Source organism: Syzygium oleosum, unplaced genomic scaffold (genome assembly GCF_021117445.2).
Source record: "Syzygium oleosum isolate NSW1041296 unplaced genomic scaffold, Sole_v2.1 Sole_v2.10, whole genome shotgun sequence".
Lineage (NCBI taxonomy): Eukaryota > Viridiplantae > Streptophyta > Magnoliopsida > Myrtales > Myrtaceae > Syzygium > Syzygium oleosum.
Genome location: NW_026607494.1, coordinates 3,366,539 through 3,506,730, shown reverse-complemented (window position 1 = coordinate 3,506,730; position 140,192 = coordinate 3,366,539). Strand labels below are relative to the sequence as shown.

At 39.9% G+C, this 140,192-nt stretch overlaps 11 protein-coding genes across 13 annotated transcripts; 6 read left to right on the top strand and 5 right to left on the bottom strand.

Moving 5' to 3' along the window:
• Positions 1-2,404: 2,404 nt before the first annotated feature.
• Positions 2,405-4,440, bottom strand: LOC130134452 (GTP-binding protein SAR1B-like; the record flags this gene model as incomplete). Its single annotated transcript, XM_056315322.1, has 3 exons — positions 2,405-2,728; positions 4,059-4,190; positions 4,339-4,440. Coding segments are annotated over 3 exons (558 nt in total), but the record flags the coding sequence as incomplete, so codon positions are not given.
• Positions 4,441-9,770: 5,330 nt separating this feature from the next.
• On the top strand, positions 9,771-11,700 carry LOC115667664 (zinc finger A20 and AN1 domain-containing stress-associated protein 8-like). Its single transcript, XM_030589219.2, has 2 exons — positions 9,771-9,931; positions 10,832-11,700. The coding sequence occupies exon 2, from the start codon at positions 10,859-10,861 to the stop codon at positions 11,375-11,377; it is 519 nt and encodes a 172-aa protein (XP_030445079.1). The 5' UTR covers positions 9,771-9,931; positions 10,832-10,858; the 3' UTR covers positions 11,378-11,700.
• A 15,817-nt stretch (positions 11,701-27,517) lies between these two features.
• On the bottom strand, positions 27,518-30,449 carry LOC115678574 (probable polygalacturonase). Its single transcript, XM_056315505.1, has 3 exons — positions 29,747-30,449; positions 28,776-29,107; positions 27,518-28,143 (listed from the first exon to the last, which is right to left on the bottom strand). The coding sequence occupies exons 1-3, from the start codon at positions 30,394-30,396 to the stop codon at positions 27,656-27,658; spliced, it is 1,470 nt and encodes a 489-aa protein (XP_056171480.1). The 5' UTR covers positions 30,397-30,449; the 3' UTR covers positions 27,518-27,655.
• A 20,916-nt stretch (positions 30,450-51,365) lies between these two features.
• On the top strand, positions 51,366-53,435 carry LOC115678568 (3,9-dihydroxypterocarpan 6A-monooxygenase). The gene is made up of 2 exons (XM_030601967.2): positions 51,366-52,380; positions 52,665-53,435. Exons 1-2 carry the CDS (start codon positions 51,418-51,420, stop codon positions 53,313-53,315), a joined length of 1,614 nt encoding a protein of 537 aa, XP_030457827.2. The 5' UTR covers positions 51,366-51,417; the 3' UTR covers positions 53,316-53,435.
• Positions 53,436-68,273: 14,838 nt separating this feature from the next.
• LOC115678686 (uncharacterized) lies at positions 68,274-71,592 on the top strand. 2 transcript variants are annotated; one of them, XM_056315545.1, is made up of 5 exons: positions 68,274-68,901; positions 69,718-69,802; positions 69,889-70,058; positions 70,287-70,486; positions 71,150-71,592. In XM_056315545.1, the coding sequence occupies exons 1-5, from the start codon at positions 68,526-68,528 to the stop codon at positions 71,324-71,326; spliced, it is 1,008 nt and encodes a 335-aa protein (XP_056171520.1). In that variant the 5' UTR covers positions 68,274-68,525; the 3' UTR covers positions 71,327-71,592. The 2 variants fall into 2 exon arrangements, with proteins under 2 accessions (XP_056171520.1, XP_030457954.1); XM_030602094.2 differs by having other exon boundaries at positions 70,287-70,561.
• Positions 71,593-72,204: 612 nt separating this feature from the next.
• On the bottom strand, positions 72,205-81,718 carry LOC115678685 (bZIP transcription factor TGA10-like). The gene is made up of 12 exons (XM_030602093.2): positions 81,567-81,718; positions 81,127-81,532; positions 80,812-80,930; positions 80,197-80,273; positions 79,958-80,080; positions 79,720-79,791; positions 79,513-79,572; positions 79,290-79,367; positions 79,069-79,141; positions 77,828-78,102; positions 74,691-74,930; positions 72,205-72,399 (listed from the first exon to the last, which is right to left on the bottom strand). Exons 2-12 carry the CDS (start codon positions 81,255-81,257, stop codon positions 72,247-72,249), a joined length of 1,401 nt encoding a protein of 466 aa, XP_030457953.2. The 5' UTR covers positions 81,258-81,532; positions 81,567-81,718; the 3' UTR covers positions 72,205-72,246.
• A 17,751-nt stretch (positions 81,719-99,469) lies between these two features.
• On the top strand, positions 99,470-108,645 carry LOC115678575 (uncharacterized). Its single transcript, XM_030601972.2, has 9 exons — positions 99,470-100,038; positions 100,765-100,905; positions 101,618-101,998; positions 104,048-104,152; positions 106,429-106,569; positions 106,903-107,106; positions 107,330-107,422; positions 107,585-107,696; positions 108,298-108,645. Exons 1-9 carry the CDS (start codon positions 99,520-99,522, stop codon positions 108,339-108,341), a joined length of 1,740 nt encoding a protein of 579 aa, XP_030457832.2. The 5' UTR covers positions 99,470-99,519; the 3' UTR covers positions 108,342-108,645.
• A 565-nt stretch (positions 108,646-109,210) lies between these two features.
• Positions 109,211-112,043, bottom strand: LOC115678700 (rhodanese-like domain-containing protein 9, chloroplastic). Of its 2 annotated transcripts, none has more exons than XM_030602114.2 (6): positions 111,883-112,043; positions 110,543-110,793; positions 110,250-110,400; positions 109,735-109,820; positions 109,545-109,649; positions 109,211-109,456 (listed from the first exon to the last, which is right to left on the bottom strand). In XM_030602114.2, the coding sequence occupies exons 1-6, from the start codon at positions 111,915-111,917 to the stop codon at positions 109,386-109,388; spliced, it is 699 nt and encodes a 232-aa protein (XP_030457974.2). In that variant the 5' UTR covers positions 111,918-112,043; the 3' UTR covers positions 109,211-109,385. The 2 variants fall into 2 exon arrangements, with proteins under 2 accessions (XP_030457974.2, XP_030457975.2); XM_030602115.2 differs by having other exon boundaries at positions 110,543-110,829; positions 111,883-112,030.
• A 987-nt stretch (positions 112,044-113,030) lies between these two features.
• LOC115678626 (CDK5RAP3-like protein) lies at positions 113,031-117,925 on the top strand. Its single transcript, XM_030602014.2, has 10 exons — positions 113,031-113,187; positions 113,390-113,524; positions 115,362-115,456; positions 115,596-115,690; positions 115,805-115,940; positions 116,050-116,199; positions 116,288-116,803; positions 116,958-117,166; positions 117,336-117,468; positions 117,590-117,925. The coding sequence occupies exons 1-10, from the start codon at positions 113,127-113,129 to the stop codon at positions 117,719-117,721; spliced, it is 1,662 nt and encodes a 553-aa protein (XP_030457874.2). The 5' UTR covers positions 113,031-113,126; the 3' UTR covers positions 117,722-117,925.
• A 933-nt stretch (positions 117,926-118,858) lies between these two features.
• On the top strand, positions 118,859-121,439 carry LOC115678628 (uncharacterized). The gene is made up of 4 exons (XM_030602016.2): positions 118,859-119,037; positions 119,549-120,085; positions 120,702-120,767; positions 120,927-121,439. The coding sequence occupies exons 1-4, from the start codon at positions 118,900-118,902 to the stop codon at positions 120,984-120,986; spliced, it is 801 nt and encodes a 266-aa protein (XP_030457876.2). The 5' UTR covers positions 118,859-118,899; the 3' UTR covers positions 120,987-121,439.
• A 357-nt stretch (positions 121,440-121,796) lies between these two features.
• LOC115678627 (squamosa promoter-binding-like protein 9) lies at positions 121,797-124,362 on the bottom strand. Its single transcript, XM_030602015.2, has 3 exons — positions 123,773-124,362; positions 122,649-122,788; positions 121,797-122,580 (listed from the first exon to the last, which is right to left on the bottom strand). Exons 1-3 carry the CDS (start codon positions 124,210-124,212, stop codon positions 121,958-121,960), a joined length of 1,203 nt encoding a protein of 400 aa, XP_030457875.1. The 5' UTR covers positions 124,213-124,362; the 3' UTR covers positions 121,797-121,957.
• Positions 124,363-140,192: the final 15,830 nt, after the last annotated feature.

Here is a 140,192-nt window from a genome sequence, read left to right as displayed (position 1 = left end):
TTTCAGACCGAACTGGGAGAAAAGAAAAAGGGTTTTGATTGTCATGTAATGTTTGGATGGAGGGAAAGAGATTGAGGGAGAAGAGAGGAAGAGATTTGTCTATGTTAGGGGTGATCGGTTCGGTTGGTTCGGTTCGGGGTGATCTGGAATCTAGTCCGTCTGTTCCTAGTTTTTTGATTCGGAGCCGAAATAGTCATCAATTTGGGAATTAGGCATGATTTTTAATAATATATAACTATGATTTTGTAGAAATATTACTATGTGAATAATTTGTGGTATAATTGTCTAAGGCATTCTTAGATAACTTAGGTAGCGAATGATAACCATTTTGTTCCGGAATGAGTTCTTGAAACAGAAATAGATTTTTTTATTTCTGGTTCCATGATGAGTTTCTGAGAAAAAAAACCTGTTTGATAACGACAAAAAATTTCTAGTTCTAGAACAGAAACCCGTTTGATAATAGCACAATTTTTATTTCCTGAAACAAAAACCCGTTTGATAAATAACAGAAAATTCTATTTCCAGGAATAGAAATCCATTTTTTTAGAAATGGAATAAAAATAATTAAAAAATCCGAAAAATTCATAAAAATCTCAAAAAAAATTCAGAAAATCCAAAAAAATTGAAAATTTTCAGAAAAAATCATCAAAATGTCGAGAAAATAAAAAAAAAATTCAGATTTCGGGAAAATAGGAGATTTGTTGAATTTTTTCAAAAAAAATCAAGAAATCAAAAATTTCAAAACTTCACAGAATTGCTTAGAATACCTGTAGCCACCCACTTTGAGTAAAATTTAAATTTTCTGAGGTGCCCAAAAAAATAAAAATAAAAAATTTCGCAAAATGGCTTAGAATACATGCGGCCACTCACTTTTTGGGTAAATTTTAATTTTTTTGAAATGCCCAAAAAAAATTTAAAAAAATTAAAAATTTCAAAATTTCATAGAATGGCTTAGAATACCCGTGCCAACCATTTCGAGAGAAATTAAATTTTTTTGAGATTTCCAAAAAAAACTAAAAAAATCAAAAATTTCAAAACTTCATAGAATGGCTTATAGAATACTTGTGGCCACCCATTTTGAGCGAAATTTAAATTTTTTTAGGTGCCGAAAAAAAAATCAAATAGTGAAAACTTTCAAAACTTCACAGAATGTCTTATAGAATACCTGTGGCCACCCGCTTTAAGCGAAATTTAAATTTTTTTAGGTGCCAAAAAAAATCAAAAAATAAAAAAATGAAAAATTTCAAAACTTCACAGAATGGCTTAGAATACCTGTGGCCACCCACTTTGAGCGAAATTTAAATTTTTTTAGGTGCAAAAAAAAATATAAAAAATCAAAAATTTCAAAACTTCACATAATGGCTTAGAATACTTATAGCCACTCACTTTGAGTGAAATTTAAAATTTTTGAGGTGCCCAAATGGTATTTTTGGTTTTTTGCTTTTTTAATTTTTATTTCGTCTCCTAAGAAAACATTAAATTTCACTCAAAGTGGGTGGCCACAGGAATTCTAAGCCATTCTGCGAAGTTTTGAAATTTTTTATTTTTTTATTTTTTTTTCGGCAGCTAAAAAAATTTAAATTTCGCTCAAAGTGGGTGACCACAGGTATTCTAAGCCATTCTGTGAAGTTTTGAAATTTTTCATTTTTTTTTATTTTTTTGGGGAATCTCAAAAAAATTAAATTTCTCTCGAAATGGGTGACCACAAGTATTCTAAGCCATTCTGTGAAGTTTTGAAATTTTTCATTTTTTTATTTTTTTCGACACCTAAAAAAAATTAAATTTCGCTCAAAACGGATGACCACTGATTCTAGCCATTCTGAAGTTTTGAAATTAAATTTTACGTTGGATTCGTAATACATACGCCGCACACAAATTCCAGTCAAATTAATGCAAATGGCCAAGCACCGGAACGGGTCTTCAGCATTCAACCACCATCGCTCTCGATATTTGCTCTCAATATTTGTGAGTATGCATCGTTCCTCATAATATCCCAAATGCTTATGGAGAAAAGTAAACCAAGCACATCACATTACAATAGCCAGTATAGGAGATCCCAAAATACCACGTCACATTACAAGAGCCAACATAAAAAATCCTCAAATACAAAATAATAGAAATACATTAGAAAAGTCGGAAACACATTTTCATGAAATCTCCGCCATATTATTATCAATTGCCAATTGATTGGCAATTCTTTTCTTAAGCATGTTGATCTCGATATCCTCTTCAGTCGATGTATCGTCGATAACCTCATCTTGTGCACTTCCAAACGGATACTCTGAATCACCATATTGGGAAAAGTTCTTATCCATCTTGTCTTGATCACGGATGTAATTATGAATAGCATAATATGCAATTACAATACATGACTGCTTTTGAATTGAAAATGAAGGCATGTGTCTCAAAATGAAAAAGCAATTACAATCCACTTGAACCCTTCTCCGTAACCCATCTTGCGGACGATGCTGCACATGAACACTTCGAGGGGTCTAACAGTCTGATATGCAAGATTCACTTTCCCTTTGCCGGTCGTGAAGTTGGTGAGCCCTAGATGATACCGTAGCTCGTCCTCCGAAGCCGCATATGGGATATCTATCTTGTTCCCGAGCACGAGGAAAGGCACAGTCGCAAGAGCTTCATCTGAAAGGAGGGCATCAAGCTCCCTCTTTGATTCCGCAAACCTCTCCTTGTCGTAGGCGTCCACCAGGTATACCACTGCATCAACCTAGAGAAGAAAATTCGGAAGATCAATCATTTGATATCAAACTCATTTGAAAATGTGCGCAAAAGAGTTGTCAGAGTTAAATTTGTAAACTAGAAGACAAAAGGAGTTGAAAGTCATTGACTGGCACATCGTCTCTGGCCTAAATGAAATGATGGCACAGGAGGAAGCTCGGCAACATAGATGCAAATGAACAAAAGCTCTTTGCCTATATATGTACCTTTTCGAGTTAAAACTGCTATCGATGATCCATGTTTACTAAATTGAGAGCCATAGGGTTAAACACTTCCACTTTGTAGTGCAATAACCTTCTCCTCTCATCCTCGGCAGATAATGTAAACTATCATCTTCACCCATATGATCTATATAAACTAATATAGTTGACAAATAAATCCGTTTCACTAAAAGTTCAAGCACTCTATCTGCTGCATCCATCGGTCATGGTCGCAGATGACCACCTTTTAACCCAGCAAAGAACTCTCTTCACCGATATTAGTTTTTTGGTTGAAGAAATAGTTTCCCGTTTTCCAAACTCATGGGGCAAAGAAGAAGCATGTCCATGGATATAACCTACTTGATTCAAATGCAACAAGTCCGGTTTCAAGAAACCAGCTGTCACAAGCATTTCACTAATGGCACAACCGACACTCAGCAATTGTCGGTTCACTAAAATAGGGATAAAGGGCCAATCCAATACCTTAGTCGCATTCAAAGTAACAGACAGAAAAATAAAGATTGTTTTTCTAGATATTGGACAGAATGACAGAATGTAGTCTACTAGACAGCTGACAGTGGAAGAACGCTAGCAAGTCCAAGGGTAGCCATTGGTGGAGCCTCAGTTGTTCTCATTGCCTACCGTGAAAGAGAAGTCCAAAGATGGAATGGCAATAGTTTTAAGTTCAATCAAGACAATGAGATTCAGACATGACACGAGCTAACAGATCTATACCCGGGATCACTTTCGTCTTTTTGGTTTTAAAAGGCTGAAAATCGAGGCGGGATATTATGAGCACAAAACCATCAGGGTCCACAGAGAAACACTCTTGTAACCCCATGAATAGGAAAACATGCCAAAACTTGTGCATCTAGCCGAATCCAAAGCAACCCATGGTGATTTCCCAGTGCAAGACTATCCACAAACACCAGCTGAAAATTCATACATAGATGCATAGATATGTTTCATAATTCGCAAAAAGCAAAAAGGCAAATTCGTGAAAGCATCGTGTCATCAGCAGACACTTTGGTCCGGATCAGCAACATAACCGATGCACTAAGAAATCTGGTTCTACCGTGGGAAAAAGATTTGATCAAAAAAGAAAGATAAAGATCACACCTTTGCGTAGTAATCTTTCCAAACTCTGCGAGCGATCTGATGACCCCCCAGATCAAAAGCCTTGAACTTGATCTTCCCAATACTGAGTTCCTCAGATGTCGGGTGCTGCGTCGGCTGGTGCCGCACCAATCTCTGCAAATTCGTCCAAAGAAAACATCTTTCTTAAAAAAAAAAAAAAAAAACCCACATTCCGAAATCGTCATTGACAATCCCAACAACAACAACAAAAATCACATCAAATCGTAAGCAACGACAACGAGACAACGAGACGGCGAACGACCTCGTCCTTCAACATGTGGAGCAACGTGGTCTTGCCGGCATTGTCGAGCCCCAAGAAGAGGATCTTGGCCTCCTTCTGCCAGAGGCCGCTCGGCCTCCTCTGGAGGAGGCCGAGCGGCCTCGCCATGGCCGCCGCTCGACCTCGCCGTCGCCCAGATCTGGGCAACGGCGAGGTCGACCGCCACACCAGGGCGAGGCCGCTCGGCCTCCCCCAGATCGGTCGACCTCGCCGTCGCCCAGATCGTCGACCGGCGGCCATGGCGAGGTCGAAGCTGACCCCCCGATCACGGCGACTTCCAAATCCAGAAAAGAGAGAGATGAGAGGAGATCCAGCGCAGGATCGGAGCTTACGTGGAGCAGGAGCGAGCGAGCGAGCGGCCCTGGCTTCCTCTCGGCCGGAGCGAGCGAGCGGCTGTGGCTTCCTCTCGACGGCGACAGAGAGAGAGTACAGAGAGAGACGGGCTTCCAGATCAGAGAGATGAGAGGAGACGAGAGGAGAGATGACAGATTTTGAAGAGAACGAGTTCCTCAGAAATGATTCTGACTTTTGTTCAAGAAATGAAAAATTGACTTTTTTTTTGTTCTGATTTCTGGTTCAAAATCGATTCTGAAACAAAAATTTGTCCCAGAAATAGAAAAATGAAATTGCGTTATCAAACGGATTTTTAATCCAAAACTGATTTTGGGAACAAAAAACCAATTCTAGACTGAATCAGAATGGTTACCATGCGGCACCTTAGGCTTTTCAGATTCGAAAGCTGTTTTCATATTTTTATCTTTTTTTGTTGAACAAAGTAAAAAAAGTTGAAAATCGATTCAAAAACCAATCTAGTAGAATCGAGGATTCATGTCGAGATTAGTTCCTCAATTTTTTTTATTTCGTTGTTCGGTGCCCACGTGAATTGGCCTAGAATCTATCGGGTAAGGCAAACTCGGATTGGTTCAATGTTGAGTCGTCCCGAATGCTCATCCTTGTATCTAGCTTATTTTATATGGTATAACCCTTTCGAATACGAAGAGATTTGGAACGGATTCGTGTCGTTAATTAGTATTTTTTTTCTTTATTAGCCGTATTCTTATTTTTTTTAATTTGTATTTCAATATATAGAAAAGGACTTTAAGTTGTGTTGACACTTAAAAATATAATCGATAAGTAAGAGTCTTAGTTGATAATGATAGCCTTTGGTAAATAATAGAAGTTATTGATGAAAAAAATAATTTAAAAAATAATTCATAACTTGAAGAGTATAGACAACTTATCGATGAAGAATTTTCACTGGGGATGAAATCATCGGCTATCTAGTAGCGATATTCTTTGTGACTCATTTTAAATAAGTATTGTTGTGACTTATTTAACTGTGGAGGATTAGGAAGTTATTTGTTTTAAAGATAGAATTAGAAAAGTATCTTTTTAAATCTTATAACCGTTTATAACCGTCCATTGTATACTTTAAATGGCGGAAAAGTACCTTGTAGCCTTTGGCCTTTATACCTTTAAATTTCTTATTGTTTACTTTATTATCCAAAATCAAGATGGACCATTCTATACTTTGTCAATTCACTTATCTATTCATATATATTCAAAAGGTATTTCGTCGTCAATTCAATTCTGATGGAACATCTTTTTGGATGTATCGAAATGTATTTCATTATCAATTCAATTCCGGTTAAACAAGTTGTTTTGTGCTACTTCCCATTCATTTCCTTCACCAACATTTAAAAATGTCATAACTCAATCATTTCATTTTCTTTTTCTTCTTTTCTCTTGTAACTATTAAATCTCTTTTCTTCCTTTCAAACTACATTTATCAAATATATTGAAATGGTCATTCAACCAAGTTAAAATTAAGTATGGTTTGAACATAGAAAATTAGGGATTTCTTAATTGAAATAATCGAGGAAAAATTATCCAAAAAGTCTTATATCTATCATACAGATGCCAACTCAGTTATAAACATTTTAATTTGGATTAATCCTCAACCTTTTAACGATTTGTCAACGTAGTCTTTCCGGCCAATTTTGACTGGAAATCGCTAATGTTAATGTCGGTCGTCCTACATGGTATGGCCTATGCTAACATGGACGAATTTTTACATTTCTTTTCCATTTTTCCCTTTCGTTCTTTCTTTCTTTTTTTTTTCTTTATTTCCCTTCATTGGTCCGGGGCCTTGGCGATGGTCGGTGGAGGTCGCCGACCCTAGGTGGGTGAGAGCCGAGGGCCGTTGCGGGCCGTCGCTGTAACCGGTGACCCTCGCCAGTCCACAGTAAAAAAAATGGTGAAAAAAAGAAAAGGAAAAAAAAGGAAAAATTCAGAACAATCATTAAAAATTTTGCAAATTTTGTCTACGTCAGTATCGATCGTGCCACGCAGGACGGCCGGTGTCCATATCAGCGATTTCCGGCTAAAAATTGATCGGAATGACTACATTGGCAATTATCAATAGAGTAAGATTAAATTGGCTAAATTTAAAAAATTTAAAGCTGAATTGACATCTGTGTAATACGTTGAAGGCTTTTATGTAATTTGTCATCGAAAAAGGTGCTCGTGATGATATTCTAACCGAGGCATATATGGTGGGACTCCTCTTGCAAATTTATTTAGAATGGTACGATATCTACTCTGTCATTTGGGTGCTTTCAAAAGAGATGTCCTTCCATTTTTCAGTTTGGGACCGTCCAAGTGGAACGTTCCCCGCTCTGTGCAAAGCATCGATATATGGGCATATTCTTTTCGATTCGTCGTCACGTCGGGCTTTCTAAATTCTCTTGTTTGGTTATAACAAGGATAGGGTGGAGACCGGCGCAAATGACTCCTTTTCTTAGGGAAATGACACAAATAGTCCCTAAATTTTGACCTAATGTGTAATTTGGTCCCTGAACTTTTAATTTGTTCAATGTAGTCCCTGAACTTTAACCTAATGTTCGATTTGGTCCCTGAACTTTTGATTTGTTCAATGTAGTCCCTGAACTTTTAATATGTGTTCAATTTAGTCCCTGAACTATTTGAAAATGTTCAATATAGTCCTTCAGTTAATTCAAGTGCATGGACTATATTGAACATTTTCATATAGTTCAGGGACTAAATTGAACACATATTAAAAGTTCAGGGACCACATTGAACAAATTAAAAGTTCAGGGATCAAATTGAACATTATGTTAAAGTTCAGGGACTATATTGAATAAATTAAAAGTTCAGGGACTAAATTGCACATTAAGTCAAAGTTCAGGGACTATTTGTGTCATTATCCCAATAACTTATTACGAAGGTGTTGTGCTCATTACGGGATGTTCGAAATTTATGAGTGAATTCATACTTCGAACGGGCCCGATATTTTTCTTTGTCCGTGTGTTAATCTGTAGATTGGATGCACCGCATATGATGTAGCCATCAGTGATGTTTATGTAATTCCATGGAACGAAGTTACTACGAAGAATGTTTCGAGAGTTATAAAGAAAACTTTGAACTCGTATTAATTATGAGTTGAGAATGGGAATTGAATTCTACGATATCTAATCTCCTCGTGTTGTTCCTCGGTTGCTCAATGGTAGAGCGGCCCGTATTGAACCGAACTGGCAGGTTCTAAGTGATTTTCGGGGCACTAGTCTGATTCCCGGTTTCATGTGTGGAACCTCTACCTGGACCACTTGCATCGGACTGATTTTTTTTTTTTAAGTTCTTACAAATATGTAAAAAGCCCTAAACACGCACGACTCTTACCCTTTGCTCGTCTCCTATTGTGAGCCTCACGTTCCCCGCTCTTTCACAAACCCTAATGGCATTCTTCATCTTCACACCTCTTACGATCGCTCGACTCCCAAATGCCACCCTCTTGCCGGAGTCGCTCGCGTCCCTTTCGCTCGATGCCTACGCTAGCTCGACTCTTAGTCACTCTCTCGCTCGATTCTCAGACGCCACTCTCTCACTCGAGTCACTAGCGTCCCTCTCGCTCGACGCCTCTCTCTTGTGGTCTCATATTGAGTCTCGACTCTCGCCTCCCTCTCTCTTGCTCTGGTTTTGGCCGATCGTGATCGCAATTGCATCTCATCGAAGTAAATATTCAATGCTTTGTTTTTTTTTATGTTGTTCTTCGTACACCATCTTCGATGCTGCATCTAGATCTCGTCTTCAAACAAACACAATGTGTGTTCGTTAAAATGCCTAAATGAATGCTTGTACAAATTTGAGAAATATTCTTATGCTTATTAGTGTCTAGATTGATTGTTGTTCAGTACAAACCGTTCAACTGCGTCACAAGAGAAGCAAGATCAATATTTATGATCAAGAAGCTCTATAGATGAAAATGTCACTGGTTTCATTAGCACACCCGAAAAGTTAGTTTGATTTCGAGTCGAATCGCATCTTTCAGTTTCGTCTCGATTATCTTGGGTCCACTCTCTTGCTCAAATTAATGAAGTTCGATTTCCCGTGCACATTCAAAATCACGTATGATCGCACGAATCGGCGTGCGATCAATTTCGCTCGTCGATTCGATATTTTCTATCATATTAAATTACGTCGGATTGCGTTAAAAAAAATTAAAGCCTATATAATAAATCTCATGTCGATACCTAAGTATAGATTATAAGGGCAGGATAGAATTAATCGACCCATGTACTGTTTCCCTCGTGAGGAAAAAAATTTAAAAAATATATTTTTTTAATAGGGAAAAAAAGGGTTTTCCTTATGAGGAAAGAAAACAAATGCAAAGAAAAAAGGAAAAAGCCGAAGGAAAAACAAAAGAAAAAAGGAAAAAAATCGGACACGTCTTTGTGCTCCCTGTGAAAAACTAGCTCCGCGCACATCCGCCGCGCACCAGACAACGCACAGCCCGAGCCCAAGCTATCAACTCACGCGAGCCGTCCGTTCGTCGAGATCCGCAGGTGGTAGTCGGATCAGGACCGGAAGGGCGGGGGCCAATCTCGCGATGCGACGACCGACGGCCCAGATGCGAGTAGCGGGGACGATGATGACGATCATTTTTCCTCTCCGCCCGCGACCGAGACTACGTGCGCCCCCGCATGGGGCGCCACCCCCACCCCCACCGTCCCCGTCGGGATCCCGACGCGTGGCGGCCACGTCACAGGGATGGCAGTGGCAGAACCGCAATTAGCGAGGCTGGCGGGGGGCATCGTGGTAAGTGGGGGGGGGGGGGTGTGTACCCGGCTCGGTGGAAAGCGTTTGTTGGCAGAGAAAAAGTAAGAGAAGTCCTCCTCTCTCTCTCTCTCTCTCTCTCTCTTCTGTATAATATATACGCCTCATCGAGACGATAGAGAGAGAGAGAGAGAGAGAGAGAGACAATACGAAGAAGAAGAAGAAGAAGAAGAAGAAGAAGAACCCCTCTTCGCAAACGTCCCCCTCTCTCTCTCTCTAGCGATCCTCGCTGGTCTCGCTCCCTCGGATTGTGTCGATCAGCGTCCTCGGGGTAATCTTCTCCTCGAAGCTTCTCTGTTCTTCATTTCCCAGATTTTTCTTTGCGGGGTTCGATTTGGTTTTGGGGGGCTAAAAATTGAATTTTTTTTGGGGGGCGTTCTTTGGCGTGGCAGGGATTGGACCGTGGTTTCGATTTTGGTCGAGCGAGATCGGCAAGGATCAGGTAGGCCGGGGCTATCCCTATCCCTCTCTCTCTCTCTCTCGGTCTGCAGTTTGCTTGGTTTTTTGTGAGAAAAAAAATCGTAGCTTTTCTGTCGCGAGGGCTTGCGATGCTTGTTTCGTGGAATTGCCGTTCCATGGTATTCGTTTGCTCGCGCGTGTGCTGTTGGGTTTGTGGTGGTCTGAATCCGCTCGGCTGTTTTCTGGGTGGGTTTGGTCGTGACGTCTTAGGGTAATTGGGACGCAATCGTTGAAGCGGCTTGTGGTTTTGGGGGGTTTTCTTAGTTGAGTCGTTGCTGAGTTTGTCGGAAAAACATAGTTGTAGGATAGTTCGTGTTCGTGCTATTCTGGGTTCTGGTTCGGATTGTTCTGCTGTTATGCGGTCTTTTAGGTGGCACTGGCACTGCTCTTGTGTGTGTGTGTGTGTCTGTCTTTCTTTTGCAATCTGGGATACTAGCAGCCTTATTTTTACTCAGCATCGCCAGTCACTTCGTCTGGGTGCGTGAATTATGTCCAGTGGTGACAATATGTCCCTCAGTCTGATGGTTACTACGGACGGTGACTTAGCCATCTTAATTGTTAAAAGTTTTCTCTCGACTTGCTGGTGGGTTTGGGGGGGACTGAGAATATCAAACTGCTCTTTTGGAGGCGAGCTGTGGAGCCTAGAGGTTTTTCCTTTCTGGTTCACCATTGGTGGACATTTGAGGAATGAAGTGTTGATTGTGATTTGAAACATCTCAAACCAACTGGGTTGGTGCTTTTACTAAATTTTCTGTGTAGCGGTCGTGATCATTTCCTGTTCATGCTAATGCTGTTTGATGTATGTATATGTGCTTGTTTATGTTGATTGGTGAAAATTGTTGGATTTCTGTAACTCTGCTTTTGTGTGTCTGAGGGATTATAGGCAGTCTATTTGCCGGAGATCAGGACAATGGAGTCTCACGATGAGACGGGATGCCAGGCTCCAAAAGGCCCAATCCTCTGTGTTAACAACTGTGGCTTCTTTGGAAGTGCTGCCACCGCCAATATGTGCTCGAAGTGCCATAAGGACATGATGTTGAAGCAGGAACAGGCACAAGCAGCCGCATCGTCACTTGAGAGCATTGTGAAGGGTAGTTCCAGTGAAAATGGGAAAGAACCTGTGGCAAGTGAGATTTTGGACTTGCAAGCTGGCTCGGTTGACGCGAAAGTCATTTCAACTGAACTCTCAGCTGGTTCATCTTCGAGCAATGGCATGGAGACGAAAGTGAATGAGGGTCCTAAAAGGTGTGCGTCCTGCCAAAAGCGGGTGGGGTTGACTGGGTTCAACTGCAAGTGCGGCAGCCTCTTCTGTGCAGCCCACCGCTACTCCGACAAACATGATTGTCCGTTTGATTATAGAACTGCTGCGCGAAACGCCATTGCCAAGGCCAACCCAGTTGTCAAGGCTGATAAACTCGACAAGATCTAGTTTTCAGGGGGTTCAGGAGACGGCTCATTTACTTGAAGCTGCGCCGTGTTCCACCTACGCGCGATTTCGAATGTATAAGTTTGGCTGCATATCGTCTTAGGTGTCCTATGCCCGGTAGAAATTGCAGGTCACATTATTGGGGGCATATGCTTGCGGCGTAGCGAATTCTCTTATTCGTTGTGATTGGCGGTAATTTTGTTGTTGGCTTGGGTGTGTAAGTCATTATTTGTGTCGGTTTGATGGACTCCATTGTGGCTACTTCTGTTGATCTGAATTCTAGCTGTTTGGCTTTCAATCCAATCGATCTGCGATAATTAATATGAGATTGAATGTTTCGACTTTACAAGGGTGGTGCACCTCCTCCTCACTGAATCCGCATTCAATTCTTTGGTGCATATGTGAATTTGCACCTTTGCACGTCTTTTCTAGTGGTTATGTTGGATAAGGGATTGTTCTGTTTGTTAAGAAGTAAGTAATCTGCGGTCCGCATCTTCGAAATTCATTGCTGAAGATTTCTTCAGCTGCTGATGCGCGAACCTCATGATTCTATGAGCCGAGCGGTAGAATCTTTTTCTAAGTTTTGAGTCCAGACTTCTGCTTTTCGGCCGGAATTGATATCCTAATTGTCGAAACTTCCTTAAAGGTCATAACTTAAAACCGAAATAGGGAGTAACTACGGCACAAAATACACATTACTAGTGGTGGCCACGGGCTGGTTTCGGCCCGGAACTGGACCGGAACCGGCCTGGTCAAACCTGGGCCCGGCCCGTTGACCGGGCCCACGGTTCGGAACCGGAACCGGCCCGTGCCCTACGGGCTCGGTTCCGGTTCCAGAAATTTTTGAACCAGCTTGGAACCGCCGGTTCCGGGCCCGGTTCAAAAAAAAAAAAAAAAAAGAAGTTGTAGTGCTGCTGCGGCCCGTTGCCAAGGCAGCCCCTGGCAACGGGCAAAATTTTTTTTTAAACCCCCCCCCCCCCCGCAGCAGGGCCTGCACGTCTGCAGGCCCTGCTGCGGGCAAATTTAAAAAAAAAAAAAAAAAAACCCCGCAGCAGGGCCTGCACGTCTGCAGGCCCTGCAGCGGGCTTGCGCCTTGCGGCCCGTTGCCCTTTAGGCTGCGCTGGCAACGGCCAAGGCCAACGCCCAAACGGGCAAAAATTTATAAAAAAAAAAAAAGATAACCGTTGCAAAATTGCAACGGTTATCTTTTCTTCTCATTTTTTTCTTATAAATTCTCTCAAATTCTCTCAATACTCACAATTCTCTCAAATTCTCTTCTCTTAAGTCTCAAATTTTCTCAATACTCGAAATTCTCTCAAATTCTCTTAAATTCTTTCAATTTTCTCAATCCACGCAATTCTTTCTTAATTCTCCCAATTAATCCGCTCAATTCTCTCAATCCACTCAAAAAATGGCAAGTGGAAGTCGAGTGCCAACTGGCAAAGGTAAGAATATCATGACGGAATCCCATCATTCTTTTGATCCTCGTGAATATGCAGATTTTCAAGATGATGAAATCAACATTTTTCCCGATGTGGAGCGCGTCCCGACGCAAGAAAGTTTTCATCCTCCTGCCGAAATATCTACAACAAAGGAAGCGGAACGAGAATTTACATCTGACATTTGGAATCACTTCACGAAAATGGAAAGGTTTGATATTGGTCAAAAAAGGTATGATATAATTTGTAAATATTGTGGGAAAATATATAAATATACAGGTGGACAAGGATATTGAACATTTAAACGACATCTTAGGAGCAAACATCCAACCGAAACGGGAATCGATATCGGGCAACAACAAATTTCCGGGTACGTCAGTCCTAACACTTCCCCTTTATTTCGTTTTAATGAAAAAACTTATAAGGAAGAATTAGGCAAATTTATTTCCGTTGAGCATTTAGCATTTAATTTTGGAGAAAGATTTGATTTTAATGAATTTGTACAAAAAGCATGTGCTCCACAAGCAAAACGTGTTCCTAGAAATTCAACTAAACGAGTAATTAAAGATCTTTACAAAAATGGAAAAAAAGATTTACAAAACTTTTTTATGCAATTTAATGGATGCGTGCATATAGGTAGTGATATTTGGAGTGATCATTGGCAAAATCATTCTTACATGGGCATAACATGTCATTGGATAGATGACGAGTGGAGTATTCAAAAAAGAGTTATTGCATTTAGAGTTTTCGATGATAAACATACGGCAAATAATATTTATAGAATAATTAGGCAAGTTTTAGAAGAATATTATTTGTTTAACAAAAAATTTTCAATTGGTTTTGATAATGCCGCAGCAAATACCGCTTCAATTGCCGATTTAGAAAATATTTGTAAACTCGCTTTTGGCGGAAAAATTGTTCACGTTAGATGTGCTTGTCATGTTTTAAATTTATGTGTACAAGATGGTTTGAAAACTTTTGATATTTTTCTTCAACCAATAAAAACGGCGATTCAATTTTTATGGAAACATCCCAAAAAATGAAAGAATGGGGTAGATTTTGTAGAGAAAATGGCAAAAAACCAAAAAGATTTCCAAGAGATGTTCCAACTCGTTGGAATTCTACTTTTCACTTGCTTAGTGAATCTTTAGCATATAAAAGATTTATTATGTGCATTCATTTATAATAATATACCTCATATTAATTTATACCCACAAGAGTGGGATATTTACCAAAAAAATTTAGATGTTTTAAAGGTTTTTAATGATGCAACTTATACTTTGTCCGGTGTTTATTATCCTACTACACATTTATTTTTAGTAGAGTGTACTAATATTGTCGGAATTTTTGATGAATATAAAAATGATGTTGAATTACAACATACTATCGTTGCAATGAAAATGAAGTGGCTACATTATTATAGCGAAATTCCCATTATTTATTTAGTTGCTTGTGTTTTTTATCCGCGTTGCAAATTGGATGGCTTAAATGATTTTTTGCGTACGTATTATCAATGTTTACATTATGATGCGATAAATGTTACAATCATCGTACGTGAGGTTAAAAACGTAGTAATAGAAATATATAATGAATTTTATACTAAATATAATTTAGGTGATATTAGATCTTCTCAATCTACGGAGATACAAAATGACAATACAGGTAAAATTAGTAGAGGGTACCAACTTTTATTACATAGACAAAAAAAATAAAAAGGAGTAATAGGAAATATTTCTGAATTAGAGATTTATCCAACCGTTTCATTTGAGTTTACTGAATCCGAAGGTGGTACAGATTTTTTAATTTTGGATTGGTGGAAGAGGCACGCAAGCCAATACCCAATCCTTTCTCTTATTGCAAAACAGATTTTTTCAACCCCTTGTTCCACGTTGCGGTCGAACAAGCATTCAAGGCTGGAGGTAATATTTTGGACGAACATCGTTCAAGATTAGCTCCAGAATCGATGGAGATTCAAGCTTGTGTTGCTGATTGGACGAAGGCTCAATACCGGCAACAAGAGATAGATCGGAATAATGAATCCGAATTCTTTAACGACGACGGAGATACTACCGCTACAGGTACCGGTACCGGTACTAGAACGGGTAGTGACGATTGAGGGTAAAAGAACTATTGGAGTTGGTAAATATTTCGGGAACCCTTGTTTCTCATACCGGGTACGCCCACGTGAGCTTAGGGAAACCGAAGTATAATCCGACGACATGTGACCTCTGGTCCCCTGCGCACGGAATGCTTAGGTTTTGGGATCATTTTAGGGCATATATATTGTGCTCCTTTTTTTTATAGATCGTTGTAACGAATTGTAATGTGCTTAATGATAATTTATTAAGTTCAAGCCCTCTCTTTCTCTCTTGTCTTTTTGTCCCCAAATTTGATTACAATTTATATTTTAATTACAATTTATATTGAATAATGTTCCGTCACCGGAACAGTAATTTTTTAATTTTTTTTTATTTTCTTTTCTGTTTTTCCTTTTCTGTTTTTTTCTTTTCCTTTTCCTTTTCTTTTTTTTTTCTTTTCTTCCTCCGCCGGCCATAGCCGGGGCCGGCGGAGGTCGCCGGCCTCAGGTGAGGCTGCCCTCGCCGGCATCGGGTGAGGGCCGCCCTCGCCTGGGCTGGGCGAGGCCGGCCTCGCCAGATCGGGCGAGGGCTCGACCTCGCCTGTCACGCCCCGAACCCCTACGAGCTCGCTACATCCCCCGCTCCGGTCGAAATGATGCGACATCCTAGGAACGTCGCCGACCCAACCCAAACATCAGAGCCACATGCGGAAGCGGATATTAAAAACCCCGGACAAAAAGATGACGACAACAGGGTAGAACACCATAACGATCAAACAACAACATAGTCATACAGCACCAAATATACAAGCATTATGTTACAAACATATACAGCAAACCAGCATCCGAAATCACCGTCATAACGAAATATCAGGGTCTGGTTAACTTAACTTCACTACTGGTCAAACTAGTCTGAACAACCCCTATAATACCCTAGGAAAAACCTAGGGCTCATCCTCCTTTCTTCATGCTCCTACTTCGCTTGGTTCGATCCTCCGGAAGACTTCTTAGGCATCGCCTGCAACTCCACTGGGCAACCGGGACGGCTCCTCGAAACTCCAAAAAGAGGAGGCGGGCCTCCTGGGTCTAAGGCTGGGGGTCTGAAAGTGGCGGTTATACAACCGTGAGACGAATCTCAATAAGTGTACAACCCTAAACCGCACGTAGGCACTCACGTACCGCCAGACGAAACATGCATAACACACAACAATCAACCAAACTAGCAACCACACGCGACCCTACCTGGAATTCCTCATGCATGTCCCTACACGTTAGTCAACCACACAGCCAGTATGCCACAGAAAATACATCACAGCCGCGCTGCGTGCCCCGATTATATAGAGCAAAACCCACTTGGGCACGTCCCATACCATGCCTAGCAGTTTTTACCCCATAATCGAGCATCACACCACGCGATACAAACACACTCGCACACCAACTCACACCACGCGTCACTTTCTCAAACCTCGCACCTCAAGCCAATTCCCGCTCATTCTCAACTCTTCCACCACCACCGCGCCCGCGTAAAACGCATCAGGCCAACGGTCTTCTGACCTCGTCAGGCATCGTCACCCCGTCGGGCCGGGCATCGTCACCTCGTCAGGGACGGCATCGTCCCGCGTAAACGTACACGCCTCAGGACGGAATCCTACACACACTTTCCTTCTCGCGCCCGCGTAAAACGCATCAGGCCAACGGTCTTCTGACCACGTCAGGCATCGACACCTCGTCAGGCCGGGCATCGTCACCTCGTCAGGGACGGCATCGTCCCGCGTAAACGTACACGCCTCAGGACGGACCTTTTCCCAACCAATCCTACACATTCGTACCTTCGTTCCACACTCTCTACACGTACCACGCCACCACACAAACACACTGCCAAACATACACACTTCACACACATTTCACATTTACACAATCTCGTCACGAGAACAACACACAAACACCCAAGCTTGGCACGCGAACTCAATGCGCAATCACGCCACCACACCTCACAGCCACACAATCACACATACGAGCTCATTCAAGCATCAAACTACCCGTCAAAATGCCATGATAACACCGAATAATTCTCGAGAGAGAGAAAAATCGAGAATATATAAAATCGGGTCAAAACTAGGCAGTTTACACAGTGACCGAAATTCCAATAAAATAAATAGTAAACGAACTCCAAAAATTCTAAATTTTGGATATGTCATAAAAAACATCTTGATCAACATTTCTTATGAAGAACACGAAATCCGGTTCAATCTGAAACCATGCCTTTTTGTCCCTCGAAATCAGACCAAAATCAGTTCGCTCAAACAGACCGTTTTGTCCTCAAAATACATTTATTTCAACATTCAGATCACCTTGAAAAGCTTTGAAATTTTTATATGTTATACCCACAAATGGTCCCAACAACTTTTGTGAAGGAAGTATTTTGAAAATATGCCTGGAAAAATTTATAAAAATTCGAACAGACCGAAGGTCGGGTGAACAGTAAATCGGGCAGTTTTATTTCGGTCCAAAGATGAACTTCCGAATGGCCTCAAATGATTTCCAAAAATTCCCAAATTAAAATATGTTATACTTCAAGATATTGGGAATAACTTTCATGAAGAAAATTTCCTCAAATTCGGCCCACAAAATTTTCTACGAAAATAGCAAACCGGGCGGGTACAGTAACCGTGAATCCGCGATTCACCCCGAACCTCACGGATTCAAACCCGAACCGATTTCTACCGAATTCCAACCGCCAAAACTCATTTCCGACATCTAATTCAACCCGCAACAACCACTAACAGCCATACTCAGCCACGAATAACCATGATCAACCACCAATAACCATTATCAACGCCTTAATCAACCTCTAAATCCCCTAAACCGAGTCCTAACCGCGTCTAGCAATACCCGAGGTCCTAGGTAGTTTTTGGGGGAGACACTTACCTAAGAAAGGCGAGAAGAACGGGCTGGATGGGTGGCTGAAATGGGCGGAACAGCAGCAGCAGCAGCAACGGTGATGAGAGGAAACAAAAATGAAGAGAATGAGAGAGAGAGAGAGAGAGAGAGAAATCTGCTGGTGGGGGGTGTGGTCTGGCCGAGAATGAGGGGGAGGAGAGAGAGAGGTCAGAAATAGTGGGCCTAGAGTGGACACGTGTCGGCGATCCGCAATTTTTCCCAAAATACCCTTGATCCAACGGTCCTCGTTTGTCTTTATCCAATAATTCAAGGGCAAGGTGGTAATTCAATAATTCCAATTTCTTTTTCACTTATTTTAGTCCTCAATTATTGCCCAAAATTGTCCAAAATTCGGAATTCCCAATACAGGGTCCAGGGGCAAAATGGTAATTTTCCGGTCCCTGGGCGAAATTCCAATTTTCGCACATACGGGTTCCATATGGGTGTGGCCAACATAATATGGCGTCGGATTCGTGAAAATAGCCTCTTAAGCCCTCGAAAATCGACTGCAAAGTTCCGGAAATAAAATAATATTATTTTCCAATTTTTGTCGAAATTCCAATTTTTGGCCATAACAACTCCTGGTATGCGTGGCCACCCAAAAATGGCGTTGGCCTCGAAAAATAACCTCAAACGGCCTCAGAATCGACATCGGGGTCCACAGGGTCAAAATCGTAATTTTCCCGATCCCAAACCGAAATCCATTTTTTTGCAGAAATGGTTGGCCCCAAGGTTGGCCAAGCCAAAAACGTCATCGGCCGCTCAAAATTGTCACTTTCAAAATTCTCGATTCCCGGGCCCGAATTCCAAGAAATGACTAAAATCGAACAATCGCGACTTTAGCTTATCTTTTGCTAACGGGTGGCTCATTGGGATTACGCGCTCTCGACCCGTGACCGACACTAAGTCAAATCACGTTTAAGTTTGCTCGAACCAAGGTGACCTCGATCGTCATATAATTGCGAGGGTCTGTCACTAGTGCCCTTCGGACACGATTAATCAAATAGACCGGTCTCGGTTGGCTCAAAACATTCCCTCGTCAATCCATATGGTCGAAGATCGAACCCGGATCGAGTTCTTTGGTCGTGCGAACTCAATCCCGTAATAGCCTTACCCCTAAGGTTAGCATCCCGAGAATGCGCGGGTCCCGGGTGAGATCTCACTATAGTGCATTGACCAAAATATTCATTTCTTAAATCCCGGGAAAAGGATCGAAAATTCAAACTGTTACATCGCCGGCAACTGGCGAGGCCGGCCTCGCCCGACGCCGGAGAGGTCGAGCCTCGCCAGATCTGGCGAGGGTTCAACCTCGCCGACCTCAGGGGAGGCCGGCCTCGCCAGTGAAGGGTTTATCAACGAAAAACAACGCAGCGGAATATAGAACCCTAGACAGGATCCATGTGTATATTGAAATCGGAAAGGAATTTCGATACGTACCTTTTGTAGATCGAAGATAAATCAGCAACTGATTGTGTCTGGATGAGCGCCCCAAGTGTTGCGCCTCTACCGGTATCCACACACACGAACGGAATTCTCCAACGATCCACGTGCTAGCGAAAGATCTTGAAGTTCCTTTTTCTTGAACGCCTTTTGCTTTTCGATACTCTATCGAAAAACCCTAGACAGAGAACGATTCTCTATCTATTTATACAGCCTCATTATCTAGCAGAATTAAAAGAAGTGGGCCGGGCTATTTGGGCCCGCCAAACCGTCCACCATTCAATCGTACGTTTAATCGTTATCTCATAACGCGCACGACCGCATAGATAATTTAAATAGGAGAATAAATTAAAATCTACTTCTTAAGTAGATCAAGGCGCATAGACAATATTAAGTCCGTTCGCTATTGTGTGCGATCCTGTAGGTTCACTAAACATTAGCAGTGTGCCCAAAACTCTTTTGGCCCACAAGTCATAAGCGGTCTTTAGCAACACATTATGACTACTTAAGTATAGTGAAGATCGGTTTTCCGACACAACCTAATCCACAACTAATATTAGAGTATCAACCTTGATTGATTCTTAGGGCAGACCACTAACAATCTCCCACTTGCACTAGAACCAATCATATAAACTAAGTCTCTTTGTCACTTGATTTCCGAGTTAAGCATAAGGCAGGACAAGTGTCATCCTTATATAGCTTAAACTCATTTTCCCGATACCGCGGTTAGACTGTCAAAACAAGTAGTTGATTCTTCAACTCACTTGAGCATGGCCATGCATTTCACAGTCTCAACTCTACGGGAGGCCAGGAAATCATACCCTCGTTATATGAGAGGGACAAATCCCATCTTGTCTACTCACATCACTCAGCACGCTTCATGACATACCCAGCCATTACCTTTATAATCACCTGTTACGGCTGACGTTTGGCAATGTTAAAGCATGCCAATCCACGTCTAGGAAACCATGGCAGACTCAGGTCAAAGGACTATACTCTATAGCTGTGATGAGAAATACTGATGACATTATATAACAATCCTACAGTATTCTCATAGCGGGTCGGTCCAATACAATGTTCTCCAACATGTATTCCATGTGATCAACTTTATATCTCTATATTCATGACCCGTGAAACTTGGTCATCAGTTGACTCACATGCTAGTCTCAAATGCCATTTGCGTCCCAATGCACAATGGCAATTGACTAGGGACATTTAGAACATTAATATCCACTCTATTAATAGAGTTTCACGATCAAATCACGTATTTGATTATCTATTAAGGATATTCAATATTCAGGGGATAAAGATTTCGCATTCAATTATATACTCAAATTAAATCGAAATCAAATATACTATATATATTTTATTAATGAACAATGAAAATATATATCACATATACTCCCACTCACATCAAGACCAATCACTAATGTGTCTAAGGCCTAAAGCGTTACAATGACGCTCATGCTTAGGTTGTGGAAGAGCCTTCATCAACGGATCAGTTGTATTAAACTCCGTTGCAACTTTGCACAACTTGACATCACCTCTTTCAATGAATTCTCGAATGAGATGATACTTCCTGAGTATGTGTTTGGTCTTCTGGTGAGACCTAAGCTCTTTACCCAAAGCTATGGCCCCATTGCTGTTACAATAGAGGTCCACTGGAATCGAACTAGTGGGACTGATTCCCAGTTCTTCTATGAACTTTCGAATCCAAACAGTTTCCTTTGATGCTTCTGAAGCAGCAATATACTCAGCTTCTGTCATAGAATCTGCAAGAGTTTCCTGCTTGGAACTTTTCCAACACACCGCTCCACCATTCACGCAAAAGACAAAACCTGACTGTGATCGTAGGTCGTCTTTGTCGGTTTGGAAACTAGCATCAGTGTAACCATTTACAGTGATCTGTTCCTCACCCCCATAGACTAAGAATAAATCCTTAGTTCTTCTCAAGTACTTAAGGATATTCTTGACAAAGAATCCAGTGAGGTTCCCCGGATCCGATCGGTATCCACTTGTCATGCTCAATGCATAAGCAACGTCAAGACGAGTGCATAACATAGCATACATGATGGATCCCACAGCTGATGCATAAGGAATCCTACTCATGCGGTCTCGCTCATCTTGTGTTGAAGGACACTGAGTCTTACTAAGACTTATGCCATGTGTCATTGGGAGAAAACCTTTCTTGGAATCTTGCATATTAAACCTATTGATGACTTTGTCAACATATGTACTTTGACTCAGTCCAATAAGTCTCTTAGATCTATCTCTATAGATCCTGATCCCCAAGATATAGTTTGCTTCTCCCATGTCCTTCATGGAGAATAATTTTCCTAGCGATGTCTTAACTGACTCAAGCATAGGAATGTCGTTTCCAATGAGTAGTATGTCATCCACATACAACATTAGAAACACAATTGTACTCCCACTAGACTTCTTGTATGCACAAGCTTCTCCTTTTTTTCTAATGAAGCCAAACTCTTTGACAGTTTCATCGAAATGAATATTCCAGCTCCGTGATGCCTGCTTCAATCCATAAATAGAACGTTGAAGCTTGCATATCTTCCCAGTGTTATCTGGTGATGTAAAGCCTTCAGGTTGTGTCATATACACATCTTCCGCTAGTTTTCCGTTAAGGAAAGCTGTCTTTACATCCATTTGCCATATCTCATAATCATAATATGCAGCAAACGCTAGGATAATCTGAATGGACTTAAGCATGGCCACTGGCGAAAAGGTCTCATCATAGTCAATACCATGAGTTTGTTTGAAACCTTTAGCTACTAGCCGTGCTTTATAGATGTGAACATTTCCATCCATATCAGTTTTTTTCTTGAAAACCCACTTGCACCCTATAGGTTTGACACCTTCAGGTGGATCAATCAAAGTCCAAACTTTGTTTTGATACATTGAGTCCATTTCGGATTTCATGGCCTGAAGCCATTTATCGGAGTCTGGGCCCATCATAGCTTCTGTATAGGTCGTAGGTTCGTCATTTTTTATTAACAATAGATGGCGATGTTCTGTCACGTGAAAACCATATCTCATAGGCTCACGATGTGTTCTTTCAGACCTACGAACTATAGGTGCCAATGGAGTAGACTCTACAACTCTTTGTAGATCTAATTGAGATTCCTCATGAACTGGAACACCCTCTTGTGGCATAATAACTTCTTCGAGGTTTACCTTACTCCCACTGGTTCCTTTAGTAAGAAACTCTTTCTCTAAAAAGACACCATTTCGAGCAACAAACACTTTGTTCTCTAGGATATCCTTTCGTTTCTTTAGGATATCCGACAAAGAAGCATTTATTAGATTTGGGTCCAAGCTTATCAGAAAGTAAACGTTTTACATAGGTTTCACAACCCCAAATCTTTAGAAAAGACATACTAGAAACTTTTCCTGTCCACATCTCATATGGTGTCTTCTCTACAGCTTTTGATGGACTTCTATTTAGTGTAAACGCAGCTGTCTCGAGTGCATATCCCTAGAAAGATAATGGAAAATCTGAATGACTCATCATTGATCGAACCATGTCTAACAAAGTTCGATTTCTCCTCTCAGAGACACCATTCCACTGTGGTGTTCCAAGGGGAGTGAGCTGTGAAACAATTCCACACTCTTTGAGATGGTCATTGAACTCTTGGCTTAAATATTCTCCTCCTCGATCAGATCGAAAAGCCTTGATATTCTTGCCAAGTTGATTTTGTACTTCATTATGAAATTCCTTGAACTTTTCAAAGGAGTCAAATTTATGTTTCATCAAGTAAACATATCCATATCTACTGAAATCATCAGTAAATGTAATGAATTACTGATAACCTCCTCTGGCTGTAGAACTTAGTGGTCCACACACATCAGTATGTATAAGGGCCAATAATTCTTTTGTCCTCTCACTTTGATTAGTAAAAGGAGCTTTTGTCATTTTTCCAACTAAACAAGATTCACATGTATCAAATGATTCAAAATCAAATGAATTTAATAGTCCATCGCTATGAAGCTTGTGAATTCGTTTCTCGTTTATGTGGCCTAATCGACAATGCCATACGTAGGTTGGATTCAAATCATTAGATTTAAACCTTTTTGTATTTATATTATAGATTGGCACATCAAGACTTAGAACATATATCCCATCCACAATATGGGCACTACAATAAAATAATCCATTAAGATAAAACGAACAACTATTGTTCTTTATATCAAAACAGAAACCTTCCTTGTCCAAACAAGAAACAGAAATAATATTCCTGCGTATAGCAGGTACATAGTAGCAAATTATTCGGTTCTAAAAACATGCCAGAAGGTAAAGCTACATCATATGTTCCTACGGCTAATGCAGCAACTCTTGCTCCATTCCCAACACGTAGCTCCACTTCACCTTTTGTAAGTGTTCTACTTCGTTTTAGTCCCTGCACATTCATACAAATGTGAGTACCACAACCGGTATCCAATACCCATAAAGTAGAACTAGTAGTAACATTTACTTCTATAACATAAATACCTGAATCGGAAGTCTCACTTCCCTTTTTCTTCAGATCCTCCAAATATTTCTTGCAATTCCTCTTCCAATGTCCATTCTCCCCACAATGGAAGCATACAGCATCAGCAGTCGGACCCGGTTTGGTCTTGGATTTGGGTTTAGGCTTAGTGCCCTTGCCCTTACCCTTGACCTTACCTGGCTTCTTAAAGCCTTTCCCCTTTTGAACCATGAGAACATTAGGGGTAGGGTCCTTCTTGATATTCTGCTCAGCAGTTTTGAGCATCACATGCAGTTTAGTCAAAGACTTATTCAGATTATGCATATTATAGTTCATAACAAACGTGTCATAATCTTGAGGCAATGACTGAAGAATAATGTCAGTAGCCAACTCTTGGCTAATGGGAGAGCCCAGTCGCTCCAGGTTTTCAATATAACCTATCATCTTTATGACATGTGGGCTAACTGAGCTCCCACTTGCTAGCTTGCACTCAATTAAGGTCTTTACCGTTTGGTATCTTTCAGTGCGTGCCTGCTCCTGAAACAAATTTTTCAGGTTCATGATCATATCATAGGCATCCACGTTCTCAAACTGCTTCTGAAGGTCTGAGTTCATGGTAGCTAACATTAGACATGATGCATCCAATGCATCATCTTTATGCTTCTGATAAGCATTCCTTTCAGCATGGGGAGCGTTGGAAGGAGGTGCCTTCTGAGGGAGTGGTTTCTCCAGGACATAATCCTTTTTCTCTTGCTTAAGAACAATTCTCAAGCTTCTATACCAGTCCAAAAAATTCGAACCATTCAATTTGTCCTTCTCAAGGACAGATCGCAGTGAAAAGTGTGATGCAGAACTATTTGCCATTATCTACAATAAATATGCAAAGTGAATTGTTCATTAATATTATAAATAATAAACTCCAACTATACTTTTATAACATGTGTCCCAATAAGTATAGTGGACCAAGACCCATATTTTACCAAGACTCAAGTAAACTTTGGCTTACCGCTCAAGACTAAGTTATTTAGGTAGACAACCATTTGTCAATTGTATCGAATACAACTCTTGGTTATTGGGGTTGACATCTCATATCTTATCCCCAAACACTATGCCTCAAGGCTCAAAACCGTTTTGATAGCCTCGTTAAGTAAACCAATCTTGACATATGGATAACCATTATCCATCCTATTTTACTCAAATAGTTAAAGACACCCTGCTTTGGCAGGCCCATCTTTTGACGATTCAAGTCTTAATAGGTGTATGATTGGAAAGGCATCATATTATTACTTAATTTTATGAGGGACTCTTAATAATTATGTAGTGGTGAATGTATGCATGTTCTGAACATCAACAAAGCATCACTTATAATAACAAAGATATATCAATCATACGGGAACGACCAATTCCATGCAGGGGTAAAGGGGGCTGCGCCCCCTTGCGGGGTCGAGGGGCAGCGCCCCTCGCGGGGTCAAGGGGCGCAGCCCCTGCGGTGGTCTCGCCGACCCTGGCCGCCGGTGCGGGGTTCGAAGGCGCGCCTCGCGGGGCTCTCTGGGCGCGCTCAAAGCTAGATAGAATTCGCAATTCTCTTTTCTGAGGAGAGCCCCGAAAACATAGACAGAATTCTCAATTCTGTGTTCTCGGGAGACTTTCCGTCGCTGCCGCCTCCCGCGCCCTCACCGTACGCAACTGGCCGAACGCCGCGAGTCCTCGACGCGCCGGAAGACCAGGCGCGCTGCCGTCTCTGCCTCGGGCAGCAGACCCAAACGCGCCGTCGTCTTCGCCCGCCGTCTCCGCCTCGGGCAACAGGCCCAGACGCGTCGCCGTCTCCGCCCGCCGTCTCCGCCTCGGGCAACAGCCCGCCCAGCGCGCGTCGCCGTCTCCGCCTCGCCGTCTTCGCCTCGCTGGCAACAACCCGGGCGCGACGCCGTCTCTGCTTCGACGCGAGCGGAGCAGGGATCGACCCTTCCTCGCTTCGTTCCTTCTCAATTGATCATATCAATTCATATTTCAAATTCATCTAACCCTAATTTAGACTCACTTCAGGCATACATCATATGTATCGACAATTAGGGTTTTCGATTCAATTTCAATATATCACAAGTAGCTCTGATACCACTTGAAGGGTTCATCAACGAAAAACAACGCAGCGGAATATAGAACCCTAAACAGGATCCATGTGTATATTGAAATCGGAAAGGAATTTCGATACGTACCTTTTGCAGATCGAAGATAAATCAGCAACTGATTGTGTCTGGATGAGCGCCCCAAGTGTTGCGCCTCTACCGGTATCCACACACACGAACGGAATTCTCCAACGATCCACGTGCTAGCGAAAGATCTTGAAGTTCCTTTTTCTTGAACGCCTTTTGCTTTTCGATACTCTATCGAAAAACCCTAGACAAAGAACGATTCTCTATCTATTTATACAGCCTCATTATCTAGCAGAATTAAAAGAAGTGGGCCGGGCTATTTGGGCCCGCCAAACCGTCCACCATTCAATCGTACGTTTAATCGTTATCTCATAACGCGCACGACCGCATAGATAATTTAAATAGGAGAATAAATTAAAATCTACTTCTTAAGTAGATCAAGGCGCATAGACAATATTAAGTCCGTTCCTATTGTGTGCGACCGTAGGTTCACTAAACATTAGCAGTGCCCAAACTCTTTTGGCCCACAAGTCATAAGCGGTCTCTAGCAACACATTATGACTACCTAAGTATAGTGAAGATCGGTTTTCGACACAACCTAATCCACAACTAATATTAGAGTATCAACCTTGATTGATTCTTAGGGCAGACCACTAACAGCCAGTTGCCGGCGAGGTCGAGCCTCGCCGGTGTCGGGCGAGGCCGGCCTCGCCGGTGCCGAGGCGAGGTCGGCCTCGCCCGACGCCGGCGAAGTCGAGCCCTCGCCCGATCCGGGCGAGGCCGGCCTCGCCCGGCCCGAGCGAGGGCGGCCCTCGCCCGACGCCGGTGAGGGCGCCGTCGCTCGAGGCCGGCGACCTCCGCCGGCCCCGGCTATGGCCGGCGGAGGAAGAAAAGAAAAAAAAAAGAAAAGGAAAAGAAAAAGAAAAAAAACAGAAAAGAAAAATTATGAACCGGCCCGGAACCGGTTCCGAACCGACCGGTTCTGAACCTGAATCGGAACCGGCCCGAAACCGTCCGGTTCATACTTGGCCACGAACCGGAACCGCTGGTTCCGAACCGTGGCCATGACTACACATTACCATCTACCTGGTCAGTGGCTTATAATAGATGACAGGAACTTCGAGCATTTAGGTACAAAATCTAGCTCTTCGATGGTCTGAATGATGGTGGTATCATGTCAATATGTGAGGCACTTTTTCCATGTTTCTGTTATTTGGATGCTCCGAAAGAGGGTCATTTCATTTTTCGGTTGCCAGTCGATGTCTAGTCCCCGTGTATAATCGGCGCGAACCTCGTTATATGCTTGTAACTCTGCATGTGTTGGCCTTCGTATACTCTTGATTGTGATCGCGTGCTTCGGGACTAAACAGCTTATTCACATACATGATGGAAACACTGTCCTTTACATATTAAGCAGCTCTTTTCCGAGAAATTCGTAGGCGAAGGGTGAACGCCATTTCGTGCTGCTGAGTGCCATGAGTCTACTTACCTATTCACTTCCGCATAGAGCTGTTAAAATTGGAGGACGTCTTTCTATTAATGTAGCTAGAATACTTCTGTCGATTTGAAAGAGGCAAGTTGCGTAAGGCCGTGAGAGAACTCTAGATTTGCCTGAATAGACCAAACCAAAAGCCTCCGAAGAATGGCATTTTCGCAAACCAGTTTATCTCAGACAACTAGTTATTTCATTGCTATACAACCCTTTAAGCACAGTGTAAAGCACAGTACACGAATGGCGCGCCCCTCCAATCACCTCATTGGCTGTACAAATCCGAGCGGAAATCGCGGAAAGATACGCCATTCACGGTTGAGGGCCTGAAATCCAGAGGATTGTCCCACTGCCCAGATTTCCTATTAGCCCATCTCATGTTCACGTTCTCAATTTCCAACCCTTTGATGTGTTCCATGATGATCCCGGCCATGCTGTGCTTCACCAGCCCTTGGCATCCAGGTCTGTAGTCTACCAATCCTCCCTTGTAATTTGTCCACCTTTTGTAAGTCACGTTCACATTACTAAATCTCAGATTCCTCAGTAGCCCACCCTTGGAACCTGAGAGAAACACGCCGTTTTCGGAATCGGCAGTGATGTTGATGAAGCGTATGTTTGAAACCGCACCTTCCTTCGACCTGGAGTGGCGAGGACAGGTTGTTATGTAGATCGGTTCCGCTCTTCCCCACCATGATGGGTCGTAGTACCTAGTGGTGATCTTGATGTTTGAGAAGGTGATGTCATCCACATTTCCTGCATAGACGGGATAGATAAGCTCAAAGATTCAGCAGCCATTTCAGGAAAAGAAAGATATGAACTTTGTCAGAGGACCTATGATCTTGTGTGTGTGTGTGTGTGTGTGTGTGTGTGAAGAGAGAGAGAGAGAGAGAGAGAGAGAGAGAGAGAGAGAGAGAGAGAGAGAGAGAGTTTCTTGAAGATGCTTAGTGGGCATTTAACTGTCTTGACAAAAGAAAATTTAACCTATTTGCTCTCCCTGCACAAAATAGCTTCAGTTAACTTAGTAATCACGTAAAAAGAAGAGTTCAATGTCAAGGCATATCTACTTTCTAGCTCTCCATTTGTTTGTGATGCGATTAAGTGAATCCTAAAACAACCTGTTTGCCACACCTAAAAGAGAGATTTGAGAGAAGTTTAAGGATGACAACAACCTTACTAAATCAAAGAACAGGTTTCTCAGTAAAACCAATCCATTTTTGGGGAAAAATTGCCGCAGACAACGCCCTGGCTAATACACAGATCTTTAATATCCTATTAACGAGAACTTAGAGAACCAGATGGCCAGAGTTCTCTTCTAAGTAAAGATCAGAGTTCACTATACAGAATTGTAACTACAGCAGCAGAAGAAAGAAGAACAAACATTGTACCTCCATCCCGTATCTGCACTCCAAGTCCTCTATGAGAATCTACTATAGTGATGTTGTCAAAGAACAGACCCCTGAAATCAAACCAGCTTGCACTACCAAGTTTGATTGCCGAGGACTTTGTTCGGATCCAACAGTCCGTTGCTGTTAAATTGTACAGAGGACCTGTATACGTCTTCGGGCAGATGGCGTCGTCTCCTGTATCGATCTTGCATCGCGTGATAACCGTGTGATTCGAGTCCTCTATGTCGATCCCGTCATTATTAGGAGTGTTGAAGTCTCCATAAATGGAAACATCATGAATGGACGTATTCACGCAACGTACTATGTGCAAGCTGCAATCAGCAGTGATGTTTCATCAGCAAACCACTGGATTCCAGATCAAATGTAAAACGGGATACAGGGGTAGACCATAAAAGGTCTTGGAGAGGTATAATGCAAAGCAAAACAGAAGTGAGAAACAGGGTATTCATCTTGAACATGATGATCTAGGTTTCCATGGTCCACACTCACTTCATTGATGATTTTAACCTAGAACATCTCAGAGAGCTGCAACACCCGGCAATTGCCGAAAATATTGAATTTTCGCCAACCTGACTACTGGTTCTAACTATTTGCAAAAAACTGCAACTTAAAGGCGAAAGAATCATAAGCACTACGGCACGCAGACAGTGTCACTTTCTTGAATTTTACAATGTGCCATGGCAGTTCTTCAGTGATCTACCAGTGCCATGGCAGTTGTATTTCGCATCTACATTAGGAGTTTCCTTCTTCTGCAAAGGCCAACACAATTGCCAAAATGGGTTTCTGCTCCACTCAATTTAGGGAGTTTTCATGCCACCACCAACTCAATATCAGTAATCAAATTGTTTGAAAAAACCTACAAAGCGCAAAATACCAGAGGACAAACTGAAATGGCAGAGAGAGAGAGAGAGAGAGAGAGAGAGGGGGGGGGGGGTGGGGTTGGAACGAACCACCAATAAGCGGGCTGATTCAAGGTGACGTTCCAGACCCGGACGTTCCTGCACCCTATGAACCCCACCAGCCTCGGCCTACACTCGTCGCCCAGGCACGCCCTGGTCTCGTTCCAGCTGACCATCACGTTCTTCCGCTTGTCGAACCTCCTCACGAACTTCAGCCCCTGCCCGTCCACCACCCCGCCACCAGTGATCCCGACGTCGCTCGCTCCCTCGGCCAGTATCACGTACCACCGGTCGGACTCGGCCGGGTAGTCCCCGATCTCCGTGCCCCCGAGCACCGTCGCCCCCCTCTCGATGTCCAGCACCACGCCGGACTTGAGCCGGATCGTCTTGGTCAGGTACTTCCCCGGGGGGAAGGCGACGCGGCAGGTGCAGCCGGGGGCCGCCGCGGCGAGGACGGAGGCGTGGCAGGCGTCGATGGCGGCCTGGATCGCGGCGGTGTCGTAGCAGCGGCCGTCGCCGGCGGCCCCGAAGTCTCTGACGGACAGGGAGGCGGCAGCAGCGGCGGGGAGGGGGAGGGGGAGGGGGAGGAGGTGCCGCGGCGGCGGCGTGGTGGGCGACCGCCACTGGGTGAAGGAGAGGACGTGGAAGAGGAGACGGAGAGCTGATCGGAGGAGTGGAGGAGGAGGAGGAGGTCCAGCCATTGGCTTGCGGACAAAGGTCAGTCTGATACGATCGGATTCTACGTTTGTTAAATTATTTGGTTTTTGTAGTAGAGTCTGATGATTGGAATTTTCTGTCTGACAAAAAGAAAAAGAGTTAATACCGAAAAATCTTAAACCGGTACTACCTGTGACAAATTTATTATAAACTACACTCTAAAATGGTACACTTGCGACAAATTAAAATCCGTTAGCTTTCGTCAAATTTACTGACATGGATGACACATGGTGACGTTGCATGGTGACGTGATAAGTCCACGTGGAAATTAAACTCTAAACTGGTACACTTGTGACAAATTTATCCCAAACTAATTTTTAGACCACAAAAAATCCCAAACTGGTACATTTATGACAAATTTACCCTCCATTAGTTTCCGTTAAATTGGATTAATACAAAAAAATCACAAACTGGTACACCAGGGACAAACGGAGGGTAAAACATAAAATTGGTACATTCGTCAGCTGCCACATGTCATTTAACAAAGTAATTTGACAGTAAAATTTAACAGAAATAAAATGAGGGTAAAATTGTCACAAGTGTATCAGTTTGGGGTTTTTCGTGATAGTAACCCTAGATTTTATCATCAAATTGCCAAGTTAGAAGATATGTGGCAGTTGATAAATATACCGGTTTATGGTTTTATCCCTCAGTTTGTCCCAAATTTATTAGTTTGTGATTTATCGTGGTATTAACCTAATTTAATAGGAGTAAATTTGTCACAAATGTACCAGTTTGATGGGTTTTTGGTGGTCAAAAAATTAATTTGAGATAAATTTATCACAGATATACCAATTTGGGATTTTTGGTGGTCAAAAAATTAGTTTGGAATAAATTTGTCAAGGATGTATCAATTTTAGGTTTTTTGTAGTATTAACCCATCTAATTTATCGGACGGACCGTGCCTGGGAAGATATATGCTATACAAACTTAACATGATATAATTAGCACATGCAATTGATAAGATTACAAGTTGGTTTCAAGCCATCATAATTTCCTCGGCCAAGAAACTGTACGTGGGCATCCTTTAATTGACATGAATCTTTCAAGGGGCAATATCGAAATGAATCTTCTATGCATGTCATCCAAATCCAATCACGGTCCAATCTCTCTCTTTGTGCAATTAAAATGTCGAAATTTCCAACTACACGTCAAGAACATGCCCGACTCATTAAACTAATTTATATTTGACCCACATTTTTTTTTAATCAATTAAATCACGTCGGCAGGAGGCACGTGAATTAGAGAGATTGGCCATGATATCTAATTTATTTCTTGCACGGTATGAAGTCCCGGGAGTAATGTCTTCATCTTGGACACGTGGCATTAGCTCGTCCCATGCATATAATTAGTGCTAAATCCCACGTATGGAAGGCGAAAAAGTCAGTTGAAAGTGGATTTTAGATTTTTTTTGCGAAATTATTAAAATCCATTGTTTATTAGACTTCACTCTATCATATTCGTTTCAACTTATCTTAGATGAATCATATATCACCTAACCAATTTAGTACGGGTGCCAATTGATTATGACATTTTCTTGAATAGTTTGTTTATTTCGCGCCCGCATCTGTAATTCATCATGGCACAATCCTAACATTAAAAGTGACTATCGCAAGGACGAATTACATCAATTAGGCGATTGATCTGGCGGTTCAAGATTTGATTTGCAAGTTAAAGGTCACATGTTCGATTACTCAATCTAGACTTAGTGTTTAGAAACCACAATTAGTTTGCGAAGGACGATCATGTGCTAGTATGAATTGCTAGTCTTGGGCATGGGCTACTCGTAGATTCAAACTTTTGTTTGTCTTGCAATTGAATATGTAGATATTTTTTTCTATTCAATGTAGTGCCTCCATTTTTCAAATGTGGATCAACGGAGGCTTTTTGTGAAAATTGCATATGGAAATGTCAACTTTGACATTATCATTATCCATATCGCCAGCCAACGTGGCCTCTCGAGATAATGTCATGTAAAGAAAGACAGAATATCTAAATGGAAACGATACACTTTCTTCCAAGTAAGCAAGCCACGTCACTAATTGCGCTTGAATTTTACCAAGGAAGCAAGAAATCACACAATAAATTATTTAACAAAGACCTCACTTCAAGCCAAATTTAAAAAGTTAAAAAATATTGGATTAACAAAAATTAAGTACTCTACTCACATAATAAAAATGAATGAAAAATAAGGGGATATGTTCACTATGAGTCATAAAACTTGTCACGAAAGTGCAATTGAATATTAAAACTTACAAAAAATGTAATCAAGTCCTAAAATTTGTCAAATTGGTTCAATCGAGTTTAAAGTTAACACTGTCCAATTTGGCTAACTGAAAAATGCTAACGTGACTTTTTATTATTATTTTTCTATCCTACATGGTGATAACATGGCCTTTTTCTATTTTAATATTATAGTTATTTAAATTAAATTTAAAAAATAAGGTAAATATTTATAATAAAAAAAAAGGAGGAGGACAAGTGGGGAGGGCTACAAGCCCTTGCCGTCGCTGCCGCCGCCCCACAATCGCCGACAGGGGCCGACGAGGGTGGGGGGCGGCAAGTAGGGGTCACCGGGCTTCGACTAGGGGCTGGAGACCCTCGCCTAGACCTAGCCGAGGGTCACCACTAGTGGCTGACCCCCGCTAGTCTTATGTTTCATAATTTAGCCACATTATCGTCACATAGTAGAGAGAAAATATAAAAATAAATCACATTAGCGTTTTTCGTTAGTAAATTAAATGGTCTTAACTTTAGGACTCAATTGAATCAATTTGACAAGTTTTATGACTTGATTGCACATTTTGCAAGTTTTATGACTCAAATGTACTTTTATGATAAATTTTAGGACTTCTAATCAACATATCCCAAAAATAAAAGGGTTAATACCACGAGAAATCCCAAATTAATACACCTGTGACAAATTTACCCAAAACTAAAAAATCTCAAACTAGTACACCCGTGACAAATTTATTCCAAACTAATTTTTTTACCACAAAAAATCGTAAACTGGTATACTCGTGTTAAATTTACCACAAACTAATTTTCTGACCACCAAAAACCTTAAATTGGTACATCCGTGACAAATTTACCTAAACTAATTTTCTGACAACCAAAAACCCCAAACTGGTACACCTGTGACAAATTTACTCTCCGTTAAATTGGATTAATACTACAAAAAATCACAAACTGGTAAATCTGTGACAAATAGAGGGGTAAAACCCTAAACTGGCACGCCCGTTAACTATTACGTGTCATCCAACTTAGCAATTTGACGGTAAATTTAATGGAAACTAACGGAGGGTAAATTTGTCACAGGTGTACCAGTTTGAGATTTTTTGTAATATTAACCCTAAAATTTGACGAAAACTAATGGGGGGCAAATTTGTCAAAAGTGCACCAATTTAGGATTTTGATGGTCAAAAAATCAGTTTGGGGTAAATTTATCACATGTGTATCAGTTTGGAGTTTTTTGTGGTATTAACCCAAATTAGATCAAATTCCAAGTGCCAGAAGGAATAACTGGAGATGCGCACTAGTAGCATGATTTCTCAAATTTTTAGAAATTTCTTCTATATTTAATTTATTTTAAGGGTTAATACCACGAAAAACCCTAAACTTGTACACTTGTGACACATTTACCCCAAACTATTTTTTTGACCATAAAAAACCCCAAACTGGTACACCTGTGACAATTTTACCCCGAACTATTTTTTTGACCATAAAAAACCCCAAACTGGTACATCTGTGACAATTTTACCCTGAACTTACCACAAAAAACCCCAAACTGGTACATATGTGACAATTTTACCGTGAATTAAAATTTTAATATTATTATTTTTATTTTTTTCGAATTTTTATTTATTTATTTATTTTTTTCCTTTTATTTTTTTTAAAACAAAAGAAAAAATTCAAAAAATAAAAAAAATGAAAAAATAATATTAAAAATTAGTTGGGGTAAAATTGTCACATGTGTACCAGTTTGGGGGTTTTTTATGGTCAAAAAAATAGTTTGGGGTAAATTTAGGTTTTATTAACCTTTATTTTAAATTAGTTAGTTTTTTTTTTTCAGTATTCTATTTTCCATATTTAAAGGGGAGAAATTGCTAAAAATTGGAGCCTGAGTTGGGTATGTATTGAGATAGGGTCGGGTCAGGGTATCCATGATATTATTACATAAAAATAGGTCAAAAATAGTTAAATGGATCAATTTTTAACGGACTCATTTTTTATCCATCCAAACCGAACCCAATCGCAATTACCTATTTGACTAGTCCGCTTGGGATTACATCTATGACTATTTTCCATTGCATTACAAACCTTTACGTTTCATTTATGCATTTGTCCTAATTGTTCAACAAGAATGGCGTGTCTTGCTTCCCTTGATGTACATCAACCCCTCCCTTGACAAGGACATGTCACCTCACGGAGCCTCCTTTCCCAACAAAACATGGACTTTTGCAATGTTTACATTTATCGAAATAATTAATTAATAGAGTTAGTATCACAGAAAACCTCTTACTGATACATTTGTATCACATTTATCTCAAATTAAATTTTGTGTTGCAAAAACTTCCGAATTGATGCACATATGCCACATTTATCCATAAATTAATTTTTATGTTGCAAAAAATCTTGAATTGGTACGACCGTGCCATAATTACCTGTAAATTAGCTTCCACTTTAATTTAAGTATGGACGTACATCTCTGCCGGTCCGAACCTTTCTTCGTCTCTATCACTTCTGGTGGGGAGGGATTTGACTTGGATCTCTCCCTCCCCTCCCAGTTGCTTTTCCTTTCATTTCCTTTTATTTATTTCCTTACCCTCCTGATCTAGTTTTAGATTTAGGAGCTTTGCTCTCTTGATCTTATATCTAGGAGCTTTTCTCTCTGATCTAATTCTGGATTTTGGAGTTTTAATGAATAAGTACTTCATCTCCAGTTTCAATAGTATTTACAGTAGTTTCGGTGTCAAATTAGTGCTAGAGCTTTGGCGCCTCGCACTAGCTAAAGGGCTTGTTCTCACAAGTATTGGATATGAACTTATTCAACATGTTTATGTTATTTCCGTACGGTGATAGTGTTGGGGATGGCGAATCTAGGCGCATAGGCGTACACCAAACTCGTAACTACAGATGGAGATCTCGACGTGTGCTTATTACTGATGATGTTGCATGATTCGGTGATCGGCTGCCGATCCTTTCGCTTGGATGCAGTCACGGATGTGTTTTTTGAAAGACGAGCGTGTGATTATCATTTTGGTAATGAATGGAAATTTCTTTTGACAAAAAAAAAAACCATAATTTGGAATGAATATGGCACAAGTATACCAGTTTGGGGTAAATGTGGAATGAGCATATCACTTCGAGAATTTTGTGACACAAAGATTAGTTTGATGGTGGTATTAACCCTTATTAATATGATGGCACATGGATGGATGGTGATGATCACGGGCGAGCACCGGTCCGGTTCCGGGTGCCGGCTCCAAAAAATTGTCACAAATGTGTTGGGCCTCTGTAGTGCTTTTGAATGACAACGGACATTGAAGACGCTCGGGAGGTCGGTAGTGTGAGAATTGCAGTCTTGAAGTTCAATTCGTGGCCCATCGAGCCATACTGCGCCCGCTTCGTGCGTCATCGTTTTGGACGTGCAATGAACATTGTAATACTAACTATTTTCTATTGCCCCATTCTGGTTGAACAAAGGGCAAAAGCAAAAACAGGAGATAAGAATAATATAATTTCTTCAATTTTTTGGTAGGTAGTTTTGGTAAATGTCGTTTCGCCTCAAAATTTGATGTTTTCGTTTCAGCAATTTTTTGGCTAAGAGAAAGTAGTATTTACAACATGCTTGGTTACAAAAGATGGATCATGCATAACATGCTATTTGAGTTACTTTGAAACCATCATTGACACATTAAACTTTGATCATCCGTGCTTTCCGGTTAATTATCGCGCAAAATATAAGTATTTATAAAAATTCCCGGTTCGAAATGGCGTGGTGGTGGAAATGGTGATAGCAATGGTGACGACGTGGTGGTGTCCGAAAGTCCCGAAGTTGACACTTCCCAACTTCTATCGATGAACGGGTCTCGTCATCATCATCCATTCGTTCACTTTGTTCGTTAAACGAACCGACGAAATTTTGGAATGTCACAAATCCTGCATGGTAGGGCGGGCGACGGGGCGATTGTCGCCTCACAAACCTTACTCTAGCTGGATAGCTTTCACGAAGTTATATTCCAAGCAACACACAACATATGATGCTTATCAGTGCCAATCTTATGTTTAAGACCAAGACAACTATCAAAACTATGCTTAACAGAAAACAGGTTAATTTCGATTTCATTTGTAACACAACAAACTATTCATGGACATCAAGATATAATTGATGCGGTAGGTCCATAAAAACTCCAATAGACACTTATGAAATCTTTCCCTGAGCTTTAGGAGGCTCTCAATTTGTCAGTTATTCGGCATTCTTTTGGCCTTACGACCTCATGATTACCACAAGTTACGGAATTCCGAACTTGCAGGATTCAAACAAACAAGGTAACATAAACACATAAACCAATTCTATGCACGTATGGCCAAGACAACAAACAAATCGAAATCACAGCACGCCAAAATTGAAACATTCGATGAAGAAATCGAAAACGACACTGACCAGAGAGAGAGAGAGAGAGTGCCTGGCTAAGGCTAGGCCCTAAGCCGCGAGACTGAGAGAGAGACGAGACGACGCGACAGCGTCAATGAGACTCGAGAGATGAGAGTCTGAGAGAGAGACAGAGGGGCAGCCACAGATGTGAGAGTGAGAAGTAAGAAGACCGAGAAGTGACAACAAGAAAATCGAAATCGCAGCACACCAAAATTAAAACATCCGACGAAGAATTTGAAAACGAAATGGACACAGAGAGACAGTACCTGGCTAATGCAAGGCCGCAAGCCGTGGAACCGAGAGAGGGATGAGACGAGATGGCATTAACGAGACTCGAGGACACGGCCAGAGAGTGAGAGAGCATCCGCAGACTATGAGAAGTGAGAAGTGAGAAAATTGAGAAAGAAGTGAGAAGAGAACTGACTACTAAGAGATAATCTACGGGGTGATGGACCCGTTCAAACTTCAAAAACCAGTTCCTGGGTAAAACCTATTGTTCAGACTAAAGAACTGGCAACCGAAGCGGTTCCGTTGTGAACCGGCCGGATATGGCTGGTTCCGGCAAGGTTCCCGGATTGAATAGGCATGGTGGCTCACCTCTAGGCAAGACTACCGTCTTTTCTCGTTTGGCTCAATTAGTTTGGCATTCGATGGGTGACAGACATCGACTAATCTTTAGCCAGTCGCAATAGGTTGTCGAAATCACAAAAGCATGATGAGTGATGCACCTAGGGTGACCGGTGGACCCGTTATGTGATTAGACGAACCGACGGGCTCGAAGTCAACGATCTCGGATTAAGCTCAAATTTGGTCGGCTGAAGCGAAACGGCGTGCTGATCAATACTCACGCCATTAGCCGTGACTAACGATGGATTTTCGCGATTGGGGGTCGTTTAGATGGGTTTTTCTATTATTTTAGTATTTTTTATGGGTTAATTTAGTAAAGGGCAGTTTCGTAATTTTATGTTTTGATGTTTACTAATCCTAGTAGGGTTAGGTTTGGGGATATATAAGCTTGTTTTAGGGTTTCTTTTGAGTAGACTTTGGATATTTTGATTGTTAATCGATTGAGAGAACAGTTTGTTCCTCGTTATCGTTTCGATTCTTCTGTTTAGCCTAATTTTTTTTGCGCTTTGGCATCAATTGGTATCAGAGCATAGGTTATTTGAATCAATGGCTGAGCAGAATCGAGGTGGTCGAAGACAGCGTGCTCGTCGAGGCCGGGGGCGTGGAGTCGTTCCTGATGCAGATGAACAGCCGCGTATGAGAGACCTGCGAGATATAGAAATTCAGGAACAGAGAAGGCGAATCCAGGATTTGGAGCGACGTCTTACGGAGGCAGGGCTTGACGCTCAATCCGAAGAAGAAGCAGAATCTGAGGATCCATCCGATGATGAAGAGGAGGACGTAAACCCTTTCGGGGTTCTGAACCAGGGGCGGAATCGAGGAGTACGACCTGGAAATCAGCGCTCTTCTCAAAATTTCGGGAGGAAGATCGAAATTCCCGAGTTTAATGGTAAGGCTCATCCTGATGAGTTTATTGATTGGTTACATACGGTAGAACGGATTTTTGATCTTAAGGACCTAACTGAGGGGCAAAAAGTGAAGTTAGTGGCTATTAGGTTGCGAAAACATGCTTCGATTTGGTGGGAACACGTGAAAAAGCAATGCGCTAGAGAGGGGAAGCCGAAGGTGGATAGCTGGGAGAAGATGAAAAAGTTGTTGCAAAATTTTTTTTGCCTACCTATTATAGGCAAGAGGCGTTTATCGAGTATCATAACGTCAAGCAATGTGATAAAACAGTTGAGGAATTTACTGAGGAATTTGATCGCTTGCGGATGCGTTGTGATGTGGCGGAGGAAGACGAGCAGACGATTGCTCAATATCTAGCATGGCTACGATATGAGATCTCTGATGTTGTCCAATTACAACAGTATTGGACATATGAGGATGTGTGCAGACTAGCCCTAAATGTGGAGGGGCAGTTTAAAAGAAAGAGCAGTAAGTCCAAGTGGTCTAGCAGCGGTTCTAAGTGGTCAGGCAGCAGTTCCAAGTGGTCAGATAAAGAGTCCCGAGGGAAAGCAGGGAGTTCTTCAGCCCCGGCGGCAGTTAAGGGCGCTGGTTCAAAATCTGCAACAAAAGGAGAGCAGGGTAGTGCTGGATCTAGCAGGGGAGGAGCTGCAGGCAAGCGATGTTTCAAGTGTCAAGGACTCGGGCATTTTGCTGCTGATTGTCCGAACCGACAGTTTGTGACACTTGTAGATAATCCAACTTTTGATGAAGACCCAACTTATGATGAATCTGATGGAGAGCAAGAAGATGCGGATCCAGATCAGGAGGACATTGTCTATGCCGATTCTGGTGAGTCTTTAGTTGTGCGTTGGGTTTTAAATATTGCTGAGGTGCATGATGAATCGTGGCTCCGGCATAATATCTTTCATACTAAGTGCACTAGTGAGGGAAAGGTGTGTAGTATGATAATTGACGAGAGAATTTGCGAGAACGTGATATCTACCACTATGGTAGAAAAGTTGGGTTTGAAAACTATCGAACATCCTCAACCATATAAGCTGTCATGGCTTAGGAAGGGGAATGAGGTTAAAGTGAGCAAGAAGTGTTTAGTGCAGTTCTCGATTGGGAAGAAATATACTGATGAAGTGTGGGGTGACGTAGTTCCAATGGATGCTTGTCATATTCTGTTAGGAAGACCTTGGCAGTTTGACAGGAAAACACAGCATGACGGATTCAAAAATACGTACACCTTCAAGAAGGATGGTCGGACCATTACTCTAGGTCCTTCAGATTTGAGAAAAGAAGGGAAAAGTAATCTGCTTTCCAAATCAGAGTTCCAGGAGGAGGCAGTGAATGCCCTAGAGCTTTTTGCTGTTGTAGTCATGGAGCAGAATCTTGATAGTCCAGAAATTTCAACAAAAGTTCTTCCTATACTTGAGGAGTTTGCTGATGTCGTACCAGAGGAATTGCCACCTGGATTGCCACCCATGAGGGACATTTAGCATTGTATAGATCTCGTTCCAGGAGCTGCTATCCCTAATAAGGCAGCTTACAGAATGAATCCTAAGGAGCATGAGGAGATGCAGAAGCAAGTGCAGGAACTATTAGAAAATGGTGCAATTCGAGAGAGCATGAGCCCTTGTGCAATACTAGCTTTGTTGGTTCCTAAAAAAGACGGGTCGTGGAGAATGTGCGTGGATAGCAGATCTGTCAACAAGATCACGATCAGGTATCGCTTTCCTATCCCGAGATTTGATGATTTAATTGATCAGCTGTATGGAGCGACTATCTTTTCGAAGATAGACTTGCGGAGTGGATATCATCAGATTAGGGTGCGTCCTGGAGATGAGTGGAAGACCGCTTTTAAAAGTCGAGATGGTCTGTATGAGTGGATGGTGATGCCTTTCGGGTTATCTAACGCGCCGAGCACCTTTATGAGACTAATGAATCAGGTGTTTCGTCCTTTCATTGGCCAGTTTATCGTCGTATATTTTGATGATATTTTGGTTTATAGTGCATCGACTGATCAACACTTGCAGCATTTGAGAAGGGTGTTCGAGACATTGAGGGAGCAGAAATTATATGCTAATACCAAGAAGTGTCACTTCCTGACTGATCGTGTGACCTTTTTGGGATATATAGTAACTAAGGAGGGCATTCAGATGGATCCAGCTAAGGTTGAGGCTATTACAAATTGGGAGATTCCGAAAAATATTCATGAGGTACGTAGCTTTCATGGGCTTGCGTCTTTTTATCGGAGATTTGTTCGGGATTTCAATACTATTGTTGCATCTCTGACGGATTGTCTGAAAGGAAGTAAATTTATGTGGACTAAGGAGGCAGAAGCTGCCTTTCAATTATTAAAGAAGAAGGTGACTGAAGAACCTGTTCTCGTACTTCCTGACTTTAATGAGATTTTTTAGGTGCATTGTGATGCTTTAGGTGTTGGTATTTGCGGTGTCCTGAGTAAAAAATGTAAACCTGCAGCATTCTTTAGTGAGAAGTTGAATGAGGCGAAAAGGAAGTATTCAACTTATGATAAAGAATTTTATGCTATTGTGAGGAGTTTGGAGCATTGGAGACACTATCTTATTTCGAAAGAGTTTATCTTATTTTCTGATCATGAAGCCTTGAAATACATCAATGGGCAGCACAAATTGAACGCAAGGCATGCAAAGTGGGTGGAGTTCCTTCAAGTTTTCAGTTTTTCCATCAAGCATAAAGCGGGAGTGCTAAATAGTGTGGCAGATGCATTGAGCAGAAAACACTCTTTGCTATCTACGATGCAGGTAAAAGTTCTAGGCTTTGATACTTTTAAAGATTTATATGTTGATGATCCTCATTTTGGAGATATCTGGAGGAAGAGCAAAACGGAGCCTTTTCAGCAATTTCAGATCGTGGAGGGTTACTTATTTAAAGGTAACAGATTGTGCATTCCTCAATATTCTTTGAGGGAATATATTATTATTGAGGGACATGCAGGTGGTTTAGCTGGGCACTTTGGCGTGGATAAGATGAAGGCCTTATTGAGTGAACATTTTTATTGGCCTCGGATGGAGCGTGACGTGACGTGTTTTATAGAGAGGTGCAGGGTATGTCATGTGGCAAAGACCGAGAGTACTAATGCTGGACTGTATATGCCTCTACCTATTCCAGTTGCACCGTGGGAGGATGTCAGTCTTGATTTTGTCTTGGTTTTGCCAAGAACGCAGAGGAGTAAGGATTCAATAATGGTGGTTGTCGATAGGTTCTCGAAGATGGCCCACTTTGTCTCGTGTAGCAAGTCCTATGATGCTTCACAGGTTGCTCGATTGTTTCTGCAGGAGATTGTTAAGCTGCATGGAATTCCTAAGTCCATAACCTCAGATCGTGATGTGAAGTTTGTGAGTCACTTCTGGCGCACTCTTTGGAGGTACATGGGCACAAGTTTGAAGTTTAGATCTTCTCATCATCCTCAGACTGATGGTTAGACAGAAGTTGTCAATCGAAGCTTAGGGAATTTGCTGCGGAGTTTGATTGGAAATTATCCGCGACAGTGGGACTTGGCATTGCCTCAGGCAGAATTTGCATATAACAGATCTGAGAACCGAACTACAGGCAAGACTCCTTTTGAGGTGGTTTATGGGCGTAATCTAATTACTCCATTGGATCTCACACCGATACCAGTTCTCAAGCAATTTAGTTCGGAAGCTGAAGAACATGCAAAGCATATCAAAGAGCTACATTCCCAGGTCCACAACCAGATTAATAGGCAGAACATGTGGTATAAGCAGCGCGTGGATATACGCAGGAAAAGAGTCGTCTTCAAGGAAGGTGATCTAGTTTGGATTCACCTTAGGCAAGAACGATTTCCAGCGGATAGGTTTTGCAAGCTTTAACCTAGAGCTGATGGACCCTTCAGAGTTTTGGAGCGAATTAGTGACAATGCTTACAAGATCGATTTGCCGGGTAAGTATAATGTATCCAGAACTTTTAATGTAGCAGATTTGTCACCTTACTACGCTGAAGAGGAAGAAGATCCTGAAGAGATTGACGACAATGAAGGCGAAGCAGATTCGAGGATGAATCTTTCTCTAGCAGGGGAGGATGATGCACCTAGGGTGACCGGTGGACCCGTTATGCGATTAGACGAACCGACGGGCTCGAAGTCAATGATCTCGGATTGAGCTCAAATTTGGTCGGCTGAAGTGAAACGGCGTGCTGATCAATACTCGCGCCGTTGGTCGTGACTAACGATGGATTTTCGCGATTCGGGATCGTTTAGATGGGTTTTTATATTATTTTAGTATTTTTTATGGGTTAATTTAGTAAAGGGCAGTTTCGTAATTTTACGTTTTGATGTTTACTAATCCTAGTAGGGTTAGGTTTGGGGATATATAAGCTTGTTTTAGGGTTTCGTTTGAGCAGATTTTGGATATTTTGATTGTTAATCGATTGAGAGAACAATTTGTTCCTCGTTATCGTTTCGATTCTTTTGTTTAGCCTAATTTCTTTCGCGCTTCGGCATCAATGAGAGCTGTAAAACAGATGGAGATTTCTCGAAAGAGGAAACCGACCAAGTACCAGATGCTACACGACAACCTTGTCGTCCTTGAACAGGAAGGTGCTAATCACCATCCAACTGTTGAGGTCTTCGTATAAAGTGGACGATAAAGACTGAAGCGTGCTTCATTTCGTATTGATCAAAGGATATATTTACTAGAAGTCCTAAAACTTGTCACCAAAGTGTAATTGAATCTTAAAACCTGCAAAAGGTGCAATCGAGTCCTAAAACTTGTCAAATTGATTCAATCGAGTTCTAAAGTTAACACCGTCCAATTTGACTGATAGAAAATGCTGACATGATTTTTTTATTATTTGTTATATCCTACGTGACAATGACGTAGCTTTTTTATTATTATTTTAATATTAATTTTATTTAAATTAAATTTTAAAATAAGCTAAAATTTTAAAAAAAGGGAAGAGGAGATAGTCGAGGAGGGAGGGCTTGCCCTCTCGGCCACCGCCCCACCATCGCCGGGAGGGGCCGGCGAGGGTAGGGGGATGGTAGGCAGGGGTTGCCGGGCCCTGTCCAAGCCGGCGACCCTCGCCAACGGCAGGCGAGGGCCTGCAAGCCCTCCCCCAGATCGGGCGAGGGTCGCTGACCCTCGCCTAGACTTGGACGAGGGTAACCAGTGGCAGCTGACCCTCGCCAGATCTGGGGGAGGGCCGCCACTGGCGGGGGTCGGCCGCCACTGGTGACCCTCGCCTGCCGTCGGCAAGGATCGCTCACCCCTGGCCGGGGCTCGGCGACCCCCACCTGCCGTCCCCCCATCCTCGCCGGCCCCTCCCGGCGATGGTGGGGTGGCGGCGGCGGCAATGGCGGGGAGGGCAAGCCCTCCTTCCCCGCCAATCCTCTTCCTTTTTTTTAAATTTTTTCTTTTTTTAAAATTTAATTTAAATAAAAATAGTATTAAAAATCAAATTTTGGCCAAAACGACATCGTTTTAGTCACGTCATTGCCACGTAAAAGAGAGAAAATATTAAAATAAGCCACGTCAGCATTTTTCGTTAGTGAGTTTAACGGTGTTAACTTTATGACTCATTTGAATCAATTTAACAAGTTTTAGGACTTGATTGCACTTTTTGCAAGTTTTAGGTCTCAATTGCACTTTGGTGACAAGTTTTATGACTTATAGTGAACATATCCCTTGATCAAATAATCCAAGCAGCTTCCTAATTTTCTCTCTCACATATTGAGTTTTCTAACGAAAGTTACTCCATCAATTCTAAATCAATTGTATGGATAACAATTCAGTTATAAACTTTTTTGCGAAATTTCAATATAATCCCTCTAGTTAAAATATAAGGAAGTGGAAGAGAGAAATGTGGGAATTTTCAATATATTTTGATATATGAAATAGACTACATGGAGAGCCTATTTATAGGCTTTATGAAATAACTATTTAAAGTAATAAGATAAACATAATATCAAATATAATCAATCAAGGATATGCACTATCAAATGAGATATATACATAATCCTGATAGATATGAAAAATCAAGTAAATATCCTAATATAACTAACACTTCTAACCAATTTTCACCGTAATTTGTTGACATAACAGTGCAATAATTGCTGGCCGTCGTATGTGACGCATCATTACGTTAGCGATTTCCAGCGAAAATTGGTTAGAATGACTACATTATAAAACTTTGTACAAAGGTTTATGACTCCATTAACGAAATTGAAGAGTTTAGGTGTAATATTTAGAAAAAAAAAAGGGTCAAAAGTCAAAAATTCAAAAGCTGAACAGTGGGGCTTCAGCTTATTTAACCGAGAGCATGCTCGGCCGAGGAAGGGAAAAAGGAAAAGAAAGAAAGAGAGGAAGAGAGAAGGAAGAAGAAGAAGAAGGGAGGAGAGTTTTGCGCCACGCGAACCTCGCCTAGCTGATCCGACTTAGTATCGCAACACTCGGTAAGCACTCGCGCCCCTCGTTTGTCCGATCGGAGAAGTTTTCCGATTTAGGGTTTAAATTTGGAATTTTGGGAAATTCGAGCCGCGAAGTCCGATTTTTGAGTCGTTGTGCTGCGTATATATATAGAATTGATAGTTTAGAGTGTTGTGGAGCCGTGGGATTTTACAGATCTTGATTTGGACCTACGGTTTGCCCAAAATGAATTTTTGAAGTTGGCTGCACAAGGTGAACAGTGCGTGACCAGCGGGCTTTAGGCCGATTTTCGTCGATTTTCGGCTCGATTTTGGGCTGGCCAAGTTGGGGCTTTTGTAATACTCGGAATGGGTTTTCTTTTGACTATAAGTTTGCTAGGATCGGAGCCTAATGGAGAAAATTATGGCGCGATCAAGTTTCGCGTTGTAGACGATTTGGATAATCGCTTTGGAGGAGCGATTTGTGAGAGCGCCTGAGTTGTTTTGGTTAGCGTCTAAGCTTGGTTTAGTCGAGTCATAAGTGAAAATGGTATTTTACTTGGTATTGATGTCGATTCTCGTTTAATTGTTAAGATTATGAGATCGTCGGCGAGTTTAGCCACGTTGTTTGGTTATGGGGCATTTCCAGGTGAGTGGTGTTATCTCTTCTATGAATTTCTAAACTCATATCTTGAAAGCAAAAGAGATTCGATATATTATGAGTTGTGAAAGTGCATATTTGTTGCATAAAAGGATGGATCGGGCATCTACTACATTTTGGTATTTGTAAATGGTTTAAGATATGTTTTGGGAATGGTGTTGCGAAACGAGGTATATATATTGATTTGAAATGGGTGTGTGAAATGTATTATGGTTTAAGAAACGAGTTTTCAAATAATTTGAGACATACTTTACAAAAGAGATTCTTGGTGGTTGAGTTGAGTTGTGAAATGCCGTATACTTGGTTTGTGAAATGTGTTCAGTTTGACGAAGAAAGATTGTGTTTTGTTTTCTGAAATCAATTAGTGATATTGATTGTGGATTATGAGACTTATTATGGATTTGGTATTGTGGATTATTGGAGGATGTGTGTTGGTGCTCAATATCGCTGTGAGCCCATTGAGGGACTTGTGGGTATGCGCATACTAGTCTAGGATATCCTTGTGGGCCGAGCCACCGGCTTATAGTAGGTGGAGACCTTGCCAAGGGGGGAATCTTGGTCGCCTTATCACGGGGCGAGATGCGTGATCATAGTTTGATATTGAGCAATAGATTGGTCGAAGGAATGGACCATCGACGTGTGATGTGATATGAGATTCATCAATGGAATAGACCATTGGCGTGTGCTTTTGACGAGATTGGCCAATGGAATGGACCATTGGTTTCTATTTTGATATTATTGATTTAAAACGAGCATTTTTATTGTGAAAATGTTATGTTAAAGTAGTACATAATGTATTTTGAATTGACATTTGAAATATGCTGGAGTTGGATTACATAAGCTTTGGTTTGGTCGATGAATATACCATCGATGTGTTTTCTACTATGCCAGGGCAAATCCTTGAGAGCGATGGCAGTGCAGCTGCGGCTCAAAAAGGATAATATCGGGTCGGGTTGAGGGATGGCAGTGCAGCTGCGTCTCTACCTCGAACGAGCCCTTTTATGATAAGATTACTCAATGGAACAGACCATTGATACGTGAGTTATTGGGATTGGTCAATGGATTGGACCATTGACGTGTGATTTGACGAGATTAATTAATGGACTTGACCATTGATGATTGAATTGTGATGTTGTACCAAATGAATGTTTTCTGGTTTGTATCGAGTTTTGTGAAAAAGAAAATAACTCATATTTGATATGATATGTATATGATATTGTGGGTTTAAATTACGAGTTTTCGATATTACTTTATATATGCATAGTGGTTGCTCGATCTGCTTAGAAGAGATACGCACTACTTACTAAGCTGTGGTTGCTCACCCCTCTCTTTTCCCAATCTTTTCAGGTTCTTTGGTTGGTAGCCATTAGAGCGAGAGCGATATCGTGAGGACTTTTGGGAGTTGGATTCCTTGTGGTTTGAGGTTGCGTCCTTCAGGTGGAAGGACGGCCGTGTCATCCCTTATCCTGGTAGGTTTTGGGGTGTGACATTAGGACAGTGTGGCATCTGTACAATAAGTTCGTTACCGATTAGACAATTTCCTCGATCGAGTTCTCTATTGCACGGGCAAGTTTACATTGGCCAATAATACCAATTTCTATTTTATTTCGCTGTATCGCATGTGGAAACTAACTTGGAAATTAATTACCTACCCGCCCAAAATCGAATCTTCGTTACGTTGTTTTCATTGATGTCCGAAAACTTGCTTTGCTAGCGATTTTTTTAAAATTAATCTTGCTCATCATTATTCTTATTATTTTCTTTAAGGTGGGATACAGATCATTATGAATCACTATCAGAGATTTGGACATCAATCTTCTGATTATGACATTGTCGGGGACTCTACCAAAATGAATCATATCTGATCTTTTGGTCCCATGAACGCCTAGTCAGCTCAATCATTACTTTAAGATAATTTGCAAGAGGTAATTAATTAGGTGCATACAAACAAATTGGTTTTAGAAAACGTGTCTACCATATTGTTTAGTGCTTTACATTCATGTCCTTTTACGTCACTCATGACATGTTAAGATGAATCATTTTAATTTAAATGCTTAATTTTTCCAATAATATGGTAGAAATTCATTCATAAGTAAACGCATGATTGAGTAAGTAATGACATATGTGTCAACATACAACATGTTATATGAATATTACATGAATATAACCTAAAACCTTGGCCAATGTGGTTTATCCCCACTTAGGCAATTGGTGAGCCCGGTGGCTAACATAAAATTTAAGTAACCCTAAAGTTGATCAAAGTTTAATTACCATTCAATGTGATATGATCTCTAACAATGATGGAAAAATTACTCATTTGATTCTACTTAAGCTTCATGACACTAGGCTTGGCATTCTCTTAAGCATAAGATATTATAAAGACATTATATGTGTCATAACTTTCGTGCATTGTTCACTTGAGTGATATAAACTTTTTTTTTTCAATCACTTGAATGTTACACTTGCTAAAAATTGTTTACTTACATACCATGGGCAATTTATGCTGTCGGAAAATCCGACGTGGCATTAATTTATCATAAATTGGCTGATGCGACTCGCTAGAAAAATCATTATTTAAGAGGAAGGGACTCGGCGTCGGCGCTCCTTTACCTCTCAGAACATCCCATTTTTATACCTAAGCCCCATTCCCAAAACCTAGAAAACCCTTATTCCTTTAATGTTTGGCAAAATTACCTTTTGAATCGTTTGGGGCAATAGACAGACGAAGAAGTGGAAAACAATCGTTTCGCTCTCTTGTTGAAAGTCCCTCTTTCACTCTTTATGAATCTGATTTCCAGAATGGAACACTTGATCGAATGGAAGGTGCTTCTCGTTTCTCGACTGCTTCGTCTTCTCGCTCAAAAGCAAATCGAAGAATGAGTTTCCGCCAAATGTTTTGGATCGTGCACGACCGAGCCAAGCGAATTGGGACTCTGATTGCCTTGGGCCAATCGCGAGAGTTGCGGAGCTTGGCGAGCTCGACTCGCTCCGACAGTAAAAAATATGAAGATGAATACGATTATGAGCAGAAGAAGAAGAGAATGCGTGGTCTGTCAGATTCAAAATTTAGACTTAGAAGTTTGTTCCATTTTCCACTTTTGGACTTAAATTTCTTTAGAAATAAATCATGTTGAACTTAACATTTATTTTGAGAAGTTATGCAGGACAATTCGTCAAAGTAGGCATTTAAGTGAACGATTTTTCTCCAACGTGGTACTTAAGTGATAAAAAAATTATAACACTTAAGTAAGTGTCATACAAAAATTATATAAAACCGGTGGTGTAGTTTTCCCATAAGATGCAATGTTGTTGAGATACATTGGTCTAATTACATGGTCCCGTCTTAGGAAACATTGTGCACCAACTTCATTATCTTTGCGATTTTTTTCTTTCGCCATCATTGTCAAGGAAGAAGATGTTTAATCTAGTTATTTGCTGAGAAAATCACTGCCTAAACCATTGATTAACACCACTTGCTACATAATTTAACTGGCCATGGGACCTCCAAGATCATCTAGGAATGAAGAATCAAAATCATCACATCCAATTTGTTACGTGCTATACCTATCTACGTTCTCATAGTCGACGGCAAGTTTTAGGTCATATCAAACTGCTGTGTGTACTGTGTAAGATATGTCAGAATGTCATGTGAGATCTACCCAACAGACCAGACAACTTCTGTGCTATTTGAAGCAACAACGAAAGTATAAAACAAAGACCATTTCGATTTCTGCAATTTAGAAGTTTGAACATTCAAACTTTCGTTGATCTCACTTTCTGGGCTCACACGGGTTTGATAATTAATACTATCGTTAGAGATTAATCAATTACAAAAATGCTTCAATAATGCATGAGGAGGACCACGCTGTTAATTCATGTACGAGGACCACTGAGGACCACTGAGGTATGCAGATTTGTCCTAATTTTCCGGGACTATCTTCCAGGTACATAGTCTCGTCGATCATAATGTCTTCTTCATAAGGACTTGGAGTAGCGATTCATATCCCCAAAAGAAAATTAAAAAGTAAATCAAGTTGGATGATCATCCTTAAAATTTATAAGTTATAAACGTGGTTAAGCTCATAAACAAATTCAAGTTACATTTAAGCCTTTCCTTGAACTTTTCTTTTTCTCTTTTCCCTGCTTCAGAAGAATCTTTAAAAAGACTAAACAGCAAGATCATCTTTAAAAGAAAATCACTAGCGGCCTTAACTTTCAGCATGATGATTGATAAGAGAGTGGGCTGTTATTACTAGATGCGTCAAATGGGTGAGTCGGGTCGAAAATGGCCCGACCCAAATAGACCCATTAAACCCATTTTTATCCATTTTTCATGCAATGCAAATCTAGTGATCCATATCCGACCCGACTCGTATTACTAAAACACTTCCATATTTAACCAAATTTGGAAAAACTCGTACCTAAACTGAAGTGCAAGTGTAGAGTGAGTGAGTACGAGATTGAATAAGGGTGAGAGAGAATGAAGAGAGAGTCATAAAGATGGGTTGGGTCTCAATAAGTTGTAAACTTATTATGACCCATTTAATACCTATATTATGTTTAAACCTATTTATTAGAACACATTGAAGGGGCAAGTATGCATACTGTTGTGAGGACATCTTTCTAGGCCAAACCATCAGCTAATATAGGTGATAGACCTAGTTAGGGGGGATATCAACGGTCGCCTTTGTCACGGGCGGTAAGCATGACTATAGTTATATGTAAAGAATTAGATTAGTCAATAGAACGGACCATTAATGTTGTTTTGGTTGATATTAATCAATGTAATATACCATTGATGGTTGATACTGTTGATTGATCTTCTACAAAAAGTTTTGTTGGAAAAATATCATTCACCTTTGATATTTTACGTATATTGTACATTGGATTTGGAATTGATGATATATTATACTATTTTATAATGTGCATAGTGAATGTTAGATCCACTTAGAAAAGATATAATACTCATTGGGCTGTGGTTGCTCATTCCATTCATCTTACTTGCTTTTCAGGTTTTTTAGCGAGCCGCAAATAGAATGAGAGTATTATTGTTATCAAGATGACATTTTGATAGTGGGAATTTTGGGTATGAGTTGTATATGGATATTTTTTTGGGTCGAAAGTTGTATATGGATATGATAAGTTTCTGAGTCAGTTGTATGTGTATATATCTTTTTAACGGATTATAGAAATTCTGATATTGTAAGCATATGACTTTTTATCAAATATATATAATATATGTATATATTTCGATATTAAGTTGAATTATGATTACGTTTGAGGTTGCGTCCTTTGGTGAAAGTACGGCCGTGTCATTTACTGAATATAACTAACCTATTTAATAAATCGATCAATCATATATGGGTTAAAAAAATGAGTTTATACCATATTTTTACCGGTTCAACTGTTACCAACAAATCGATGAGGAAGGTCACTCGTGGATTATGGCATCATTTTCGTTGACGGTGCATGCGATGCTTATCTAAACGAAATTGCTTTCTTGTTAGCGGAAAAGTATCTTTTTGAGTACCATTCACACATGACGGTGGTGTCACAAGCCGACGAAGAACTTAATTTTTAGAGATGATTTTCGTCTGTAACATGACAACATTGTCTCAGCTTTGTAACCTGGTGTTAATATGTATTGTATAGCTCCTGTCGAAAGAAAAGCAAGCTACTTGAGATTTCACATTTTTCATGGCAGCTGGCATACTCTCATGCATTATATATAGCATCACCTTAAGCTTTCTTCTTTCAAACCCCATATGCTCTCTCTCTCTCATCTATTCACTTTCATATCCCTCATGGCCATGGTCAGTCCAAATGATGTCTTCTACTACTTCCTCTTCGTCGTCTGGTTCCTCACCGCACTCCTAGTCCACTCCCTCATCAAAGCATGCTTCAAGCTCAAGCCTCGCTCCAAGACCCCGCCTCCACCAAGCCCTCTCTCTCTCCCCTTCCTCGGCCACCTCCACTTGATCGGCCCCATCCTCCCCAAATCCTTGCAAGGACTCGCCCGCAACCATGGCCCGCTCATGCGCCTCCGCCTCGGGGCGTCCTCGTGCATCGTCGCCTCGAGCGCCTCCATCGCGAAGGAGCTGTTCAAAACCCAAGAGCTCAACTTCTCGTCGAGGCCCGAGTTCGGGTCCTCGGAGCACTTCATCTACAGAGGGTCGCGCTTCATCATGGCGCCATACGGCGATTACTGGCGGTTCATGAAGAAGCTGTGCATGACGAGGCTCCTTGCCGTCCCTCAGCTCGAAATGTTCCTTGATGTCCGCGAGGAGGAGGTCGAGAGGCTCGTCAAGTCAGTGATCGAGAGTGCAAGAGGAGGGAAGACATCGGACCTGAGCAAGGAGCTTACGACTTTCACAAACAACGTGATCTGCCGGATGGTGATGAGCACGCGGTGCTCGGGGACTGCGTACGACGCGAACAAGATCAACGAGCTTGTGAAGGCGTGTTTGGAGCTCGCAGGGAAGCTGAGCGTCGGCGATGTGCTGGGGCCTCTCAGGTGGCTCGATTTTTCCGGGAACGGGAAGAAGCTTCAGGCGGCACTGCGGGAATTCGACCAGATCGTCGAGCGGATAATGAAGGAGCATGAAGAGAAGCTGACCAATGGATCAGTTACTGACAGGAAGGATCTCATGGACATCTTGTTGGAGACACTTAACGATCCAACTGCTGAACTGAAGATAACTAGAAAGGACGTGAAGTCCTTTATCCTGGTGAGTACATGTTAATTCTGTGCACGCTCTCTTTATTTTATTAATTAGGCAAAAAGTCATCGGTGTTGATACGATGACAATGACCTGAAACCAATTACACTTGAGCCAAGTATCTTTTAATTACTTCTAATCATAAAGTTTGACAGCAAATAAATATTTTTATGCTCCGAAAGTACATGTTATTAGATAATAGTCGCGCAGTTCAGATGTTAAACATTTAGAACATTGTATATGACGTTCATGTAAACGTTAACGCTATCGTTTCTCATGCCCCTAATTGACAGGATCTCTTCATGGCGGGCACGGATACCTCATCGGCGGCCATCCAGTGGGCCATGGGAGAGCTCATCAACCGTCCGGAAGCCTTCAAGAAGCTGCGGGACGAGATCAACTCCGTCGTTGGGCCGACTAGGCTAGTCAAAGAGTCGGACATCCCAAACTTGCCCTACCTTCGAGCCGTCATCAGAGAGACCCTGAGGCTCCACCCATCCGCGCCCATAATCATCAGGGAGTGCGGAGAGGACTGCTCGGTCGACAGTTACCTCGTGGAGGCCAAATCGAGGGTCCTAATCAACGTCTTCGCGATCATGAGGGACCCGGAGATATGGACCGACCCTGACGAGTTTGTGCCCGAGAGGTTCCTGGAGACCTCGGACGAGAAAATCGGGGAGCATCAGATGGAGTTCAAGGGTCAGAACTTCAAGTACTTGCCGTTTGGGAGCGGGCGGCGAGGGTGCGCCGGAGCGTCGCTCGCGATGCTGGTGTTGCACGCGGCGGTTGGGTCGCTGGTCCAGTGCTTTGATTGGAAGATGATGGAGGGAGAGGAGGGTGTCGATCTGAGCCACGGGCCGGGATTCGCGGCGGAGATGGCTAAACCGCTGGTGTGTTACCCCGTCGTGCATGTCAATCCATTGGATCATGTGACTAGGAAGTAAATATATTTCTTGTTGTCGTCGTACTAGTAAGATGTGTGGTTACTTTTCCCGCTTTCGAGCAGGATGTTTGATGTGGCTTGTAGTTTGGATAAAAGACGAAAGTATTGTCTTTATGATATTCATGTTGTTATTATGAAAGAAGCTTATATGATGTGTGTATACAATTTGACTTCACAAATGGGGACCGTGATTGATGAGTGAGATGGGTTAGGTGAAGCAATCGGTGGGCCTCTTTTTTTTTTATCATTGTTAGTAGGGCGGTTGAACACGCGAGTCGGATTGTAAATGGTCCAATCTGAATTCACTCATTTTAATCCATTTTGACCCATTAATTAATATACAATACAAATTTAGTGACTCATGCATAACCCGGCTCATACCCGACCCAAAATCTCCAACTTTAGCTTTTGTCCCAATTTTACCTCTTGTCTCATAGAAAACCTTCAACTGTAGGTTATATCCCAATTCTACGCTCAAATTTTTTTCGTCTAATAAAAAACCTCCAACTTTAGGTTCAATCCCAATTCTACCCTAAACTTGTTCTTGTCTTATAAAAACCCTCAACTTTAGAGTACCAATTCTACACTAAATTCTTTTTGTCTAAAAAAAAAATCTTAGCTTTAGGACCAGTTTTAATTTCACTCTAATTTTTTTTGTTTCATAAAAGATCGTCAACTTTAACATGAGTCACAAATCCGCTTTCCATTAACCCTTCGTCAAAATCACCCTTAGTGATTTTGCGCTCAGTCTTCGATCTCTTGCGGTTGGAGAGGTCACGCTCGGGACACTCGAACAGCTTGTGCTTGAGAGTTTTTCATCTCTCGGTTGTCAAAGAGAAATTTTGGATGGAGGGTTAATGGGGACAAATTTGTGACTCACATAAAATTTTGTGGTATTTTATGAGACTGTAAAAATTTTAGGGTAAAATTGGGACAAGACATAAAGTTGGGGGTTTTTTATAGGACCAAAAAAAGTTTAGGATATAATTGGGATATGACCGAAAGTTAAGGGTTTTTTATGAGACAAAAAAAGTTGATGGTAGAATTGGGATTAGACCTAAAATTGGAGGTTTTTTATAAGACAAAAGGTAAAGACAAAAGCTAAAGTTTGAGGTTTTTTAGGATATTAGGCCTGTTACTAATACACATATATATCTAATCCAACCTATGAAAACTCGTACCCACCTATTTAACCCACTTTAAATTCTCCATGTGCATATGTTACTTGGATAAAAATTTCATATCAAATTTAAAAAGAAAATTAGTGTGATAAAAAAATGTAGTAAACAAAGTAAACATCGTAAAAAAAACTATAGATGAAATACTTATAAAGAACTAGAAAAGTATGTATGTTGTGACGACACTTACTGTGAATTCTTACTTTAGTGGTCCAAGTCATTTTAATCATTTTCTTTTGTCGCCAAATCCAATTTATTACTTAAAACATTTAACAAGTGGAAGATGCATAACAACTTGTTAATTCAATAGGTGAGAGAAAAAGATTGACTTATATCTAAACGCAATTTGGTATTCATGTTCGTTGCTTGTATTGTTTTTTACCTTGTCAAGATTATATAAACATGGTCTAATAGGATGAAGAATTTCTTTATGTGAAAAATGAGTCAAAACGTATCTAAATTCTGTCACTTTTTAAGTTATTAATGTTCAAGAGTGTTATAATCAAGTTTGGTATTTTGTTCTAAATTTTGGACGCGAAATGAATGTCGAAAACATAACATAGGGAAAATGACATAAACAGTCCATAAACTTTGGTCCAATGTGCAATGTGGTCCATGAACTTTTAATTTGTTCAATGTGGTCTCTAACTTTAACCCAATGTACAATGTAGTCCTTGAACTTTTAATTTGTTCAATACTGCCCCTGAACTTTTGATACATGCTCAATTTAGTCCATAAACTATATTAAAATGTTCAACATAGTCCTTCCATTAATTCGAGTTTAGGGACTACATTGAACATTTTCATATAGTTCAAGGACTACAATGAATATGTACCAAAAGTTTAGGGACTACATCGAACAAATTAACAGTTCAGTGACCACATTAAACATTAGACTAAAGTTCAGATACTACATTAAACAAATTAAAAGTTCAGGGACTACTTTGCACATTTGGCCAAAATTTAGGAAACATTTGTGTCATTATCTCTATAGCATATTGAAATAATGCTTAGTTGAAAGAGTAAGGACTGAGGATACTTGTCATTCTGGTCGGTGAGTCCTTTCGATATACTTGTTTTTGTCATTGGCCATTATGTCTGGTCAATCTTTTTGTCTCTCAGGATTCGATCAAGTCATTCATGAAACATCACAATACTGAATTTGACATACATTTATCCATTTCAGTATTGAACAACATCGATTTCCAACACTCCTACAAAAAGCTAACAACAAAATAGACAACACTATTGTCATCTAAGACAATGCATTATAGACCATCCTATTGACCTTCACCATCGTCAACACAACGGTTACTCCCATCTGTGCAACCATAACAACATCCGGCTCAAGAATTTCATTGAACTGCTTGATAGCATTTGCTTGGCTTCTACACCACGAATAAAATTACTCAGATGACCACTGGAGCTTGCCCCAATGGCCACCATTCCCACATGAAAATAGAGAGGTGGGGAGTGTGAAACTCCCCTCATCCGGATAGGAGGGGTTTATAGGTTTATGAGATTTTCTTATAAGAGCCCAATAGGGGTCCGCCAAACTATTCGTAAAGGAGCTTCAAAAGTCCAGGAAGACACCTAGTAAACTAAAAAAAATAGGGATAAGTGCATTGGAAGTCCTAAAATTTGTCACAAAAGTGCAATTGAGTTCTAAAACTTTCAAAAAATGCAGTTAAGTAGTAAAATTTGTCAAATTGGTGCAATTAAGTCCTTATGTTAACTCCGTCCAACTTGGCTAATGGAAAATATTTACATGGATTTTTTTCTCTCTCCTACGTGGCGATGACGTGGATAATCACTACAAAAAAATAAGGATTTAGCCATGAAATTTGCGACGAAAAATTTGGCAAAATTCGTGGCTAAACGAATTTGCAACGAATTTTGCGACGCTAATCGGCGTCGCAAAATTTAGCGACAATTTTCGTCGCTAAATTGCGACGGAATTGCACGAAAATTTTATTTTTTGGTCAAAAATTTGCAACGAACTTATTCGTGGCAAAATTCGTCGCTAATTTGCCACGAAATATTTTGACTTTTGCCATGAACATTGTTCCGGAACGAATTTATTTATATTTAACATTGATCATGCATTTAATAACTTCAAAATATTATAATGATATGAAAATGAAATACATTCATCAACATTTTCCACAAGAATAACGTAAATATTTTTCTTTACGGTACACATAATGAGAAAATAAATAATCTTGAACACTTTAAAGTACCTGCTAAAACATCCTAGGGTTAAGCAAAATTAGCGACGAATTTTGTAGTAGCGTGGCCGCCCCCAGCCCAGCCTCTGCTCGCGGCGTGGCCACCCACCACTGCCCCTGCCACTGCTCGTGGCGTGGTCGGCCGGTCCACCCAGCCACTGCTTGCGGGTCGGTCGACGCTGCCTGCCGTCTCCTTCAGCTCGCCGCTCGTCCATTTGCCGTCCATTCCCGCAGACCCACCGCCACTAACCGCCGACGCTGCTCCCCGTCCACTCCCCCCCAGCAGCTGCTCGCGGCGTGGCCGCCCGACGCCAACGCTGCTTGCCCAATGCAGCTCGTCGCTCGTCCAATCGCTCGTCTCCTCACCCCGCTCATCACAAATCGACGCCCTCTGCCACCCGCTGCTCGGACATCTTGAAGACCCAACTCGAAGAAGAGCAGCGACCAAAGCGCAGATCTGTCCGAGGGGGAGAGGGGAGAGAGAGAGAGCACTCACCTGGATTGACCTCTTCTTCCTCGCTCTCCTTCTCTTCCGGGGCGTCGTCCCCGTCGTCATCTTCGGCGGACGGCGGCGAACGAGCGCGGCAAAGGAGCGGGCTGTTGTGGCTGGCCGAAGGCAGCTCGGGAGCTATTCCCGGCGTGAAATGGCTGCTGCTGGTGGCGGCTAGGCGGCTGGACAGCCCCGGCAAGTGGCGGAGGCGGATCCGGCGAGAGGTGCAACACGCGCTCGGCTTGGGCGAACCGGCGACGGCTGCTGGGGTGCGGCTGGTGAGGGCTGCTCGGACAGAAAGTGAGGCCGAGAAGGGTGGTGGTTGGCGTGTTGGACCGCGGCGGTGAGCGGTGAGGACGGACGCGGGCGGGCGAGCGAGTGACGCAACTCGCCTTGGCTGGAAAACAGCCGGCGACGGGAGGCTGGGCGCGGCTGGGGGCGGTGCGACTCAGCCAGGGACGAAGCTGGGACCGCGGTGGTGCGGTGGCGGGGTAGAGCGGCGCGCGGCGTGGCTGTTTCGGGGGGAGAAATGGACTGGTCCGGCGGTTGGAAATGAGAAGGCGAAAAGAAGAAGAACAAACAAACAGAAGAGAACAAGAAAAAGAAGCAGCGAAGAAAAGGAGGAAGCAATGATGGGGAGTTGGTGGTGGTTCGGTGGGGAAGTCAGAGGCGTGAGGGGGGAAGAGACAGAGAGAGGAGAGAGAAGAAAGGGGGTAAAATGATTATCCCACAAAAAAAAATCTTCCCGCTTTCTTTTGAAATTTTTCTCAATTTTGTTTTTTCAAATTAGCTATGAACTCAAAAAGTCCGTCGCTAATTAGCAACGGATTCTAATCGGTGGCTAAATCCGTGACTAATTAACCAAGGAAATAAAGTCTCATGGCACTAACCCGACTATTTTTTTTTTCCGTGGCTTGCCACGGAAATAAAGTCTCGCGGCACTAACCCGATTATTTTTTTTCCGTGGCTAAATCCGTGGCTAATTAGCCACGGAAATAAAAAATAGTCGGGTAAGTGAAGCGAGAGTTTATTTTCGTGGCTAAATTCAAATTCCGTCGCAATTAGTGACGAATTTAGTTTTCGTCGCAAATTAACGACGAATAATTTTTCGTCGCTAATTTTTCGTGGCTAAATCCTTGTTTTTTTTTTTTGTAGTGAACGGAAAATGCCAACGGTTGGTTGAAGTGGACTACTTACGTGGTGACATTGACGTTGTGAATGTGACATCAGAATACATAGGTGCGTCTGGTGCGTGCAAGAGCGAGGAGAATGGGCGGCGTGTGTGGGCACATGGAGTGGTGGTTAGCCGAAAAATTTTACAAGATGACTTGGTTGACAATGGTGATTTGGTGCTGGTGTTCGTTTTTCAAAAAATTCGGCAAAAGATGTCCAAATTAGCACTGAACAATAGAGAGCTGGCGGTACGAGACGGGGCGGTGTGTGAAGAGGATTTCAGCGTCCTTTGGCAATGAATTTTCAGGATCCAACTCTTTTGAGAGCGGTGAGTCTGATGGTGATGTCTATTCTTCGAAACTAGTGACGAAAGAGTCTCGAAGAGCAATTGAAGCTGCGAACTTGAGGGTGAAACGGGAGTGACGCGACCAATATGATTGGTATCGTGATGAGCACTATAGAGAAACACGGCTAATGCGGGTGGCATTACTAAATAGACTCAATGAGTGCTTCCTCAAACAATGGCTTTGAACTAGACTGAGAGTTTAGATGACAAAAAAATGTAATATTCTGATCATTAACAAGTGAAGAGTACATTAGCCTATTTATAGGCTTTACATGATGATAGTCTTCAGTAACAAAAAGCAAATCATAAAATTTACAGAATCACTGAATATCCTAAATATATCTCTAACAGGGCATTGAAGGCAACGATGTCTGGGCATTGCAAAGGAAGAGGGATGAGGGAGAGAAGGGCCGTTTGGTTTAGCATTTGAAATGAGTTTTGGGGCTCTAAAGTCCCTTGAGCAAATACAAAGGTTGTTTGGTAAATTTTTTGGCAAGCTTTAGGGAGATGCAATTGCACCTCCAAAGCTCTCCAAGGGCTTTTAGCTAAATAAAGGGATGGATGAGCCTTGGGAAGTTGCATTTTTGGGATGCAATTGGCTGGTTTAATGAAAATTTCAAAACTTTCAATTTTACCCTCATTTATCACCGTAATTTCATTTTTGCCCCTTTTTAAATAAAACCCTAAATCGCTACTTCTCTTCACTTCTCTCGTGATAGATTGCTCTGCCCTATCTTCGCTCAAGACTCGCTCAGGCGACTATTGCCCTCGAGCTCACTTCCCTCACACCCAACCTCGAGCTCTCTTCCCTCACCGCTCTTCCCTCACACCCGCCCTCGAGCTCTCTTTCCTCTGAGCTCTCTTCCCTCACGCCGTGCTCGCCTCTCTTCCCAGGTAAAATTTTCTAATGTTGTTGAGCATGAAGGTTATTTTGTACAAATCCGTGTTGGTATTGCAGATCTGGCTTATTTCTTAGATATATTGGCAATCTTCGTTTTTTTGATTTGGCAATGTTACTTTGACTTGAAGTTTTTACGATTTCCAGTCTACTTGCTGCTCAGTCTTTGCTTCGGTTTGAGTCCAATGATCTTTTGTTTTAATGTTCTGCCCTTCATGGTTGTGAGAAACATTTTATAGCAACTTCTCAAAGAATCGTATATGTCATAAAGGTATACTATAAAAGCAAAGGAATTTTAGTGCATACCTCATGTTTTTCCTCTGAATATCTTTTGCTAACTGCGTTTTATCTTTATCTTTGTAAACAATAATTTATACAATATAAAAAAAGAAAGAGAAAATGATGTCGGATGAGGTTATCAGGAGTATGCTGCTTTGATGAGCAAGCACCATATGCTGACCAGTGGCGTGCCATGATTCCTTCAGCAAAAGTCAATAAAAAAGCCCAAATATTCATCATTCATGGCTATGCTTTGCTACTGTAATCTCTATCCCGTGTTGGTCCAAGTCAGCTACTTTCTCCGGTCGTTGATTCAAGCTGTTACAAATTCGCATTGTTTCATTTGTATAGACAATTCACTAGTCGTTTCCAGAGCTAGTTTTTCCTTTTCTTCCACCAACACTACCAACCGTGTTATCTCCTACTTTAGCTTTTCATTCTCCAAAATTTTTCTGTTCTTGTTGAGCATGAAGATTTTTTTGTACAAATTTGCGTTAATAATTGCAGGTTTGGCTTTTTTTTTTTTTTTGCTACATTAGCAATCTTTGTTTGCGATTTCGCGTTGTCACTTTTATCTGCTGCTTTAGCCTTGTTAACTATTAGCACTTTGCATAACCTTGAGTATGGAATTCGAAATAAAAGTTTTTTATTGATTGTAGAAACATACTGTACAAACCTTGAGTGTACGTGAGAAACATTTTGTATTTTTCTAGTAGATCATATGTATATTTTCCTGATTGTGTGTGCTATGCGCGGATGTGCTATTGCTGGGGGTTGTCTGTCATTTTTTTGTGCTTATCAAACTTGTTCATTTTCATAATACTAGAAGATGGCAAGTTCAACCAAGGAAAAGGCATATTGGACTGCCGAAGATGTGTAAACATTTTGTCAGTTGTGCTTGAATAAATCGATAAAGGCAATCGTCCTACAACCAACAAGAGGGATGAATGGATAGTCATAATTACTAAGTTCGACGAATTGAGGGGCAAAAAGTATGATAAAACTCAAATGAAGAGTAAGTGAGATAATCTTAAGGAAGAATGGAAGAATGGAGGACCTTGGTTTATAATAAAACAAGACTAGGATGAGATTCGAGGAAGAAAACCATTTATGCGAGTGATAAATGGTGGGAGAGTAAAATTTAGGTAGTTATCATTTCTTCTCTTACTATTCCATTAAGTTCTCTTCTTCAATGATACAACTTACTCAAATACTCTATTATAATAGGCCAATCCTAAGGTGAACGTTTTTAGGACGAGAGGCATACCTCCAAATTTTGAAGTGTTGTTGAAAGAATATCCAGGGATACAATTGCTACCGGAGGAATCACATGAAATCCTACTCAAGATTTATGTATTGATGAGAATGTTGAGATCACACAACCTAATATCGGTGATGGTGCAAGATCTACTGATGATAATTTGGAGTGTTATGAGGGTGAACAGATTGCTGAACCAATTGTAACTCGGAGCCATAAAAGAGTGGTACAAACTTCAACGAGGCAAGCTCGAGGGAAGAAAGAAAATAGATTGAGCCCAGCACAACAGCATGGAAATCAAATTAACAGGCTATGTTCCACTTTTGAAAGTAGGAACGCTGTCGTTGCTGCAGCTCAAGCAAATGAGGGATTCGGTCCTTACAAAGACCTCATACAAGGACCTTATAGCAATGTTGGATAACATGCTTGAGATTGGACAATATGAAAAGTTATACTTTTTTGTAATAAAAATTTTAAGGACACGAAAGACAATAGGCAAATCTTCATGAGCTTGATGAGTGATGCACTAAAAGTCAAGTATCTCAAACTTGAATTGAAAGAGCTTAGTCATAGCTAGGATGTCATAGCATCTTTTTTGAACTTTTTGGTATGCTACTTTGTTTTTGTGTGAGATCTCTAGTTGCATTACGTGTGTACCCAATTTCTATTAATGTTTTAATGTGAGTGTGGTGTTCTCTTTATGTGGTTGAGTTTGCATATATTTGATTGGTGATGTTGTTTCTCTTGATGGATGATCAAGTTTATTAATTGTTTTTCTTGCTCTAACTCGATATTTTGCTACGTTAAGCATATATGGATGATTCTCCTGAAAAGAAAAATCGTGAAAAGGAGGAAAATGAATTATGGGATGTTCTCTCAATCGCTCAAGCTTTAGTTGTTTATCAGGCAACGAACATATCTTGCATGACCTCATCATATACAGGTTATGAATGATTGAGAGAGTTGACGGCCGAAGATGCTAGTCCGATAAGGTGCTATCATATGTTTAGAATGCATAGGGTTGTATTTAATAATTTAACGTGTGAGTTAGTAACATGATATGGTCTTAAAGGATCTAGGAATATTGATGTTGCAAAAATGGTTGGAATGTTTCTTTATATGTTGGGATATGGTATAGGTAGCAGGTTAGCACAAGAGTGTTTTCATCTCTCCGAGGAAACCATAAGTAGTGGTGGTGGTCGAATTCACCAAAAATAATTCCTACTCTCTAATCACAAATAAATTGTACTTAGGGTGAGCAGAGTCGAATCCACAGAGACTGACAAATTGTTACTCCTTTGAAAACCAAGTAAACAATAAAAGCAAAATTAAAAAGGGAGGATTATGCAGAATATACTTAAATAAAATAAGCAAACAAAAATTAAAGAAAATCAGATTATGCAACATCTAGCAAAGGTAATCTCATTCAAGTTCGGAAGTTGATCATTGAGTCAAACGAATAATCTCAAACACTGCAATAGACTGGTTATGGTTGTTGAAACACTTCTAACAACCTAATCTTTCCTAATATTAGATTAACCGGACACGCGCCTGTGATTAATCCCTTATTAACAAATAACCCCGACACGTGCCAAGGATTCAATTCGCTAATAGCATGAAAAACGAGAAAAACCCAACCCTAGCCAATAAATCACACGCGTAACTTATTCAAGCTAGATCATATATTCTCATAATACAACTTGAAAATATGGTTTTAATCAAGTCATATTATTTGCCATTATTATTAAAACACCTAAACAATTACAGGTTTGGGTATTTCAAATGGCAAACTATCACCCTGTTAATTGCACAACGAGCTCTTATTGTAACAACCAACAAAGCAATGGTAAACAATAAAACAGAGAATATATAAATACTGCAGAAATTAAGAAGGAGGATTAAGTTTAGATCTCACAACTTGAATGAACTTGAACTTTGATAATCCTTTGCTAGATTAAAGAGGAGTTAGCCACACATGGCTACAAAATGCGCAAAAGAGAAAATAATATGTTTCTAAATTTTCTAGAGTCAAGTCTCTCCTCCCCTCTTGCGTTCAACCTCTTAAATAAAAAAAGAGAAAGTCTAGAAAAAGAAATTCTATCCAACATGGAAAGAGAAAAAAAAGGGCAAAAACTTCTCCCTAATGTCCCTAATTAAGAGTCCTATTTAAGTACAAAAATCCTCCACAATCAGATCTGAAAAATATGGAAATTAATGGCCAAATCACGTCCCCAAATTCTGCATCAGCTCTGCATCCGCGCGACCTTAAACCATGAGCACAGATCTCTGGAAAATGGATCTTTTACATGCAGAATCCCAACCAACAGCTCAAAAACACATCAAAAGCGTCCAAAATCTTCACGATTGCATCATTCACCATCACCTAACCACAATGCATAAAAACAAATAAATTACACTCTATTTATTCGAATATTTGCCCAAAATACCACCAAATATAATCAAAATATAAGCCAAATATACGCATCATCAAGTAAGCACTTTAGCTTAGTTTTAGATAAAGTATGTGACATGGGAAATGATTTGATCAAACCAATCGATCGCCAATATAAGGAAGTTCCAGAGAAAATAAAAGCAGATTGATGATTTTATCCATATTTTAAGGTAAGTTACAATTATACAATAAAAACGAAAAATGAAATGTAAATCAAGTAATATTTGTGTTGTTTTTTTAAGATTGCATTGGAGCTATAGATAGTACACATATCCCAACAGTGATCCACTTGTACGATCAAATTCGTTCTATTAGTCGAAAAGGAAAGACGACTCAAAACGTGTTGGCCGTATGTAATTTTAACGTGAAATTTGTCTATGTTTATGTTGGTTGGGAGGGACAAGCTTATTATACCCGTATCTTTTATGATGCCATTGAAAGACGTGATGCATAATTTCCTCATCCTCCTCCAGGTTCGTTAATTAATGATTTATGTACATCCATATGTATCTATGTGGCATATATTAATTAAATTTACATTATATTTGTGTAGGTAAATATTATTTAGTAGACGATGGATATCCAAATCCCACGGGTTATTTGGATATCCATCGTCTACTAAATAATATTTGCTAGAGTTAGATATCATTTGCCGAGTTTCGGCAAGGTCCTGCACCTACAGGTTATCGAGAAGTATTCAACCATGTCCATTCCTCGCTACGCTCAGAAATTGAGGAAGCATTTGGCGTATTAAAATTGAAGTGGAAGACTCTAACTGCCGAGCCAACTTATCCATATGAAAAGCAAGTGCAAATTGTTATAGCAACAATGGCTTTGCACAATTATATACGAAGAAATACTGTGACTAATACGGATTTTGAAATAACAAATTTGGATTTCGAGTATGGATATTCGGTTGATCATGATGCTATAAATGAGGAAGCGAGTACTTCAAACGATAATGCATCTCCTGACATGGCATGTTTACGTTATGAAATAGCCTTGAGTTTAAGTAATAGTTAAGGAGCTTTGTAATATTTATGGATAACTTATTTCTTTCATAAGGACATATGTGATCATGTTTATTATAATCAAATTACTCTCTTTTTAATTGAGAAAGATCCACTTTCATGTGATTTTTTATTTATAAATTTGTTGATATATCTCTTTTACATTAATCTCAACGAGAAAATATAAAAGTTACAGTCATTTTTTTAAATTTTAAACTAATTAAAGTTAAAAAACTTAAATTGGCATAGCAAAGGATTTTCCAAATATATGTTTACTAAATAGCATTTCCCTCGAAGTTGTATTCCAAAGTACTTTTCAATTATAGTTTACCAAACAATATTTGCATTCGCCAAACCCCTTTCCTCTAAAGGCCTATGCATTTTCTCAAAGACTTTTTCCAAAAGCCGAATCAAACAGGCCCGGAAGAGTCTCGAACAACAATTGAAGCTGCAGACTTAAGGGTGATATGGGAGTGACGCGACCAATATGGTTGGCGTCATGATGAGCACCGTGGAGAAACGCGGCTAATGTGGGTGGCATTGCTAAATAGACTCAATGAGTGCTTCCTCAAACAATGGCTTTGAACTAGGCTAAGAGTTGAGATGACAAAAAAATGGAATATTCTATTCATTGAAAGTGAATAGTACATTAGCCTATTTATAGGCTTTACATGACAATAGTCTTAAGAAACAACAAAAAATCATAAAATTTACAAAATCACTGAATATCCTAAATATATTTCTAACATGGCATTGAAGGCAACGATGTCTGGGTGTTGGAGAGGAAGAGGGATGAGGGAGAGAAATCACCATTCTTGGTAGAGCGAGAGATGACGGGCATGGAGACGAATGGGTGGACGGGGTTGCCGGACTTGAGGAAGGTGGCGTAGACCCGGTCGCCAGACTTGAGGAAGACGGCGTAGACCTGTTCAAAAACCGAATCGATATGTTTTTTTTATAATTTTTTTTCTTGAAGAGTAAAAGGGCTTGGGTTGCTTTTCTTTCTGACATTCATAAGAAATAGAGTAATGACTACAAATTTGTTTAACCATATATCTATATATATATATATATATATATGTGTGTGTGTGTGTGTGTGTGTGTATTCTTTTATTATTTAACATATGTTGATGCGATGCCATTTACTAAATACAGTGGAAGACTAGTCGATCATCAATTAGCACCGCACCTTCGATCATGTAACATTTATTTAATTCAAAACCGAAAGTAATACATTTTTTTCCTTTAAATATTGGGAAACTCCCACTTGTAGCTCTTTTAACCGAGAAGATACATATGGGAGGGACAAACAAAAATTGATGCAGAAAAAGAACAAATTGGAAGGTGAAATCATTTGAATCCATCGGAACATAATGCAAGTACAGTTGCTCTAGTAGATGGTGGAAGCAACATTGCCAAATGCAAGCGAAAGGCAACACTAAACTTTTAGAGTTCAAGATATAGGTAATATAAGAAAGAAAAAAAACAAAAAAAGGAATTATCGGTTCGGGTGGTCGATCCGGTTCCAAGACTGGTTAGGCTAGTTTTCGATTCCTTAAACTAGGAATCAACCCTACCCAATCCTCTTCTAGGTTCTAGGGTGATAACCAACTGATCCTGAAACCAATCACTTCTAGTTGGAATCGAATAGGGAGAGAGAGAGAGAGAGGAGACTTGCGAAGAATGAGGATGAGCTAGGCATGTTATTTTTTAATGTTATTCCTTTGAACGTATGGGCTGAAAGTGGGTTTTATAATTGACCCATTTATTTTGGACTTTTCTTTTCATAGCCCATTATGGTACGTATGACAAATTTGATTAGTGACCTATTTTGACGGCCCTAATTGTAAGGTCCAATGCTAATATAACAAAAAACTTACATATTTACAATTGGATATGTGACATATGTGTTTGAATTAAATTGGGTAACGAATTCTTTCACATGTCCATAATCCAAAGATGAGTGTGTAAGATTATCGTGACACTAGCAGTAAAACTAACAAAATTCTTATTTTATTTTAAGAGTTGCTTTCTAATGCTTATTTTATATTGTGATTATCGAATACTATTTGTTTTGAGTGAAATCACTGTGAGTCCAAAGGACTTTGCGAAGTCAAATTGCTAAGGTTGGTTTGTACGAGTTGGGCTTTAAGTTCTTCAAATAAAAATGACTATATCACTGTACTATTGAATTATCGGAACATAGGACTCTTGAGCTTCGACTGATGATGCGATAGTAGCATTCTCCACACCAAATGGGCCACTCGGTTTAGGGTAAACTCGGCCGATTCCCAAATTGTACCACAACCCTACTCACTTGCAAGGCACGTCAATCACTAACCATCTCAATGATGATCGCCATAGTGCAACGATTGGCGAATACTCATGTACACAAACTCACATAGAGCGCATCATGAGAGGCTGTTGTTCCAAGAATAGGTACCATCTCGCAGCGGTGACCATGTAGATGCGACCATCACAAAGTTCTCGCTGCCATGCTAACAGAGAGGGATAATAGGAGGGCACCATAATCAAACAATGACATTACTTGCCAACAACCACCACTGTTGCCTGCCCACCTGCCTTCAACTGGCATGATAGTGGCAACGGTCGCCGTTTGTGAGAAAGTTGAAGTCCTTCTATTGATTGTCTCATTTTCTTCTTAGATAATAAAAATCCCATATGAATTTATCCCACCAAGACTTTAAAAGATTTGAAACATGAAGCATATTCGAATATATCCCGTTCAAATGCCTAACCAAACATTGGATAAGAGAAAATATAATCCTATCGGGGTTTGTTTCTGGTTCTTTTTACGACTAATTTTTTCGAATACTAGTCATTTACTCCACCATCGCGAAATACTTAATATAATTATTTTGACGCGCACACATATATATATTAAAGAGAAATTTTGTTTGGGATTGCATAATAGACGTATACATGACATCTCAATATCACCTGAAATCTAGTTTGAGGTTCTCCCATTGACATGGACAAATCTTTACCACGTTCCATCGAACTTTGCTCGGTGATGATAAGCGTCTGATGTGGACGGACTCGAATCTTATCCTTCGTTTCCGTAGTCCTGTCCTATACCGACCAAAACTCACGTCAACGGTTCGATCTTCACGCCACAACGGCAACAGAGGAGCGCCTCAGCCGTCCGATCTCTATCTGCCCCTGAATCAATCCGTACTGAACTTTGCTCTTTTCCTCCTCCTTTTGTTTTGGGTTTCCGAGCCGCTGACGTGGCGGATGGGCACGTGGGCCCCACTTCCACCGTGTCATCGACAGATCATCTTCTCCTCCCCCCTCTCTGTGTCTCTCTCTGCCCACAGTTTTTGTTTTGTTTATGCGTCTGGTCTGGTGCTTCATCTCTCTCTCTCTCTCTCTCCGTCTCTCAACCAATCTGATCCAACCTCGAAGCTCTCGCGAGCGAATCTTCCTCCGCCTTGCCCGACCCATTTCTCGCCGCGGAATTCCCCCCCCGCACGCCCCTCCTCCTTCCCAGTGCCGCCGACGGCGGCGGCTCGGCTCGATTCGTGAAGATTTTGATGAGTCCCAGAGCCTTCGAGTTCGTCGCTTGCATTGCGCGGAGTCCGATTGGTTTCTCTCCTCACATCTGTTCCGAGATCGATATTCAGTGGATTTCCGGTTCGTTTGTGTTGCTTCGAGTGTAATTATCTGTCTCCGTGCGGATTATAGAAAGCGGATTGCATTCGTGGAGCTTTCGGGTTGTTTTTCGAATCCGTTCTCGTACGGGTTTTTCGGGGATCGATTGATGGGTTCGTGGGTAGCTCCCCGATAGCGTGGGCATTCGCGAAATAAGTTCAAGATTCGATTTTTTCTGGTTTTTTCTTTTTTCCGATTGGGAGGACATTTTGTGGGTTGCGAAGATGGTGACTGTGAATCTGGGTATGCTCCATTACGTGCTGGACCATGTGTACGGTGCGTTCATGCACCGGGCGAAGATAACCCCGCCCTTCTTCTCCAGAGGGTGGGGCGGGTCGAAGCTTGAGTTGCTGGAGAGGATGATCAACCAGCTGTTCCCTGACGTGGCGGGCCAAAACTGGCCTCCCTGCTTGATCCAGCCCGTCTGGAGAACTGTTTGGGAGACGAGGACGGCTTGCTTGAGAGAAGGCGTTTTTCGCACGCCTTGCGATGAGGAGCTCTTGAATGCATTGCCTCCCGAGAGTCATATCGCTCGAGTCGCCTTCCTCGTCCCGAAATCCGTGTCACCCCAGAAGATGGCCTGTGTGGTCCATCTTGCAGGTATGGCAAGTATATGATTTTGTGTACTTTGGTATGGTTAGGAGCTGGTTTTATTGATTTGGTCATAGTTGTGATGCTGGGATGACAAAGTTCTGGCTGAATGTCATGTGAATTTTGAGTAGCTGAGAGCCTGAATTGTGAATTGGCCTGTTTGGCTGGAGAGAAACAGGACTACAAAAAGCGGTGAGTTTGTACTAACTAAATGAAGCACTTGTGCATTATGGATAGCTCATATCACACTGCCTCTTGTTTTAGATGTTTTCAATATGATATGTCCTATTGGGAGGATATCAACGTGCTATTCAATAGTTCTGATGTTTGTTCTATTAGATATCATAGTTACGATCTTGATTAAGGTTCTATAGAGGCTAACAAATAAAAAGTCAAGATAGAGGTTTTTATTGTATAAAAAGGATGTCCTTTTCTAGTTTCAGCTTGGTCTCACTCATTGCGGATCTAGCAGCAATATCCACATGGTGGATGGTGGATAATTTAACATATCGCTTTCCATTATTATTACATTAAATTACGTTTTCAGGCTCTTGGAAGTTAATAATTTTATGTTGTGGCTAGCACTAACTATCCAACCTTTTCCCGTTGATTGCTTCTTCTTTTTCTTATGTCCTGGCAAAATGCAAAGCACATTGATTTAGGATATAGCTAACAAGTTGGCCTTCTTTTGACATTGGACAAGTTAGCAATGACTTCATTGGTTTATTATTCTAGAGTTATTAAGTCATTTATAATTATCAAGTTAAGCAACATTTTCTGGTATAATAATGATTCGTTTGTTGGCAACTTGAACATGTTCTGCAGGAACTGGAGATCATACTTTTGAAAGGAGATTGCGTCTAGGTGGACCGCTACTGAAGGAGAATATTGCCACCATGGTGCTTGAGAGGTTCACTCTAAATCATTTACAGATGCTGAAAACCCCTTTCAAGTAGCTTGTTAAGCTAATTCATGGCGCAAAAACATTTACTGCAGTCCCTTCTATGGACAAAGACGTCCTATGCTGCAGTATGGTGCAAAACTCTTGTGTGTGAGCGACCTTCTCTTGTTAGGAAGAGTGACTATTGAAGAAGCCCGCAGTCTCTTGTACTGGTTAGAAAGTGAGGAAGGTTTTGGCAAGATGGGAGTTTGTGGCCTTAGCATGGGTAAGATATTATATGATTTTTCTAAAATTATGAAATTAATATAAGAGTTCCAATGCAGTGTTGATGTTGTTCTATAGGTTATGTTTTTCACCTTTCCATTGCTTTTCACAAGTCAACTTATGGAAGCTGCTTTGGGCCACCGCTGAATATTTTATAACAATGTTTAGTTTCGGTTTCCTGGAGTCATATCTGCAGTTTGATCATCTTTTATTCTCAAAATTTATTTAGGTGGAGTTCATGCTGCAATGGTGGGTTCACTGCACCCTACCCCAGTTGCAACCCTTCCTTTCCTTTCCCCACATTCAGCTGTTGTGGCATTCTGTGATGGGATATTAAAGCATGGAACTGCATGGGAGGTACTGAGAGAGGATCTTGCAGCACAAACAGCTGCAATGACTCTCGAGGAAGTGAGAGAAAGGATGCGAAATGTACTATCTCTCACAGATGTCACACGCTTTCCAATTCCCAAAAATCCGAATGCTGTGATATTTGTGGCTGCAACTGTAAGTAATAGATTGGCAACTGGAATGTGAATAGATAGCAAACAGTAAATGTTAATTCTCTTGGTCCTTGAAGGTTTGCCGGTCCCTTTTTCCTGATACTTTCGTCCTTGCATGTATTTGCACACTATGCTGGTGGAGGGAAAATTCTGCTTGTTAATACATGATAAGAACCTAGATTTTTAATTGCTCCCCCCCTTCTGCCATTTACTTTCTATGTGCTGCTTTAATTTACATCAGCCTATACAACACAAAGCTTCTTGAGTTTTATGGCCTCAGGGTGTTCTTTCCATGTTGCAAAATATGACTATTATGCTTCTTATTTTGAAATGTAGTTTTGTGGGCCAGTGCAGCTAGAGTTGTATCTTTTGTACCGCCAACAAGTTTTTATGCATCAGTATTTAGAAGTCTCTGACGGTTGTATTTTTACTCATAAAATTGTATAATCTCATGTCATTGTTCTCTGATGACGTCGGTAATGTGACTTCTCTTGAGTGTGGTCTTTTGCCTCTAATTATCCCTTTTCATGTAGTTTTGCCTAACTATTCAAATGTTCCGGTCATCTCATATAACATTGCTACCTGTTTTCAGGATGACGGCTACATACCTAAACACTCGGTGCTGCAACTCCAAAAGGCTTGGCCAGGTTCGGAAGTTAGATGGGTGACTGGTGGCCATGTCTCATCCTTCCTTCTCCACAATGGCGAGTTCCGCAAGGCAATAGTTGATGGGTTGAATCGGTTACAGTGGAAGGACAATCCCTTGTGATGCGTGGATATCTGCCCTGTAGAGTTGGGGGGACTGTATTTACAGTTTACTCTTCGTGCAGCCTTCATCGGCTCGAACTGTCACTGAACTTGTAAATTGGGTCATAGATGATACCTGAAGACTTCCCCTTGAGGTTGGGGAATTGGATAGGTACTTTCTGAATACTCTTTCTTTTTTTGGTTTCTCTCTAACTTGACTAAGTTCGGGGCTGACACTTGTATTTACATTTCTCTATTTAATCAATCTGTGGCATAAATGTTGGTCCATTTGGTGGTTCTGCTCCTGATAGTGCTACTGCTCGGTTCTGTGAGTTATTATGGTTAGGTCTTATCAGTCACATGTGCATTGGGGAAGTAACCTTATTACTTGGTGGAAAATGTTTTGTCCTCCGTCATGTTTTCCTCTGTAAGCTCCCTTTTTACAGAATCCAAATTGAAAGCAAAACATCATAATAAAGAGATGCTGTGGCTGCATATTATTTTACACTCCAAAGAAAATGCTGGAGATAAAAATCTCTCTTCAAAAAAGAATTCTCAGAGATAGAAAAGTTGATTGCAGACTTTGTTTAAAAAGTGACACAGCAAAGTCTTGTTTGGTATTTTGATATGTTCCACTTGTTTAAATGCTCACTCATATCGTCTTGTCTTAATTTTGTGAACTAGTCTCTTCCTTTAATCAAGTAACTTCATATGCATTATGTCACAGTCAATCTTCAGGACTTTTAGCTCGAGAGAGAGAGAGAGAGAGAGAGAGAGAGAGAGAGAGAGAGAGAGAGAGAGAGAGAGAGAGAGAGAGAGAGAGAGATGTATAATATTCTAGCTCTAAACTCTCTGTTTCTGTCTATCTGTCTATACATCTCTATGGAAAGAAGAAAAGGAAAGAAGAAAAGAAAGTATGCATAGATGTTAAGAGAGTGATAGTTAATCTTGTTGACGAGGACGTGACAACCAGAGGGAGCTGAGTGTCCGGAGGCGATGAAAGTATTCAGCAATGGCCAAGAAGCACCTCGCTGCTTGGCGTATCGTGAGGAGTTGATGCAATCGGTGAATTGTCTGGTTTCTCAAGTTATCAGCCTGCAAAATTAATAGCATTTAAATCATTTGGCAAACATGTATCTGCAATTACTCGGTAGTCTTAAAAAATTTAAGTTCTCTAAAGTAAACAAAAGAGAAAAAAGGCCAATAAAAGATGTTATAGTCTCGTTCTGATAGTTATGTTGGGTCTGAACGAAGTCTTTCATACTTGATGAGGATCTTATATCACTCTGCTACAAGAGTGACTCTGCAAATAGGTATTACAGACAATGGTAGGCAAATATCTGTCTGAGAGGCATCACAAAGAGAACCCCTTTAGCTTCACTTCAACAGAAGAAAGTTCTCCCCCTTCGCTTTCGATGGTATCAAACTCCGAAAAAAGCAATGGATAGTTGTTCTGTATCTACACTCAAGTCTGATTTTTCACCTCAATTAAGCTCTTGGACTATGTTATACTCACAACTAGCAAGGATTTGCCACTAGCTATGGCATAGAGTTACTGTAAGTTTGCCAAAAAAGATCGATCACAGAGAAAGATTTCGACCTTTCAATGAAGAAAAATTAAGCCCGCACATCGAGCAATTAATCTTTGATACATATTAGGAGTGCTTGGGGGCATCCAAAAAGCTCTTCCTAAAGAAGTCAACCCTCTTGAAAGGGAACTGTCCACTACTGAGAAGCATCACAGTGATAATGATCTGTTCATCAAGATTGGAATTAGCCCAACATAGTGAAGAAGTTAATTCACTCAGCCCAGTTCATTTCACTTTGATATCAGAAGTCTGGTTTACCTCGAAGACATCTAAAATAACACAATCCCTACAACTTAATCTCGAGGTCCGAAGTCAAGAAACCTCTGCTAAGAAAAAGCTTATTGGAAGTTCGAGTCAAGGACATGCCTTCAGCTGTCGTCTGCTGCACATGTGCCAGTCATGTGAGTAAGGTAAGATACGCTCGTTATTATTTACTACCGGTTTGAGCATCATAATAGAAAGTTGGGGGCCCAAAGGAGGTAAGTTTCTCATAACCAACTTCCATACAATTGAGATCTAGAATTTTCCCACTCCTACACTCTCTTTCTGTTCTCTCTATTGTCTTTTTCTTCTTTTAACTCATACTGACTTAAGCATAGGAAGGTCTTCTTACGGAAAATCTAGGATGTTTCTTCGTCCTTGTTTGCATATTCATTCTAGATAGAGATCTACCCAGTCTACAGCCCGTTGTGGATTCGCGCATCATCAGATGCCTTATGGAGTTTAAAACCTTACAATGCCACGGGAACTGGTGGTATTCATGTTGCCTTCTCCTAAAGAACTAGATTGTTGTTGGAAGCTCTTTCTGCAAGCATGTCAAAGAGGTTCTCTTTTCTAGCAATATCGTTTCCACCTTAATGACAACTTGTTGGTTTAACAAGACTCTTCTCGCCAATTGGTTGTCTTTACCCCTCCACCTCTTTGGAGTATTTTATATTCAGAAACTCTTTGTCCACCCCTAGTAGGGTTCATTTCTAAGAATGAATGAAAGCGTCTTTTCGACCAAACAAAAATTAGTTTTTGGAGTGATAAGAAAAATACTTGTCAGCGGGCTCAGACCTTTTGCAATGATTGTGAGACATTGTGAACTTTAAGTTCTAGTGTGTCTTTTTCTTGAAATGAGAATTCTCACACTCTTCAGGCTAGGCCTATTTTGGATCGAGCTATCTACACATAGCTAAGGCTTGAATTTAATTGGTTCATAGAAGTTTACGGAGTGTTTCATGGACCTATAAGTAGTCTATGTCCATGCCCCTAAATTATAAAAAATAAAAAGGAGTCTAGCTAGTTAGTAATCTTAGGGAGAAGACATGTACTCCTTAGCTTTACTAGAGGTTAATTCTCCTAGTTGCACACGAGTCTTTACAATCCCTCATAAATCAATTGCCAACTCTCTATTTATCTATACGCAGTTAATGGAATGTCTTTGCCACCTACACAACCCAGGTGGTTCTCATCAGAGTAGAACTCGCTAATCATGACCTAACTTTACTTTTATAATAATATGAGCATGGGGCTAAGTCCTGACCATGGACCTGCTCGAGCCATCAGGCACAAATGGCAGATGGTTGAGCTCAGAAAAGCAACTTGTATAGATAAAGTTCGGTCCTGTTCAGTTTGGCAAGAGCCGCCCAAACCCTATTAAAAGTCGGCCGACAAATTAGGCCCGATCTATCTAACCGAGCCGGACCCAATGGGCCCCCCTCGCATATCGATATTTTTATTGGTAAAAAAAAAGGAAAGGTATGAAAAAAGAAAGCACTTTGGAGATGAACGAAATCAAGCAAATGTCATTACCTGCCTAACAAAACTTTCGAGAGCCGAGAGCTTGTCGATGGCTATAGCCATGTGGCCCATGAAGTTGGCCATGTTGGGAGGAGAGGTCAATGGATCAGAAGCAATGGTGTCTGAGAGGGAGTGATTGAGTGCCTCCAGCCCTTGAGTCAGGACATCCTCTGCCTCCTGCGTTGACTGCTGTAACCCACATATCCCCATGATCTGCTGCTCCGTCAGTGGCTCGATGTGACTAAATACCATCTGCCATGAGCAATAGGGTCAACATCATTCTCAAGATCATGACTGGATTTATCTGTTAAACGACCTTTTCACAAGTGAATCCATATAGTTTGATCAAATCCATGTAACAAAAATTGTTTCTTTCAAGTTTTTAGGAAAATCGATATGTCTAATATGATACGTACTAGAGTGCAGGTCGACAATTTGAATCCTGATATTCTCTCTTAATTTTCTCTTGTTCGATGTTCCTATTGTTATGAATGTTTTCATGTCCGGTTTATCTTGTGGACTTGATTACGACCCTATCCTATCTTGCAAGTGTGATAGACCGGGATACACGTGAGGGGAAATGTGAAGTAATTTACTATAAATACATTGTTGGCATGTGCCTTAATAACTTAAGATTTTAGGAAAAATAGTTCTTATGACATGGAAAACCCCTTGTGACTGTTAGATCCGTAATTATTAAACATTGTCCAATATCATGGATAAAAGGGATTTGGTTAGCCATGATACCTCGCACATGACAGTCAGGCAGAGAGAGAGAAGGAGAAGAGAGAAAAAAGGTAGAGTGATTAATACTTGGGTAATTAGCCCTTAAAATTTTATAGCAACATCAGTTATGGGGAAAATTACTCAATCGGTTCTAGACATATTGTACGGATACCAATTCAATTCTAAATTTTTCAAGCTTACCAATGTAGTCCTAAATCTTTGCGTGAAATTCTAATGTAGTCTTCCGATCAATTTTCGTCCAAAATCGCTGACGTGATGGTGTGCCACATAGAATGGCTGGCGATAATTAGACTATCACATTAGCAATTTTCAGCAGGAAATGGGTCGGAAGGACTATATTGGAATTTTTGCGCAAAAGATTTTAGGACTAAATTGGTAAAATAGAAAATTTAGTATTGAATCGATATCCGTATAATATGTTTAGGTTTGACCAGACAATTTCCCACAGTTTTGTATGTTGACAGCAACATAACCTTACACGGGTGAAAAAAAGAATTCCTATGCCACTTCTTGCACGGTTACGAGAGTTGAACCGAAGCATTTCCATCAGGAAGCAACCTTGGTCGATGCCTTTCGGCATCCTACACATGCACCAAACAAAGTTGCAGCCATGCACTCTATCTATATTCGTGCATCACACCTGTTATCAACCTCGCAATCACCAAATCTTGTCCAACATGGAGGGAAGCAAAAAGGAAAACAGATTCTAATAAAGATGTCAAAATTGACTTTGCTTGCTTTGATAGAAAAGGGTAGAGGAGTAATAATTTGCCCCATTGAATTCGTAGACGAGTACCTAAACAAACTATTGTCTAGCAAAGTCTTTTGTGACGTATCCCCGCATGTCCAAGAGGTAACGAAAATTTATATAGTTTTCTATTTGACGAGAAAGTCCATCTTAAATAGATATAACCCGGCATGGATTCTTGAAATGACCCGCTACTATTATATTGAATTGTTGTCCCCAAGAAGATGTCTGGTAAGATTTGTTCATTTAACTAAGTATATTATCGCAAAGAAGAAATTCTCCGGTCCTATTACTTAGGACATGACTTTCTATATTCTGGAAAATAATACAAATAGTCTCTAAATTTTGGCTCCATTTACAATGTTATCCTTAGACTTTTAATTTGTTCAACATGGTCCTTGAACTATTCCTAAATGCGCAATTTATTCCCTAAACTTTCAATTTATTCAATCTCGTCCCTTGACTTTCTATAACGAAGTCAAATTAATCATTATGCAGTATTCACAATTTTTTATAATTACACTACTACCCATATTTTAGAATATCTTTTCATTTCAATCCATTTTCTGAATCAACAAAAAAAACTATCTTTTTATTACCGATTTGGTCTTTATAAATATTATCATAGTTCCATTTATGTGTATTTTATCTTATAATCTCTATAATAGTAAAAGTAGAACCTTATTTAGAGTTGTATTGGGTTGGTATTCCTTCTAACTTTTTACATATTTATCTAAATTTAATTAAGAAAGCATAAAACAAAAACTTAAAAATTTTATGTACCTAAAAAATTAGGAACAAGATCTAGAGTAATATAAGTACGACAAATCAACAGATAAATTAATATCGTAATTAAATATTTTAAAATAAAAGAAATATGAATCCAATATAACTCTAAATGATGTAATATTTTTACTATTACAAAGACTTGAGCTAAAACACACTCAACTAAAACTATAATGATATTTATAAAGATCAAAAGGTAACAAAAAGATAGCATATTTTTTGTTGATTAGAAGATTAATTGAAATGAAAATATATTCTAAAATCTGCGCAATAGTGTAATTATGAAATTTTATACGAAAAACTAAGGGGCTAGATTAAATAAATTGAAAGTTTAGGAACTAGATTGAATATTTACGAATAGTTCAAGGATCACGTCGAACGCATTGAAAGTTGATGACATTGCACATTAAGACAAAATTTAAAAACTATTTGTGTCATTATCCTTCTATATTTTTGTAGGATTTGTTTTGATGACCTAGAATGAAAAATTGTCTGGGATATTGTTCTACATTCTAGAGTTAAGAATGAAAACCACACTTTCTCGAGGAAGCTACTAAGGTTGATAAATTTATTTTTCATTAGTACATAATGCAGCTTTAGTGTGTAAATTCTTTGTTGACAGGGCCAAGTAAATTCTTTTCCATATTACTGAACGTGTTCCGGGAGAACCTTCATATGTATATAGTTTTCTGATTTATATGAGGATTTTAGGGTTTCTGTATTATATCTTAGTTGTAGCACATCAAATGTTTAGACGCATAAATCAGTCATACCTTGCAATATTGTCGAGTCTCATGCATCGTCAACGACTTCCAACGTACTGAAGATACTGAGAACAAAACCTAGAGCAGATAGTGAGCTAGTTTACCTTGATGAGCTCAGAGGGACGGAATCCACCGATCCACATGAAGCATCGCTCGGCCGGAGTCATCCACATGCCGGACACCAGATGGAATATGTCGGATTTGGCTAGCATGGCCCTCAGGTTCATCGCCTCGTCGAAGTGAGCCACAAAGTTGTCCACAAATAGCCTCAGGTCGCTCTCCGGCAAATGCTCGTGGACTGCCACTTGGAGCTCGCCGGTGCGGCGGTGGTGCTCCTCCAACCACCTTGCGTACTCAATGTCGAACACTGCCGCGGCCTCTGGCAAACAAAAAACCATTTGGACGTTTAGCGTTGCATGAAGAGGAGACAATATTTGCATGCGTATCGACGTGACACGGTACAACGTCTACTGTAGAGCGAGAAATATGTCTGATTCAAACTTGAAAGGTTTATTCTGGTCTACAATATGCTCTTTGCAATGGATTACCTTAGCTTGTATCTGTCATGTAGAAGCTGTCACATAATCAGTTGAGACAGGAACTTTACGATGATGCAATGATGATTATATTTAACTTTTTTTTACCATCTTCGAAGTGGGCACTTAAGAATTAGGTTTGTGCAAACAGCACCAACTCCTCTTGACAATTTATTTAGGCTATTGACCATGCTATAATTATTTTATTAATGATTTTCTCGATAAAAACACTTTTAATATAAGAGTGGCTACGTTTGAGTTTGGAGAGTCAGTATGTTTTTATTAATGATTTTCTCGATAAAAACACTTTTAATATATGTACGCATATTCTTTAATTAAGAAATGCTGTTGAGTTGGAGGGTTAGGAAACATGTCAAATCCATAAGCAAAATATATAGATTCAAATATCCTACCTTATGGCCTTTGGTGTGGGTCTCATTCTTCCCTTTCTTTTGAAATTTGAAAGTAGACTTTTGTTGAGTACCAAGCATTCGGAATCACTTGCATTTCAAACAATCAAACCTCCAAGGTCATGCACTCATGATGAACTTGATGAACTTCTTTTCATATTTTTCTTAAACTCAAAATAAACTCTTCTTTTTCGTGGAAATTCATGTAATAATAACCTTTTATTTTCTTGAAAAGGGCATTTTATACATTTGGCGGACAGGTTTATCAAACTAGTGGCAAGTTATTTCCACTAAACCCATTTTCTAAAAAATACTGAAAGTGCTGTTTAATTTCTCCTCTCTTTTAGGCAAGCGCATAGCGACGACTGGTATATAATCGATTGTGATGAATTAAAGCACCTGAGATAATGTTGCTTCCTCCAACGGGAAGACCTTGATCTCCTCCCACACCTGCTCCTCCAAGAAACATACCCTGAAACAAAGAGAAACCCTAATTATCTAATTATTCATAGTTTCGATTTTAAGGGACCAAAAATAAAAAACGATGAGGGGTAGATCAATGTTGTTATGAAAACACAAATTGAAAGGTAAAGAGATGTTGTGGTGAATGTCTCTCTCACTTGAGCTCTAGCTCTTTGTATCTCTTGCTCCAGCTCATTTAGCCTCATCCTGCTGGTCTCCAGCTGCTGAACATAAGCCTGTGTTGCGAATGAAATAAGAAATATTAAAATAGCTAGAGATCTTCATTATCAAGCATTTTGATGAGCAATTTTTCATATGAATGTAATTCGTCTGAACATAGCGATAACATAATGCCTGGGAATGGTTTTAAATATATCTGACCTTCTTTCTAAGCCTGCTCTTCCTTGCTGCCTCTCTATTCTGAGCGAGTCTTCTCAATGTCTGCACGTAATTTAAGCATGACATCGTTTCAGTAGTGTTAGTCATCATTCTTCGCTTGATCGTTACCACTTTATTAAACAAAAGAAGAAGAAAGAAAGACGCAGAAATATTACTGAAAACTAGAGCCGGAAAAGGGGTTACTCAGACCTTAGGATCTGGAGTTTTAGGTCCTTCAAGCTCCGGAGAATCCGATGTCGAGCCTTTTCGATTGCCTTCAGGCTGCCACGAATATAAAATGACCATATAAGCAAGATCCATTGCATGAGCGGAGTTTATTTGATTTTTTTTTTCTCGTGATGGCGATGCTACCACCGGACTGCGATACCCAAAAAAATGTTACGGAACTAGTTGGCTATAATTTAGAGATACTTGCATATTATATTACCTTGATGGGTTTAGCTGGCTCAGCACCAGTTGAGACATCATTTTTTGGGTCACCTAACTCCATTGAATGCTCCATTTGTCTTCTGGGAACACTTGTAGAAGGAGAAACTATTCCGGTATTGACCTACCGCATTAAGAAAAGGTACTTCATACTGAACCCATTACTCAATAACATACATATATGTCATTCCGATGATAAACTAAGTTTCAGTCAGGCATAAACATATAGAAACATTATACCTTGTTAGATGGCTCTACGTGCATAGGTTGAGAAGGGAATATGTTCAGCGTTGGAGGTCTCATCATCCCGGTGTTTTCTGTTTCCATGAACGTAATTATCCGCAATAGTCATAAATTCTAATATGAATACAGTAATTGGGAACATGATGACCATGCTTTATCAAGACCCAGAGAAGTTATGCATTCGTAAAATTTTCCTTTCGGTTTTCACATTGCTTTGTCATATTGAAAGAGAAAAGGGAGAAAGAATTTCGCGATTTTTGAGTTTGTTACATGTCACGGTCCGAGATTTAGAGGAGAAAAAAAAATGAAGCAACCGAAGAATGAAATTAAATATGAAAGACAATTTATCTTGAAAGCATTGAAGTTCTTCATTCATGTCTCCAAAGTCAAAGAGCAAAAAATAAAGTAGAGACAGTTCTGATTTCGGATTCTCCATATGATTTTCATGTAGATCAAAATTGAGCAAACTTTGCTCATGAAATTTTTCCAACAGAAGCATAAAATATATAGCAAGAGGGAGAAAAAATATATATACATGATCAGACACAATCTTCATGGATGTTTAGAAGATACGAATATAAAAAGAACAAGACTGGAGAGGGAGAGACTCACCCCTTTGATCTTGATGATGATGATGATGAACGTTTGGCGCCTCTTGTCCACCATCGAGATATAGGAAGAGCGCTTGATCCAGCTCTCCCAAGTCATAAGCTCCATTATTTTCTTTGCTTCTGATTGAACAAAGCCAAAAAAGAAGGAAAAGCTATCAGTATCGTCAATCCGTAATACCTACAGATATAAGGAGAGAAAGAGAGATGGAGACGTGCTTCGTGCCACGAGATGTTCATGTGAAAAGAAAAGGGAAAGATCCTCTTCTTTGTCTAAAACCAGAAAACAGAAAGACAGCGAATGATTGAAATAAGTTACATGAAATTTTGGAGGACAGAGGAAGATGTTGATGGCGCGGACTGCATCATCCCGAAAGACATCTGATGTTGGAGCTGTTGTTGCTGCTGGTGGTGGAGCAGTTGGGTGGTGATTTCTTTGTCAGCGGCCATGAAACTAACAAACCCCAACTATGACAAGAAGAAGAGCTTTTATCAGCAGAAGTCTTTCAAGAACCGAGCTGACGAGAGCCTCCGATACGTGGCGAAAGGACCTTCCGTTCCTCCTCCACGGAGACCATGCCCACGGTTCCCGGTTCCAAAGAGAGAGAGAGAGAGATGGGTCGGTGGATTTTGTTGCAGATAATAAAGATGAGTGGAAAAAAATGGAAGAGTTGGAATTGAATGAAGGGAGAGAAGGAACAAGACAAGAGACTCTCTCTCTCTCTCTCTCTCTCTCTCTCTCTCTCTCTCTCTCTCTACAAAGGAAGCAGGTGACTTTCTTCTCCTGCGACCAAAAATTTTCAGACAAAGCCTCCTTCCACCTCTTCTGGATCTCTTCTTAGGTTATCTTGTTCAACTCTCTCTCTCTCTCTCTCTCTCTCTCTCTCTCTCTCTCTAAAACCAGTGTGAAAGTGAAACCGGCCTTCGCTCTCGGGTAATTCCTTGCTTGAGCTTCTTTCTTTCTTATTGTCTTCGCCTTGGCGTGAAATGACGAAACTAACCCGGTTTGACAATTTCATGCAAACCTTACCCGTCGATCGGGGTGGTTTGAGGCGGCTGTCCCTTGCATGAAGTCCTTTGTCTTATATACAATCCTTACTCGATTTCATAAGGGCCATCGAAAAAACCGATCTATAATATTGATATACTTTAATGGCGCGAGTATCGGGATACTTTCGATTTACCCCTTAACTGGACTGTGTCCGACGATCGAGATCCTCTAAAGTTAAGTGGTTGATGTCACAGTGCGGTCCCTCCAAAATGATCGGATTGCCCCCTAATTTTCATGAGATTTACCCTACAACATCCGGGCCCAAGCTCCCTCAAGGGTGACAATGTTAGGGAATGGTCGACAACCGCTCAGGGATTGTAGTGTTAGGGAGGATCAACAGGCAAGCGAGCGAGGTGTAGCAGCGAGTCGGTATCGACCGCGCTCTAAACCAGAGAGATTGGCGGTGTAGCCGTGATCGAGGCAAAGGAGCAAAGGAGGTGACGAAGCGACGAAGGCAGCAGCGGTACGGTGATAAATATTGGTGGGGAAAATTACCCCAATCAGTCTTAAACCTATTGTACGATGCCAATTCAGTTCTAAATTTTTTAATTTTACCAGTTTAATCATAAACCTTTGCACAAAATTCTAATATAGTCATTCTAGTCAATTTTGACGAGAAAACCCCGACATGGCAATTTATTTATCGCCGACCGTCCTACATTGTACACCACCACGTCCGCGGTTTTTTACGAATATTGGCCAGAATGACTACATTGAAATTTCGCACAAAGATTTAAGAATAAATTGACAAAATTGGAAAATTTAGAACTGAATTGATATCCGTATAACATATGTAGGACTTATTGGACAATTTCCCTGATATTGGTGTTGAAAGGTCCCGAGCACAATAGACTGTAGGAAGAAAAATATGTTTTGGCCACTGGATCTATGACTTGCCCCATGTCAAGCTCTTCTATGAGTAACCACTAACCAGAGATGGTCAAGTCATGTGCTAACCGGGAAGGATCCAGATCTATTATTTGTAACAGACAACAAAGGAGAATTAAATGAGTGGATTTTATAATCAACGTCTAGTAAGAGTCCGTCACGCTACTTAGTATGTTAAGGCAAAAGTTTACAGATAAATCTTGACATGCATTGACTTGAACTCTTCTTCTAAATTATTCACGTCTTGTTACGATATATTTATGAACCATATATCAAATTGCCGAAAAAAGGGTTGTCTAACTGATTTTTTCGAATTTCTTATGTGAAATGTCATATGGGTATTTTGACGGAGAGATCGAGTGACTCGAGCATTACAAGAGAACAATATTGTAAAAATATAAGTGATTTAGATTACTCAATTGCACAACAAAGTTTAAAAAAAAAGTACCAATCTATACTTCTATCGTGTTTTGAATGAGCCACCAGTCACTTTGAAAGTTTGTGGCACTCTATAAATCATCCCTCAAGTCAGCATAGCTAGTAATTAATTAGTATAATTACACAGAATAGACTGACCATGAGCTATCCTATACTATGATTCGTTCGTAGAATGCCGCAGCCATAAGCCACGACATTCAAACCCCCATCGGAAATTAAGATCAAAGATGAAAACGCTGCACTAAGAATTCCAAATTAGTTGAGCTCCACAATTGCCATTCGCCGGCAAATCAGCGGGTCGACGTGTCCCGATCACGACTCATCATAAGTTTCTCGTTTTTCGCAATTTCAAGCATTAGACTGACGTATGTATCTGCAAAACATTAGATTCGATACACTACCTTTGAACCGGCCGCTTCATGCTAATGATGCACCAAGTACCAAATTTGCATAACCCCTTTTCCCAAAACGAAAAAAAAAAACAGTGATTAATCATGATTATTGACTCTCGCCGAGTTATATAGTCAATGTAGGAGAAAACGATGAAGGGCCCTTGGGTCAAAACGGTAGCTATTTGGAGCTTTGACTTGTCACTTGAATCCTCTTTCAGGCCACAGGAGACATAGATGAGTGGTTGGAGCAAATGTAATGAGGAAATGAGAAAATGACAAATTGACTAAGATCTTCCTTGCGTCTAAGTCACTTGTCTTTCTTTATCACTCACCAACTCTAGTTAACCTTATTATCCCTAAAAAGATAGAGAGACAGAGAGGGGGTTAGAGAAAGGAGTTGTCTTCAACTGAGTATAGCTCAGTCACTTGAAATTAAGGAAAAGGAAGACAAAAGAAAGAAAATGAATCTCCATTTTTGTTGAATAATTTCTCTGAGCAATCTCCAATTTGTTCATAAATTTTGATATAAATAGAATAAAGGAGTTATACAAAATTCCTTTCATTTGCTGAATTGATCAGTTAAAGTTTGAATGGAATTGGAACCAATGGGATCTATAGAAGAAGTAATTTGCTTGATTTAATTAAACACCTCATAAGAGTTTAAGGCATCACGTTTATTTACCAAAGTTTAGTAAAAATTAGCTCTAAATTGTTCGATAAACTTGTTTTAGACGTCACTTTTCACTTAAAGACCTAAACTTTTGCATAAAAAACTTGCACAAATTACAATTTTTAGCCTTTTGCTAGCAAATTTACAACTTGTACTATACATTTGACTGAATACCCGATCTGCGTAGGAACTTACAATTTCTACTGAGATTTACATCATTGAAAGTTTTCCTTTCTAACAAATAAATAATGGTTTTTTCTGTTAATTATCCAATGCACGGATGTGAAGACCTGATTTTCTAGAGGTCCATGGATCTGTTAAGTCCATACCTTTGGACTATGTAAGTAGCCTTAATTCAGAGTCATTTGCACACGGTTATTGTTAAATGGGCGACCTTCAGTTCCAAAGTTGGAAATCTCGCAACACCCTCGATTAGCTGCTGAAAAGGCATGCCTTTCTAGGTATCACTAAACAATGAATGTCGGTAGAAGTGAACTTTGAGATAAATAATACAAAAGTCCATTATGTATATGCTAGGGAAAATTACCAAACAAGTCCTAAACCTATTGCACTTGTGCCAATTCAGTTCTAAACCTTTCAATTTGGCCAATTTAGTCTTAAACTCTTTGATAATTTGCCAATTCAGTCATAAACCTTTCAATTATGCCAATTTAGTCCTAAAACTTTTAATGATTTGCCAATTTATACCTTCCAACCAATTGTGGCCGGCATCACTGACGTGGCAATCTAGTCAGTGTTGGCCGTCCTACATAGCATGGCCGATGCTGACGTAAATAATTTTTTAAATTTTTCTGAATTTTTTTTATTTTTTTCTCTAGGCCGGTGAGGTCACCGGCGACCCTCGCCTAGTCAAGGAGAGACCTTAGGTGAGGGCGTTGGTGCTCACCTAGATGCAGGTGATGGCTGCGACACCCTCGCCGGCCCAGGGTTAGAAAAAAAGAAAAGAAATAAGAAATAATAATAATAAATTTTAAAAAAAAATTAAAAAAATTATCAACGTCAGCGCCGATCATACCATATAGGGCAGTCAGCACTAAATGGACTGCCATGTTAGCAATTTTCGGCCAAAATTGGCTGAAAGTACTAAATTGGCAAATCGTCAAAAAGTTTAGGACTAAATCAATAAATCGTCAAAAATTTTAGAACTAAATTGGCACAATTAAAAGGTTTGGGACTGAATTGGCAAAACGTAAAAAATTCTATGATTAAATTGGCCAAATTGAAAGGTTTATGACTAAATTGGCACAAGTGCAGTATTTGTGTTATGGAGTAAAAATCACTGATTTTTGGATTCAAATACAATGCACATTATATAACCAAAGGTGTATCCTAAACTTCCGCAAAATGTATAGAGAAAGAAGTCAAACGAGGAAGAAGAGACTATGTAGAGAGACTAAAGTTTTTAACGTTCCAAAACTGAAATCAAGAGTTCCAATCTTTCAAGCATGTTACCCACCAACCACATGCTTTCTTGTCTCTTCACTTAGGCCAAGTGTGTAGGATCATAGGGTCCTATTCCTTCAAAAACAAAGAGCATCTCCTGCCATTTCCTACTCAATTGGACCGGCACATTTTCAATGAATGGCACAACAGAATCATCCAATTTCAACCATCAAACCCGAAGTCAATCGCCCCAACAATCATAAAAAATGGAGGATATCCATTCATAAATCCATATTGCACTTTTCATATTCAACGAAGGGTGTTCTCCAAATGAATACAAAAAAATTGGGGGGGTCAATGAGTAATGTGTCCAGGGTCCCCGAATCTTGATCTAATCTTGCAATTTTTATTAGAGCATATATGATGCATTTGACTTCTCATGCTTAGTTCAATAAGCAATCTGTAATCATTAATTGCAAATATTTGTTAATGTACTAATCCTTTTTAATATTCTACTGTCCTTATCTAGGAAGTTTTTCGGTGTCAGATATTAATTTGAAATTAGAGAGTAATCGGGGACATAATTAATCTCTCGAAATACTTGTTTTCCCCACTCAAATCTTTCTCCTTTTCGCAAAGAAAAATAAAACTATAATAATGTTTAAGGAACAAAGAACCAAATTATTTTGGGTTAGGTGTACCAGATGACATCAACAAGAACCAAATGGATTTGATAAACATGGCCAATACAATGGCCCTTTGTCCTTGATCTTGAGCCGTCCGGGCAGCTAGGGTTTCGCACCAACTCTGCTGATTTGCTGGGTTGACATTTCCAACTTGAAAGCGACACCCATTGGCGAGCCGAAACCCTAATTTAACATAAACAACAGATCAAATCTCTCTCTCTCTCTCTGTCTCTCTGTGGCCGTGATTTGCTCTGCCTCCGGCAAATTCAAGTCTATTTCGCCATGTGTCTTACAAACTGCTTTTGACGCAGACCCGCATGCCCTTGACTTGCATTTTGTGCATCTAACACGTATTAAATCCTTAATTATAGGCTGATATATTTCCTCAGCATAGTCCATCGATGACTGTATTGTTAGAGGTTGTATTTGTGGACAGGCGCTAATTTCGATTGTGTCTTTATTTTTGTTTCCCTCTTTTTTGGACTAATTGGAAAAGCACTAATTAAGGAGGACATAATCAATGTGCATTTTGATAACAATATTGAATCAAAATGAATCAAAGTGCATATATGTCTAGCCATAGCACGTGGGAGGAGACTGAAGAGCAAAGTGGTTGCAGCTAACTTGATCCTTCCATGGTCTTCCCAGATTAATTCAAAAGATTTATGTACAGTTTGCTTCTACTGTTCAAATTCTTAAAATTTTAAAGGTGGGGGCTATTTTGACTCTCTGTATGATTAAATTTATATCATTTTCCCTGAAAAGACAAAATTATCCTTAATCATCCAAGCGGTATATAAAGAGGTGAACCCCAAATTATTTACTTTCCTTCTTTTTCTAGTTATTTTATTTCTATGGTGGATCTAGGTGAAAACTACCAAGAAAGTCCTAAACCTATTGCATTTTTGTTAATTCAATTATAAACATTTTAATTGTGCAAATTTTTTGATAAAAAATTGTGCCAATTGAGTCGTAAACTTTTTAACTTTTTATAAATTGTCCATTCGGCCAATTTTGGCCAAAAATCTCTAACGTGGACATTGACCATCCTATGTGGCACGATCGACGATGACATGGACAATTTTTAATAATATTTTCGAATTTTGTTTTAATTTTCATTTTTTCCTTTTTTTATTTTCTTTTCTTTGTTTTTTATTTTACAACTTTGGCCGGCGAGGTTGCCAATGACCATCGCCAAGCAGCCCTCACTCAAATCCAGGTGAGCAAGCCCCTCGCTTGTGGCCAGTAAGGGTGTCGCGGCCCTCACTTAGATTTGGGCAAGGGCATAGAGGCCCTCACGCATGACTGATGTCAGATGCCTTCGCCTATGGCCGGCAACCTCGCCAGCCAGAGTTGTAAAAAAAACAAAGAAAAGAAAAGAAAAGAAGGAAAAAGAAAATTAAAAAATATTTAAAAAATATTAAAATTGTCCCATTAGTGCCGGCCGAGCCACGTAGGATCGCTAGTGTTCTCATCAGTGATTTCCAGCTAAAATTGGCCGGATGAACTCAATTAGCAAAACGTGAAAAATGTTTAGAACTCAATTGACAAAAATGCAATAAGTTTATGACTTTTTGGACAATTTTCACGTGGATCTAGTTGTCATAATCATGAACATGATATATTTTGGGTGACCCTATTGCCACATTTTTTTACTATAATACATCTTTTTTATGTTAATTGACCAAATTAGCCTTATTATATTTGCTAATATCTTTTTAGGCAAATTAACAATCAATGATATGTTTAATTTCTTATCTCGATTTAATTCAAATTTCTATTTTTTTAATCGTTCTTTAACTTGACTTAAAAAGAACCATTTTCCTCTAAAATAGCAAAAAAAGAAAATCCAAATTTGTTTTCAGCTAGAGACTTATTTTTATTCGTTCTTCCCTATAAATTTTGGTTCTCCTCTAATTTTCTATAACAAATTCATGATACTAATTATTTTTAAGGAATTTTGATAAAAAAAAATGATTAAATTTTGACCGCACATAACTTTCCGTATGACGTATGACTGCCTCGATTTTTGCAACTACGGAAGCTCATAAGTCGAACTTTAATGTTTAGTGATGCTAATAATGATTGCACGCGCATTGCATGTGAATGGAAGTTGTTATAGGAAAAAATTTATAGTATCCGTAAGCTAACTACACTCAAGTTTTATAAGCCGCTATAATATGTTTAACTAAAGGATGAAGAGGAATTCCAAGTTGGATAAAAGCATACTAGTAACCCTATTTCCACATCATTTTCGCTAAAACAAAATTTTTTATGTTGATTGAGCATGTTTTAAGATTCGCTAACATCATTTTAAGGCAAATTACTTATTTTGAAGATAAGCATGTTTATAGCAAGTCGAAAATGGTTCTTTAAAGAGGATCTAACTCTAAGTCCAGACTTTATGCTGCATACCGTGAGACAATTGCTCATGTTCTGGTGGAGGTAATGTGGGAAGCAATTCTGGAATCTCAAAAACCGAAGACAAAGAAGCTTTAGCTTCTAGCTAGCTAATTATATGTTTGATCATGCTATTCTCGAGGCATGCTCTGCAGTAGAAAATTCGCTATTCTCTTTTGTTCGTTCAAGTATTGAACAACATACCGTTGATACGACAAACTCTGGTAAAAGACAACATAAGAACAAAAAAAAGGCCAATAATAAAATTCATATTAATCCACTCTTTCCTTTTAAAATCCATTTGTTATTAACCTTTTTTTACCATTTTAACTTTCCATGCTGAGTTCTTGTCATTGTATAGATAGCTACTTGTCTTTGAATTTGTTTCCCTTGTTTCTTAGATGTGTGATACATGAGTGTCAATTAGTGTGGATGATATTTTTCAGAAGGTTATCTTAAAAGACCATCTTGCTCCCGTCGCCATTTTCTCCCTGATCGATCTCTAAAGAAAATCTAGGAACAACTTTGATTGCTTTGGTAGAACTTTTTGTTAGAGTAATTAAACAACGCATTTATCTAAAAGTTTTGAGCATTTTTTCAATAAAAATCATCAACCGCCTTGTTGGACTCTTGTGCAGTGACTTTGAGCCATTTTAACTTTGTTGCAAGACTATTTGTTGATGATTGCATTCGTAGGTTTTTTAGTTAAAAATGCATGTGGTGCATGCTTATGTTCCTTGTGTTAGAAGTTAAAAAATTTACTCTGTTACCTAGTATTCATAATCTTTACAGGTTACTCAATGCCGCGACGCCTTTTAAACAACCCTGCATTGTTTTGTTGTACAATAGATGGAAAATATGAGGTTGTTTTTAGGATCCGTTTATTTCACGGAAAATATTTTTCGGAAAAACACTTTCCTCATTTTCCAGCGTTTGGTTTGTTTAGGAAAATGAGTCAACGGTAAATGTTTTCCTAGTCAACAAAAAAGATTTCCTTACCAAAGCTTAAATTCAGAAAAACGATTTTCTCTTTCAAAGAACCAGAAAACATTTTTCGAATTATGACAGCTATCGGCGCTTGAACCCGAAACTCTATACTTGGGCACAAAAACCCCAATCTTAGTTCCTGAGTATCAACATTCAGGACTAGGTCTCGGTGGCTAAGCTCGAGACCTCAGTGTCCAAGGCTCGGGCTCCCGGTGCCCACACTCGGGTCCATCGAGGTTGAGCCCAAACCCCTAGTGCCCATACCGATGCTCCAGCACTCGAACTTGGGTCCATAAAGGCCATGCTTAGGTCTCCGATGCTTGAACTCTAGTCCCGACCCTTCGCCCCAAGTCAACAAAGGCCATGTGCATGTCCTTGGCACTCGGGCTCGGGTCCTTAATTAATGAAACGTTTGTTCTTATAAAAATATTTATTTAAAAAATTCAAAGTTCTATTTATTTTTTATTTTTTAAAAAATCATTTTTATTATTTTATAATAAATCGAATTATTTATTATTTGTTCTTTTCTTTTTTCTTTCCTTTTCTTTTCATTTTTTTCTTTTCTTCCTTTTTTTCTTTTTCTTCTTCCTTGTCCGGTTGCCAGCCATGGCGATGGCCGGTGAGCTTGTGGCGGCCTTTGGCGGCGAGCCTCAAGCTCGCCATAGGCCGACAAACGCGCAACCTCTAGTGGCGAGCTCGAGGCTCGCCCGAGTCCGAGCTCCACTGAGGTCGGTGAGCTGTGAGCTCGCTAGCCCGAGCTCCGTCAAGTCCGGCGAGCTCGTGGCTCGTCAGATCCAAGCGAGCTTAGACTTGGCTGAGACCTATGAGCTGGAGCTCGCTGGTGGCCGTCGCCGGCCGGTTGCGGCGGAGTAAGGAGGAAAAAGAAAAGGAAAGAAAATAAAAAAGAAAAAGAGAAGAGAAAAAAGAAAATTAAAAAATAATAAAAAATTCCAAAATTTTCAAAATAAGAAAAGAAAAAATAAAAAGAGAAATAAAAAAATCAATTTTTTTAAAATAAAAAATATTTGAAAATTCGATTTTTTTTCCCAAAATAAAATCATGAGATTGAAATCATTTTCCAATGATATCCAAATATCAGAAAACAATTTCCATCATGTATCATCAAACAAAAGAAAATAAAGCGTTTTCCTAGAAAATAATTTTCCAGAAAACATTGTCCTTTATCATTAAATTTTCCACAAAACTATCGCACCCTAGTTAGACATTAGCTTTCGAGGCTTGGGAGCGCTGCCCTTCCTCTTTTGAGCATTGTACAAACTTTTCTGTGGGGTAATATGTTCTTAACAATCAGAATTTGTAATGTTTGAAAGTTGGATGTGAGGTCCGTGTAACTATTGTTGAGTATGTGATTTTGTGCTGAAATTTGATCCTCGGATGCCTATTCAATTAAAGGAATTTGTGCTTTTTGAATTTTTTGGTTCATGGTTTTTATTTAATTTTTTGTAAAATGATACAAATGATCCCTAAACTTTGATCCAATACGCAACATCGTTTCTTGTTCATTACGGTCCTTAAACTTTGGTCTAATATGCAATGTCGTTCTTAAACTTTTAATTTGTTCAAACTGGTTTCCGAACTTTGGTCCAATGTTTAATGTGGTGCTTGAACTTTTATGTATTTAAATAGAGTATAGGGACTGCATTGAACATTTGCCAATAGTTCTGGAATTACATTGAACAAATTAAAAGTTCATGAACGATACTAAACATTGAACCAAAGTTCAAAGAACATTTGTGCTACTATCCCTTAATTTTTCTTAATCTTTGTGGGTTATGATATTGCAAAGATTAACCCAAGACTGGCACTTGATTGTGCCAAGATTTTGAAGGATCAAAGTTTACATAAGATTTACATACCCAATGTATAGGGACCTCAACTCCAACTTTCTAACTTAGTTCGGGTCTTGAAAGTTAATGTCTAACAAAGGTGATCGGAAAATGTAGAAGAGCTATCATTCCATTGCCAATGCAGGTTGTTTTTGGAAGTAAAGGTTCCTCAACCAATTAAGAAAAAATTTAGCCGTAGGTAGAAGATCTCCTCTCCGGATGCTACTTTCCTATCTAGATTTAATTCAAATTTATAATTTTTTATTTTTTCTAGAATGTAACTTGAAGAGAACCATTTGGATTTACTTCGAATAACAAAAAAAAAACTCAAACGTGTATTCAGATAGATTTGAGGATTTAATTCAATTGTTTCATTGCAATCTTCAAACATGATGATTAGGAAATGATTAAAAAAAGAAAAGGAAGGAGAAAGATCAAGACTAAACTTTTTTTTATTTTTCAATCACGAAGAAAGTTACCAATGTTGTTCTCAAATTTATTTTCTAGGACAAAATGTAAGTTTGAATATGAAGAAGCTGTAATGAAATTTGAATTTTCATATCATCCCTTGAAAGTTAGACAAAATAATAAATGGGCGATTTTCTAATAAATCAAATTATCAATATTTCATTTTCAACAAATCAATGAACTCGTGATCGCAAAAGGAAAAACAATTTTTCCGACTTTGAAAGATAGTCGCACTTAAAATAAATACATCTTTTACTTTACAATTTAAAAGGACATTGGAGAAAATTTAACTAATTTATTTTTGCAAACTTAACACTAATATGGTATGTGAACGAGATAGGTGATGCAATTAAAAATGTTGAGAGCAGGGACAACTTAATGATAAACATTGAATAGAATCTTGTGATTGAAGGGTAATTTGTGTAAGTTGACAAAAAAAAGTGTGTTTTAGCAAAAATGGTGTGGAAATAGCATCATCCTATATTTTTTTTTCTAAAAAAAATGAAGTGGGTATTGTTGTGCAAAAAATTTCCAAAGAACCTAATTCTTATCCACATTGTTACATAAATTTATTGATTAATTGTCAAGTAGAAGCCAGAAAAAATTTGAATATGAACAACTTTGTAGCATGGTCAAATGCTTTTGGAGGCTTTTACTTTTGTTGTGCAAATCATCACCAAAATTTTTTCTTCTTGTTTTTTTTTTGACAAACGCATAATGAGTTATAGGAAGACAAGATTAGTTACGGCTCTTTCAACTTATCATAGTTTTTCATTTCAGTGGATCCACGTGACATATATACTTGTAAAAGGGACACATACTTTAAGGAAAATGCTTTCGTTAATACATACATATATATATATGCGATATATAGAAAAACAGATAACTATATATGATAAAATTGTACTTCCACAATCCTAATATTTTGTTGTTAACTACTGCTAGTTTGTGTACCAATTAACAACAAAAGAGAAAAATTAAGATGAAAATAAAAAAAATCTTTTTTCATTGGCCAAAGAAAAAACTTTCTTGCATCTCCCTCAAGCTTTTGAAAAAATAAGTCAATTGCTACTATCGATAAGCCTATTAATTATGGAATCTAATAAATGAATAAGCCTATGAGTGATGGAATCTAATCCCATTAATGAACACTAATCAGATAAAGTGCACAAGTCTCCATTAGTTTGGGGAATCTATATTTTTAATCTCACTTGTAAATAAATACCATCTCTTGGTATGGTTGTAAGATGGTAAATAATCGAGTAGGAAAAGCAAGAAATATGAAGAGAGGATTAAAAAATGCAGCTTTTGAAGATGAAGATGAAGCTTATAACCTAAACAAAAGTGAATGGAGAAATAATCCGTTTAAAGCATATTCTAGATGCTATCCCACACGCTAGTGTAATAGATGGGAAGTTTTCAAAGCCAACTGAGGAGATGGTATTCTAATACTCTAATACTCCTAGGGGTATTATGAGACTCTTATGTATGTATTTTAGAGAACTCTTATATTTAATAGGGGTATATGTTAGTTATAGAATTGAACCTCTGCAATGACATCAGGAGGAGATCTACAATTATAATTGGAGGGGCTCAAATATATATAAAGGTCTCGTCCCCTCATTTGTATCATCCTCCTAAAGACTTTTCTCTTGACGATCCAAGGTTGAGTGATAAGGTTGAACTTAGGTGACCCAAGTAAGGGGTGAAGGAGTCATTTGAAGCCCAAGTGTTGCACGGTTATGACCTCAAGTGTTGACCCATGACACTAGCAAATAGTGGGGGTGATCGGTTTTCAAGGTAGGTAGTTTCAAGACTTAGAACCTATCATGTTAGACCCGGTTCTCAGTTTTTGAAACTTGGAACCTATCTTATTTGCCCTGGAACCGATACTGTTTTTCTGGTCTGGTTCTAGGGTCTACTCGAGAACCTGTTTTTCTATTGTTTTTTTTTTGTTCCATTTTTTATTACCAAAAAATTATGAGCAACAAAATGATTAAAAGTAAAAGATGAATGAGGGAGAGCGAGCAAAGGCGAGTTGGGAATGAGCGAGAATTGCAAGGCTCAAACAAGTGACGGCAAGCCATGAGCGAGCAAGGAGGAGGGTGAGTTGAGGGAAAGTCGTGAAATGTCTAAGTGAGGTTGGAGAGAATAGAGAAAAAGAAAGAGATAGAGAAAAAAAATGCCAAGAAAAAAATAGGATTTTTAGGTTTTATGAAACTGGTTTCAAGATCGATCCGGTTTTCGGGTGGTTTTTCACTCATAACTGGGAACTGGATCGGTTCCTGCCGATTCCAATAATTTGGAACCTAAAACTTGAAACTAGACCAATTTTTAGGGTGATCGGGTCTAGTTCTAGGATAAAACTGATTTGGTTGCACATCCCTAGCATATATGGTGCATGGGTGTAAAAAATATGAAGTCAAAAGATTAAGCAAAATCACTTTATATTTGTGACATCCGAAGTGATAAATATAAGATCTAAAGTTAAGTAACTTGGAGTTGTGGATGGCTCATATGGAATCTCAGGTGGGTCATTAATTTTGTGACGAATAGAAAGTGTGAAGGATGATTTTCCGCGACTGTAATCGCCTAGAGTGCGATGCTTTAGAATTAAATTAATAGATGTTGACATGTACATTGATTGTGTAGAGCGATAGTGATTAATTTATCGCCTTAATATCTATTAACGGAGACCGATGCGCTCTTAAATACGTATTGGACAGTTTTGCAAATTTTAAAATTTATTGAGTTGCAAATCTCCTAATGTCTGGTAATTTTCGTGGAATGTTTTGGTGGGTTCAAAATATTTTTTTGATTTATTAATGTTTATAACAAATAGTGGTTTCCTTATTTATTTACTAATTTACTAAATGTTTTGGTCACTTAGGGTGCACATGGCACGATTCTGTACTCGGGAACTGATTCTGCTAAAAAATGATTCTTTTTTATTTTGTGCCTGGGAACAATTTCTAAGCATTTGAAAACGTTTGGTAACTACCAAAAATTTCTATTCTTACAATAGAAAAAGAACATAAATGCATTTAGTAACTATACAATTTTTTTTATTAATAATATTTTGAATTTTTTAATATTTCTTTATCTTTTTTTCCATTTTTATTTTTTTTTCTTTCCCTTCCTTGGGCAGGGCTGGCGAGGGCGTCGCGGCCCTCGCTGCCGCCCTTGCCGGTCACGACGGCAAGGTCGACCTAGCCTTGGTTAGGCGAGGCTTAACCTCGCCTAGATCTGGCGAGGCCGACCTCGCCGTCGCTACCCATCTCCCTCGCTTGGGTTGTGACGGCGAGGTCGATCTCGCCATGGCTGGGCGAGGCCTCGCCGTCACGGCCGCGAGCCACCCTTACCCAGGCAACGAGGGTTGCGATGCCCTCGTCAGCCTAGGCCTGTGGCTGGTCGTCGATGGCCGGCGGTAGGCTAGGAAGAAGAAGAAGAACAAATCAAGAAGGAAGAAGAAAACCAAAAAGAATCATAAATGAAAAAATTGTTCCCAGAATCAAGAAGTTACCTTTTTTTGCTTATTGATTATGTTCCAAAACTGATTCTGGGAATAATTTTTTGCAAATTTGTGCCCAGGAACAAAAAATTAAACAAACGGATTTCTGTTCCTAAATTGATTCTAGGAACAAAAAAACAGAAATTTCCACTGTTTGGCAACTTGTCAAACAGGCCCTTAACAAAATATATACTTTGGGACCACATGATTATGCCACCTGTAGCTCTTCTACTTGAAGACCTCTCTTTATTTTCCACCAAGTATTTTAACCCAAATGCTCTTATTTGTGCCATTGAATCTACCCCTAAAATGACATCATTCATGACATCTCTTGATAAGCTTGAATTATTAGAAATCAAATAATCATTCTCATTCATGCATTTACTTGGGTGATCTTATGCTCTCTCCAATCATTATCTTCGTTTAGCTACTTAAGTTATGCCACTTGTAACCTTTTAATTTGTACACATCTCTCTCATTCTCTACCAAGCATTTTTAATCCTAATGTCATCCTTAGTTAACTAAAATCTATTATTTCAGGTTTCAAGGCTCAAACCATTGTAATTATCTGGGAACTAATTCGACCAATTCTGTTTCTAGGTTGAACTGATTCTAAATTAGTTTTGAAGTCGCTTCGAAATAAAACTTTTGCACCCATAGAGAAATGAACCATGAACTTCAACATAACAACAATAGAACAAGTTCACCAATAAATGCTTTCATAGTTAAAATAATACGAATTTTATATTTTTTTTTATAAAAATTTGGCCACGCTCAAGGGTAGGATGAATTAGCTAATGAATCGTCTATTAAACAACTTATTAAAAACACAAGACAGAACAGAAAATGGGCCAGTTCCTAGGTAGAGCCAGACCAAAGTCGAGAGTCACTAGGTCAAGTTCCCGGTTTAAGGCTAGAGACTAATCCACCTTGAAACCGATTACGTCTGAATAGTACAGATAGATGGTTCTAACATAAAGCCGCGTGATCCGAAGAAAATGGTCGGGTAACATTTGTCACCAACTTTTTCCAACAACTACTGGTTCGAATAATCAAACAAATAAAACCTGTTTGAACATATCCATCTAAAGTCTGTCCATTCAATTAGGTAAATAGTATAAAAAAAACATAACAAAAGCTATTTCTAGCTAGATTCTGAAAATTTTTGGTGTCCATGTGCTCCTTTCTTGCTGTATTGAAGGCCAAAATTTGTTACGCTAAACGACTGAAAGAAATTAATGCGATGAGAAAGAAGATACATGAACACGGTTGTCAACCCCACCTTACTTTCCTCTTGAAGGGATGGTGAACCATTAAAACGGGCACATTCAAAGCCATTTAGGCACAGCACCAAAATTCGTCCCCAAATTGGGAAAAGGAGAAAAAGGTCAAAAGGGGGGTTAGGCGTGGAATTTCGTGAGCCATCTTTCTTGAATTTTTTTTTGCTCTTTTTCTGGGAAATTGTTGACCTTTCATTTTTGGCTATATTAAGCATCTCCTTTGCTTTTTTCAGACCCTTAAATCGAGGGTGCTCCGACTCCGCAACAAGTCTCGCGTGCGCTCGGTACAGGCGAGACTAGCTAATTTCATCTCAGTCATTAAATGGTGTGGGGTCCGGTGAGAACCGAGGCAGCTAGCAACTTCCGGTGTAGAGATCACCCCGCCTCGCACGACAGGCTTGTTGCCCGGCATTGGATCTCTCTCTCCCTAAATTGGGTCCTTGATCTCGGTCTGAACCTGCTGTTTTTCATATCTTAGGTAACCCGCAAACATTCCCATCAAATGTGAGTCTGAAAATAGGCTATGAATGTACCCTTTTTGCCACCTTCACCGATAGGCGATGATTGGTAAAGGTGCTCATGATGCGCTGACTAGTCGGAGATAATAAGCACTATGGAGCCCTACAGAATAGTCAAGCCCCACAATTCCTTCACGGCATTTGATGTGTACTAGTCCTAAAGACTACAATGCACCTATTTTTTGACATTTCATCCGATTCAAATGTGAAGGCCGAACTCAAACACGTAATTCATCAATCGGGGTAGTCTAGTTTTGCGATGAAAAAACAAAAGAATTGTCTCGCCTCGATCCGAGTTCCTGGGAAAAAAAAAATTTAGGGTTTACCTATCAAAATTGAATCCGAACTCCCAAAGAGAGAATAGCCCATGAACTCAACCCCAAATCTTCTCTAGCCAATTGATTTTTCAGTGCAAATTTTGCTCAACTCAAGAGAGGGATTGCTTTTGATTTTGCAGCTGGAAAAATGAAGCGAATCTCGGTGGAACAGAAGGAGAAATCTCGCCTGATTTGCTGGACCAGGCCTAATGGGCTTGGTTTGAATTAGGTCAGCCTAAATAATGAAAAATATAACTAAATACAACGAATAAATATACCTAAAATGATGAATTTTTTGCCGGGAATTGAACCTCGAGAGTTTCGATCACAAATTTCAAATATTAAGTGAAAATTTAGACGTCAAAAGTGTTTCGAAATTTGATAATTTTCTGTCTTACTAATTATATAAACTTATTTTGTTAAGTTGTTTTTTTTTTTACTTAATTGTTTGTCCATATGGGCCTTATGCCAGATGTCCTATGAATGTTTTTCAATCATATTAATTAGTTGTCGAAATAGTTGTATGAGAAATTTACATTCAACAAGTACATCTAAATTAGCATCCAAGTTTAACTACTTAATTTCTCATATGATGCGGAAATATAATATTTTCATGTATTATCGTAATTGTCCTACTTTTATAGCAATTCCACTCAAAGTGCGTGTTATAATCTAGTCAGAACTAAATTCAAAAGCTTAATTATGGATTTAATCAATCAAGAAGAATCTGTTAAAGTTATAATTAGTGTGTGAATGTTGTCACACCCAAAGTACCAAAAAGTTAGAAGTGACGAATTGATTTTTCAAATAAATTTAAGATTATTACTTGGAACTCTAGACTATCGAGTCTTGTGAAACAAATATGTTGTTATTGATTTAATTTATCCAAATACAAAAAACACATATGTAATAATCTAGTTGTATTTTTCAAATGAAAAAATCGGTTGTCAACTAGCGAGTTGGAAACAAAAAAAGTGTATGATAAATCATTTATCCGCTCAATTGAAAAGAAATTAACTCTCTTGCAATAGTATTGTGGTCAATCTAACTAAGATTATATTAGTGTATTCCATTTTAGAATTTTAAATTGCAAAGCCATCAATGACACTTATAAATCAGTGAAATTACCTACTATAGAATTCAAGTGCCTACCTTTTCTCAGGTGTTTTTTAATCTTTCTTAATAAGACATTTATGACTATCTATGGATAATTAGATTCGCGCAAATATACGACAGATCGTTGGTATTTAACTATTGAAAGTTCCAAGTGTCTGTAAAACGTTAGTGTATTTTAAAAAGGAAAGTATATCCAATCGTTTCAAATCTCAAGTGAAGTAAGTAAGTTAGATTTATTCACGTAGCCTAAGTATTTACAATGATATTAAAAAGAAATAAAAAATGAATAGAAACAACTTGTACCGACTTTAACTTGAAAAAAAATCAATGTGTTTTTAACAATTTATTCTCATTGTGCAAAATCCTATAATTTTATTTATATTACAATATCCCGTGCAACTTTGGGGATTTCAATTTCTATTATCGACATAATTCGGTTTTTCTTCCCCCTTTTTTTCTGGAGCGAAACAACGCCGATCGCGTTCCGCAGCCACCGAGACCACCGTACTATCCGGTGCACCAACGCAGCACCCAATAGGAAGCTGCCGCGTCGCCCACACAGTACACCCGAGCGCACACGATCGCAGCCCTCACTCTCCCCCTCTCTACTCGCTCGCCCCTTCTCTCTCCTCCCTCTCTCTCTCTCTCTCTCTCATCATTTTTCCGAAGGATCTGCAGAGCTCTCGATCTCCATCTCCCGCCCCTCGAGCTCGCCGGACCTCCCGATCCCCCGCCGCCCATGGCCGACGCCTCGCCCGACCCGCCGCCGTCGACGCCGTCGGCGCCGGCCCGCGATCCGCCGCCGCCGCCCGCCGCACCGAACCCTAGCTCGCCCCTGCTCCTCCACCCCCGGCGGGAGCCCTTCGAGCACGGCCTCCTCCCGATCCCCAAGCTCGTCTTCACCGACCCGATCCAGGCCCTCCTCCCCCTCAAGCAGAAGCTCCTCGGGCGGGCCCCGGCCCACCGCGTCGCCCCCGCCCCGCTCGCCGAGTCGCTCCAGATCTCGCCCGATCACGCCAGGCTCGTCCTCGACACCCTCGCCTCCGTCCTCCACTCCGACGCCGACCCCCTCGTCCGGGCCAAGCCCGACGAGGTCGACTCCGTCGGCGCCGACGTGAATGATCTGGTCCTTTTCTTGTACATCCAATCGTACAAGAAGCTGCTCCCCAGGTCGCATAGGGATTCCGCCGCGGTTGCCGACGTTTGGCCCTCCACTTCCGCGTTCGACGGATATTTATCGGCCCTGTCTCCGTTGCAGGTGACGCTCTACACCTTTGGAATTCGTCGTATCCATAATAGCGGATTGCAAATTTGGTCAGGTGTTCGTTTTATTTTGTGCTTGTATGTATTGTTGAACTAATGCAGAGAATTTGAAAGTTTTCATGATGAGGGTATATTCAGTAGTTTGAATTGTGGTGCCAAAACGGATGCTTTTGCAATTTTATTTAGGGCGCGAGAATGTCATCAATGTGCCAACTTTTTTTTATCAGATTCAACTGCTGAAGCGTGATGATCTTGATGAGCCTATGTGAATCCTGCTTGAGCATCCAGCTAACTCTGATGCTTACTTCATATTGATTTCTAGATGCACAGACATTCCCTAAGTTTGTGTTATGCATAGGCATGTATATTCTGACTGCTACTGTGCTGACTCCGGAATAACGAACTTGAGTGTATAACGAAATTATGATCTTAAAAAAATTTAAGTTTCTTCAATGCACGTTGTTCTACTTAGTATCTATTTTTTCCAAGGATTTTGATGACATTTATCTCGACATCTTAACACCAACTTTTATTGGTTCGGTCCTGCTTTAATAAGTTTGTTCACTTCAGTTTCACTCTACTGCATTTATATTGCTTCTGGGCTTCATACATAAGTTTCTTTATGCCCACTCGTTTGCAGTTTTGACGGCTCAAGCACGCCGATTTTCTTGTTTAAGTGGTTGGTTAACTGTTAATGATGATCTTTTGTCTGCTCTTGCAGCTTGCACGTAGCAATAGCAGGCGATTTACGCCATCTCAGGCCGATGAGGAGGCTCATCAACTATCTTATCTGCAAAAGCATTTGGCAAACATAATCTCTCTTCTGGCAGAGCCTGTGGAGGGGGAAGGAGAAGAATCGTTGGTCTGTAAAATGACTCCTTATAATGTAACTTGTGGATTTTCAACATTATTTATATTCATGGTGAAAGTGGCCACGTGTTTCTTGACTAATTCAGTCAGCATTACCGCAAAATCTATTCTGTATGCTTGAGCATCTCTTGATTCGGTAACTTTCTTGTTTCATATTTGTTTGTCTACCTTTCCACCCTATCAACAAGTACCTGTGCACATTGGACAATACTTCGATAATCACAATTAAGTTTTCAGAAAGTTACTCAAATGATCCAATTGCCATTTTGCTGTTAATGGGAAATGGAGTTCCTGTATATGTTACTTCAGTGGGTGCAATTCAGTCAACTTGACTAGTTATAGGCCTTTTGTTTGTTTATCTATGTAATTATTTAACAGCTACGCCCTATATTGGGACGAATGTTTAATTTGTTCTGCCCCTTCAAAAGCTTAACGATGAAGCTAAACTTGAAACAGTCAGTGATATGTCTAGATTGCGGCCATTGTCCATTTTAGAGTCTTCATTGAAGTGGACAGGACCAGAACTGGCGGTTTTATGGTCATTTCTGGCTGCTCCTTGTCCTTGATTGATGCTAGGGCCAGATGTTTTTATTTTTGGCTTACCTGCCTTGATTGCAGCTGTATACTATCTTAAATTTTGGACTTTACATTTCTTTAAGATTGGGTAATGATATTTCTTACATTAAGTGAAATTGTTGTATTAGGTTTTTACCATGGAAAGATTTGAGCACCTTGGATTGCTGATTCAGTTTGGTGATAAAGGATCTGAAGTAATACCCATAAGCCAAGCTGCTCCATTTTTTGCAAATTCAGATCCAGACATGCCTGCTGTTCCCGTTCCAGCCACACAAGTTCATGATTGGATTTCGCAGAACATTTCATCCTCTTTGGAAATTATTTTGGAAAGAGTTTCTGCGAAAGAGAATGGTCCAGCTAATAGTACTGATCCAGATGTCGCTATGACCGAGGCATGTCCTGCTTCAATCAAGTCCTCACCTGGTGCTAGGGGAGTATGCTTTATTGAGGGAATATCTAAATCATCTTTTGTGAAACAAGCATCTGATCTTAAAGGCTCTTCTGTAAAGGTTAGCTTATATGTCACCTTATTTTTCCATTGAAAAATCTTGTTTACTTTCTTGTTTCTTCCAGGATGATAGAACTGAGCACATTTTCAAGCTTGTGGACTGGTAACAAGATCTAATCTAAGACATTTTGACCTGCAGATATAATATTTCGATTTGTTCTGTCCGAATTATCTGATGTATTTTTGAAATATAAATACTTTATGGGTCTTGTCTTGTCAACCAGTGGCCTTGTTGCACTTGTTAAAACTAGTTATATAAAACAAGTTTATGTTTCTGAGACATCAAAACGAGTAAAATACAATATTCTCATATCTCGTAAGATATGGAAACATGTAAATTGACCTTTATACATTTTCAAGCACATTAAAATATAGACAAACCTGTTCTAACAAATTACAAATGTTACTAATGTTTAATATCTTATGTTTGTGTTCTGTTAAACTACCTCTTGGGATCAAGCTTATGTCTTGGTTTCTGGACCTTGAGCTTTGTCTTGCCTGGATTTATTGTTACTCCTTGGGATTTTAAACTCCTACTAATCATGAGTGAGTTTAGAAATGCTTTGTCATTTGCAAAGTCCACTTACAGAAAGGGTTTAACTCAAAGTTTATCTACTGAAAGCGTCTGAATTTTTGGTAACGATACTTACAAAGTCCATCCTAAAGTTACTTTGAGTCTTTGACAACACAGTTGTTTGGTAAAACCATTCTTGAAAATTTCCATTGTCATCTCAATTATCAATTTGATTATTAATTTTTAAGTTATATTATAGAATGTTATTTTAGCTGTAAATAAAGGGAATTAAGCTAAATTTTGAACGAGTAATATATATTTCATATCAAAATATATGTTTTAATTGATTGATAATTAAAAAGTAAAAGGAATAGGAATTTGAAGCAGTGTTGGTCAATTATTGGTATTATCAATTAACACCATATAAGTTATTATATAGACTTAGCCTATGTAGACCAACACCTTCATAACCGTTGATCATGTGGATTTTACTGTGGGGTTCACACTATTAATGGCTATGATGATGTTGGTCTGTATAAACTAAGTCTATGTAGTATTTCTCTATTGATCAAGTATCCCTGTGCACAACTTGGGTTGGTGGCATTGCTAGTTGTTATTGACCAGCTACAGCTTAAGGTGATGACAATGTCTTTGTTGAATCCCAAGGGAACCGAAAATGTTGCTTGCCGAAACCAACACTTGGTGCGGTTTGATTTTCCTGAAACAGGGTTTGGTTTTTAGGGGCAATACAAGGTCAGATAGGAAATCCAAGTATTCATTAACTCCCACCACTAGCATTTCAAGGATGCTAAATTATTTTTATCAGACAGAACTTTGGAGCAAAGGACTTTGAATTTGTCTTAACAAACACCCTTACTTTCTGTCAAGGTTCCTTATGGGCTCAAAGTCCATGCAAAATGCTCTCCCAAAGTACCCATTACCTTCCCTTTGCTGTTTGTGCTTCCTTGTTGATTTCTTGGATTCTCTGGTCCTATACGTACTTTACCTTTGATTGTTGTTTTCCTTTTGGAGGTTGATAGGTATTTTTTTGATCTGAACTTTAACAGATAGCCTATGTTCCTGTCCCAAAACAAAAGGAAAGAAAAATCCGGCTTTTTCATCTATATTTATTTGCTTGAGAAACATCAATGGTGGTAGAAGAAGAATATGACCTGTTTTTGGAAGGTTGAGGAATTTAGCTTGAATTGATTTAAAGATAGTTAGATTTCTCTCTCATGGATCAGATGTTATTTCGGTGTTTACAAAAGTGTCTCAGAACTGTGTTGAGCTATTTCCAGGAGACGATCTTCGTCCAATATACTGTGCTATCTTGTAGGAGACAATCGTTTTCTGGTGTTGCCTTGATAGAATTATCAAGGATTTGTACCTGCTTCAACCTTTGTAATTAGAATCACCCAGAGTTCCTGCTTATGAACTAAAAAAATGCTTGACAATATGTCTAAGATGGTCAACACAATACCCATTTCTCCTTCCTATGCATGCTTTTGATATGATCTTCTTCTGATAATGATTCAGGTTCTAAATTGCCACGATTCCGTCATTTACATCTTATCACCACTAAAATATGCAACCATCTATGGATGCTCGGATGCTACCATTGTCGTTGGAGCTGTTGGAAAGGTAACATTGAAGATCGTAGTATGTGCTTCATCATTAGTTGTTGCTTGCATGAACTTCATCATGTGATCTTGGAATATGGGAGAAATGGTACAAAAGGACTAAAATGTGATGAGGAGGCATTTATATTTTCTTAAGGTTTTTAGTGAGCCCCTGAAGCACTTATTAAGCAACAAAATAAAGAAATGTATAGTTTCCTATGCACTACTTTCCTCGTTTTATGTGTAATCAAACATTTTGGGAATGAAACATCCCTTATAAAGTATGCTGAATAAGTGCCCTTATTGAAGCAAAGGTTCAAATTGTGAATTTAAGAGCTTAATTTTTAATGACAATTGAATAGAATCGTGAATCTTTCAATTCAGTAACAAGTACTAGAATTACTTAGATTAGTGGCATAAGTCACTGTAGTAGGTATTAATATCAGAAATCTCGTAAAAAGAAATTCTAGTATCTAGTTACAATATTAAGTCACTATACTTTTGGTGATTGCACCATCTATTTGTTGAGAATCTTGTGCGTTGTCCCATGTCCATCACAATCAATGCATTTGACCTCACAAATAAAGTTAATAATCGTCACCCCTTTCCGTAATAATACGCTCCCAACCCCTCCCCCTCCTCGTTCTATTTTTCCCTTATAAATAGAAGCGCTCATTCTTATCATCTTTCAGTGGGAGGTTACATGTCAATAATGTTATAATCTGGATATGGTAAGTCACGGAGTTAATATCACCTCGTCCTTCATTTAGTTAAAGAGTAACAGAGAGAGGAAGATGAAGATTAAAAACGGAGAAGATGTCCTTTGCTAATTAACATGGATATAGTAATATTACGTAATGTTTAACTAAGTTAATGTACCCAAAATTAGCGTTGTGCCTTGGTCTGGTTTTAGTCTATTTGACAATCAAATCCTACTTAGGTTCAAATACAAATTAGATTGCAAGGCTTTAGGATTTTATAGATTTTTTATGAATCACACTTTTTACATTTGATTGAAATATTCTCATTTAATCGTCCATGAATCAAATTGAATAATACATTAGTAGTAACTGAATCAGACACTAGTTCACTTTTGCTTCATGCAGATCGCTTTGTATGATTCCAACCATGAACAGTACGATTCTAACTACATTGTCAGAGGGCACCCGTTAACAAGAACTTTTTCTTAATAATTCGTGTTAACTCTAACACTATTTATTTTCAATGGGAGTGGTACATTTGTTTTTTTTTTTTTGGGGGGGGGGGGGAGTGTTTTCTTTTCCATTGATGCCATTGTTGTAAGTTATGGCATGTAGCTCCTTTGGGTGAAAATACTTACCTCATTTATGGAAGCAGTTGTCGGTTAGTCCAAAATGATTATGAGACTTGCAGTGAATTGTTCCAACCATTCAGAATCATTTGATAATATTACAAATAGTGAATTGTAGTGTTTGAAGTTTGTAGATGTCTCCATTAATTTACAAGCAAGATTTTTTATAATTGGCTCTATCAATACGTTTTCAGAACGGTTTTTCCTTGTTTAAGAATCTGCCATAATGAGAAATTAAAGAAGTTTCTGAATCGGGCAACTCCGTCATTTTTTTATCCCTCACAAACCACTAGAATGTTGGTTAGTTCCGTTACAAAAATGTCTGTGGATTGCTGTCTAATGAGAAAAGTCTTCTGCTGCCAGTTTTGTTTCCTAGCATTAGTTGTTGAATAACTATGTTAATACGTTTTCAGAAAGGTTTTTCCTTGTTTATGAATCTGCCATAATGAGAAATCAAAGAAGTTTCTGAATTGGGCAAGTCCGTCATATTTTTTTCTCTCACAAGTCACTAGAATGTTGGTTAGTTCCATTGCGAAAAAGTCTGTGGATTGCTGTCTTATGAGAAAAGTTTTCTGCTGCCAGTTTTGTTTCCTAGCATTAGTTGTTGAATAACTATGTTTTCCTTGTAGGACAGACATCATAAACTTTGGTGATTTACTATTTCTTTTGTCCGGAAGTCGAAGTCAGTTTTAAAAGATTGATATACTGCTTTAAGGGTATTTGTGTCTTTCTTATAATAAATATTTGATACACCCATCATGCAGAACATCGGATGGGTGCTTTCTAAAAAGCTGCTTCAGATGGTCGCGTGTGCTTATCAACAATTTCATCCTCTCTGATTAAAAAAAAACCAATTTCAACATCTCTTATGTCAGCTTGAGGCAAACTCAAGTATGATAGTTGGCAAATTTATTTTTCACGTTTAGCGAGAATGGTTTCTTACTTGTTGATTTCATATCTTTTGACAGGCTGTAAGAATAGAACACTGTGAGAGGGTTCATGTTATTGTAGCAGCAAAAAGAGTTTGCATTGCCAGCTGTCGTGAGTGCGTGTTCTTTTTGGGAGTGAACCAGCGACCTCTTATTGTTGGTGATAATCACAAGCTGCAGGTCAGTACATTGATCATCTTCTGTACTCTTATGCTTCCTACCATGCACGGCAGTTTTGAGGAATTTCTTGGACTTTCATCTCGTGGCAGAAGGGAGAGGAGGGAATTTCTTTCTTGTCGAGAATCTTTTATCCATGAGTTTGAGGGGATACATAATAAGCCTGTTATGCTCATTTGACGAATTACATTGATGGTTTTCTAGCTTCATGAGAAAACATGAGTCTAATATTATGTTTCCGGCATTTTCCAACATGGTCTTTAAGGGCTTTTTTTTCCCTCTTAAATTAGTGTTCAACTTCAATCGAGGATAACATTGAGTCTCTATTTTCATTAGGTTGCGCCATACAATACATTTTATTCTCAGCTGGAGGAACATATGACTGAAGTTGGCATTGAAGCAACTATTAACAAATGGGATGAGCCCCTTGCACTGGGAATGGTTGATCCACATGATTCGTTATCTCATCCAGCTGGTGTGTCTGATGCTCAAGCCGAATCAGCCGCACGATTAGATCCCGACCAGTTTACAAACTTTTTGGTATGGCATGATATGAACGTTCCAATATTAAATAAGAGGATATATTGATTTCAATATATCACTTCTTGAAATAATCTTGCATTTGTTTCCTTGCCTTTCATTTTCTAGCTCATGCTTCATTTTTACTCGTGTTTTTTTTTTTTTGGGAATTTCAGACTTCCTCTATTGCCATTCAAAATTTTATTAATTTCTTACTGTCGCATATTGTGTCTTTGATGGACAGATTCCAAATTGGTTCGATAGTGAATCTGTTGGATCAACAAAGGACAATCCATTTCCATTGCCGGATACTTACATGACTTCTCAGCAGAGAAATGTATGTGCACTCAGACCATTACAATTGACCTGGACATCTAGAGTTTTTTTTGTAGCCTTAGGAGTCTTCATTTCTGGTCAATGGAAGATATGCTTTCATCCTTATTAGCATTTTTGCATTGATTTTTAAGACATCTAACTCTCTATATACTCTTATTTTCAGCACAAGAGTTTAGGAGAGATCAAGCAAATGCTGAGGGAAGTGCCTCTTGAAGAAAATCGGAAACGCGAATTATCCAGTGCCCTTCATGTATACTTTAAAGACTGGTTGTATGGTAATGCCTCTGATGAAAATTGAGTACTTGGTGTTATATGCTATTGAATATGAGATGCACAAGTTGAACTGACTGCTTCTAGAGCTGAAGATACTGGATCCATAAAGAAAAACTTCTTGTCTTTTTTGAGAAGCTAAGGGATAACTAGACTTACTTGTATGGTCTTTGTCATTTATTAGGTGCATTTAGTTCCAAAGAACATTTTCACTTTTAGCTTTTACCGAAATGAGATTTTTCGTTTGCAACATTTTTCAGTTTCTCGGAAACGAGTTATACAATTTCTTTTCATGATTTTGTCGTAATTTTGTTTTGAAGTCAGTCATGGAAACTTTCTTATCATCTTAGTCCTCTTAGTCCAATTTGCAAACAATGATAATATGTTGTTTCTCTAGTTTTCAATGAGACTGGTTTTAGTATGCTGAAAATTGTAAACAAGGCAAGTTACCAAGCTTGTCTTATCACTATTTGGTCCTCAAACTGTTTCAAAGTTGATGACAGAAAACTTTCTAACCAAATACTTACTCAATAGTGAGTTGCATCTATGTTTACAACTTAACGATTCGCTTAACAATAGTTTAACTGACCCCGTGTTTCATTGCAGCTTCAGGAAACATCCGTCAGCTTTACTGCCTGCAAGGTGATTGATTGGGTTGAAAGTGGATCTCTAATGCAAGTAAATAGCGGTGCTTTCGGATTACACTTTGTGCTTTCACCAAATTTCTTTGCTTCTGCCAGTACCGCCGGCAGCTAGGATTAGTTCATCTCACTCCAGAATAGCGCACCTTCTAATGCATTGTCCCAGTCGGCATATAGGGCAAATAGGATTGTACTCGCTCATTTCATTGTATAATTTTTTACCTTCCAAAAATAATCCTTGTTAAATATTCGGTCAAATGAGGTTTGTGCCTTGTGAAAGTATTTAATCCCTTTGCGGTCTTGTTCTACAGTAGATCAGCGAATTCATTTTGTTTGTCATTTCAGTGAACACGTAGGAATTTCGTCATGTGCCCATCAACTTCCCCCTCTTTTCTTTTCGTCTTCATTTTTTTACCTTGGATCCCTAGACAATGATTTGATGAGCTGATATCCAAGTGGTGTTTTGTGTGCTAGCAAAGGTTTGTGCATAGGAAAAGAGAAGAAATAGCCTTTGACTTCCTCTTTCTCTCTCGGACTTATGCTCTGTTTCGGTTTTTTGGAATGGAGTTGTCCCTGTAGATGTAAGGCCAGTGATAGCCACAGTGCAAATTCTGGTCAGAGTTCTCTTAATGGCAGGGAAAGTCGGCTTGCTCCGATCTTTAATTAGATCATCTTTGAGGCTTCTCTTGGCCATCCGTTGGTCGAGAGGCATCAAAATAAGGAAATTATGAGGTCCTCGGTAGGTATAGACGGTATTGGTAAGGAGGTGCGTGCAGAGGCAACTAAAATCCCCGAGAATTTGGTCATCCAATTTGTCCGTGCTATGCCAAACAGACCGATCTCAGCGTATGATCAAGGATCAGAAATGATACGATACGGAAAACAATTCAAACTCTTAAAATTATCTGTGAAGAGAAAGCGTATATTTAAGTGAGACATCGTATTAATCAGATTATTTTACAAATATTGGCAAGAATCGCTACTTCAGGGTTCTCGTTGGTAATATGCAAATCGCAATCTACAGAGAAGTAGCAAAATTTCGGGTTCTCTGGCCTAGCTCGCAGGGGCCAATTGGAACAGCTTCTCTGCCTGGTCTGGGAAGAAGGTTATGAAAAGAAATGCGCCTAGGAAGCCAAACCAGCAAGAAAATAATCAGCAAGCGCGTCAAGCATATATTCGAGGGCTTGGCGCAAAACGTCTATGAAAACTTACAGATTAGCACAGTTCCAAGAACTGCAGAGATCTTGCCTTGAATTGTGACCAGACCGGCTTTTCCTGCATTTTGCAGCTCTGTGGATCCTACCGAATCGAACGTCCCTGCAAAATCAACAATTCTCGCCCTTCATGTTCGTGGTTTTGCTAAGAAGAGTAATTAGGAAAACGGGGAAGGGATCCAACTAACCTGGCTTTGCTGATTGAAGGCCTGATGTTATGCATGCAATGTTTCCGTAACCAGCTTGTTCGAGTTTATTAGCAGCCACAGCAGACCTGACAAGAGGAGAAACAGAGAAATACATAATCTGACTAGAAGAGTGTGAAAGACAGGAGTATCTGTTCCTTTTGCAGTTCTCTGTGTTCTATTTGGATTAAGCATGTTACAGATTCATGAAATATTTCTTAAAAGTATTTTGAAAAGAGTATCGTCGAACGCAGAATAGGTCACGAATCAGATTATTATTGGTGCTATGGTGTACGTTAGTTGCCAGATATGATGTCCGAAGCTGGATGAGTTTGCCATTGCACTGAGTTCAACTCGAATATCTCAGTCAGGAGTGGATTGGCATGATCATATGACATGCACAGATACTGCACACAAAGTAGAGACTCCATGCTAAATTCTCCCAAATTGACATCAGAAGAATGCTCCAGTATTGCTTTCAATTGTAGCCTGAGCAAAAAGGAGATACTAGGACTAACCTCAAACCTTCCTGACAAACCAGCAATATCTTACTTTGGGGTGAAAACTGGCTTTTGACAGATTGCACAAATTCAGGATTCAGTTTGGTGAATGGCAAACCAAATAACAATCCTGCGAAATTGTTGTGCAGTTGCCTCTTTATAATTGTGCCTGTACACAAGAAGTTGAAGAAAGAGTGAGGAAAAAACAAGCTTAATGCAATCAAATTAGAGACAAAATACAGCATATGCAACTAAACTTCAAGGAGTTCAGACAAGTATAAGCCATCCATTTGTAAAGTAAGAAAGAGTACCAAAGTCGTTGTCTTGGTTTTCTATAAACAGAGGAACGTGATAACAGGATTTTATATGCGCTCGCTCAAATTGAGTTCTGTCCCTCACGTCCAGAACTGCGTATCCCTCTACGGCTATAAGATTCTTCGCCTCTTCCGCGTTCACAAAGTTCACTTCTGCTCTGACCGCCAAATGTTTCCTCTTGAACGGTTTTCCTGACATATTCCCTCCCCGGTGAGTGTCGAAGACCAACCAAGACGTCCGAAAGTTGCTGAAAAGACATTCTGATCCTTTACTCCATGTTCATCTAAAGTCGAGTTTCAATTACTATGAAATTCAATCACATACTTGACGGTACAATATCAGTTCTATAAATTATCAAACTGTACCAATATATGCATAACGTGAGGAAAACGATATCGGTTCCATAATGATACTTCCATTCAAAGTCTCAATACAGCAGCAGGCTCTAGCAGTAGACAGCTCATACACTTCTTACTTTTGACTAAAGATTTTAGGGAAAAGACAGTTTGTGCAAAGCCTAAAGTATTGCAATTCACAAGATATACGGTCATGTAGACAATTGTCCTAAGGCAGTTATTAAGCATACTACTGAGTAAAGTACTCGATTTCTAAAGCATAGATACGGAGCCCACGCATCACGACGAATGTCAGTACATCAAAAACTGCAAACTAACTTTCCTAATGCACTTATTCAAAAGCACCCTCAGGGTAGTTTTCTAACAAAGAATGATGCCACATGTTCTGCGAATGATTTACAAAGTTCAAACATCAAGCGATGTGGCATTGGCACATTACTCAGTATAACAATTCGATGGACCGCTTTTAACTAAACCCCAACATATTGGTAGCCTAGGCCCCAAGTCACCTTATGTGACACTTTCCGGTTTCAGAAGCAAGAAAGAATGAAACTTGAGGACTGTGATTTCTTTCACCATCTTCTTCATCTTCTCCTTTCCCAAACTTCTGTTACCAGGAAACTATCTGCACACAGCCCGGATTCGCCTCTCTGAGAGAGTGAGGCGGAACGAAGTGTATTTACATTTATCAAGCTCAGTGTTGCAACTGGCAATGAGATCGGCCTTGAGACATACAGTGAGACCAGACTTGCGCACAGAGAAATCAGTTTCCCTTTGGAACCCAGTTTTCAAGGAGGCACACCCTCCATGGGCGAGGAAAGCAAGGAACTTCCTAATACCCTCAGGAGCCCCCCAGCAATTCACTCTACACTTTCAAGTTGAGAAAACAAGAAAAGGCGAGTAGAAATTCAAACTGAGCAAGCACTTGGGTTGGTCCAGACGGGAAGAGAACACACAGGAGGGGAAAAAGAAAACTTCACCTTTTGAAAGAGAGGATTGAGCATGTCCCTGCCATCTCTGCCCTGCTCCGGAGGATCTCTCTGCTCCCTCTCTCTCTCTCTCTCTGCTCTCTTCTGTTGGGATGCAAAGAGCTTTGTTGGGTCTTGGAAGCCACGAGCTCGCGAGTGAGGGAGAGAGATAGAATTTGAGAGGGGCAATGGGCTGCTGCCACGTGGCGCCAGTGCTGGATATGCTCCTCCCGAAACGATTGTGATCTCGGTGCTGATGTGGACCCATTTGCCCTCCCGAGCTGCTGCTTCTAATCACTTCTGGAGTCGAAGCAAGTACCGGGTGAGCTCAAATTGAACATGGCTGCATTTCACCTCGTCAGGCGATTCATACGACGTAGGCTTATATGCACCAAGTGCAACTAAGATATTTTGCCAGAATTGGCCCGAAATATATGTCCCGTCTTAATCGTAATTCATATGAAACGAACATAATCATTTGAGACATTTCTGAGGAATTCACCGTGATCGAATCATAAATCGAGGTACGCGGGATGTGTACTTAAACTTAATCGTGCAAACCATGCCATCAATTATAAGAGTGATCGGGTAATAAGCCTTTTAATCATTATAATCATATCATAATTTTTTTATTGATTAAAAAGTACAATTCAATTCTCAACGTTTTTTAAAATAGTGCAATTACCGTTGTCCGATCGCATCAATTGAGTTCGAAATTCAATTGCATTTTAAAGGTAAGATCAAGTACCTCCAATGAACTAATTCCTCACGAGGCTTCTCGCAAAGTTGTTGCACAATCATCGATCCGACAAACACCGATGTGATAAAAAAAAAAATCGACCGCGTTAATTGCTATGTACGATTTCTAAGGGCAAGACTTTTGTGGACAATGTAATGGATACCAAAATTGACTTACGAGTAAGAGAATGTCCCTTGTTTTTTTCTCAAAATTGGAATAAATGCGTCATGCGGTATCAAAATTTAAAATTTGTAAATAAAAATTAATTCAAGATATATATATATATATATATGTTATAAGTAATTTTTTGGAATTTTTAGTGATACAAACATTTTCTCTTTTTATAAAAAAAAAAACTTAATGAGATGAGACAACGTTGTAACGCCCGAAGAGGACGACCGTGAAGTGAAATCCGACACGAACTTCAACTCCTTCTACTTCTTCTTCTTCTTCATCTTCATCGTCTTCTTCTTCCTTCTCTCTCTCTCTGAAATTCCACCGCAGAGGAGGAGAGAACATGCAGGCCTCCGACGACGTCCGCAACCTCCCGATCGACATCACGTTCTCTCGCCTCGGAGGTAAATCGCATCTCTCCGCCTCGCTTCCCTCCTGCTCGCGGCGATCGTGTTCGGGTCGGAACCCGATTTCCCTTGCTTCGGTTTTGAATTTTTGTGAACTCGGGATTCGGAAACCCGCGTCCCCATGTCGGGTTTCGGTCGGTTCTTTGGGGGCTCGCCTGTCCTTGAGGTTACTGATGATTTCGCCGTTCAAACGATGCAGAATGGTTGGTCGATCGGAAGAGGATACCGTCCGATTGGCGGAAGCGGCTGGCGGCGATAAGAGGTCTCGTCGCGAAGCAGTTCCCCGGCCTTCCCAAGGACGTGGATCCTTACTTCCAGACCCTGGACCCCGAAGGTTTGCTTTCGATGCCTCTCCGCCCTTTTGCGTGGACGGCTTGTTCCGCCTTTCGGCTGAACGAACCCGTTAATTCTAGTGGTTTCCGTGTGAGAATTGAGAGCGCGATGGTGTTGTTCGGCGTGATGTGCTGACCGGATGAGACTGTGCATTTGTTCTTTGATTCTGGGTTCTCTTTCGATGCGGCAGAGGGGCGACCTTTATTTGTAGTGTCGTCAGTTGCGAAAGATTCAGAGTTTAGGGCTTGTCCTGGCGGTCAAAAGAGAAGCTGGGTGGTGTATTGTCAAAGTTTTTTATGCAATGTACTCGGATATACTCATAGGAAGATGTTGATTTTCTAGGTGGTCTTGTGGGAGGTACTATTTGCATTATCTAGTTACAATCGAGTCATGAGAAGGCTTTGCAGGACGTGGCTATGCGAATTGCAGAATTTCGCAGAAATATTTATGTAACTGAAAACAACTGAAAAGCCCATTGCTGGGAGGCAGCTTAATTGAGCTTAAGCTGAGCTAGTTCATTGAACAGTATACAACGAGTAGGAAGTTTCTCCTATCTTAGAATCCCCCCAACTTTTCTTGTGGAAGGAAAGAAAAATAAGAACAGACGAGAAACTAGGTCCGTAGTTATTTTTAGATGGACCTTGAGATGCTTTATAATACAGTGCACTCATGGACTCCCCATGTCCTGGCCCCTAGAAACCATCAGAGTCAATTACATGTCCCAACAAGGTGCTTATTTTATCATGGGAATAGCTGAAAAGTTTGAAATTGAGCGTTTTTGCTTTCTGTTTAGGAAGCAGGTGGTTGATAAATCTTCGTTTGTGTGAGCATATTACCTGTGATTTTTGTGAGTTTAAATTGAGTTTATCTATCGAATTAAATATTTGTGGCTCTGCATATTTAACTTGACCTTACAATATTCCTTTTTAGGAATCAAATTTTTGATAGATGCATGCAACATTCTTTAACGATGCAAAGAGACTTTTAGTTCGAGATTCTCTTTGACTATGTCAGATTTCCAATCTGCTTAGCATTGTTTAGCATCGTCGCAGGGCTTTGGGATTCATTGTGTTGCAGTTTTCCATATAATAGTTGGAGCTATGACTTCAATAGCCATTTTGGGAATCACCTCAAGGTGCCATGGTGACTTAAATGTTTCATATACCCAAGTTTGATAAGGTGAAAGTTTCATGCATGATTACAAAAGCAAAATAAATATAGATAGTTGAGAAGTGAGACCGATCTTCTTAAATTATTTTTATTGTAAGTGAAGAATCTTCAAATCTCAAAAGTAATGTAAGATTGGGAAGGACAGGGCTGCGACTATTTCCTAGAAGTCCCCGTGTAAGTTTTAACAATTCGTATTATTTTCACTTCTTCTTTTGAGTGCATGGATATTCTATTGGAAGCACCATTGGCGTCTGCTAGCAGAAGTGAGCCTTCAAAAAAGCACCACTAAACACCTGCTTCGTGATTCTAAATAGCATCTCTTAAGTTTGTGGACGTTTATTCTTTGGACATTTGTAATGATGGCGTCTGCTAGCAGAAGTGAGCCTTCAAAAAAGCACCACTAAACACCTGCTTCATGATTCTAAATAGCATCTCTTAAGTTTGTGGACGTTTATTCTTTGGACATTTGTAATGATAACGAGACTTGTATGCTTGTATATACAAATTGAATCAGGAACATTTAGTGAGTATTCTTTGGGAATTTTGTGATTGTGTTGTTCTGAGAGGTGGATCACGAAACCCATTTTTATTTACTGTAAATTTTCTGGTTGCATGCTTGAGAAGAAGTGTTGCTGTGTCATCATGTGATGATAGCCTGTACTTTTCAGGGATTGGATACTTAGAGGCCAAACAGATATATGATATTCTCTTAAAGTCAACTCCAGAAAGCAGGAACATTTTTGGCCGGCTATCAGGTGCTGCCGTAAGACCTCTCTCTCTCTCTCTCTCTCTCTCTCTCTCTCTCTCTCTCTCTCTCTCTCGCACGCTCGCGCGTGCGCCCTCACACACACTCTTCTGTGATCTAAAGGATAATTCTTGGATTGGATTTATAATTTTGGCAGGGTTCTTGGGAGACAATTGTTCGTTCTTTCGAGAAAGATCATATATTCCTAGGCGAAGCTGCTCAGATAATGATCCAAAATGTCAATTATGAAATGTAAGTCTATTCCTTGATATGTTTTGCTGAGAGGATAGAATGTGTAGAGTACATTGCAATATGTTTTTATGTGATAGGCATAATCATATCATTGATACGTAATGCCATGTGAAGCCCCTATCAGAAGAAACAAGTTCAGAAGATTCAGCAGCAACTAGCAGAGCTGGAGCGTAGAGAAGTTGATATCAAAAGAAATGCAGCTTTGTCAGCAGCTAAATATATAGAGGCTTGTCAAGAGCTTGGTTTGCAGGTTAAACTTCTGAATCTAGTCCATTAAAATATTGTGTGCGCACTTCTACCAAGCTAAAGAATAGCAACCTTTTCTATAGGATTAAAGGGCATCCATGTCTGCTTTTCAGGGATCAAATGTGAGGTTTGAACTCTTGGAAACTGCAAAATCACTTCCAAGCACATTTAGCAAAATTCTGGAAGTTATAAACAGCGACTCAATGTCTCGAGCTATTGAGTATTACTCAAATTTTGTGAAAGATGCTCACACAGAGAAGGATGTAAGGCAGTAAATTAGAAATTATTGAAGATCCATTGATTGGTTTTCGGTCTGATTGTGAAGATTAATTTCTTGAAACATGTTTGCAGATATGTCCTAAGAGTGTTGTTCCAAACTTGATAGACATTCGTGAAAATCCACCGTCTTTGAATGTTTCTGCTGTCTCTGATATCACAGACTCTGCAAATACTCTATCAGGCTTCAATGAGACAATCGGTGATGTGGATGCTGCTGCAGATAATATCGATTGGGATATCTCAGTGGACAATGCTGCAATTGATTGGGATATTGGGACTGTGGAAGAAACTGATGACGGTGGTAATGGCTTTGGTACTTATGAAATTGTCACAGCAAGTGAGGTCAATGAAGCCGTCGAACCTAATCAAAATCAACCAAGCAATGCTGGACAGGACACATCAGTGTCAGAGATATCTTGGGATGTTAGTGTTGAAACACCTCAAGTTGATGTCATTGATGATGTTAGCTTGCCCAATGTAGGTGCAGTTAATTCACCAACTGTTGCACAAGCTGCAGAAACAGAGGAAGGTCGAAGCCAGCTTTTAGATACAGAGTATAGAAATAAGATTCTCGATGATCTCTATGAGGTAACGTTTAGTTTGTTGCGTCACTCAATGGTTCTTTCCCAATTTATGGTTCATCTCATGGTCACCTGCCAAATTTATTGTGTATTGCAAAGATTATACTGACATTGTTTTGGACTACATCTCTTGTTATTACCTAATTTGGTACTCTCATCAGATCAAAGCCTTTCTCCATCAGCGATTAGCAGAGTTGAGGAATCAAGAGACATTATCTTTGCAGCATCAAGTCCAGTCAGTTGCTCCCTTTGTTCTACAGCAGTTTGCTGCTGATGTCATCGAGCCAATGATTTCAGACATTTCATCGGCCATTTCTCTTCTGACAAACAGGAAAACTCGAGACTTAATCATGATATTGAACTCCAAAAGGTGCTTTCAGATTGATGGTCTGTCCATTGCAATTTCTTTTCAGTTTTCAAAAATGTACGAAATTCGTTGCTTTCACTATATGAAGTTGGGGAGTTGCCACTCTACTTTCTATTTCCTATAGTTCAAGGGAAACATACTTTAATAACTCCTTTGTTTCTCCGAATCGTAGATTTTTGGACAGATTGGTGAGTTCGCTTGAGGAAAAAAAGCACCATGAAGCTAAGTTGAAAGAGGGGTTAAAGGACGTTGCTGCTAAACACATGGAGCTGCAGAACTCGCTATCTTCATCCTGGCCAAAGCAGGTATGTTCGTTCTTGATAGCTTGTCGTTCGAGGGGGAAAAAAAGGCTTTTGCTGCATGTTCTGAATTGTCTCGAGAGCGGAGATCTAATTTAATTCTGAGTGGTTTTGGTGTTGACTACAGGAAGCTGCTCTTCGGAAAACCCGGGAGCTGAAGAAGCTTTGCGAGACTACACTTTCGTCCATGTTCGACGGAAGACCGGTTAACATCATCGGAGAGATCAATACCTTGTTGAATATCGGAATTGGCGCATAGGCTTTAGACGTCGCGCGAGCGAAGGGGGGGCATTCCTGCGGTGATTCTCAATTGAATTCGTCTGCCTTGATGCGATAGAACTCTTCAGTTAGGTGTTAGGAAGTCTCTTTCTTTTAGAACGTAGCATTCTTTGGGGTACCTTTTCACAGACGTTCTACTTACATACTACATCATTTACCATTGCAACTAACACAATTTCTCTCTTGCGCGGGTCCTCTATGCTTGAGTGGTTGCTCGAAATAAAGAAGCTTTGCCCCTTTCTATTCGTTAAAGATTCCCTGCGCGACGGCTCTCCTATCCTACGTAAGAGCTTTCGACTCAGGATTCTCTCGACACACCGTGGAAGCCAACAATGGCTCATCGTTCTTGTATGGATCTTGTGTGGATTGGTTGCGAAAACTCATCGTTCTTGTATGGATCTTGTGTGGATTGGTTGCGAAAAAAATCTATTCAAGCGGCATGTGACAGAAAGTATAGAGAATGGCTTCCATCCGTGGGTGTCGGACGCCGCACCGAGTGGTGTTGCTGCTTCAGTCCCACTCACCAGTGTGAAGTACGATTCCTTACTACTAAATTTGTCAAATGAGTGGGTTGGATTGGGTTAAAAATGGTATGACCTAAATTAACTCAGTTAACCTGTTTTGATCGATTTTCATGCAATATAAATTTAATGACTCGTACCCAATCGAACTCATACTCAACCCATAATTAATCCGATCCATATTGTTAAAACACTTCTATAGTTAAGCCAATCTAGAAAAACTTCCATCCAAATTGAGGTGAGAGCATGAAGCAAGCGAGCACAAGATCAAATGAAGGCAAGAGAAATTGAAGATAGAGTCATAGATGTGGGTTGTGTTTAATTAAGTTGCAAACTCATTTAATATCCATATTATTTTAAGCTTCACTATTTTAAATCTATTTATAACTCATTTAAATAAAACCATTTAAGTGAATATGACTCAAAATATTCGACCAAAATATATAGATATATATATAAAACTCAAAAATAAGCAAAAATTCTAAATTTTGGTAAATAAAATCCAAAATGGCCAAAGGCCCATTTTGGGTTCACTTGAATGAAGCCCATATAGCGGCCCATTTCTTCTTAATATCTTCTTCTTCTTCTTCTTGCGTTTCTTGCAGGCACGCATTGAGAGAGCTCGCTCCTCTCTTTCATGGCGGAATCAACCGAGGACGCGAGCAGAAACGGAAGGGACGACGAAGGAGATGCAGACGCAGAAGATTACATGGGGGACCTCTCTCGCTTCCTTCCTTCCGACGAGCCCGACCCTCCTAAGCGCTCCTCCAAGAAGGTACTGCTCTCTCTCTCGCCGCCCCCGAACCATCTACCCCTCACCGATCACAATTCGTTTCGGTTCTCGTTTCGCCTCTGGGTGTCCAAGTTTCTCTTCCTCTTTCGTGTATTTCGTTTCTCCGGCGTGCTATCAGCCAGCCATCGAGGCGCAGAATCTCCTATCTTAACCGATAGTTTCTTCGCCTTGCCTCTAGATAAAGCGAAGTCGATAGTATAGCGTGCAGTTTCTTGAGGAAAACGTATGTGGGTATGAATGTTTAGAACTCTACGTCACTGACCTCGCATTGCGACTTCATGAGCCGCCCGGCTCCGGCGACATTCGTTTGCGGGCTGAAGTTGATGTTAACTTTCCTTTTCTACGTAAGGAAAGTTTCCCCTGCGCAGATTAGCCGCTTGTCGTGACACGATCACGCCGGTCGTTTTATGTTTTGTTTGGATATATGTTGTGGGTGTTCATTGAGTGATGAATTGGGTTAGAGTAATGACTTGATACTCTGGACTTTGGGCAGATTTCGAATGCTAAGCCCTTGCCTGTTCAATCCTCCAACAAGAAAACCAAGTTCCTTAACTGGCAAGAAAGGCGGAAACTTGAGATAGAGCGGAAGCAACAAGAAGAGGATGAGCAGACTCTGGCCGGAATCGAGGCTCCGATTCCGGAATCCAATGTCGGATTCAAGCTTTTGAAGCGGATGGGCTACACACCCGGTTCGGCCCTGGGAAAGGAGGGTTCGGGGAAGGCTGAACCTGTGGGGCTCAAGATTCGGCGCTCGCGAGCTGGTATTGGAAGGGAGGACCCACATAAAGAGAAGAAAAAGCAGGAAGAGATTAGGTCAGTGAAGAAGATAAGGAAAGAGGAGTCCTTGATGGAAGAGTTCGGATCTCGGCAAAAATCACAGTGGCGGAGTCGGAGGATATTTGTAAATTTCCAGAAGGCAAAGGCTGCACTGGATCAATTAGAGAATAAGGAATTTCCGGAGCCCGAGAAGAATGAGGACGAGGAGGAGGGTGAACAGGATGAAGAGGAAGAGGAAGTAATTACGGAAGAGGTATGTTCTTTGATGCCATATACCAGAATCCAGATTCTCTTTAAATCTCAGTTTCATTCATTACATTTAAATGGCTTTGGCTTGCTCATTTTGTTTCCTAGAAATGGTGAAACATATTGTTTTAATGGAGTGAGGTTTTAGTTTCAGACTATCATATGCTTTTGTTGCATCCTTGGTTTTATGGCAGTGAAAGTAGGTGAAATGACAGTGAATTAGTGATGTGTAGTGCGTGACTGATATCATTAAGAGGATTTTCTACATTCATTGTGCTGTGCAACTGAATGGTTCTTTTTTCGTAACTCGTGAAAAAGTTTGTCACCCATTATGTTCATCTGATTGAAGATGGAGGTTCAGTTAATTAAGCAACTGCTTTTGCCTTTCTTTGCAGTTCATCTTAAAACTCTTCCAAATTTGTGGAAGTTCATCTGTGTGACTGAAATTCCGTAGGGGAAAATTTGTCAGAGATCTGCCTCTGTTTATTTCTCTCAAGTCCTTGAATATAAAATGTTGCATAAGCATCTGTTCACGAAGTTCATTGCTGAATCATATTTAGGATGGCTCATGGATAATGTGGCACTACAGTTATGAATGACTGACTGCTTTCTGCTGCATACAGGATTTACTGGCTGTATTGATGAAACTAAGAGATGAGTATAACTACTGCCTCTTCTGTGGATGTTGGGTGAGTTAGCATCTTGCAGTGGTTTCATTTGGTTACTGTTCGATTAGATGAGTGCATCATATTACATTGTAAGCCAGCAATGTAAGCTGGAATGCTACTTTTAGTAGTCGGGCATTGAATATTAGTAAGATTAACATGTGGGTACAATTCTCTTCTCAGTATGGATCTAAAGAAGAACTGTTATCCGACTGCCCGGGGACAGAAGAAGATGACCATTAGAATGCCAGGACGAAATGATTGTCCACTTGCCACAAACTTGAATGGTGCAGCTCGTGATACAAAAGTCAGAGGAAGAAACTTGCTTTTGGTCAGAGAATTTTCGGATCGATTTATTTGGTGGACTCATTGGATTTATAACTCTGGTGCACGTTTAAGAAGCAACGACTAATGTGTCCTTGATTGCTATGTGCATCGGAAGTGATGCAACCGTGGCTGATTTATGGATTATTTGCCTTGTTCGAGGCAGGGGGATAAAGGTCATTAAGATTTCTACTCACATGCTCCATTCCGTTGGATTGTCTAGAGTTGTTGCGTAGCATGTTCTCGAGAAGCATCAGACAGGGCTAGCTCTCCCCATGGGTTTCTTGTAATCAGTCGAAATTTCACTCATGTAACATTAATATATGTGCATACCACAAAGTGGGCGCAACTTTATTCTTTTGATTGGCACTCGGATTTTGGTGTTAAACATTATGGTGCATGATCATTAGTGTCCAATCTGAATTGAATTTCACGTTGGTCTGCAGAAGAACCCTTAGTATTTTATACTGAAGAGCATCCTGTTAACTACGCCAAGATCAGTTAATACTAGCATCTCCCGTTTGATCTTGATGCTTACATGCCCTTGCTCTCTGCTGGGCTCGTCATGCTCTATGGATGCTAGCTTCAAAGTCGGAACTGGAAAGTACTTGGCATTCAACTCCATTATCACTGCCTGGTATCTAGTAAATAACTACATCCTAGTCACAGAGAATTGACGCTGCTCGCATTAGAATTGGAAACAGTTGCGGCCAAATGACAGTTGAACAATTGGAAAAGTACAGCATCTTACTTCGTTACATTGTGTTACATTGTTCTTAAGCAGAAAAAACAAGGTACGTCGATACAAGATGAGCTAAATCCAGAAAGCAGGAATCAATGTCAAATTCCTTAATATACTCTGGTTTTGCAAATTCTACAGAACTGGGTGCTTAGAGCGACCAGTGCATCTGCTGAGTTGAGTTGTAATTCTGAGAATGATCTTGGTCCGTGTCCTGCCTCCTGCTCTGCAGAGAGAACTCGAGGCCACTTGAGAACGGACCATTGAGAGGCTGTGACACATGACCTAAACCAAGATCAGGGGCGATATCTGGCGCACTGCCGCCAGCCTCATTTACCTTCAAAGCCCACGAGGCGCTAGAAAAATTGCTGACAGCAGCATCAAGAGGACTTATTACTTGAGCCCCGACTGAGGCTTGAGGGCTCAGGACATCGCTGTTAAGTGCAGGACCCGATACTTGACTTGCAGAGTCCGACTGTTGGTTTGACAGAAGAGAGAGAGCACAGCTGGGGTTAAAGCTTTCTCCTGGAGGAATCCCGGGACCAGGAAAGCTGGTCCCTCCCACCGATGGAGACGGACCTTGAAGCAAGAGGTCATATTGATGATTTTGGGGACTGCTCTGCCACAAAGGATGTAACTGGAGTTTTTCCTGGCCCAGGGTCTGATTTCCACGTCCCTGGTTGGATGCTTGAGCAGCGATCCATGCTTCACTCGGAGGCGGCCTCGGATATGTACTGAAGTCCATCACAAATCCTGCGCCTCCAGTGCTGTTATCTGCAAAGCATCAAATATAAGCACAGATGATAAATTAATCCAACACTCAAATAGAGAAGATACATCACCATAAATAGAGGAAGAGAAGCGAGTGTGGCGAGAGGGGAGTAATGATCCAGGAGGTGGCTTCCTACGACGCTCGTTATGACCGGCCAAACGTCTGCGGCAACTTCTTTTCCCTTGGTCAAATTCATTAAGCTGATGGAACCTGTTAAACGCACCAGAATTAGAAGCCGACAAATTCCAACAGCAATGGAAGAAGAGCAGAAGGCATAAAACACTTCAGATCATATCTGAGAACGTTCGAGGCCGGGCACATTAGCACGGGGCAATCCTAGTTCAGTAAACAGAAGCCACCGACCAAACAAGGCTCATACACGTTTTGAGATTACAGTAACACAAAGAGTACATCACAGATTTTACTAACAACTGAATTCCGCGAGATCACATTATATGATTGAAATCCAGACAAGCCAATAGCTGAAACAGGATCACGCATCAAAATTTGCAGTTTACTCTTGAAAAGGAGACAAAACAATTACCAAGAACAATTTTGCAAACCAGTCACCATTAGCAACTAAGAAAAGATCCACCGACCGAATAAGACACCATCCCAAGAACCCAAACAAACAGAAACAAAACATTGAAAACAAGCACCAGAATCAGAAAAAAGAAAAGAGTCACCCAGACCCAGGCCAATTAGAACCAACACAAAGGACATGAAGAGCACTAGTCAACTATTCATAAGACTTGATCCAATTAAGAAGCAGCAGAATCACCCAATGCCCAAAATGAACCAATGACCCAACTGTAAACACGAGCTCAGTTACCTCCCAAACAACAAAGTAATGCCAACTCAAACGGCCGCACGTCGGAACAAGTAACTGAATTTTCTACTCAGTACACGGCCTGTCCGAACGGATCGATTCCCACTCGCCGTGTTTGACTCGTCGTCAACCCGACATAGAAATTGGAAATGTTAAAAGGAAAAAGTAAAGCGGATTCTTTTTTCTCAAGAGTTAACCATCCTTCAAAGGAAAAAAGTGAGTTGAAGGACACATCCCACGCACATGACAGGGTCCGTCAAGAACTGAACTTTCCCACGAATTTTGCCCAAAGAAGAACCCAAGCAAAATACAAAGATGAAAAGGCCACCCAAACATAGAAGTGACCGAAGGGCTGAGGGCGAGACCTGCTGCACTGTTGGCAAAACCTCTGCTCGAGGCCGCAAACGACGACGGTGGGCGACTTGGAATGCGTCCCACACACCTTGTGCCTCGAATAATAGGACTTGGCCCCGCTCAGATCCACATTGCATCCCTCCACCTGACACCTCGGAGGCTGCTGGGCACCGCCGCCGCCGGCCGCCCTCGCCTTCTTCGGCGGGGTCCCGCCGGACCCGGACCCGGACCCTGACCCCGACCCCGACGAGGTGGAGCCGCCCGCCGGCTTCGCCCGGAGGCCCTGGCCCACGTCCCCGAATTGGATTTCCGGTCCGAATTTGGGGCCGTTGGCGCTGGGAGCGGCCGGGGGCGACGAGGAGGAGGAGGAGCCTGCTGAACTGTGGGTGAGAGGCCGCCTCGAACCCATTCGGCATGAGCAAGCGAGTAGGACTGGACTACTCGAGCCCATCCATTGATGGGGCTGGCTGGCTTTATCGGGCCATCACCACTCGTCTCTCTCTGTCTCTCTGTCTCTCTGTCTCTTTGTGCGTGTGTTTGTGCGTTGAAGAGAGAGTGAGAGGGAGAGAGAGAGAGAGAGAGATGTTGTTACGGCAGCAGAGGGAGAGAGGACAAGAAGTGGGACACTACAGGGCGAGGAAGATCAAGAGGAAGAGGAAGGGAAGGGATGGCAGGGGGGGAGGGACCCTGCTCTTGCTCTGCCCTGCTCTGCTCTGTCAGCTTCAAAATTTAATGGAAGGGATGCAAGCCGACTTAGAGAGAGAGAGAGAGAGAGAGAGAGATTCACTGAAAGACAAGAGGGAACAGTCTTTGCTTTAACCCCCCCACAAAGAGAGAAAGAGAGAGAGAGAAAATCATGGGAGTCCATCCATTGATGGGGCTGGCTGGCTTTATCGGGCCATCACCACTCGTCTCTCTCCGTCTCTCTGTCTCTTTGTGCGTGTGTTTGTGCGTTGAAGAGAGAGTGAGAGGGAGAGAGTGAGAGAGAGAGATGTTACGGCAGCAGAGGGAGAGAGGACAAGAAGTGGGACACTACAGGCCGAGGAAGAGCAAGAGGAAGAGGAAGAGGAAGAGGAGAAGAAGGGAAGGGATGGAAGGGGGGGAGGGACCCTGCTCTTCTCTGCCCTGCTCTGCTCTGTCAGCTTCAAAATTTAATGGAAGGGACGCAAGCCGACTTAGAGAGAAAGAGAGAGAGAGAGAGATTCACTGAAAGACAAGAGGGAACAGTCTTTGCTTTAACCCCCCCACAAAGAGAAAAAGAGAGAGAGAGAGAAAATCATGGGAGTCATCGTTTCCCCTTTTCTTGGTGGGACGGGCTCTGTTCTTTCTCAAGAAAAAGAAAGAACACAGTCTCTTCCCCCCCCCTCCCCCTCCCCTCGTGTTTGACAGATCAGATTAATCGCATTTAAGAAAACAACAGAGACCCACGTTGAACAAGTGTCTTCTAAAGCATCTCCATTTGAATTTTCATCAATTTCTTTTACTTTGTTTCGGTTTTCGGTAAGTGTTTCCAGAGTCGGTCTTTCACCAAAGTTTATGATTCACGCATTAACTTCGATATCGTGATTGACTTTATCTGCCGAATTCGCGATGGTATAGGTTCATACAACTTTTTTTCGGTTGTGGCGGATGTGGGGGTGGGGGAGGGTGACACCCACCCCCCTCAAAAGTTTGATGCTAGTAGGGCTTTAGGGTTAATTAATATAAGATTAGGAGGTTCTTATTGCTCTGCCTTAAAAGATGATTAAAAGGTTCTAATCACCTGTTGTGAAAAAGGAGTGTCTTATGGATTGTTATATTTTATGTGTTCTTTTGTGTCCTTCTAAAGAAAAGATTTGTGATCAAAAGTTAAATTATTTAATTATATGTAACGATAGTAACTAACCTCGGCGTCTTTCGAAAATAGGAAACTTTACGGAATAGATTTTAGGTATTCCCAAAATAGCAATTTGTGTACTCTTTTCGCGAGTTTTATATTATAAATTTGTCATCTTAGAGGAGCTTCTTCTTATCAAGAAACCTGTGTTAATTGATTACGGATAAAAAAAAGAAAAAAAATCATCAAGAGCCTTAAATTATACTCACTATGACATATTTACTCTACACTTTTTTTGTTATATAAAAAATCTCAAACTTATACTTTTATGATCCATTTACCCTTTGTCAATGTTCCGTCAATTAGCACACTATTAAAAATTTGCTTACATGGATGACGCAAATAGTGTTGACATGGAGCCATATGACTTAAGTGAAAAATATATATTTTTTTTATTGGAAAAAAATTGGCCTAATTCCCTAAAAGGCCCTTAACTTTATATCCGGTCCTAATTCTACTCGAGCTTTTTTTTTATTACAAAAACCCCCAGCTTAAGTCCAGTGTACATTTGCCTTGAAATTTTTTTCGTTTAAAAAAAACCCAACTTTAGATTTGGTTTCAAATGTACTCCAAAGTTTTTTGGGAAAAGACCACAAAAAATCCCAAACTATGCCCATTGTGATACATTTACCCAAACTTTCTTTTGTGATACCAAAAATCCCAAACTATGCACATTGTGACACATTTACTCTCCGTTAGGGCTTTATTAAAAATTTCCGTTAAAACTCTAACGTGGTTCTGACATGGTGCTCGCGTGACGCCACATCAGAAAAAAAAATTTAAAAAAAATTCAAAAAAATCACTGTTCATCGCGAGTTACTGTTGATCGTCTTCGAAGTTACTATTCATCATCTTCTCGCTCGACCATAGCTCTTCCGGAGCTCGTCCGTTGCTGGCCACTGCCACCTAGACCTTCGGGAGCTTCGTTGTAGTTGCCAACCATGGTAGTCGCGAGCTCGAAACTTGGCCATGGCCGTTCCGCTCAAGCTCGAAGCTCGGCCATGGCGGCCACTAGAGCTCGAAGCTTGGCCTGATGACAAAGAAGAGGAATATGATGACGAAGATCCACTTCGACCAAGCTTCGCCCTCAGGCCACCGCCATGGCCAAGCTTCAAGCTCACGGCTGCCAAACTACAAGGTCGAAGAATTGAAGCTCAATATTAAGGACGGGGGAAATGGCAAGGCCATGGAGGTGTCGCTCGATCTCACAGCCGGAGGTTCTCTTCCTCTGAAACTTCTCGGAAGCTATCCGGGTTCCATTGGGTTCAACTCGAATGGCTGTCTTTCTTGATGGTAAAACTTCCGATCCTTGCATTATCATCTTCTATGCACATTTTGATAAGAAAAGAAAAGCCGAAAAGGAACGAGCTTGAAGCTTGGCCATGGCCGCTTAGCTCGAGCTCAAGTGGAGCGGCCATGGCCAAACTTCAAGCTCGCCACCGCCATGGTCAGCAGCTACGACGAAGCTTCAAGAGGTCCAGGCGGCAATGGACAGTGATGGACAAGCTCCGAAAGAGCTTTGGCTGAGCGAGAAGACGATGAATAGTAACTCGCGATGAACAGTGACTTTTTTAAAAAATTTAAATTAAAACCTTCCCTCAAGTAGACAGGCAAGTTTGACGTGCTAGCTCAATGTTGTTCATTCTTTGCTATGGCCAAGCTTCAACCTCGCCGCCGCCATGGTTGGCAGCTACGACGAAGCTTCAGGAGGTCTAGGCGGCAGTGGACAGTGATGGACGAGCTCCGAAAGAGCTCTGGCTGAGCGAGAAGATGATGAATAGTAACTCGCGATGAACAGTGACTTTTTTAAAAAAATTAAAATTTTTTTTTCTGATGTGGCACCACGCGAGCGCTACGTCAGCGCCACGTCAGAGTTTTAACAGAGACATTTAATAGAATCCTAACGGAGGGTAAATGTGTCACAATGTGCATAGTTTGAGATTTTTGGTGTCATAAAAAAAAGTTTGGGTAAATGTGTCACAATAGGCATAGTTTGGGATTTTTGTGGTCTTTTCCCAATTTTTTTTGTCTAAATAAAATCATCAACTCCAACTCTATTTCCAAATCTGCCCCCGTTAGCCCTCTTTCCAAAACTCATTGTTAATCATCCCTAATTTCTCTATTTTCATATCAAAGAATAGTTTCGTTTTGAAGATAATTTCCACGTCACCTTACTGAGGTGGATTTGTTACCAATGTAGAAATGCCACATCAAACAACTAATGATAATTTTTTGACAAATGGTTAATGGAGGAAAATTTAAGGCTAGATTGTAAGTTGGTGACTTTTTTCCAAAGCAAATTTGGGACTGGACTTAAATTTGAGATTTTCTTTTAGACAAAAAAAAAAGGTTGGGGACAGAATTGGGATTGGATTAAAGTTTCTTTAAGACAAAAAAAAGTGGGGTAGAATTAGGTTTTGACCTAAAATTTGGTTTGGGGGGGGGAGGTTAGGGAATTAGGCCGAAAATAATATGACAAAATCTCGACAAAAGGTAAATGGGTCATATATGTACAAGTTTTAAGTTTTTGATGTCATAATAAATATTTAGGGTAAGTGTGTTACAGCTAATATAGTTTGGAGTTTTTTATGTCATAAGAAAAAAATATAGGATAAATTATTCACAGTGGACATAATTTGAGATTTTTTGTGGCTTTTTCCCGTAAAATAAGATAATAATTTTTTTAAAGAAATTGGACTTATAGAGTTTAGAAGCTAATACATCAAATCCAATTTCATTTTAGTGACTTTTTTTTAAAACTTTGTTGTATTTTTTACTAATTTATTGGGTCAATTACGAGATACCCCTTTAAAACCATTGAAAAATAAGTTAGGTGGTGGAATAAAACATCATTATTTTAATAAATACGGACAATTTTGTATTTTCATTACAATGTGCGGCTTTCATATTTCCAATAAATATCAACTTTCACTTTTTCCATTTGTGATAATGATTAATTAGTTCTCTTCAAATTATTTTTGTCAACACAATAGTTGGGGGTGTTAAAGCCATTTAGAGTGTAAAAATAGTACGAGCCTCTCTTTTTATCTTTTTTATTATTTCATCCGGGGATAATTTAATAAGTCCAAAAAAATGAGACTAAACTCACATTTTCCAGTTATATATTTGATACCTCATAAGAAAAACAATTTCTCCAATTTTTTTGGAAAAGATTTAAAACTTGTTAAAATGAAACACCTAATTTGGAAAGGTCCTTCATTTAGGAAACGACCTACTAACATTCGATTCTCCTTCTCTTCTATTCTTTTCGTAGTGGATTACTTTATGGAAAAAATTTTAAAAAAATTGTCCCTAGTATATTTGTCGTGCCTTATTAAATATATTTTGAAAATACAATTTTCCTTTTGAAGCAAAAAACTGATCTAAAATGGGTACTCTTTCAATTTTCAAAATCTATTGAAAAATGTGATATTCACTTTAGTTAGCTTAATTTCAACTAAAAAAAAATACTTAATCGGCGCCGCTTGCGATGTTCATGCTCGTCCTCGATGCTAATCAACATTCTAAATATGTTTCTATCCGGTCAAACCTTTCATCTAATCCTCCACTTTCTCTTTTAAAAATACTTCCAAAAAAAAAAAAAGGGACCTTTCGTTTCAGACCAAAACTTTTCCTTTCCTAAAGCAATGACCTGTCCATGCATCTAAGATAGTGCCTTTTACTTTTAGGACATGAAGATCTGTCCTTCAAATGAACTTTATACACATTTTAGGAAATGGAAAAAATACTAAAAAAGAGAAAAATAAAGGGAAAATTTCAAATAAGGACTCGAAGTGCTCTCATTTTCTCAAATAAGGACATGAAGTGAACCTTGTGTCAAATGAGAGCACTTCAATAAGGACCTGAAGTGTCCTCATTTTCTCAAATAAGGACCTGAAGTGAACCTTGTCTCAAATAAGGATCTATAGTAGCTATTTCAGTCTCAAAAAAGAGCCTAACCTTACTGGAGTCGAGGGCATTTTTGTCTTTTTCTTTCTTTCTTTCTTTCTTTTCTTTTGTGTTTTTCTCCATAAAAACAAACTCAAAAAAATTAAAATTAAACGAAGAAGAAGAAAAAAACAGTCCTCCCCTGCTTGTGGCCGCTGCCCCATCGCCGGTGGGGCAACGGCCATGGCCGGTGGGGTCGCCGGCGTCTCAGCAAGGGCCAGTGACCCTCACCAACCAGAGGCGAGGCCCTGGCCAGAACCGGGAGGGTCAAGCAATCCCAGATCTAGCGAGGATCGCCGGCCCTGCCCTCCAAGCCCTTGCCCAGGTCTGCGGGAGGGCTGCCCGACCCTCCCAGTTCTGGCGAGGGTCGGCGGCCATGGCCGCCACCTCATCGCCGGTGGGGCGGTGGCCACAGGCAAGGGAGGGCTCCCTCCCCCAGTTGTTTCTTAAAAAAAAAACATTTTTTAATTTTTAATTTTATTAAAATTATTTTTGGACGAAAATGCCCTTGATTGGCCATAAAATTTGGCCGACTGGCAAGCCGGTGGGGTGAGGCCTTTATTTGAAACTTTTATAACCACTTCGGGTCCTTATTTGATAAAAATAGAGCACTTTAGATCTGATTTGACACAAGGTCTACTTCAGGCCCTTATTTGAGAAAATGAGAGCACTTCGGGTCCTTATTTGGAATTTTCCCTAACAACAATATTTAAGCTTCCACGTTAGATTAAGTGTGCAAAAGGATATCCAACATTGATTAAATGTCTATAAATTATGAAAGACGAAAAAGACCGGTATCTTTGTTGGAAGGGGAAATTATCCAATTAGCTCTAAACTTACTGAACGGATGCTAATTCAGTTATAAACTTTTTAATTTTCCTAAATCTTTGCGCGAAATTCTATGGCCATGTAAGTAATTTTTAGTGAAATTTAACCGGAAAGACTATATTATAGGGGTGAGCATAGTCCGGGTGAACGGTTTCCAACATGGAACCGGGAACCGCCCACTAAGGACCAGTTCCGAGAAATTGGAATCGAAAACCACCCGTTGATTCTATGGATCCACTAGGGAACCACGCCGTTAAATCCATAAAACTGGTTCCACCAAGTTTTACGTAAACGGAGGTGACTGAGAGTGAGAGAAGGAGGTGATGAACGGCTATAGGCATGGCCATGAATTGATGGGAGTTGAGAGTCGAACTTCAAATTAGGGATTTTATGATTTTCAATTTTCTAAAAATGTTTTCTTTTTTTTTTGGGTTGAAATTTTTCTTAAAAACTATATATATATATATATATGTATGTATATACATATATTACTGGTTCGGTCCGGGTAAGTGGGTGGGCGGTTCCATGCCTAGAACTGGGAACCAAATCGGTACTCACATGTTCTAGTAAATTAGAACCGGGAATGGAACCAGTCCTCACGGAAACCGTTGATTCCGGGCCGGTTTGGTCCGGTTCCGGGCGGTCTGGGCGGTTCCTGGTTCTTTTGCACACCCCTACTATATTAGAGTTTTGTACAAAGGTTTATAACTAAATTGGCAAAATTAAAAAATTTTAAATTGAATTGGTATCCGTACAATAATTTGAAGACTTATTGGGTAATTTTCCATATAACCGATTTTGTGGTAGCCTTGTGCCACCGGACCGTTACTACTTGGGAATTGGGTCGGACCGCCCTAAAAACAAGTATGGTTCCTCGTTTCCATTGGAATTGGTTCAGTTTGGAACCAGATCGAATTTGGAACCGATTTCATATAGCCTAAAAACTCTAATCTTTTTATTCCAACCCCAGCCTCCTTCTCTATTTCTCATACTTTCTTCTTTCCTCTTCGCTCATGCAGCGCAGTTGCTCTCTCTCACCATAGGAGCCCCTCGCTACCATCGGCGATCCTCTCTCGGTCTCCCACTTCCACCCGCGCCCACAACAACTGAGCCCGAAGCGACTAAACTCTTTCTCTCTCTCTCTCTCCACAGCAACCCTAGCTCCACCTCTCTCCTCTGTGGCTCGCCGATTCCGATTTGTGGCCTAACTTTGTCGTCGATGTGCCTAGCTTGCCAATTCTTCGTTGGTAACAAGGTGAGTCTCCTTCCTCCTTCGTGTGTGGGATTGTCAGATTGCGATATGCGGTGCTCGACGAGCACCAATTGCCACCGCCATGTGCAGATTAGAACGCCGTCGCCTTTCCCCCATAGGTTGCTTCCAAGTCTGAGATTCTTTTGAGCTCAAAATTCACAATTTGTTCCTTTAGGAGTTTCTGTTGGCTAAGGAGATGTTTGACGGACACCTAACAATGCCTTGCCCCCTTGTTGAATTGCATCTCAGCATGTGTATTTGGTCTTATTAAATAAGTATGCCAACTACACTTATAACAAAAAAAAGGAAAGAAAGAAAAATAGGTTCTCGAGAAGACCTCGGAACCAGACAAGAAAAATAAGGAAAAATAGGTTCTCGAGAAGACCTCGGAACCAGACCAGAAAAATAAGGTAGGTTTCAAGGCAAATAGGGAAGATTCTATATTTCAAAACTGAGAATCAGTTTTAATATAATACGATGCATACGTGGGAAGTTTCAAGTTCTAGATTATGCATCTATTCACCCTAAAACTAATCACCCATATTTTGTGGGTATCTTAATTTTCGAATTTCGCACTCTTTATATTTTCGTGGTCTTATCTTGCATATGTCAAATCACAAACACGGTGTTCTAAAGCTTCTTCATCTTCTTGAACCGATCACTTCTACTTTGTAGATATCTTAATCTTCAAATTTCACTCTTTTTATATTTACATGGTCTCACCTTGCATATGTCAAATCACAAATACGGTGTTTTAAAGCTTCTTCGTCTCCGTTCTCCAAGGAAAGTTGCCTCGCGACGACACGACGTGCCTGATTCAAAAAGACAAAGCTACTCTCGACGAATAAACTCTCTCTGTCTCTCTCGACTTTGAGACTTCCCATGTTCTGTATCATTGATTCCATCGAAGTGCAAATGAGAGTCTGCGAGTGATGTCCCCACAGGCCAGAGGCAAACGGCTTTATGAATACGTGCTGTCCAGCGCAGGGTGTCGTGTCGCTTGAGCCTGAAACAAACACTGAACATGTCTATCCCCGAAACAGGTTGGCCATTTCACATCAGTTTGACTGTGGAGGACCCCTCCTTCCTTCCCTCCCTGCACAGACCATTCACCTCACATGATGATGCAAATGAATGATGAGGATAGGGGTCTAAACCTCGTCAACCAAACATTCTTTAATCATACTGAACGATGAAATATTTTAATTTTGAATAAGTCCCAGTTACATGTAATGAGGAGAGACGGCATATTAATAATAATTACAATTTTTTTTGTAGTTGGGTGTCCCATAAATGTTCTGCGGCACCTGTCAATGAAGTCTCTCCTTTTCTTTTTTCTTTTTTTCTTATTTTGACAGATATATTATGTGTTTTTTTTTTGGACATTACAACACCGTGTTTGAAATATATGGAATATGTTTTAGTATTAATAAATGCTCTAGAAAGGCTCATAAAAAATGAAGAGGAGACATATCCTCGCGTCCTAACCCCATCTTCCATCACTGCTCAATTATCAATTGAAATCGTGTCAAATGGTGAACAAACACCTTTCGTAAAAACTCTCTCTCTCTCTCCACCCACAGCTCTGCATCACCCAACCTCCGTCATTGCTAGCTCCGACGATCCCGACATTGGCATCCATGCATTTAGCCACCACAAAAGTGGATAAATATATCCGTAACTCCTCATGCTTGCTCTATACATATGTGCTATTGCTTTTGCGTCCAAATTGAAGCAACGATCATGCTCGAGAAAAAAGTCACTTTGGTGATCTATTTTTTCTTTCATATTGTCGGTACTAGGCCATAAATTTCAGCTGAATGTAAAAAGCTAATGGGAAAAATCGAGTAGTGACAATACGCTTGAGCCACGCGACCCATCGAGGAAATGCACAATGAACTGATCAATCATGAGTTTCCAACGGTAGCAATTCAAATGAAGTACATGAGACATGGCGATGCTTGATTGACTTGAAGCATGATTCTAAAATTAAAGACCAAGTTAAGGAGGATCCATCAATTGGGGAAACCGTTTCTAAGAAATCAATAAGAGTTGCAAATTATCTCTAGGGTAAGGTCAAGACGGTTAAAGACTTTTGCGGAGAATGGTCAAGTTAAAGACAAGAAAAATTAAGGAGAGACATCACAAAATCACATCAGCAGCACGAAATCGCAAAAATAGATCAATCATCTCTAAAGGCGAAATCTTTTTACTCTGAAGATACTAAGATGAGAAGATTGTTCACAATATATTAGATTAGATTATATTTTGCCTGAGCTTGAATTTAAATTTCAAATTAGATTAGGTTTCTTGATTGTTATATTAATCTTTGTTTATAAAAGCATTCCAGTCAAATTTTATAAGTTTTTTACTTTCTCTACGCATCCTATCATCTTCATTAGCAGTTCACGTTTGGTTTCAGACATCGAGACTTCATGCATGGCTTCCAAGAATATAAGCCATATGTTATGATTCAGTAGAAGTTCATGCAAATTCCTTGTTATTTCCAACTTACTGTTTGTGTTTCGTTAGTAATTCAAATTTTGAAAATTTCTTGAGGCTTCAAGGCATACTTGAATCAATTTACTTTAGATTTGAAGTCGAATTTTACATTTTAATTAGCCATCGTTCACCCTTGGTTGGACTTTAATTACCCATTGAAACATTGAGCTTTTGGCTACCATTACCTCGCAAAATTTCACGTAACATGTCTATGTCGAGCACGATGGGAGAAGATGATGACTCGACAAATTCCTAGAAGCATGTTTGCTGCGGGATTGTGAAGCCAACTACTACAATAATCAGGAGTTGAGTTCTGACCCAGCAAAAACCTTTAAGCCAATGATCCAGGGGATGCAAGATCACTGTCTCAATTTACTGCTGAAAGTGTGCAAGAAGAAGGGGTGAGCACCGGTCCGGGGTAGACCCTGGAATCGAAGCGGACCGAATCTACCTAGATAGTTCTAGTCCGGTCTCCAGTTCCAAATTTTTGGAAGCGGTTAGTACTAGTCCGGTTTCTGGTTGTGGGTGCGGAACCAAACCAGATCGGAGAACCAAATTGGATAACCGAACTGAGAAACCTTGATTATCTCCTTTTAGTTTTACCTTGCATCTTATATTCTCGTTGTTGCCACCTCTGCCTCTAGTTTCTCTCTCTCACTCTCTACTTTGCTTCGCCCACTTCTTCACATTTTCTTGATGAGAATCAACCATTCAAAACTCACGAGCCTCCTATAGATTGGTCGCTCGGCCATACAAGGAGAATCGAAGACGCTTGAGCTCCATTTCTCCGATTCCAACAATTACATAGGTTTTTCAGAGGCATTTGTGTTAGGTAACTGATGAATCGAAGTCTCGAGCAACACTCTCAAGGAATGAAAAAAATAAAACAAAAAAGAAGAAGAAGAAATTGGCCAATTCCCTGGTAGATTTTGGAATTGAACCAAACCAAACTAACATGGTTGATTCCAAGGTTTACGGGAAAGATTTCAGGTTTCAAAAACTAGAAACCGGTCCCGACATGGTAGGTTTCATGTTCCAAATCTAAAACTTACTCACTCTGAAACCGCTCATTTCTAACATGAATATCCCTTTGATCAATTGATTTAGATCATCTTTGAAATTATGGATAAAGCCTCTAAAGAATTGGACAAAGGATTTGAGGCCCTTGTATGCTAGTGTTAGGACTAAAAGTACTAAGCAAGTTGAACGCACTACCTAGATGAATCGCACTCAGGTAATTTGGTAAAAGAAAAAAAAATCAAATCGCTAACCATGTTGGTCGACAAACTTAGAGGAAAACAACAAGGGTTTACCGAGTTGCTGGAGGGATAACCGATCCCATGACAAACAAAGTAGTTGAGCAGGTGGTTCAAACCTTAGAGCCAACCTTTGAAAAATAGAGAATCGTCGATAACAATCATAGAACTGATGTCGGGAGATTTATCGATACCTTTGACAAAATTTGATGGTCCATAAGATTTCTTCATGCATACGTTAATAGTGGAGAGGTGGTTGTTTCTGGCAGTGGGGGAAAAAAGGGGGAAATTGGTTGGGTCCATTCCAGATTGATGCGCCTTTTTGTGGATCAGTCGTTATCAGACTCAAGTACGGGCAAAAGGGCGAAGGGTAGGGACCTAAAAGAACAGGTGAGAAGGTGAACTAGGGTTTCGCTCATGTGTGTAATTGTGGTCACGAGTTGCAACTGCTTTAAGACTTCTGTTTAGACACATTTTCTTCACAAGAAAATCCTCAAGGAGAGTTCAGATGGGCACTTCCACGGATTCTCGAAGAACAAATTTCAGACTTCAGTTGAAAATTCTGAAGTATTTTTGAGATACGATATGTTTTTTATAAGAAGTAGATGAAACGTGTCATGAAGGATTGGTTTCTCGAGAAACTCCCCAGATTAATAGTAGTCAGCACTGCCAAAGGAGTTTTCTTTCTTTCTTTTTTTTCATGTCGGATTTATTTATGTAGAAAAATTAATCATGTGAGCTATCCTATGACATCTGTCGATTTTAGAGTTGTCCAGAAACAAACCAATGACAAAAGGCGATCAATCCGGACCTCTCGTGCTAGGGAAAGGTCCTCTCTATGAGAAATATGAAAATCCAATGAAAGGGTGACTGAAGGGATAATTGTCCAAATAATCTTAAATTTATTGCATGATAGCCAATTTAGTCTTAAACTTTTTAATTGTACTAATTTAGTCCTAAATCGATTGTACGATAGCCAATTTATTCCTAAACCTTTTGACAATTTGTCAATTTAATCCTAAATCTTTTAACGATTTGCCAATATAGTACTTTCGGATAATTTTTGGCCGGAAATCGCTGAATGACTATATTGACAAATCGTTAAAATGTTTAAGACTAAATTGGCAAATTATCAAAAAATTTAGAATTAAATTGACACGATTAAAAAGGTTTAGGAATGAATTAGCCGCCGTACAATAGGTTTATGATTGAATTTGCATGATTGAAAGGTTTATGACTGAATTAGCCGCTGCATAATAGGTCTAGGACTTTCTGGACAATTTTCCCCACGACTGAACGAGTAATCGTTGCGTTCAGTTGAGGTTACTGAACAAGAAAATATTGTATTTTCTTCTCACTAAGCAGAGATGGAAAAGCAAAATACCTAAAGAGAGTTATATTGTTAAACATCCATTTCCAGGGTTTTAAATATCACATAAAAAAAATAGTTCTGATATCAGTTTTGAGAGAGACTCGATCTCAACTCAACACCAGAGCTTTCTTATTCATTTCTACCCTTCCATTCGATTTTTCACTTCTCATTTCTCCTTTTTTTTGTTTTTATATCTTAGTCTTGAGTGTGTCGGAGGCATTTTAGTCTGGCCGCGATTGTCAAAATCAAAATGAAACTGTATTGTTTGTTCTTCCATACCATTACTTTCCCATTGAGGAACATGCCATTATCTATTCCAGAATAACCAATAGATATTTGACTGACCACTAAGACCCTTGTAAAATGAACTATATTGTTTATTGTATACCATACACATCTTTATTCCTTGCACATACCGCTACACAACCTATTTCGATTTTTATTAATTTCATATAACATTTATCATATTAATTGCAAGCTACGGGATTTGGATCCCACATCTATGGTACAAGATTTCGGCGTGCATTTATATGACCTTTAGCCCTCCCACCTTAATAGCTAGCTTTTGGAAATTAGAAAGAAAAATAAGGAATCTTATAAATGCATGCCGAAATCTTGTACCATAGATGTGGGATCCAAATCCCGTAGCTTGCAATTAATATAAAGAATCTTAAGTGATTGAAAAAACAAATATATAGTGGAGACCTTTATGTTTGGAGTGACTTTTACTTTTTACTATTTATATTTTTACTCTTAGGGCATGTGTACTTTAGCTTTTAAATATGTAAAACACTTGAAACCTTTTTACAATTGTCTTACATTACACGTGCATTTTGAACATAAATTTCTTATATTCTTTTTTGAAATTTGGACAATGTATTAAATTCTGACGAGATAGTCGAAAAAATCAATTTCCTTACAAAAGTTTTCTTGCAACTATTTTCCCCCTGATGAACCGGTCCAAATAACGAATTGGACATTTTCCCAATTTCCTTTGACTGTATTTGGTCGCCGACAAATAAAGTCAAGATTAAATCACATTATATTGAATGGTAAATCCGTCGGATCTCATACCTCGTTCTTTATTTGGGAAGATCCCGCAGATAAGAATGAGTATACACGTATCCAAATACGAAGAGTTTTTGGTGTTTCCAGAGTATGTTTGGACAAAAGATTACAAAAATCAAAGAAATAACTCAAAAAAGGAGAACTTTACTCCACTTGCAATCGATGGTTGCCCTTGTGCATCGAGATTATTGCAGTAATGTTAGACACAACCCATTTATTACAACATCTACTGAAGTTTAACTGTGCTCGTGTCGTAATTAGATCAACCCGTTTAGATACGAAGAGTAAATGTGTCGTTCACGGATGACGTTTTCAACCCATTTATTACATGCTAAGACACGTTTAGTTGTACAGGCTAATGTGTTACTCAGGTCGGCACAACATGGTTGATACATTTAGACATGTAATGCACATATAGACATATTGTACTCGTCTGCATATGTTTGCATCTCTCTTGTCCCCCACTTAATAAACATGTCCTGTTCGGATTTCAAAGATATGATATGACAAAGAAATGTGTCATTGTTTGGTTGGGCTTAAATTTAAATGATACGTCGCCGTTTTGACACGTGAATATCTAAATTGTCTATTCATATCACAATCACCATGGCGTGATTAACTACTATCCTTGGTGACAACCATGTGGGTCGCCGGCTTTGTCATAATTGTTCGGAGAACACGTATACGCAAAAAGAGATACTAAGAGACTCTTGAGCGATGATTGTGATAGTAGTGGCTTTTGAGAGACCATCATTAGCATCGATACCACCACTCTGCATTCTATCCATCAACAGAGAAAAACAATTCCAATCTCTCTTTTTTTCCTCCATAAAATCATCTCACCCTAATGTTTGATTTAAACTAGAGGTGATCAATAAGTTAGTAGCCCGTATGGGCTCAAGAGACTCGGAAAGCAGCGGGGCGGCTTGGACAATGTCGCTAAATGAGAAAACCTGGCCCGAGCCCCGAATTTAAAAGTAATACCACGGCCGTATCTAATGATAACCTCTAATTTAAACCACTCTGGCTTCAAACGTTAGTTAAGCATTTTAAATGGATTGCATACGTTTTGATAGAATGAAAAAGTGGAGCTCTGTGTAGACGAGAATGTGAACCTCGAAGTCACTCGTTCTTCTGTTGTTCTTTCTCCAAGCAAATCCAGGAGCACGTCTTGAGGCTCTTAGGCCATGGCAGGCATGCAGAGGAAGGGGCTATTTGGTGACACGAAAGGAAAAAGTATGAAGGTGACTTTCATGAAATTAGCTTGGAATGCAACCATCTATTTTTTTTGTGGAGGGAAATTCACTTAGGGTTTCATGACAATTGGCCTTCTCAACCAAAAAGACTTGTAGCTTCTGCTTTGCTCTCTGTCACTGTCACAGTCATTTTCACTACATTGCTGAGGGAGCATTCTGGTCACTTTTACCTGTTAGTGTCACAAGTCTTTGCGGTCAATTGAGGGTTTGTATGGATTGACTCTTGTTTTGGGGAGTCTTGATTGATGCAACTTTGGTTTAAGGTTGATGGTTTTACTTCTACAGACACTAATTGGAATAGGAAATTGAATTTTTTTTTTCTCTTTTTGTTTTGTTTTTTTCTGGGAGATGTAGCTCTCCTTGATGATCTTATTCTGCAATAAACTATTTGACATATCAAAAAGAAGAAATTGATTGGTTTCTTGTACAGATAAATCATGCTACATCTCACTCTCTCATATCAAGTCACAGTTTTATCATGAGTAAAAGTGTTTTAATATTTGACTTAAACCATATCGTTTTGTTAGTCAATTAATGTCGTAACATATCAATTATCATGTACGTACAAAGGTATGATTATACAACATCATACCCACACAAATACATAAAATACTTATTAGGTATGATATTTTCGTCGAGTTCTGTTAATCTAAATCTTGGTCGATCATGTTCTAATTTGCAAACCTTTCTTATTTACAATGAGATCAATATAACGTCATGATAATGCAATTGTAAGTTCTATTATGCGAACCCAAACAGACTTTTTACCAAATGAAGTTCCTACAGAATAGACGAAGTGGAAAATTTGAAAGAAATATCACTTGCAATTTCCCTGACGTCATATTATTATCATTTGAATCCAATAAGATTTCTAATATATTTACCTAACATGTTTGGTCCATACCACATTGATGTAGCAATGGCAGGACATTCGGGGAACACAATGATAAATTGGTGTTCAACGTGGGGCCCCCTCCCGACCCCACCACATCTTGTTTGCTTTCTCCCCATCTCTCTCTCTCTCTCTCTCTCTCCCCAAATTCCAAAATTTTCATTTGTCTCTCAGAATCAGT

Coding starts and splice junctions, on each gene's coding strand:
- LOC115667664 (XM_030589219.2), top strand. CDS start 10,859: ATGGAGTCTCACGATGAGACGGGATGCCAGGCTCCAAAAGGCCCAATC.
- LOC115678574 (XM_056315505.1), bottom strand. CDS start 30,396: ATGGCTGGACCTCCTCCTCCTCCTCCACTCCTCCGATCAGCTCTCCGT. Junction 29,108..29,746: donor AATCAGCCCGCTTATTGGTG/GTTCGTTCCAAC, acceptor TGCTGATTGCAG/CTTGCACATAGTACGTTGCG. Junction 28,144..28,775: donor AGTGCAGATACGGGATGGAG/GTACAATGTTTG, acceptor CCGTCTATGCAG/GAAATGTGGATGACATCACC.
- LOC115678568 (XM_030601967.2), top strand. CDS start 51,418: ATGCTCTCTCTCTCTCATCTATTCACTTTCATATCCCTCATGGCCATG. Junction 52,381..52,664: donor ACGTGAAGTCCTTTATCCTG/GTGAGTACATGT, acceptor CCTAATTGACAG/GATCTCTTCATGGCGGGCAC.
- LOC115678686 (XM_030602094.2), top strand. CDS start 68,526: ATGGTGACTGTGAATCTGGGTATGCTCCATTACGTGCTGGACCATGTG. Junction 70,059..70,286: donor AGTTTGTGGCCTTAGCATGG/GTAAGATATTAT, acceptor AAATTTATTTAG/GTGGAGTTCATGCTGCAATG. Junction 70,562..71,149: donor TGATATTTGTGGCTGCAACT/GTAAGTAATAGA, acceptor ACCTGTTTTCAG/GATGACGGCTACATACCTAA.
- LOC115678685 (XM_030602093.2), bottom strand. CDS start 81,257: ATGGCCGCTGACAAAGAAATCACCACCCAACTGCTCCACCACCAGCAG. Junction 79,573..79,719: donor CTAAAACTCCAGATCCTAAG/GTCTGAGTAACC, acceptor AATTACGTGCAG/ACATTGAGAAGACTCGCTCA. Junction 72,400..74,690: donor TCGAAAGTTTTGTTAGGCAG/GTAATGACATTT, acceptor TTAATTTTGCAG/GCTGATAACTTGAGAAACCA.
- LOC115678575 (XM_030601972.2), top strand. CDS start 99,520: ATGGCCGACGCCTCGCCCGACCCGCCGCCGTCGACGCCGTCGGCGCCG. Junction 106,570..106,902: donor GTGATAATCACAAGCTGCAG/GTCAGTACATTG, acceptor TATTTTCATTAG/GTTGCGCCATACAATACATT. Junction 107,697..108,297: donor CTTTAAAGACTGGTTGTATG/GTAATGCCTCTG, acceptor GTTTCATTGCAG/CTTCAGGAAACATCCGTCAG.
- LOC115678700 (XM_030602114.2), bottom strand. CDS start 111,917: ATGGCAGGGACATGCTCAATCCTCTCTTTCAAAAG. Junction 110,794..111,882: donor TCAATCCTCTCTTTCAAAAG/GTGAAGTTTTCT, acceptor ATGTCTTTTCAG/CAACTTTCGGACGTCTTGGT. Junction 109,821..110,249: donor GTTTGTCAGGAAGGTTTGAG/GTTAGTCCTAGT, acceptor TCCTCTTGTCAG/GTCTGCTGTGGCTGCTAATA.
- LOC115678626 (XM_030602014.2), top strand. CDS start 113,127: ATGCAGGCCTCCGACGACGTCCGCAACCTCCCGATCGACATCACGTTC. Junction 115,691..115,804: donor CAAAATGTCAATTATGAAAT/GTAAGTCTATTC, acceptor TGCCATGTGAAG/CCCCTATCAGAAGAAACAAG. Junction 116,200..116,287: donor ATGCTCACACAGAGAAGGAT/GTAAGGCAGTAA, acceptor ACATGTTTGCAG/ATATGTCCTAAGAGTGTTGT.
- LOC115678628 (XM_030602016.2), top strand. CDS start 118,900: ATGGCGGAATCAACCGAGGACGCGAGCAGAAACGGAAGGGACGACGAA. Junction 119,038..119,548: donor CTAAGCGCTCCTCCAAGAAG/GTACTGCTCTCT, acceptor GACTTTGGGCAG/ATTTCGAATGCTAAGCCCTT. Junction 120,086..120,701: donor AGGAAGTAATTACGGAAGAG/GTATGTTCTTTG, acceptor TGCTGCATACAG/GATTTACTGGCTGTATTGAT.
- LOC115678627 (XM_030602015.2), bottom strand. CDS start 124,212: ATGGGCTCGAGTAGTCCAGTCCTACTCGCTTGCTCATGCCGAATGGGT. Junction 122,789..123,772: donor TTTTGCCAACAGTGCAGCAG/GTCTCGCCCTCA, acceptor TGCGTTTAACAG/GTTCCATCAGCTTAATGAAT. Junction 122,581..122,648: donor CTTCTCTTCCTCTATTTATG/GTGATGTATCTT, acceptor GATGCTTTGCAG/ATAACAGCACTGGAGGCGCA.